This window comes from Sardina pilchardus, chromosome 14, assembly GCF_963854185.1.
Source record: "Sardina pilchardus chromosome 14, fSarPil1.1, whole genome shotgun sequence".
Classification (NCBI taxonomy): domain Eukaryota; kingdom Metazoa; phylum Chordata; class Actinopteri; order Clupeiformes; family Clupeidae; genus Sardina; species Sardina pilchardus.
This window is the reverse complement of record NC_085007.1, coordinates 30379810-30523988: the sequence shown is the minus strand read 5'-3', so window position 1 is coordinate 30523988 and position 144179 is coordinate 30379810. Positions and strand designations below refer to the sequence as shown.

The following is a 144179-nucleotide window of genomic DNA, read 5'->3' as shown; positions in this document are numbered from 1 at the left end:
TGATTGATGAACGAAGAAGAGAAAGTCTTCGGCAAGAAAGAGGGGTTAGGCCACAAAGTGACCCCCGTATCTCCCGGGGCCCACTGGAGGCACTCCCGGCCGATCGACAGAGCGTGTAACTCTCCTACTCTCTTTGCTGAAGCCATGGCCAACAAAAAGGCAGTCTTCAGTCCTAACCATTTAACCTCCATGTTCGCCATAGGTTCGAATGGATGCTGGCACAGCACCTCTAACACCAATGGTAAGTCCCAGGAGGGTGTTTGGCTCCGCTGTGGGGGCCTCAGTCGCTGTGTCCCCTTCAGGAAACGAGTCACCAGTGTGTGGGAGCCCACCTTGTTGTGTCCGGCAGATATTGCCGCAGCATAAACCCGGATGGTGGCTGCTGCAAGGCCATCATCAAAACGGGACTGCAAGAATCTTAGGATTACAGGTACTGGGCAACTGGTAGGTTCCTCCCCATGGGCCTGGCACCATTCCATGAAGAGCTTCCATCTGTTCGCATAAAGCGCGTTAGTGGAAGCCGCCCGTGAATTACTGATGGTATGAACGACTGCTGGGTCGCAAGCGCCTAGCAGAGGCTCGGGCCCTTCAGAGGCCATACCCACAGCTGTAGATGTGCAGGATTCGGGTGCCAGATTTGTCCCCCTAGTTGTGAGAGGAGGTCTGCACGAATCGGGAGACGCCAAGGGCGTTTCACCAGCAGTCTGTGCAATACTGGAAACCATAGCCTCCCGGGCCATCTGGGGGCTATCAGTAGTACCATGTGGCCCTCCTGCGAGATCCTGTGGAGAACGGCTGGAAGTAGTGGAAGTGGGGGAAATGCATACAAAAGCTGCGGGGGCCACTCGTGTGCCAGCGCATCCTGGCCTAAGGGGCTCGTTGTCTCTTCCAGAGCAAACCATAGGGGGCAGTGTGTAGAGTCTTGGGAGGTGAAGAGATCCACCTCTGCCCTGCCATAACGCTGCCAAATTTCCTGCACCACCTCTGGGTGCAGCCTCCACTCCCCAGGAGGAGGACTCTGTCGGGACAAGAAGTCCGCTGCAGTGCTCTTGATGCCCGCTATGTGCATTGCCTTCAGGCTCAGCAAGCGGGGGTAGGCCCAGGACAGCAACTGGCGAACTAGTCTCAGGGAAGACTGAGACCTCGTACTCCCCTGATGGTTTATGAGGTAAACCACGGCGGTGTTGTCGGTTCTTATGAGCACATGTTTCCCTGACAGCACTGGAAAGAAGTGCTTGAGGGCAAAGAGAACCGCCTGAAGTTCTAACACATTTATGTGTAGGCGCTGCTGTTGGGGGTCCCACAGGCCGTGAACAGCCCTGCACTGCCAAACAGCGCCCCAACCTGTCAGGGAAGCGTTGGTTGTTACGACCTCCCTGCGGAAGGGTATGACTCCAAGGGGTACTCCCTGAGTCAAAAACATCCGGTTCTACCACAGCCGCATGCACTGAATGCACCTGGCAGTGATTCTTATTAATTTTTGCCTGTCGTTCCCTGGGTCCAAACCCAGCCTGTTTATCCAAATCTGGAGAGGTCTCAAAGAAAGGAGGCCTAAGGGGACTACAGCAGCAGCTGCTGTGAGGGTGCCCAGCAACACCTGGAAGGAACTGAAAGTTCGCCGCCTGCCTCTCCTGAACTGTTCTACCCGACCGAGGATGTCGTTCACCCTCTGCGGAGATGGGGTTGCCTTTCCGTCCCGAGAATCTAGCTGGAGACCAATGAACACTATACGCTGACAGGGTGTCAGGGTGCTCTTCTCGCGGTTTACCCTGAGGCCTAACTTGGCCGTGTGAGATAGCAACAGAGCTAGGTCTCTGAACGAGTCTGCCTCTGTTCGAGACACTACCAACCAATCGTCCAGGTATGAAAGGATGAGCATACCTTCTTTCTGTAGTGGTGCCAGTGCTGCTGCCACGAATCTGGTGAAAATCCGGGGGGCCAGAGATATTTCGAAGGGGAGGACTCTGAATTGGTAGGCCCTTCCCTCGAATGCAAAGCGTAGAAACTGCTGGTGATGTGGTGTGATTGGTACATGAAAATAGGCATCCTTGAGGTCTATCTTTGTGAACCAGACATCTTTCCCGATGGCCTGGAGAACATCTGTTGTGCGCAACATATGAAATTTCAGAGTCTTGAGGTATTTGTTTAAAAACCTGAGGTCCAGAATGGGGCGAAGTCCACCCCCTTTTTTTGGGATTATAAAATACGTGGAGTAGAAGCCACTGTTCTGTGAACATGGCTCTACGGGCTCTATTGCTCCTTTGCCTAAAAGGGCTTTGACCTCCTGACGTAAGGCCAGTGCTTTGGTCTCGTCCCTTACTGTTGTCATTTTGACCCCTGTGAACCTTGGCGGTCGGCGATTGAACTGAATGCTGTAGCCATTTGATATGGTGTCCAGCATCCAGGGGTCTGATGTTAGCTCCTCCCAGCTCAACAGTTGTTGGCTGGTGAAGCGGCCGACCGCCGGGACGAAACTGTCACTGCCTGCCTGCTCGGCCCCTCCGGCTCCTGGAGGGGCGGCGGCTATATGTTGCGTCTTGCTGTGCCGGGCGCGTGGTCTGTCTAGTGACAGGCCGGCGAAACCCCCCTGGTGGAGGTGGCCTTGACTGTGGTACAGGCCGTGGTCTGTCTTGGGCCCTGTCGGTCCCTGGATAGGGTCTTTGCCGCTGGACAGGTGTGTGGTGTAGGCTAGCAAACTGTTGCCTGACCTGTCTCGCCCGCATACTGCGTTCCAGGGCCTGCTGCGCGGCAGGTCCGAACAGTTGTCCCGGCACAACCGGCAGAGAGCGGAGGACCTTCCTGCTGGGCTCTGCCAGTGGAGACTGGGCGAGCCACACCTGACGTCGTGCGAGGGTAAGGGAAGACATTACCCGACCAAGCTCCCTGGACATATAGGCAAATGCCCGCAGCGAGGCTTCACTGAGGGCTTGCGCTGATGGGTCAGCTCCAGAGGACTGGAGGGTCTGGGAAAGGGCTAACACAAGGTGGGACATAGAATTTCCCACGCGGGCCATCCGTGCCGCCGCATCGTAACTTTTCCCGATTAAGTCGTCCGTCAGGCGACATTGTGGCAAGGGGCAGCGCACCTCTGGTCTCAACGCCTCATCAGGCGAGAGGATCAAGCCTGCCAATGAAGGCTCTATAGTGGGCATCTTGTCAAGCCCACAACCGGATGCACCCTGCATGTTGGCTAGCGTTCTACAATCACTGGGGTGATGGGAAAAACGCCTTGGGTCCGCCCAACACCTTTGTAGCTCTTCCATAAAGGGAGCTGAAGGTGGGACACAAAGTGCAGTTGGAGTAGGGGCCTGTCTGAAAAACACACTCTGCACGTCTGCCTCTGTTGGTGGCACATCCACTCCCAGACGTGTTAATGCCAACTGTAATGCTGGCCTTACCCCCAGAGCCTGACCAGCACCAGCACTACCCAGTGAGCTGCAAACTTCTAGGGAGTTGGAGTCAGAGCCGTGAGATAACAGCTCTGCCTGATCCCCAGCCCACTCATCTACCGTCCTGAGACTCTCTGAGGCCCTGATGGACAGTACATCATCTTCAGAGACAGTTACAGCAGGGGACAATACAGGGGGCGATTGGTCACGTGTTGCAGCCTTAGCTGTAGCGGTACCGCTAGCTGGCTGCATATCAGGGCGCTTAAAACCCTCCAGTAGTGCCTTTATCTGCGCAACTTCTGACGCTAAAAAGTCTACTTTTTGGGCCAAGGGGTCTGGCTTGGTGCGCTTCGGAGCACTACTAGACTGCTGCTCTAGAGTGCTTGCTTTTCTGCGTCTCTGCAGTCTAGGGGAACGGCCAGGATCCCCCTGTGCACAGGCCAATTGAGACCCTTGAGCCTCCTCTAGCTGGGCCAGTCTGGCAGCGCGGGCAGTAAAACTTAAGCAGCAGCAGTTTACACAAGCCCTCTCTGTTAATCCCTGTCTTAGATGGTCTAAACCAAGGCAACGGGGGCAACGGTCATGACCGTCATCAGGCTCAAGGGAGGCCGAGCACTCAGAGCACACCAAAAACATGCCGCTATTCAATAAAGGAGGGCTAAACATTCAGACAACGGGCACTCAGCCCAGTTCCGCTGCGCGCAGAGCGAGATACACTCCTTTGCGAGCCCAAATGATCTCAGTGACAGGCGAGGAAACACCAATTGAGATTTTAGCAAATAGCTACAAGAGATACACAAAAGCCGTCTTAAAGAATAAAAGCGAGTAATCGCTATTCACAGTTGACAATCCAATCTAATATAATGCGAGCTAACTTGTGACAACGGCCACTGAGCCCAATTCAGCTGCGCACAGAGCGAGATGCACTCATTGCGAGCCCAAACTCTCAGTCACAGGCGAGGAAAACACGAACTGAAATTGTAGCAAACAGCTGACAAACACTGTCTATGAAGGGATACAAAAGCCCTTATGACAAATGAAAAGCGAGTAATCGCGATCAACTGTTGATAATATAATATATTTATTCAACACAAAAGGTAACTTTGTGGCGACGGCCACTCAGTTCAGTTCAGCTGCGCACAGGGCGAAATACACTCCTTGCGAGCCCAAATTATAATGCCGACTAAAAGTTCAGCAAGCAGCTAACTAAAGCCGTTTCTTAAGGAAACAAATCTGACTTGAAGGGAAGAAAGCGAGTAATCGCTACCCACAGTCGTACTATTTAATCAACACAAAATACAAGACACCTAGTGTCATTCAAAGCTCAGAAGAAAAACGATAACAAATGTCGGGCTAAACGTTAGCCAAATGCAGGCTAGGCTAGCCTGGTTGAAAGGCCGCTTGGAACTTCGGCGAGGCCACCGATATCCAAGGCCAACTAACGCGAAGCCAATTCTCACAATGACATAGAGCGAAACCACTCGTGGACACGTGAATAAATTAGAAATTGTGCACTTACCTTCATGAAATGTACGTCAATCACAGTCTTAAGAGGGCGAAACCGCAGCTCCAACCCATAAGGGTTTCAAGACTCCAAGCGATTGATGCATGCGACTCGAACAAACCTACTTCCATACGAGAAGATGGCAAGAGGTCACTTCCGGGGTGAAAGCACCTTAAGTGCATGGCGTAGTGCCATACGTCACCCCGGTCACAGGTGACTTTGTTGGTACAAACACTCGACCTACACGTATACGTGATGGACATCCAGGTGCTGAAAGCACCGCCTCTGGCGGTCAGTAGAAACGAAATAGAACTACTATTTATCAATTATATTTATTTGAATGACATTTAAATTACATATAATTTCATTGTCGAATACAATTTGTTACAACCATAGACTCTGTCTATATAAGTACATCATGCCAATCATATTGTCAGTTGTGGTAGTGCGTTAACAAGTGCAGTGACAGTTTACCTCTACTATACAGAGAGTCAGAAGCATGACTGCAACCCCCACTGCCCTATTTTACTCTTCCTTGTTTAGGCTTACAGTACCTCTGTGTTTTCTCAGTGAAATGATGAAGCTTGTAGCATTAAGATGGGGGGTGGTGGATTCCATGTGTAACCCACTGACAAATCTCTTTATGTGTTCTTTCATCAATGCTGTTGCTGAACGAAGTGAATTATGTTGTTTTTGTTGGATTCCTAACCATCTGTGTCCCAAATGTGCTGATGAGCACTCTGGATGGCTCGGCCAAAGTAATCAATTTCCAATGGCTGCCATTCATCGGCCATTCAAATTTCCAGTAACATGTGCAAATGCACTGAAATAGTGTGAACTTGGTGATAATTTTGGAGTATGCCTAAACATCTTATTGTACTTTTGCTAGAAAAAAGATACTGTAGTATGAGCTAAAGAGAGAGAGGGAGGAGAGAGAAAGAATTTCCCCAATCTTATCCTGAGATGGCTTATTCATAGAGTCCAACCAACACCTGATACATTGATTACTCGGTTGGTTGGAAATACTGGTTAAGCCTGGCAGCAGTACAATCATTTGCTTTTCTCAGTAAGTTATGACGCGTACTTGACGTGTAATTGTGTTCTTGCAAGGGAGCCGTATGTTCCACTGATGTTCCACTGTGTTCGTTTTCCAGTAGTTATTTTGGTGTCTCACTATGGTCTGCACTACCCAGTCTATACTGTACCTTAGACTCTGATTCATTGTACCAGTACGACTGGCTGGCATCATTATCTTTGTGTTAATCCCACCAGCCCTACATAGGTGGCACACCACACCAAATGGCCATTCAGAAGCCCCTTAATTACACCACATATCTTCCACAGCATACATCTTCTTAGCTAGAGTCGAGTAGAGGGATGATGCATTAATTTAAAAGTCACCAGATATCTGCAGCATGGAAGGTATGACATAGCCTCAAGTCTTTACATAATCCAATATTGTGGAACTACAGTATATGCCACACTTTTGCTGAGTCAAAGACACTGCTCTATGTAAGATAAAGCCAACTGAGTTAGAACATGCATCCTGTTGATTTCCAGTAAGGAGGCACATCAGGCTACTAGCCTGTTTTACTAAGTTAACAGATACCCCTGTCTTCATTTGGATGTCGGAGTGAGGAGGCAAGGGTATGAGATGCCTCCTATCTCTGACTCCCACTCTTCAGTACCTCAGGTGTCAATGAGGGAGAAGTTGTAAAAGGGAGAGGAGATTGCACTCTGGTGGATTTGCACACAACCACATGAGTGATAGACTGTAATTAATGCTTGGAATAGAACTTCAGGCCATTGACGTAACCCTGGTTCTGTAGCAGCAATGTATGAGTAAGGCATCTCATCAAACCAATCTGCTTGCTTTGTGACGCAAGAGAGAGAGAGAGAGAGAGAGAGAGAGAGAGAGAGAGAGAGAGAGAGAGAGAGAGAGAGCTGTCTACTGTCGTCCCAGTGACACTGCATCACCAAATCATGGAGCGTGTTTACAAGCACACTACAAAAACGATTACTGGCAATGATCGGGTAGTTGGAATAATCCATTTAAGGTGTATACATCGAAGAAATCAGAATATTGACGAAACCTAGATGTGTTGTTTATGATTTTTTCATAAACCGACAACGGCAGTAAACCGATAATGAATATCGAGCTATTCCGTTTACATGAGCACTAATAACCGGACTAGAAATGCAATTCCAGGGGATTACCAGTGCATATCATCAAAAAAATGGCTGCTGAATTAAATATTCTTACATACTCATTAAAATATAATCCAAGCACAATGATGGTGGTCAGATAGAGAAAAAAAGTGGTGGGAGTCATAGTTGATGACAGCTGGAACAGTTAAATAGTTGGATAGTTTAAATAGAGAAGTAATTTAATTGCTAATTAGTGTAGTGAGGATTTATTTTGAAAAAGTTGTGGGAAGAGGAAACAGTTGGCGGGAGTCATAGGTGATGACAGCTGACAGTTGGAATGGGCTATGGAATAGTTAAAACAAACATTGATAAATAACTCTTTCCATTAGAAGACCTACATTACAAAGTTTGAATTAAGTTTCTAGGTTAAACAGTTCATGCTGAATTGCACACAGAAAAATGGTCAGCGGAATACTAATAAGTTGAAGAAGAAGCAGAGGAAAAACCATTTTCATGCACTGTACTGTAATTACTGCAAAAACCTAATAATAATCAGTTGTGTGCATGTAAACACGCTCATAGAGGGAGATCCTATTCATGGGTTTCATCAGGTCCTTTGTATACAATCAAGCACCATGCATTCTGCCGTCATAGACTAAGTGCTTGATTTTATACATCTGTGGGAAGGGACCTCATGAAACCAAGGGGGTATGTGAATGTTTGAAAAGCATACCCCTTATGAACAGACTAGAAGTTGACCACTTGGTGTTAGCATTCCATTGACCCGCGTTCATTTTGCCATCACTTTGACATCAAATAACATTCTATCTGAAGCGTTTAAGCTGTTATATGAACCTTTTATGTTTTTTTGAGAAATACAACATTGTGTGACTGGCGTCATAACCTTGCAACTGACTTAACGGCTGAGTAATAAACGTTTTTCCAAAAACAATACTAAGATGATTTAATGAGCTTGCGACTTTGCGTTGCACAGGAGAGAAGTAACTGCATTCTCTGAACAAGAAATTCCAAGTCAGAGCACTATGCACGTTATCAATTCTTCACAAGGTTACCAGAGAACTTCGAGCGCCTTCATGCCACATCGGATATTCGGAAATTCGGAAATTTCAACCTCCGACAGAGAGAGCTTGAAAGCAAAGTCAGGTCGGATTTTATGGAGACTGGTGCAGAACTCTTGTTTCCAGAGGTAACCATCACTATCATCATATCCAACCACGGCAGCCTCCTTTGCAACAACACAAGAAGCGAATCTCATGCTCATTACAAAAAAGCAAGGTAATTTATCACTAAATTAACACTACAGATAGAAACACTCGCCCAAGACATTTTCCTTCTTGCTCAACCATAGTAAGCAGTTCTAATAACTTATTTATGCATTTCCTGTATTTGCTTTCTGGGCTGATCTCATAAGCATCCCTTTTTCGGAGGTCGGGATTTTTGAAATCAGGTCCTCAGATTTTACTGCCGGCATGAAGGCAGTATTACTGTGTATCAATCCATTTCTTAAAGCTGCCGTTGGCAAGATGTTTTTCATCATATTCACTGAAACTGACAGTGTGCTCCGACAGAACAACATAAATCAGTTTTAGAAAAAAGAACACGTTTCTACCTCCACCTAGAGCCTGTTATTTGTTTAGCAAAAATCCACTGCTCCCGGTTCTTGTGGTCCAATAAGCACAGGCCTGTATCATCATTGGCAGATCTGACAGTTAATCACGGTTTGTGCACAGTCACTAACAAGCACCAACTCAATGTAAGGGTGCTCAGTGGTAGTGGGGGAGTGGCACGAAAGTTGTATACATTCAAAATAATGGTGAAATCCCCTCTGCCAGACTTACCAATGACAGCTTTAGCATCACATGTTTCTCACTCGCCTGGACTGAGGATGCGCAGAACCGAAGACAACCGACAGGAAATGGGGTTCAAATTGACGTCACTTGTCTCTATTGAAGTCAATGGGGTGGCTCTGTCCATGTCTTTTAGTCTGTGAATTAAACCCATGAATAGGGACACACCTCAGCATGTAATCAAACGGTACTATGAAATATGCTTCTGTTTGACATACAGTATGTCGTTGGGGTGACTGGTATTGGGGAGGATTGAGCAAGCTTCCATTACATTTTGTACATCTTTTTCATTCAGTGAGGTCTTAAATTGTTGAGATTTTTGGAGCTCTGGAGTTCTCTGGTTGTAAAAGTATAGGTAAAATATTAAGTAATTTCTTTGCTCAAAGTTGGTATGCGTATTGTATGAATGTCCTTCCTAAACCTCATGTCAAAGCAGCTCTAATTGTCTACCATTCATGCAGGAACGTGTGCGCAACCACAAGTACAGAAGTGTTGCTGATCTGGAGAAGGACATTGCACTGATGTGCCATAATGCTCAGACATTCAACCTGGAGGGATCGCAGGTGAGCATACAGCACTGTGCTCATCATGCCTTAGCGTCTGCGTTCAGTAAATCAGCCGGGAAAGATAGTTATGTAACACTGTCTCTGTCTCCCTTTCTTTTAGATCTACCAGGACTCTATTGTACTGCAGTCTGTTTTTGAAAGTGCTCGGCAAAGAATTGCCACTAATGATAAGAGTGAAGAGGAAAAAATAGCCTTAGCAAGAGATGAAGGTAAGGATGGTCTACCATGCATCAAGCTTGCATTTGGAGTTATGTCACTTTGTCTCATGGTTGTCTTAGCAAATGTTGTCTCATGTTTTACACGTTTCCCACCAGCAATAATTAATGTTAGAGCTACGGTAACACTAACAAACCTTTTTAATTCAAAATGTTTTGTTTAAATATGCTCATTTTGTTTAAAGAAACAAATCACACTTTTTAGCATTAAAAAAACATTATAATGTATTAAATAAAGTATACAGTATCAATGACACTGAATTCTCTTTCAATGTGATACATTTAATTAATCTTAACATATGTGTTTACATAAAGTTACCCAAAATATAAAATGTATTGTTACCATTAGAACTATCGACTATGTTTGATTTTTTCCCCGTGTCTCCTTAATGATTTTTCTCAGCAAAAGCAGAGGCAATCCAGCAACACAGAGACGTTGACAAAAGTAATAACGCTGGCGCCATTTCAAACCCTGCAGCGGTGAGCAGCTACAGCTACGAGGACAGTGGCGAGGAACACGAGGACAACGCTGGACAGGAGGAAGACTGACCTGACAATCCTGCAGTCATCCTGCATTCATACCTCTAACAGGGTGCAGTAGCTGGCAGTTCACACATGTGTCTGAGTTATTTGCATTCAATTCATAATCAAAACTATTCCTCTTTATCTCTGATTAAGTATATTACTACAAAGACTATCATTATATTTAATAATTAAAATGAATACAGATACTAATGAGCAGAGTGTGAGCTGTTGACTATATAGCCCTTCTCCCCATGCATTGATACCAAATTGTTTGGTTACTGACATTAATCGCCATCTTTGCTACTCGGCTATTTTGCTTGGACATTGCTGATGTTTGGATTCATATTCTCATCCATTCTTTCCTTGTGGAAAAGATTATCTCAAAGGACTGCACTGAAAACGGAGGAAAGTGTTGCTCCATGAGATGTGCCCAGCCTTAAACTGCCTTTTGTGTCCACAAGTATTCGGTCCCCTCCCTCTGTCCTATCCTATGAATCCCGCGTTCTCCTGCCCTCCCTCTCTCTCCCTCGCTCTCATCTGGCCTTTACATTCATTTCCAGCCCTGCGTCTGGGTGAGACGCGAAGCTGCATGACTCGAGCTGTTTGTACTGACCAGCCTCTGCACCATCCATCTCTCTTTTTTAACTGTTGTAAAATCCTTGACTATATGTGAGTGGGAAAACACCCTGTGTTGTCTTGGAGCATGAAGATGATGTAACTCAGCTACTACAAAATATGCCCTCAAAGAGGCGCCTTTTGATGACATCTTTTACAGTACGTAGTCTATTCAGATCTTGTTTGGGAACTAGGGTGGGTGTGTACAGTCTGACGTTTATAAAGGTTTGTATGAAACGGTTGGAATAAAGCTGTAAAACAAAAGAGGTCTTCTTACATGTCTTTTGACTTCTGTATGGTGTCAGGGCTCAGTGGCTCACCTTATCAGGTACTCATGGTGGGTATTACACAAAGGAATTATTTTGTCCATCTGAAACTCTTTAGCCATGGCCTGTAGTAAGGAACACATTAATCATTTGATTGAACACAAACTGTCCGCCACTGCTACACATGTGCATGCGGTATAATGTGTCCATTTATCTATCGTAAAGTAGATATGACATGTATTTGGAACCATTTGAGTTTGGATTACATCATTGCCTTTAGGTGTTACTTTAAAGTCCTAGTATCTACAGGGGAAATAAACAACATTAGTTTGCATTAGTTTTTAGCAACTGTAAAAAGAAAAACTACGGAACATACTATCTCTCCCTTCTGATGAGCCATTTGACCATTTAGATGTTTTTACAGGTACATTGTGGCAGGATATTACAGGATTTATGGCATAGACCAGTTTAATTGACATGATTACATGAGTAGATCTTTAAGTAGATATAGCTAAGTGTTACTTGAAATTCCACCACACTTTCAGCTCAAAAACAAATAAAGCAAAGCAAATTATTTATATGAGGAGCCATCTTGGATTCTACTGCACCCTAGTGGGCAGGAACTATTCAGTATTTTTTGTCTGGCCACATTGTATATTTCTCAATCATCCACAGAAAAGTACTGTTTATTTAATACATTCACCTCAATTATGTTTACTCGCTTGACAGATGCTTTTATCGAAATCTGCCGTTTCAATTTCATTTTTAGCATGGTTTGTTATCATTAGTAATAGTAATGGTAGTAGCATGTACAATGTCACCTTAATAGGCATTCTATATTAGTCTATATTATTATTTTGCTAATGTTGGATGTTAACAGCTCTTTTCTTAATCAAAAATAATACGATCCACCACATTCTGAACAATCTGTAAGAATTTCTCTTTGAAGTGCATGGGGGGGAGGGGGGGGGGGGGTAGATAAGGAATGACATTTGTTGTATGTGCAAAACATATATCTCCCTTAATGGTTAATATTAGAGAGTGAATAGTGAATATGCCCCATAGAGTGTAGTCCAATGCTTAGCCACCCAACATCCTCTCACTTCTGGAGTTTGTCTCAGGACTAAGGATAGATGAGTCTGTACTGCCAACTCACAGTATTTATGTTGGACAATATTACAGAGAAAGCTGACAATTATTTGCCAAACACAGACCACATGCAATGTCTGTGGCAAGCCCAAGACTTATTGATTGTGGTGAAATTCAAAAGCGATGTCTGACTGAGCCAATGCAGCCATTTGACTCAGAATCCAGCAGGTGGTGCAAGTTAGCTTAATTTGCTCCTGGTCTTTTTATATTGACTGTCCAAATTTCCTTTATAGACTTTCCTTAGGATCTGTCTCTGACACCCTTATCTATTGGGCTTCCATACAATAATCAACAAAGCAATATGATGTAGAAGGTGCTTGACTAACAAATTGTGAACATTAAGAAAGAATGAGAGCGAGCGCAATCATTAGTAATCACTGACGTTTTGTCTGAGATGACTCACTCTGGTTGCTGCATGGTTAGAACAGACACACAGATAAGAGAATCGGTCCTCTCGGTTTTAGACAGTAACACTGATTGAAAGGATTACAAGCACAGCCATTTGTAGACATTGTTAAGTGCAGGGAAAATGAGAGTGTGTAATTGATTATGGTTGTTGAGATGTTGTGGATGGTTGTTGTTTGGAGATACAGAAAGTCCCAAGCATGGAGCACAACCAAGCAGGTATCAGGTAAGTGACCACTTTTGGAGGCTCTACTGGATCCAGGGACACCTTTCTTTAATTTTATATTCTGAGATAAAGTGAACGAAGTCAACTCCAGATGTGCCAAACATTGTTAACCATCCAATGAATAACAATGAATGCTAACAATACATCTCACTTGATCATAAATTTCATAAGAGGCACATGGCCAATTGTGTGTTGGTGCCATCACGGGTAGGGGGTAGGTTACCCTTCCCATTGGTGAAGTGATGCAAGTGCTAGCTAGTGCTTTTGCTCATGCTTTTTTTGTCATGATGTGTATTGCACTAGCTGACATGATGTGTATTGCATGGAACTATACTCATTCCAGCGTAATAATCAAGGAATTACCATGGGCACAGCAGCACAATGATATGCAGCACCTGAAAACAGTCCCCGTTGACTAACTTCCAACAACAACAAGGTTGAGCTGCAGCAGACAACTTGGTTAGTGACTGGATTATTACGCCTGAATGTGTGAGTGTATTGATGTGGGGCAAGCAATGGGAGTTAGTGTAGTAGCTGCATAGTGTATTCCTTAGGTTTCTCATTATGGTTGTGGGCTGCAGTGCTTAGTGCACTTTGATGAGGTGGTCTTCTGTGGCTCATGGTTAGAGGATGTTGGTGTCTGCTTTATATTAACTTGTGTGTGACTGCAGTTTAATGAAGCCCGTGTTTTTTTCTGGTGTTGCTTGATACCCCTGCAATCCTCTAGTCCTATAAAGCAAGTAACTATCTCAATGGCAAATAATTAATAAAGAGTTATTTTTTCCCCCTGCATGCTGTGGGTTTTGTGATCATTTGCAGGCTCCGATATTTACAGCAGTTTTCTGCAAGGTCTTAAAAACCCACATTTATTACAATATTTTATAATAACATGCATACAATGCGCTATGTTGGTTCTTCTTTGGGTTTGCTCTCTTATCTCTCCCCTACCCTCTAACTCTGCCGCTGAGTTAACTAAGGCATGGCATGCATAATAACATATTGCTTATCGTTTGTGGTTCATTCCCCACCCTACTATCCAACACTGAAGGCAAGCAGAAACAGAGGCCACTTATGTGATAGACAAAGCTGTCACTCTATATTTATCTACAGGCACAACATTCCCATTAGCATTTGAAAGAAAGAGAATGTACTTATTTTGAGAAGAGAATATAGGCAAAGAAGAAATTTAACCCCATCACTTCTAGCTTGTTTTTAAGCACCCAGTGATTTATTATTATAAGTATGTGACTTAACTAAACTAATAAACCACTGACAAGTTGATTCAACAGCAAACAGCAAGCTATTCACATAAGAGTATTAGTCTGTGAAGATGCAATGCAGAGCCACAGATCTTGCTAGGTTTATGTTTGCAGTCATCCTGAAATAAGTGTGGGACATGAAAGCATGGCATGACATGAAACCTTCGCAAGGTTGCACAAATGTAAACAACTTCCCATAATCACTTGTCATGTCATTACAGTAGGGTGCATATGATTCAGTTCCGTTGATTAAATAAAGTTTGTCAGAATCTGAATCCCGCATTAGAAAGCTGAAAATTCAGCCGAATACAAAAAAAAACGGTGCATCCCTAATTTCAAGTGGTATTCTTTCATTTAGAATATGTGAACAGGTGTAAATGGGCTAGATCAGAATGGCAATAGAGGCTGTTCTATCAAAAAAAAAAGATTTTATTAATACACATGGTAGTATGGCAGACAATGAAAATAAACTAAATAAAATAGCTAAGGAGAATGGGTTTGTACTATGCCAGGGAGATAGTGGAGGCAAACAGAAAACAGTAACACACTTTAAGGACCACAGCAGGCCAAGGTGACAGAGCAAACACACATGAGAACTAACCTACCATCAGATCCCCCCTTTTTTGTACTTAAAGAAATAAAACAAAATGGCCCATGCACACTAACAATCTTCCTGATTAACCAAGAAAGTTGGGGAAAACAGTGGTTGGCTCCTTCTCTGGTGAGATTAAAAGAGACAAAGGCCTATGACTATACAATAAAACATTTCACAGATAATAATTTGGATTTGTACAATTTGTAATGGCAAATTTATCTTTTGTTAGAGGGTAGGATCGTTCTCTTCCCTGGACACATGCAAGTGACTGCAATCTATGTTTTTTTTTTTTTTTTTTTTTTTTTTTTTAAACAGCATGTTAATATAACAGGAGGAGAACCAACCATGGTTCTGACAAATTACATAACCATTATTTCATGAATATTTTCTGTCAATAAAATAGTTGTCCCAAACTAGCACAATTCTGTCTCATATGTTCCCGACATTACACATACATTTACATATAGTTTGAGAAACCTACCAACTCAACAGCAAATAAAAGCAGGCCTGCTGCTCTCAGAGCTCAGGAAGAGGGAGACCCAATTAGATCCCCACCCCTCTATATAGACACTGTTCCTCCCCTAGGTCCTATATACCCATTACCTTCCCTGCCACATTTACACAACACATACTATACAACAATATTTCACACAATGGCCAATCAACAACCAAGCCTATTTACTTTCAAAATCACTAACAGATCACATATCACTAACAAAAACATCACCAACAGAACAGTCTTGACGAGCATTTTACTGGGGTTCTCAAACAGGCACCTTCCTTCATAGGCGTTTAATTGAATTACTGTCAACTCAACAACACCTCCTGAAGGCTCAACAGTGGTAGACTTGAGGTGTGACTTGTGTTGTGTGATGTTGTGAAATGTAAAGTTAAGCCTGCCAAACCTAGCAGTCAGCCACAGGCAGTTCGACACAGTCAATAAAACAAAACAAAACAAAAAATGAAAGGATAGAAATACATTGGGCAGGTAAGTACCAGTTATTGCTGTCTTTAAAACATTTTTGTTTGAAGGAAAGTAGCTGCACCAATCTAAGTTTTTCCAATCTAAGTTGTTTTGTGCGCAGGTTCACCGTTGGCTCATTGCTTATGGTTAAATAGTCTAACACTTGTATTGGTTTACTGTACGTCAGCCATTTCCATTACACATAGGGCTAATACAATTATTGATATGTAACGCCTATGTACATCACCACAACATCATGTTACCCAACTGTGATATGATTTATAGCTCTCTGAAAGGTGGCTGGTGCATTTTGTACACATGTACAGACCAGAGGGAGTTACAAATGTAGAGACTTCCTGAGCCCAGGGGTGAGTGGCACTAGCAAATACCCTTTCTGGAGGTCTGACTTTGTAACAAACTGGGGCCAGCCAATGTGGTCTATGCAATCTTCCAGATGCGGGGTGTAAAATGTGTCGGTCTTAGTAACCTTTTTTAACTGCCGGTACAGACCCATCAGCTTTTCGGCACCAGCACAACGTGCTAATTCCAGCCACTCTGACCCGGTCCTATCCCACCCGTATGTCGATCATGTACTCTGATTTGTACATGGGCAGTGATAGTGTAGTGGTTAAGGAGCTGGTTTAGTGTACAGTAGCCTGTAGTTGTGGGTTCAATTCCTGCCTTGAGTATGGTCCCCAGAGCACCCAATGTTGACAATGTAATCCCTTGTAATATAGTTTTCACATGTGGATCATATAGTCACTTTGGACAACAGTATCTGCTAAATGAATAAATATATAAATGCAATTCCTCCTCCATCTTGAGCTCGGGTGGTGGCAACTTGTATAGATGTTGTTTTATAGGCATCGATTCACCTATTTCTACATCACGGATGGCAATATTTGAACAACCTGAAAAGTCTTAAAACAGATCTGTATTAAAGTATTCGCGTCAGCTTGCTCACTGTGTGTTAGATGACTAATAAGTTGGAAAAAAAAGACTTACTCAGAGCCTCAAAGTTACATAGGTAGGCTAATTTGTTCAACAGCCACCAGGCATCTCTTTTACACAATATATTTTCAAATCATTAAAACTAATCGACTATCACTATTTAGCCCAATATTTAAAGGAACACTTCACTGTTTTTTCATATTAATCTACGTTAGTCCCTTAACTAAGACGAGGTGATACACACCTCTCACGTTTCAATGCGTGCACTCACTGGCTCTGGCGCTACTTTGATAGCACTTAGCTAGCCCAGTTCATTCATTAAGATCCAAACAGAGATTTAGAAACGTCCAAACATCTCCATGTTTTCCCTATTAAAATACAGTACACAAGTAGTCACACGACCAAGTATGGTGAGACAAAATAAAACGTGGTGCATTTCTAAGCGGGTAAGAGGGATAACTATGTTGTGTGGCAGTGTGGCGGAATAACACTTGGGAGCACTTCGACTTGGCGCAGTAATATTATCACTCTTGCACTTTCAGTTTCACTTTGGAGTGAGGATATTACTGCGCCGAGTCTAATGGCCTGTACAGACTACACAATTTTATCTTTCACGATTGACCATGCCAGATTAGGCGATCAGAGAACCACCAAATCTTGCCACGTCTTGGTAGCAAGAGTGGTCACATTACAAGATCATCTATCGTAGCCTTCTCGTCGCATGTCGTCAGTGTCAGTGTCAACACGGGAGTTGTAGGAGATTCACAAATATTCTGACATGCTAGACTTTTGGTCGTAACGTCAAAAAATGTCGCATACAATAAATCGCGGGTCGTTGATGTCACATTACAAGACGCTTCTTCCTTTGAACGTCGTTCCGGACTTTGAATATTCGGACACAGCAATGGAAATTTGTCGGCCACGACACAATCATGGCAAAATTGGGCTGAAATCGTGTAGTCTGCACAGGCCATAAGTGCTCCCAAGTGTTATTCCGCCACACAATATAGTTATCCCCATAGACATATATACCTATGGTTATCCCTCTTACCTGCTTAGAAATGCACCACGTTTTATTTTGTCTCACCATAGGCCTACTTGTCGTGTGACTACTCGTGTAACTGTATTCTAAAGGGAAAACTATGTAGGATTGGCAAATTCATCGCCGGTTTCGCTTTCGCTTTTCGTTTTAGCTCGTTTTATGCTTGCATTTCTTTGCAGAGCTTCCCCTACAGCTTTAGCGTATATATGTATTTACCTTCGCCAAAGAGGTATGTTTGTTTGTTTGTTTGTCTGTTTGTCTGTTTGTCTGTCGGTTTTTAGCAAGATAACTCAAAAAATAATGGATGGATTTCGATGAGATTTGCAGGGAAGGTCAGACCCAAGGAAGAAACGATTGAATTTTGGGACTGATCCGTAATTCTGTCGGGATTCCAGAGGCACGTATGTATTTAGCTTAGTGGTGTAATGGCATGGTATGGCCACGTGGTGGCGATCTGAATAGTTTCGATGCAAATGTATGACAACCTAGGAAGAACAATGCAGGCGGAGGTAGCTGCGGTCTCGGAGTGCTTTTCTAGTATAAATTGCAAGCGTGGTTCTTCCAGGGTTCTTCTCGTTCCTCACGCAACTTCCAGATGTAAACTAGGAGCAATCGCTCCCTGGACAAACTGCAAGGCTGCAATAGCGGATAGGGGCACTGGGGACGGGCGGAAATATTACTGTTTTCGATATAACTGGTCAGTCAAGCAAAACAACGATTTCTAAGCGATTTTTATGACTATGAAAAAGTTGCATGTCTCTGTAATAGGGAAAACATGGAGGTATTTGGTCGCTTCTAACTTCATCTCTGTTTGGATCCCAATGAATGAACTGGGCTAGCTACAGTGTATGTACAGTGTAGTGCCGCGCGCCAGAGCCAGTGAGTGCACGCATTGAAACGTGAGAGGTAAGTATCAACTCGTCTTAGTAAAGGGAATAACGTAGTTTAATATGAAAAAAAAAAAAACGTTGAAGTGTTCCTTTAAGTAAAGTAACCCATTTAGTGTATTAGCAGTAGCCACAATTACAGTATGTACTGTATATTCAGAAGTTATGGTGTTAATTAAAGGTAAGGTTAATGAGGGATTTGGTCTGACCTCTGGGGCTGACAGCATAATAAGATCCTTCCAGAAGTAGAGGAGGAGGAAGACAATTGTAGCAAAAGGTGCTCATTATTTGCCAGATGAGTTACACAAGTGATTAGGACCTTGGTGGACAAGATAATGTCAAGTCCTACATGGCTCCTGTAAAGGGCTTTGTTTCCTCTCCCAATGACGCCTATTGGCAATTGGATACAGCATGTAGGTGTGAGGCAGCTCCTGCTGGGAGGCTAATCAGTGACAGGACTGTGCCGGTTCACTCTTGAGCTTTCGTTGTCCATGCAATATCAAAGAAATCAGAATTACAATTGCCTGTTGTTCAAGTACTGTTTCAATTTTTTTTTCCAGATGTAATTTTGTGTAAATTCCTTACCACTAAGGATAAGATATTTTAAATTAAAATCTGAACTGTTGCTCTTAATGGAATGGTTGGACCTCTTGCCATCAGCACAGTGACTGACTTCCAGCTGTGATTACATGAGCATCAGGATGTGCCTGGGAAGTACAGTAATCAGGATGCCATTGATGAGAGCTGAGACGTGGAGCAAAGAACAAGTCACTTCTACTGTCAAGTGTCAAAGGTGAGACAGGTGTGACACATTTCACAGTTATGACTTTATTGTCCATGTAATGTGTAGGCCTTCTACTAACTTGGTATACTGTCTAGCATTTGGCACCAGTGCAAGCTCTCCTGAACTTTGCATTATATCACAATGCAGCTTACGGTACAGTTGATGAGGTCTGGGAAAGAGGTGAAGGGGTTATCAAACAGCATGTTCTGTCAATTAAGAACTGATGGGCTAAAGGTAAACAGGAGGCTTTGTCAAAGCACTGAAGTGATTTGATGTTTTATCATTTCTCAAAAATTATTGTTTCAGCATTCAATGATCGTGATCAGTGATCATTACTCATGTTAACCGCTGATCTAGCCTTCCTTATTTAATTCTATATGAAAGGATGTAGCAATTTTGCAGACACTTTAATCCGAGGCCACACAGACTCACAATGGCAGGTTCAGGAATTGAACCTGGGCTGACCAATTGATAGGTGAAGACTGCTCCACCACACTTCAGTAAAAACAGAATTAGCTGACCTTTGCTAATTAGTGCTGTTTTTACAACAGTCACAATTGTTGGCTGTTTTGCTGAATAGTTTACATCTTCTACAACATATCTGATTTAATGGAATTTCCAAGCAATGTCACCGACGGTGTACTGTATCTGAAGAGATTAATTCCTCCAGGACATTCTAAATGAACTGTTTATATGCATTCTGAAATCATTCCAACTCATTTAGCTCCATGTGCAAAACAGAGCTGAATTAGAAAATGGTGTGGCCAGTGTTAAAACAACTGAGTTTATAATTAACTAGTAAATGTATAATTCAATAGCCATTACTAACTGGCTGGTCCACAACCTAGCAGAGAAAGAGTCACATGATTCTGAAGATTGCTGTAAAGATCTAAATTATTCATAATATTATACATAATATTGTAATAAATTATACAAAGCTGAGCCGGTTACAGGGGGAACTTACAGAAGATCAAGTCAAAGGGGGGACACAGAGGGAAGGTAGAGCCAAAGCTACATAAGAACAACATGAAGGTCTAGGAGGGCATGAACACCATCATAGGCTGCAGGAGGAGCAGTAGCATAGTGGAGAGGGTGAGGTCAAACCAACTCAACCACTTCTACAAACACTAATTCAGAATGCTTCAGCACGTCTAGTCTTCAATCAGCCAAAGAGGACACATGTAACTCCTCTCAGTACTTCATATTTCAACTGTAGAACTTCTTCTAGTCGTGATATATTTATTTATTTTCTGCTCTGTTGTAAATAGCGAACTTCTCTTGACTCTCTCTCCTCCCACCCTGTGCACAATGGAAATTCATCTTATCACCCATGGTCAGGGGCTATATCTACTGACAAGGTGATGTTTCATTTGTCGGGCCTCCATTCTTGAAGCTGCATGGCTGGTTTTCTTCGTAGCGACTCACTAGGGCTATGCTGTATAGCTCTGCCAGGTGAATGATTCATCTATTGCAAGTTCGCTTACCATCAAATTGGCTTCATAAAGGTGAAAATCTTGCATAGTGTACATGACTTCTGTCACTGTCATACTCAACAGACAGGTTGAGGAGGTGCTTTGTCCCCAGGGCCCGGGCACGTAGCAATGTAGCTAGCATTGGAAGGGGACAAGGAGGTGGTCCATGCTCATGTCCGTGATTATAAGTCACACAACAGATACAAACCTATTACTGAAGTTTTAATGGCCCTCTGTAAGATGCCATTTTGAAAATATGTATTTCAGTATTTTTCTTTGATATAACCTATTTTTGGAACTGATTGGGAAGAACGTCTGCGCATATTCAGAACACATTTCTTCCCTGAAAACGCACACAGCTATGTCTGTAGGATAACCTAAACCAACTTCCCCAATGCTTCCCCGCAGCACATTTTCATTTTAAAAGCTTATCATATAGGATGAACAAAGTGTATGGACTTGCTATATGTGACCCTGCAGCGAAACCAGTCGCTTTGGTAAAATCTACAAAATGAAGTTATTGTGCTCACATGAACGGCCATAAACTAAGCTTTCCAATGGTAGCAGACTGCTGTCCAGAATAAATAAGCAATCTTTTCCAGTTAGGGCTCCAAAACCCTGGAACAGCCCTTACAGCATTAATTCTGTGCCGTCAGGCTTTATATCTGCCCTTATAGACACATTTGCCAAATAGAGTTTCTGGATTTTTTATTTTAGGAATAATTAATTTACTATATATTTGGTTTACTACTGTCTATTCTACTGTCTAGTACATAAATGGCACAGGGTACTGTACAATGTATTTAAATCATTTTAAACCTAGCCTATTTAAATTAGTGTCTCTGAATGTTTTGTTGTTTTTAGTGCTGTGTGCTAAAAACTGCTTGAAAATACTATGTAAATAATAATAATAATAGTGATAATATAAGTATGGTATCCTAATAATAATAATAATAATATCATTATTATTAGGCTATCATAGTCTACAGAGCTGATTAAAGGGACACTTCACCGATTAGCATTAAGCTTTGTATCTTTAGAAAACCAGTCATGTTTTTGAATGGTCGTGCATCATTCCCTCAGTTTGCCTTGAGATGGGATACAGATACAGATACAGATTTCAAAGTTAGACTTCCTGCTTTCAATGATGTAAAATCATCATTTTACATCATTGAAAGCAGGAAGTCCTATTCATGGGCTTCATTTAAATCCGTATTTCTCCCATCTCAGTGCCCTGAATGAGTTTGACTCAACCGTAATGGCATTATATCCTCCACTACATACCTGGCTTACAGTTAGTTCAATTTTGGTCTTAGACTAAATGTGTGGTGGGGACCAGCTTCAGTTATAGGTTTTGTGGCACTGTCTCCTTTTCCTTCGGCGACATTGACCACTAATTTTGTGGAAGCATGCAACGTTTAAGGATGTTTAAGTACCCTAAGTACTTGACACCGTCGTGGATAGACACTTTTGCCCAGGGTATAATGTGCATTTCACATTTTGCATTTGAGCAATTTTGCATTTGAGCCAAAGACCTTCCTCTAAAGGTAGGGTAGGAGATCGTGGAAAATGATTCCAGCAAAGCTGCATTTTGAAAATACACAGGTCAAAAGTCTTCCCCCCGAAGCCACGCCTCCAGGGTACAGGAACGTGCATGAGAGGGAGGGAGGAGGTAGAAGCTATCGCTAAGATAACCACATCCAAAGTTGACATGGTTCTCCCGTCACGATATGCCAGAAGAGGAGAAATCAACTCTTTAAGCGGCATGGACAACGGGAATGACTGCTAATGTGTTGAATCTTCCCCGGGTTGAACAATCAAAACGTATGTTTTTCCGTGAAATGAGTTCACGATATGAAACTGTAGACTGTATGTCGAATTATGCGAACAGGTGAAATTCAACATTTGTTTGTTTATTGTGGATTTTCTCAAAATAGTATTGTGCGACAAGCGACTGATTTTGCTGTGCAGGGTCACATAAATCCAGTTAACCAGATAATTAGGCTGCCGTCTGTAAGACTAAGGCCAAAACGTACTGTGGGCGGGTGGGCGGGTGGGTCTCAGGGCATCAATCTCCAGGCAGGGAGGTGTGGTTTGCAAGAAAAGGCTACTTTAAAAGTCCGTACTTTGCACCCCCTGGATGCCTACAATTTCTAACAGTATCTATCTATTCAGATGACATACTGTATCAGATATGATAGTAGGATGGAGAGCTCATACTCCTTGGAGGATGTAGGACACAGTCAGAGATGCAGATGTAGATTTTGCTGAAAGACCCCCGCAAGAAGATGCGTTGTCTTTCCCTCACACTAAACTCATTGTTTTATTTTCTTATTTTCTTAGCAAAAGAAGGATTCTGCTCCACTGTTCACTCATTCTCACTAAGTGTGATCTATTCAAAGATTGTGCTTATCTTTCTTCACACTACACTACATGTCTTTTTTTGGACGGGGTGTAACAACACGGCAGGAGTGACTGACAGCACTGGAAGAAGTCATAAATCACAGTGAAGTACTGTAAGCTATAAACAGCATGAGATACTTTTCACTTGAAAATTGTTGTATCACAGCATTGCTTCACAGGTTTGGAAGGAACATGCATAATTAAGATAGGCAATAGGAGAGCAACAGAAATGAAGATAGTTATTTGAATATTCTGGCACTGTGTACCTTCAGTGTCTCTGAAACTCTTGTATCGTATCCTACCATATTGGTTCTTGATTGCTGCTACGCCAGTCCATAGATGCCTACTGTATGTACACAAGGAGGCTTGTGTGCCTGTCCAAGCTTTCAGTGACAGCCCATGATCTCAACATGTTAGGCAAACCTTACAGACTGTTCTCTATCATCTCGAGACCATCTGTCCACTCTGTTACATATTCCATACTGTACAGTATGTACTGACTGAAGAGATGGTCTCTTCACTCAGAGAAGCAAAGTTACAATATAATCCAACATGATTAGATGTCATATCTCTATCTAGATACAAAAACAATTGTCAAAGGTGAAGTACTGTGGTCTAATGTACTATGACTGATATTACTGTATATGTATCATATTACTCAGTTGTATACTGTAATTGATAATCAAATAATTGTAAACCACCAGTATAGAGGACACATGATGTCAGGTGAACATTGCATCACACCTTATCATATCATTTTGGGACAACAGAGTGCAAATTCTTCCCCTAGGCATTTTTTTTTAGCCCCAAGGCATTTTTATAAAATCACCATGTTTGGAGGAACAGACTCGGAGCAGTCTGTTAGTAAAGATTGTTGATATCTGAGCTCAACAGCTAATTGGATTACACTCCTTCCTTCTGTGCTGCAGAAGAAACCTGCTTATTGACAAGAGAAGTCAAGTCAAGTCCATTTTATTGATATAGCGCATTTCAAAGAGGTCATTCAATGTGCTTTACATAAACACAAGCAAACAAGAATACCTAATAAAAGCATAGAAGGGCAATAGTCAAAGAACAGTTTAAAAATGAAAGAATAAGAAACAAAATACAAAACACACAAGGTCATAGTACATAAAAGCATAAAAGGGGCAATAGTTTAAAAGCGTTTAAAAAGTAATAATCAAAACACATGAAAAAACAACATTGAATGATTATACTAGTCAAGCCCCCAGTGAACAGCAGCACTCTATGAAGATTCTGCTTGTCTCTGGTGCAGATCTTGGAGGGGACCTTGTGACTGTTCAGTCACTTTAGATAGCTGTGGGTTGAGCATTTTCATGTTGTTGTGTGTGGCTGTGTTTATGGGATGGCAGGAGCATTAAGGGTCCCAAAGGGCACATTTAATCAGATTAGAGGGCAAACATAAACAAAAAGGCCATTTCTCAAAGCCCAAGGGGATTTGCCTCACAGAATGGAATGGCATCTCCTATCATATTTCTTTTTAATTAATGAGACTAATTTCCCCACACAAAACCAAACCAAAAGCATTATAAAGGTATAGATGATACCTTCTATGTGGAATATTGTTTTCATCTGTGTACGGTGTGGTTCTGTTCAGGAAAGTGGTCAAAAACCCGGGGTAACAAAACAGATTCAAGCATCAAATGAAATGTGTAACATTGCACTAATGGACATTATCATCAAACATTAAACATATAACAAGAACAGCCGACAACTCATGCTTCTCTCGCAATGTTAAAGAAAGTGAAACTCAAATCTGAATCTTATTGATCATACTGTATAACTGATATATGTTCTGCTTTATTTGAAAATGTAAAAAGTAAATCAGACCAGCAGTTTTACAGTTATGTGAGTGAAAACACACACACACACACACACACACACACACACACACGCACACACACGCACAGAGAGAGAGAGAGCGAGATGGACATACAGGCAGACCCAATTACAATAGTCTATATAACGAGGGCAATTTATTTCCATCTGTGTGTGTGTGACATTTGAGACTGCTAGAAAATTGAAGACCATGAAAATAAATAGCCATGTTGGAAGGACCTTCCCTTCCACATGGTCTTTTAGGGTACACTATGCAAGATAAGATTTGCACCTTAATATAATCTTTACGACGGCAATTTGATGGTAAACGAATTTGTATTAGGCTCCATGCTGTGTGGCTATGCGATTCCCAGGGGAATCGTTCAGTGACTTACAAGTAGGCCTATCTGCTGTTTATTCTGTTGTGTTGTGTTGTGTTGTGTTGTGTTGTGTTGTGTTGTGTTATTTACCTCCGCCAAGGAGGTATATGTTTTCATTGGGGACCGGCGTTTGTCTGTCTGTTTGTTCGTCTGTCTGTCTGTTTGTTAGCAAGATAACTCAAAAAGTAATGGATGGATTTCGCGGAAATTTTCAGCGAATGTCAGGCATGACCCAAGGAAGAAACGATGGGAGTGAAGATGGGAGTGATCCGTAATTCCGTCGGGATTCCGGAGCCGTTTATGTATTTAGCTTAGTGGTGTAATGGCATGGCATGGCCACGTGGTGGCAATCTGAATAGTTTAGGTTCAAATGTATGACAACCTAGGAAGAAGAAGGCAGGCGGAGGTAACTGCGCTCTCTGAGTGCTTTTCTAGTGTTATGTTATGTTATGTTAATAGCAGGTTTGGTCGTTAAGAATGAAACCCTCCTTAAGTCCACCCCATCACACATTCTCATGTTGCAAATATTCTAATCTCCTTATTTTCTTCCATTTCAATTGCAGATTCAAATGACCTCTTGTTCATAGTCCAGTGTCTGCTGTAGGCATTCCAGGACCACGGCCAGCTACCAGGCCAGACATGCTTATTGTCAGCACACTAAACCAGGCATAACTATGGGTGAACTAGTGAAAGCTGAATAGCTGAAAGCTGCAAAATGTCCCAACAGAACTTAACATTTATTTCATTATTGTAGCTTTTTCAGCATTGTTTTAATATTTTGTAAGAGAGAACATCTATGAACATCTGTGGTTCTCCTGCTGTCAGAACACCTGCAAAATAACTTAGCAGGAATGTTTGAGGTTTGAACAGAGAAATACTCTGATGATGATAACTGTATATGATCTTATGATCTTATGACATCATATATCCTAATATATATTGATGACGCACCGTGCATGGTGATGAGAAAGATTGATTGATTTGATTTTCTGTGAACCTTTTTTTTATCAACTAAAAACCTCTTTACTTCATCTTGTTATGGATTCTAGACCAGTACAGACTCTTCACACTAGAACGGCACCCTGGGGTTTGTGTGCCCATGCAACTCAGCGGGATATGGTTCGCTTGAGTGAGGCCCAGGGTCAGGATAGGTCAACGCTGTGGAGAACAGAAGGATGGAAGACAATGCCGTGTGGTTTCCTGTAAACACTCAGGGAGGTTCCTGGCTCTTTATGCCAGATCACACTCTCTGCCTCTCCATCCCCTGGTCCTCTCCCTTTCCTCTTCATGCTCCATTGAGCAGTGGTGAAAATGTTTAGCACAAGCACAAAGAATGCCAAGCGTAAGCTGATGTGTGAACTGAGACTTAGCCCCAGGTCAACAGAGCAGCGCGGCGGGTGCGGAGGGGAAGTTGAGGTCAGGGCACCAGTGCGGAAAAGGAGTGCTGGTTCAGGAGAAATGCTTTTTCTCTTCCTGGAAGAGCTTTCACACCTGTTCTGTGACCTGTCCCTCTCACTCCCCATACATCTCTCTCTCACAGCTGTCCTGCTAAAAGACAGGTGTTGCTGTGCAGCACCTGAAGTGTTTATGGGGAGGTACAATATGTGTGCCAAAGATTTGATAAGCTCATGATGGTAGGTCTTCAGATATACTGTATGTAATGATGTCAAGTGGGCTATTGATTTGAATGGGGAAATTCTGTTCTTACAGTAGGTGATATATTCAGGAATGATTGAATTTCAATCTTTACATTTAATCTTAAGCATTTATATGAGTTTGGTGGAATTGCTGCATAATGCATTTCCAGATTAAATATTGATTTCTGATGTAGGAAGGATTAAATGGGGAAAATGCAGAAAAATACCAGTTTGAATGAATGCCTGGATGGAAATTATTGCATGAGAGTAAAATAATTGAACTGCAAAAGACCAATTATGTTCCCATGAAGAGGTATCTCAGCAGGAATTTCCATTAACCTCCACTGCCTCATCTGGAAGATCCACAATTAAGCAGGAGATTGTTGTGTTAAAGTAAAAGAGCATGACTTGTTTCAGTGAGACAGTCCTACTCCCCTCTCTGGAAACACTTCCTGCTCCCGCTGCCTCAGAAAGGCCAAAACCATCATACAGGACTCACACTGGTCCAACTACTGCCGTCAGGCAGGAGATACAGGCTCATGAAAACAAGAACAGACTACTGTACAAAACAGCTTTTATCCAACAGCCAACAAGTGTATTAAACAGTGCTACCAAGGCATACTCCTCAGTGTCTTTGTAAGAGGGCTACTGTATGTGCAATTTTAAAATGTAGATGTCTGTGTGTCTCCTATGTGTTTTTAGCATTTCAAGGATGCATTAGTAAGCATTCTTTTTATGTAATTATGTATATACTACCTCAATGATGTCTGCACTTGACAAGAACTGCACTTAATTTCGTTGTATCTGTTACAATGACAAATAAAGATATTCTATTCTATTCTACATTTAACTCTTCTCCTCTCCTCCTCTTCTAACTCTTCATATTTCCTGATGATGTCCTGTTCTTTGTCATGGGCCAGAGAGAGTATAAGCTGGATGTTTATCAGATACACAGGTCACGGCTTGTTGCTGTTAACTCCCACTAATCACTCCCTTCTCTCAGCACTAACAATAGTGTCTTTTTATGCTGTTAATCTTCATTAATCATCTAATGGACAGGCCCTCCTGTTAAATCTCTTGCGACAAAAGCTTAAAAATGTAAAGTGTGTTCTTTGAGTCCAAGTAGGCTACAGACACCCAAGAGAGATCATGTCAATTACAGAAAAGGGTTTTGCCTTTTGCCTCATTACATCCACCATGGAGATGGTGAAGATGGGTTGTGCAAGACACAGGCAGTAATATAAAGCTGCACTGATTGTATGTGTCACGTTGCATGAGGGTAGGTTAGATTTATGGGATACCATAAATCATATTTCACTAAATAAGATAATTAAGTGAAAACAAGCAAAATAAAATGTGTAAGCTATGTCTTTTCAAACATTTATAACATTTACAACAAACAAATAAATAGGCCTATCAATTAGCCTATTATAATCGAATATTAGACTATTATTTATTATCATTATTCATTAATATATTTTTCTATTTCATCTTTTCATCCTGCACATCACATTAATCATCTCTTTCTTTCAGGATGATTGACGATTTAAAAATCTGATTGACAGTTACAGTTAGGAATTCTTAAAGGGATAGTTCGGGTTTTAAGACACAAAGTGATATGGGTTCCCTGTCAGCAACGTTGTGCATCAGCACTGACTTACCCCCCGACAGCGTCCTGTGAGCCGAGATCCAGCCGGTTTTTGATGCTGAAGAAAGTAGTCCGGCAAGTTGCTGGGGTCACGAAAGTATAAAGTGTTTTTCTTCTCAAACCCATATGCGTTCAAAAGAGTGATATATTTGCACCACAAAAACGTTGTCCAAGAAAAATTCAAACCTCGTTATCACTTGGCACTATTTTTCTCTATTCCTATCACAGTGCGTGGACAACGTTTTTGTAGCCTAATGCAAATGTGTCACTGTTATGTCGTTATGAGGAAAAAAACGCTTTATTTTCGTGACCCCAGCCAACTGACCGGACTACTTTCGTCAGCAACAAAATTGGACAGAAACTCGGCCCAAGGGACACTGTCGAGCCTAAGTCAGTGTTGATGTACTACACTGGTGGTGGGGATGCCATAGAGTTTGATGTGTAAAAACCCGAACTATCCCTTTAAGTTAAGTTAAGATAGGAGGTCTGAGATAAGATAGGACACAGCCATGAGTTTAGGAACTGCTTCTGTAATAGAAAGATAGGAATTTTCCTATCTTTGAAACTTAGATAGGACAAGCACTTTGGATATTTTTCTGTAATGAGGCCCCTGTTGGGGTTTGTTGAGATTAATCTGTTGAGATTCAAGGTCAGTTTTCGAAATTGTCGTTGAACAATTAGTCACCTTAACCAAACCCAATCCATAACATTAACCCTGACCATACATTTCAGTTGTCAGCATCAATAGACATTTTGTTGATAATGTGAGCATCTGTAGATTGTCTAATGGCCTGGTCAGATTACACGATATCAGCCCGATTTTGGCCTGAATTTGTTGTGACCGACAAGTTTACAGCGTCGTAGCCTATCCGTTTTCAAATGGTCGGGCACGACATCGAACGCGGAGTGAATCTTATAATCTGACATGCTTCACGACTTGCGATTTGTCATGAAATCTTGCTCGATCGACGTAGTAACTATTTTAGAAAAGCAATAAGCCACTCAAGGCCGGGAGTTATAATCGAACAGCTAAGGGGGTTTTAGCAAAGTCCTTTTAAGGCAAGTCACGTCACTCGGCAGCCATATTGGCCATGGGGTCAGGCAGCGACTTTGACCGGAACAAGACCAGGCCCTATCTAATTGAATGGGGAGAGAGCTGGGTGCCATGTTCCGAGGTGTAAGGGACATAAAAATCACATGTTTAAAATCACGATGAAAATTAGACTAAAATCGCTGAAAAGGTTTGGTGGTTTTGTATCAAATTAACGCTTAAAAAGCCTCTTTCTTACTGGCAATCTTGGACTGCGCATGCTCAATTCTTTGCAGTTTTAAAAAAGCGTGACAGCCAAGGATCGGCAAAATGATTGGAGCAACGGCACTGGAAGAGGCGGGACATGTGCAAACTGGTGTAAACACCCGCCATCTTTGCATTACGAAGTTACCCCATGCATTTCAATGGGCGATTTTTTCAGTGCAGTGTCTCCTCATATATAAGTGTCTCTGGTTTTAGGCACTCCACTTCGCGTTGTGCCTAACAATGCCCCTTAGCTGTTCGATTATACAGTATAACCCCCGGCCTCTCGGGGCTTATTGCTTAAATAGTCAGACCCTGCGATAAGGTGACTCACAAGTGAAGTGTGACCCACTTCTCTTTTACAGAATTCTGTTATTGCACATTCTTATATGGTCAGGATTTCTCATTACCCTCTTTACCATGCAATGAAATGTTTGGAACATTTTGATTCAATTTTATTTTTTTCCACATGTTAATAACATATCCATGTACACAAACACAATATGTTCAAGATAAAATCACATTAAACTCTGTTTACCAAGGATGTCCCATGTATGTTACCTGTTTTCTAATAACATCAAGTTTAATATGACAGTTCAATCTGACATATTCTCTGCAGAAAGAAAAACAGTCTTCTTCAAGACATAGGGCCCTAATTTGAACGATGGACAAAGTGCAAAGTCAGGCTACAGCTCATTTAGCCACTAGGCAAAATCTATTTGCAAATTTAATACCAACGTAACCGTAAACACTGATGAGTCAGCACAAGTCTTGAAAATGCTACATGATAGCTAACTAGCACACTTTGCTTGTTGATGGAACTTGCAATTTACCAACCCTTTAAATTAGGACCCATTAACATGTTGGAAATCACTGGCACCTTACATCTCCCTTTGAAAAACAAAATAAAAATGGGTTAAAACAACTAGGATCAATAATTCACTGATTAGCAAACATAATGGCACCTTACTGTACATGAAAAGGCCTTGCTGTGTAGCAACATATCAAAGGACACTCCCATAGACAGCAGAGTGGAAAGCCCTATTCCCCATATAGAAACATGCATGCATTATTCAAATGTTAACAGCAATCTGAGTTCACATTAAAATTACATTGAAGAATTCTAAGCACACCAAACACGAATAGGGTGCAAGAAAAGAGGATGCAGAGAGTGGAAATTAGCAGTCTCCCTGATGCCTAACTAATCGCTCAAAAGTTGCCTTGTATCATCAGGTGCACGTTCAAACCCACTTTCCTTAGCACGTGCTATTGCTGTGCATGGAGGATGACCACAATATAAACTTAAATATGCCTCCAGCTCCAGTGAAATGAAGTATGCTTGAGTTGAGTATATTTGAGTTAGAGGTAATTAGTTTTAATCACCACCTTAGGTGTACATAGATGTTTGATCTCTCATTTTCCCTCTCCCTCCGTCATGTTCTTCAGGTTGGAGCCTTGGGGAAGGTTACTGCTTCTCCCTCTCCTCGCTTGCTCTCTCGCTCGCTCTCTCTCTCTGTCTCTCTCTCTCTCTCTATCTCTCAATTATTAATCCTTTGACAGTTTGCCTTCATATAGATGGAAGAACTGTGAACATTTGAGTCTTGTTTATGAGGTCAAGACTTTACGGCCTAAAGCTAAAGTAGTTTTGGAATGACGCTACTCTACAGGGGAGTAGGGCTGGCACATGCTCTGTGTCTGTGCTACTCTGTGGCTAGATGTAAACAGGATGCTGAGATGACGTCAGTAGTCTCCTATCAGAGGTGGGTGCACACAGAGCAAATTAGTGTGTGCCCTGAGAAAACACCAACACACTCCGTCATCTTGTGTGTGATTCAACACTAGAATACAACACAGAGGGGAAAAGAAAGCACGGCACCAGTCCAAACACTAACGTACAGTATACAACATTTCACATCTCTCAAGAACATTGTTCTTATTTAACATTTAGCAGCATTTATTCATTTCCAAGCTGTACAGCACAGACATGTTATGAATTAAAAAGCACTGTAGACAAAAAAAGATATTTTAAAGTGATGTTGAAGATCTCCCAGATTCCCAAACGCGTGTTTTGGGGAAGAGTGAAACAAACGAAACCAAGGCATGCAGAAAATGTCTGTCAGAAGGGAATGGCTGAGCAGTGTAGACAGCTCCATTTTCCTCCCCTTAGACCGGTTTCATGACTCATTCCCTTTTTGGGTGGGTTCCCTTGCCTTTGACAGATCGTGTTTGTATTACGCTCCCTGACTCATGACACATATTCTCACATGTGCCCAAAGTAGAATGCATTTGGAGATGTCTGGGGCAAACAGGGATACTCCTGATGTGAGGCGAGCTTTGTTCTCGGCAGTTCCATTTGCTCATGTTCTTTCCTGGTTTTGTTTTGTAACATTCACCTTGTACCTTGTGCAGTGCCCTCCGAGAGAGGTCAGTCGTTTCTCTGTCTGACTGATGATTAAGGTGGTTCAGTAGGCACATTCAATCCCTTTGGAACATGCGACACTTGCGACAGCTTTTACATTTTCCATAAACTAATTAAATGGGACAAGGTCACCGTTTAATAGTCTTTGTTCACTGAGAAGCCATTTCAAAAGTTACATCAGAGGTAGAAAGTTCAAGGATGGGGCACATAAATGCAATTCCTGTATTAAATCACAATGAATGAAGTGCCAGTATTATCCTCTAGATAGTTCATGCATGCCAGTTCATGAGAGGGGAGAAAGCTTGCATTAGGCTACGTTCAGACTTGGCTTCTTTTTCTGACAAGATTAGTTGTGCAGTGCTTTTTTATTTATTTTATTTTTTTAAAATCTGCCTTTGCGTTTGTTCCAAAAAGTAGCCTAAAGTGTCTTTTTCGGTAATCTGCTTGATTTGATCGGTCAGCTGTCAAAAAATCAGCATGCCGCAGTGTGTTTATCCAAGATGTTGAACATTTTTCAACTTTTAAAATCAGCTCTGAGCTGTAGGAAAAGATAGCCGTGACTGCGTTTTAAAAGAAGCAAAGGACTTTCTTGAAAACGCGGCTTACAATATAAAATGGACGCCGGCAGCTGCGAAAAAGACGCCTAGTCTGAACGTACACATATGTGACCTTTTTGTATGTAAATGTTTGTGCCAACTCATAAGTTATACATCATCTGTGAGAAGGACACAGATAGAGAGATATACTGTAAGACAGATAAAGAGAAACTGCTGGTTCTCAAGTGTGCTGCGTACAGATATTTATCTCTGCCTCAGTCATTTTGTCATTTTACACTCTTGTTCACAGACCATTTTATGCAGAAAATTGAAATCTAGATGATACATTATCTGTGAATCATTTGCCTAGATGACTCCATGCTCTGATTGAAACAAGCCTAAAAAATCACTTACTGGTTGGCACTGTGCAAAAACATGCAGACAAAATCTATGACTTAAATATACAATTGAAACAGTACATGGAGATGAAGGTTATTCCCTGAATGACTATTGTCAGTATCAGAACACCGGTATCACCCTTTTCCACTGTATTTACATTCTGCACTCTGCATTACTCTGCACCATCACCTGCTTCTCTGAGATCTTTCATTCATCCGGTCTCTGCTCTTAGCTCCGAGATCACATGCCATCGAGGCAGGACTTCAGGGCTGAAAAGGGCAAAATCGATGATATGAGCCTGTGCTTTCTGCCTCACTCTACGCACGCTTCACTGAATGTGATCCTCACATACCTTCTCCAGGTCCTCCATGATGAGGTCTTGCTCCTGGCCCCTGCCAGATGACTCACTGCTGTTGTGCCGCAGGCTCTTCCCATTGGGCCGCCTCCGGCCTGACCCCGGCACCGGCCCTTTGGCCATCAGCGGATTTGCCGGCAGCACGGCGTTCCCTTGGACCCTGTGCGAGTAGGTGTTCCTTCGCTCCATGCCCGCCGAGCAGAGCTGGAATTTGAACGCGGCCTGGAAGCCCCGGCGGAAGTTCTCGTTGAAGAAGCCGTAGATGATCGGGTTGATGCTGCTGTTGAAGAAGGCGAGCCAGTGGGCGAGCGGGTACACGTAGATGTTGATGACGCGGTGCTGCCACTCCGTCAGGCTGGCGTAGTCGCTCAGCATCATCAGTGCCCACAGCGGCAGCCAGGACAGGATGAAGAGCAGCGCCACGATCAGCAGCATCTTCACCACCCTCTTCTTCTTCCTCGACACCGCCTGTCTGTTCTCATGCCTGGTCTTGTTGCTGCCCTCCGAGCCTGAGTGGCCCCGGGAAACCGGGATGGATGTCCGGCACAAAGTTACGCCAATGCGGGCGTACATGATGACGATGAGGGTGAGAGGTGCCAGGTAGATGTTGGTGAAGAGGACGGTGGTGTAGATCTTGCGCATCTCCTGGTTGGGCCAGTTCTCACGGCACCAGTAAAATGAACGTGTCGCATTGCCATTGCCAAGAAGAATGGAGACTCTATGCTCCCTGGTGACCTGAAGCATGATACCCGATGGACACATGATGGCGATGGCCAGCACCCAAATAATCACAATGATCAAAGTTGAAGTCGAAATGGTTAGCTTCTGTCTGAAGGGATAGACAATACAGCGAAATCTATAAGACAGAAAAATAAAAGTTCAGAGGTATTATGAATTGCTTTAGTCACTTACTATACCTAAAACCACAAATAGGTATAGATTGATTAATAGATTAGGTGGGCTTACCTATCCACTGCTATGGCCACTAGAGTGAAAACGGATGCAGAAACCGATATGCCCTGGACCATTCCACTCAGCTTACACAATAGACTGCCAAATGGCCAACCTGCGACAGAGGAAGACAATCACTGAGCCCATGGCTACAGGTTCACATGGTATAAATGTGTAGATGGGTGAAACAAGTCTTCAATCCACTTGTAATGGCACAGTGATATTACAGCAAAGTGTGTGTACCATGTATGAATTTGTTTATAAATGTCAACAGCTTCAAAGGGGTCTCCTCAGGTAAACGGGGCCCAAAAGTGATGAAAGAATGACACTGAAGTGGAGCCCTGGTTTTCACAACAGTAGGTCTCTGATGACCTCTAAGTGGCAACCAGTGTGTTAATTTTATATGAACTCACAAAGCTCAAAGGGGCTCCAAAGCTGCTGTAACATGGTGTCAGCATGGAGCCATTCTACTGATGTTGTGTAACCACTATTCCTTCTGACAGTGGATCTGGCAGATGGTATATCGCTGTTCAGCAACCAAGCGTGAACAACAACGAAATAATGACTTCATGTCATTGTGGCGCGAATACCTCAGTGATGCAGAAGTTCCAGACAGTGAATGCATTCGTGATTTTTCCATGTTCCCTGGCAGATGAAAGAGTGATGTTTTGCAATCAGACATGAGCCACTGACCTGTGATGATGTTGTCAACGAGGGTGGTTGGCATGCAGAAGATTCCCACAAGCAGGTCACTGATGGCCAGGTTGAGGATGAAAAGGTTGGTGACAGTCCGCATGTTTCTGCTTCTCAAAATGATGAAGCACACCATTCCGTTTCCCACCATGCACATGAGGAAGATGAGGAGGTACGAGGTAATAAAGATGGCTGCTACTGAGGGCTTGTGAAGGTAGAAGTCCACGTAAGTGACATTTGGAACAGTGTCCACATGGGGCATGCTGTCAGAATCAGAGTCATTCTGTGAGGTCCCAGTCTGGAGATATGTAGTGGGGAACACGGTAGAGTTCAGCTCTATTCGCAGCGCCATTGTAGACCCTGGAGACATGAAGTCAGTTAGAGATGAATAGAACGGTATTTCAGGACCTCACAATTTGATTCTGTCAAATCTATCTCTTTTGGTTTCATGTAGCAATCTCAAATCACAAGTCCATCCGATAGCTCTTAGTGCAAGTTAACCAAACACATTTCGATTTTTTCAGATCCTTGATTTGTAACCAAGAACAAGGATGTGAAATTGAATAGAATTAAATACAGTGTAAATGTCTTTCTTACCATGTTTAAACTGTGTTCAAGTGTTACTTGTCAGTGTCTTTGAGGTTTAACTACCTCTAAAAACATACTGTATAAATTGAATCTAAGAAAATAATTGATTTGAAGAAACACAATCATAAAATGGTCAGCCTTACTCATACAGATTTAGCTATATGTAATGAAAAATAGACTTGTTTTTCTATCATATGGCACCCTTTATGTAATTACTATAATGTGACTTTCTAATTATGTGAAACCCTCCTCACCCACATATCTTGTAAAACATTACTGTCGAGGGTATCAAAAGAGGTATCACATCATAATTCACTTCACCTGGATTCTTTCTGAAGAGTTGGGTACAGTTTTTACTGACACATCTATCAACCAGTTTATCTGGTAATGAATGAGCCAACGATCAGGTCATAATAGATTATGCAGTTTATATATATGAGGTTCTCTACTGGCCAAAGCATATGATCAATACTTCATTCCAAAAGTCATCAAGCAACCGTGAAAAGAAGAACAATGGCAATTTCATGGTACCATAACTCAATTCTATAAGACCCAGGCCTATGGATGTAGGGTTATATGAAACAGGTTTGATCTAAAGGGAAGGACTATTGTTTTATATGAGTCATATGAATATTGACACATTTAGTAATAGCAATACCATTACATTTGTTAATCAAGATCTACAGCAAAACTGTATTCAGTAAAACCTCTACAAAGCCAGGGGGGGATAGATTTTCTGATGAAAGCTTCAGGTTCAGTTCAAAGCTTTACATTGTTTTTCTTAGGCATGCTTTTATATTTCAAAAAGACCATTGTTTCAAACACTTTAAATTACATAAATTATGTTTTGGCGATTTTCTTATTGTTATTGTGAATTGTCTTTTGTTATGTCATGTATTTTGCTGTCTGTGTGGCTGTTGCATGTGAGATTACAGGTGAATAATCTACAGACGATGGTATCTTGATAATTTATTATAATTTATGTAAAAAATATTCATGGTATATTGTGCCTTCTTCAACAACATCATGATGCTCCTTGAGTTGACAGAAATGAATGGTTACTGCGCTTATCTTGACTCATTGTCCGCAAACAAGAAGCTGCCTAATATTATTTCACCATAGCACTAGGGTGCACAGGGTGCTTGAAACATAAATGGCATTTTGAAACACATATGCCTATTGCTCAGTTCCAGTGTTTCATTAACAGCAACATAGCGGATCTTGAAGTGTGACCATATTGCTGAATAGCATTTCATCTTTTTCAATATAGTGATATATAAAATTAATTGATACATTCATTTTCAGATACTGCAAGTGCTTGGTTGACCTGAAGTGAGAAGCGTAAAGGAAAAAACCTGACCAAAAACATGAGCTGTCTCAAAACAAAATATTTTGCGTGTTTTACATACAAACATCTGGTTACATTATATCTGGTGAGTGGTGATCTGAGAGCCCGTGAGATATTCTAATGTCAGGGGGGACTCCTGCACAAGACCTTCACCCAAATGGGGTAAAGCAGCGAAGATAAAGACCTTGAGAGATTATGACATTTAGGGTTCGGAGTCCAAATAAAAACGGACATTTTCTCATCCTGCACGGTGTGTCTCTAAGGTAAACCCAGAACTAATGTTTTACATGTGGTAACCCCCTTGGTTTTGGATGCAGTGTGAATGCTGAATCAGCCATTAGATAGATAGGGCCATTAGATAGATAGATATAGATAGATAGATACTTTATTGATCCCCAAGGGGAAATTCAAGAAGTTTGATTTGAAATGAAGGTGCTCCACTGACTCTCAGCTTAATCCCACGTTGTTGTAGAGTGGTGCATTAGATTCAATTAAAATAAATGAATCAGTCAACCAGTGCACAAAACATTTGGGATGTCTCCAGTGCACTGTAGTGAGGCATTAGCAAGGACAGACTCAAGCTCACCCAGAAGTGTTTGCCACACAGATTACCACTAACCTTAAAAGCCCCTGAAGACCTGCTGACTAGAACAGCCAGATAAGACCTTCTGCCTTTAATGGGCAAAGAGCAGGAAGAGGAGAGGTGTGCCTGACCACTGGTGCCACAGGCAAGTGGTCAGGCACACCTGCAAGTGATGAGATTAAGAGGCTGGTACATGGTAATAGGGCGATCATTCAATGTCGTCCAAAGATGTACCAGTCTGAAAACCATTGGTCGATGCTGATTACTCCCAAAATACTATAGTCAATACTAAAACTAATTGTTTAGTGAAAATCCTTCTATTTGCTGGTATCGAATCTGATATTCACTTAGAGGAGAAGTGCAGTTCAATATAGTCTATTTCTGGATGATTATGAGTCTACATTTTCATTTCTGACCAATAATATCGGTGCAGTTGTACTGTAAGTAAGACCACACAAATGCATTTCAAACAGAATAACTGAAACTAGAGGGCAATGTCATTACATCAAAGTAAATCACTCCTAGAAGATACTGACTGGCCTCAAGATATCATTAATGTCTATGCTACCATGGAGAAGCTCTCTGCAGACAAGCTGAAGCAACAAGGCCTACAAACATGACTAACCCCTCCCACCACCTTTTTGCCTGCTTCCATCTGGACGAACACTCCAGAGCATTTGCAAAAGGTCTGTCAGATGGAGCACCCCCAAAGCTATCAGAACTCTTAACATCGCCAATTTGCTGCCCTCTCCTCCAACACCATGAGATTGTACAAACTTTTGCCTTCACAAATGCAACAGCACTTTCTCTGAAAATTTCTACCTGTTTTTAAGTATACCAGTGTTTGCTACCATGCATTGCACATTTCTTTTTAACACAACTTTTCTGCTTTTACACGTGTCTGTTTTTATGTGTGTCTGATTTCAAATGTTTTGATTGTAAATGTGTCTGCTTTTATATGTGTACTTTAATGTATATCTCAAAATATCTAATGTCATCATACCCCATGACACTCAAACTAACATCACTCCCTATTAAACTGACATTCTTCTCTCCAGCTTAAACATACCAACAGATTCCAATGAAACCTCTGATCTGCTTCAATTGCCATTGTCAGCTACAGTAATATTTTTTTCCGCAAGCATGTGCCAAGCTGTTGGATGGTGATGAGTCAATTCAATATTGGTACATAAAGAGGTGTTCTGACTTCACACAACCCTCGTTTCCATGAAAGGCCTGCAGCTTTCAAATCAGAAAATGCTACCTGTCAGCTGGCAAACATGAAACTGGCATTCATGTTCACATATGTAGGAGATTCTTTGAAGAATTATGAAGGCTGTAATGCAATTCAACTGAACATCATTTTGTCACTCATCTTGTTTGGCCTTGACTAAATTCCCACCTGCTTTTTTTTTTACTTTTATTACAGCACAACCACATAGACAAACATATTTTTTTCATTTTTTACTCTGTCCAACATTTTCATTTTCAGTGGACTTTTGAGTTGCTGCCTGGTTCAGGTTCACACTTCATTGTGTGCCACAAAAAAAAAAAAAAACGGATCTAAGACACCTTTTTATCCCCAGTAACTGAGTTACAATATCAGTCAGTATGGTTCAAATATCGTGGTTTTCAACCTTTTTATGCAAATTTCATAATTCAAATTCAAATGGTCAAATGTAAGTTTTGGACCCACCGCTTTTCACAAGTCAAGTCCTCTCTAGATTATGACCATGTCCATTTCAATTAGCATAAAACAACTGATGCGATGGGAACTTGCAAAGATTCATTTTCTATAGTCAAATTCAAAATGTCCATCACGTAACCATCAATGTACGTAAAATATGCAAATTAATGCTGAAAACCCAGCCAGTGAGGGCATCACCTGTGAGTCAACCTGTCACAATGTATCCATTCCATGCAATCTAATTGTGTATGAAGCAAGTGTGATAGGAGCAGTTCTACCAAGCTCATCCTACACATTGCAACTTTGCCAGGCGCAGAGTATGAAGAACTCAACTTCAATGTACTCCCCTCTCCCTGTTGAGGTCAGGGAAGTGCTCCCCAGACCATACAGGTTCTCAACCAGCAATACCCACTTCATGCACTACTTCACCCTCATAGCCCCACCACCCCTCACCTCTTTTGAAATATGAACCATTGTGCAATACACTATATCCTTCATATTCTGTATTCTGTAGTGTTCTATCTTTTTTGTTTATCATATTTGTTATATTCAATCTTACTCTCTCTTTTTAGTTTATTACCAGTTTTTGCCTCTCTGTACTTACAGAGTATTGCATAAGCTTTCATTGCATGTCATGCTGCTGATGGTTTATGTGACAAATAAGCTCTGAATTTGAACCTAACCTGTTCTCCCTATAGGGTCGATTAATTTGCACTGTGCTGAATTGGATTTGTTCTCATACAAGAGTGCTTCTGGCCACTTTGAATGCAATCTGATCTCATTAAGAACAATTCTTCGATTTGCTCATTTGAGCTTGCCATGTTATCTCCACTGGTGACTTGAAAACAATTGGAAAATATAGCCGCAAGCGGCGATGGCGGGCCCGAGCACCTGCGGTGCAGAGACCTGTGACATTTCGGAATCTAACAAAGCAACATGTGCGTGTTGGTGGGCATGTGCATGAGCAACACACATGCCCACCAAATTTGGTCAATTTTCCTGAATGTATGTGTCAACCACAACAGAATACACGCTAGGTGGCGCTATAGAGTCCTTAAGCCACACCCTAGGCCAGAGCTCTATCTTTAAGTATCGATAGCAATAACGCACAAGCCCACCAAATTTGGTTCATTTTCGTGAATGTGTGTGTCAACCACAACAGACAATGCGCTAGGTGGCGCTATACAGTCCCTAAGACACCCTTGGCCAGAGCATTGTCTCTGAATAGCTATAGCAATAACACACATGCCCACCAAATTTGGTTCATTTTCCTGAATGTATGCGTCAACCACAACACACAATCTGCTAGGTGGCGCTATAGAGCCCCTAAGCCACACCCTAGGCCAGAGCTCTGTTTCTGACTAGCGGCAGTAATAACAAACAAGCTCACCAAATTTGATTCATTTTCGTGAATGTATGTCAACCACAACAGGTAACACACTAGGTGGCGATATAGAGTCCCTAAGCCACATTCTCGGCCAGAGCTCTGTCTCTGAATAGCTATAACAAAACACATGCCCACCAAATTTGGTTCATTTTTGTGAATGTACTGTACGTGTCAACCACAACAAATGCGCTAGATGGCGTTATTGAGTCCTTAAGCCACACCCTCAGCCAGAGCTCTGTCTTTGACTAGCAAAAACAATAACACACAAGCCCACCAAATTTGGTTAATTTTCGTGAATGTTTGTGTCAACCACAACAGACAATGCGCTAGGTGGCGCTATAGAGTCCTTAAGCCACACCCTAGGCCAGAGCTCTGTCTCTGACTAGCAAAAGCAATAACACACAAGCCCACCAAATTTGGTTAATTTTCGTGAATGTTTGTGTCAACCACAACAGACAATGTGCTAGGTGGCGCTATAGAGTCCTTAAGCCACACCCTAGGCCAGAGCTCTGTCTCTGACTAGCAAAAACAATAACACACGAGCCCACCAAATTTGGTTAATTTTCGTGAATGTTTGTGTCAACCACAACAGACAATGCGCTAGGTGGCGCTGTAGAGTCCTTAAGCCACACCCTAGGCCAAAGCTCTGTCTCTGACTACCGATAGCAATAACACACAAGTCCACCAAATTTGGTTCATTTTCGTGAATGTATGTGTCAACCACAACAGACAACGCACTAGGTGGCGCTATAGAGTCCCTATGCCACACCCTAGGCCAAAGCTCTGTCTCTGACTAGCCATAGCAATAACACACAAGTCCACCAAATTTGGTTCATTTTCGTGAATGTTTGTGTCAACCACAACAGATAACGTGCTACTAGGTGGCGCTATAGAGTCCCTAAGCCACACCCTAGGCCAGAGCTCTGTCTCTGACTAGCGATAGCAATAACACATAAGTCCACCAAATTTGGTTCATTTTCGTGAATGTTTGTGTCAACCACAACAGATAACGTGCTACTAGGTGGCGCTATAGAGTCCCTAAGCCACACCTTAGGCCAGAGCTCTGTCTCTGACTAGCGATAGCAAAAACACATAAGTCCACCAAATTTGGTTCATTTTCGTGAATGTTTGTGTCAACCACAACAGATAACGTGCTACTAGGTGGCGCTATAGAGTCCCGAAGCCACACCTTAGGCCAGAGCTCTGTCCCTGACTAGCAGAAGCAATTCCACATGTAGCTGCCAAATTACATCCAATTTATAACTTTTTTTCTGCCTATAACACCAACTTCCTGTTTCGTAATAAGACGCCATAATTCAAACCTTCGCCATTTCGATATGCTTCGAAAATTCAAAAATCTGTTCGCAATTCCTCTCGGGCAACCCCTCAAGATCCTTTTACTGCTCATATGACATGATTTCGATAAACCGTCTAGGAGAAGTGTTTCAAAATACATGATGTGCAAAAATCATAATCATAATCATAACTCAAAGTTGTTTAAGATTCACTATGTAGTGTAAATGTAAAAGTTGTTCAGATTTATGCAACACATCTGCCTACCAAATTTGGTTCATTTTCGTGCATGCACATGTCAACCACAACAGACAGCGCGATAGGTGGCGCTATAGACCCCCTGAGCCACACCCTAGGCCAGGGCTCTGTCTCTCAGTATCAAATGCAATTCTACATATGCCTGCCAAATTACAAGAGTTTTGGAGCATGCCAAGTTGGTGAAACGGCCAAACGGGCTAAGACGAAGAAAGAATAATAATAAATATAGCCGCAAGCGGCGATGGCGGGCCCGAGCACCTGCGGTGCGGAGACCTGTGACATTTCGGAATCTAACAAAGCAACATGAGGCGTGTTGGTGGGCATGTGCATGAGCAACACACATGGCCACCAAATTTGGTCAATTTTCTTGAATGTATGTGTCAACCACAACAGACAACGCGCTAGGTGGCGCTATAGAGTCCCTAAGCCACACCCTAGGCCAGAGCTGTTTTTCACTAGCGGCAGTAATAACACACAAGCTCATGAAATTTGATTCATTTTTGTGAATGTAAATGTCAACCCAAAACGGCTAACACGCTAGGTGGCGCTATAGAGTCCCTAAGCCACACCCTCAATAGCGATCGCAATAACACATGTGTCCACCAAATTTGGTTCATTTTCGTGAATGTATGTTTCAACCACAACAGACAACGCACTAGGTGGCGCTATAGAGTCCCTAAGCCACACCCTAGGCCAAAGCTCTGTCTCTGACTAGCGATAGCAATAACACATAAGTCCACCAAATTTGGTTCATTTTCATGAATGTTTGTGTCAACCACAACAGATAACTTACTACTAGGTGGCGCTATAGAGTCCCTAAGCCACACCTTAGGCCAGAGCTCTGTCTCTGACTAGCGATAGCAATAACACATAAGTCCACCAAATTTGGTTCATTTTCGTGAATGTTTGTGTCAACCACAACAGATAACGTGCTACTAGGTGGCGCTATAGAGTCCCTAAGCCACACCTTAGGCCAGAGCTCTGTCTCTGACTAGCGATAGCAAAAACACATAAATCCACCAAATTTGGTTCATTTTTTTGAATGTTTGTGTCAACCACAACAGATAACGTGCTACTAGGTGGCGCTATAGAGTCCCGAAGCCACACCTTAGGCCAGAGCTCTGTCTCTGACTAGCGATAGCAAAAACACATAAATCCACCAAATTTGGTTCATTTTCGTGAATGTTTGTGTCAACCACAACAGATAACGTGCTACTAGGTGGCGCTATAGAGTCCCGAAGCCACACCTTTGGCCAGAGCTCTGTCCCTGACTAGCAGAAGCAATTCCACATGTAGCTGCCAAATTACATCCAATTTATAACCTATTTTCTGCTTATAACACCAACTTCCTGTTTCGTAATAAGACGCCATAATTCAAACCTTCGCCATTTCGATATGCTTCGAAAATTCAAAAATCTGTTCGCAATTCCTCTCGGGCAAACCCTCAAGATCCTTTTACTGCTCATATGACATGATTTCGATAAACCGTCTAGGATAAGTGTTTCAAAATACATGATGTGCAAAAATCATAATCATAATCATAACTCAAATTTGTTTAAGATTCACTATGTAGTGTAAATGTAAAAGTTGTTTAGATTTATACAACACATCTGCCTACCAAATTTGGTTCATTTTCATGCATGCACATGTCAACCACAACAGACAGCGCGATAGGTGGTGCTATAGACCCCCTGAGCCACACCCTAGGCCAGGGCTCTGTCTCTCAGTATCAAATGCAATTCTACATATGCCTGCCAAATTACAAGAGTTTTGGAGCATGCCAAGTCGGTGAAACGGCCAAACGGGCTAAGACGAAGAGAGAATAATAATATTGTGTGTGTGTGTGTGTGAGTGTGTGAGTGAGTGAGTGAGTGAGTGAGTGAGTGAGTGAGTGAGTGAGTGACCAGGAGTCCCTAAGCCACACGCTAGGCCAGGGCTCTGTCTCAGACTAGAGGTGGCAACACACAAGGCAAAGACAAATTTTTATGAGGATTAGAACTTGGGTCTTACTCAGTCAGTCCCCAATTCAATCACAAAAATGACTTAACCTGAATAAAATCTTTATACACATGATCTTTTTTTTACCTTTTACTTTGCATCACACTGTCATTCTTGACTCTGTGTGTGTGTGTGTGTGTGTGTGTGTGTGTGTGTCTGTGTCTGTGTCTGTGTCTCTGTGTGGAGAGCGGGGGAGGAGAGAGAGACATCCAGCTGGGAGAGAGGGGAAAGTGTGAATAACTGTGGGGGGAAGGAAAGAAACAAGGAGGGGGAGAGTGGGTGAGCCACAGTGAGGGAGCGGCTAGGTAGTTCTGTGTGTAACACGCGCGGGCAGCAAGGAGCGGATAGGAGAGACCATAGTCATATGAAAACCTAAATAACTCACTTTCTGTTAATGTGGTTTACGTCGAAATTGCAGCATAGGTTGATATGATTATCATTATTCATCAACTCGCTTCAAAATATTTTAGCTAAAACTGTGTCCACCACAATCATTAATGCGCTTTTAAAAATCACAAACAACACCAAATTCAAAACTTTGTATATGACTGTCACTACAAACACACTAACTAATACTCCATCAAATTTCATCCAAATTAGTCACTGTTTTCTGCCTATAACACCAACTTTTTGTTCCTTTTATAAGACACCTAGGTTCAAACCTTCGCCATTTCGATATACTTTTGAAATTCAAAAATCTGTTCGCAATTTCTCTTGGGCAACCCCTCAAGATCATTTTACTGCTAAAATGACATGATTTCGACAAACCGTCTAGGAGAAGTGTTTCAAAATACATGATGTGCAAAAATCAGAAAATCTCACATAATTCAAATTCTTTTAATATTTACTATATAGTTTCAATGTAAAAGTTGTTCGGATTAATACAACACACATGCCCACCAAATTTGGTTCATTTTCGTGCATGTGTGTGTCAAACACAACAGACAGCGCGGTAGGTGGCGCTATAGACCCCCTGAGCCACGCCCTAGGCCAGGGCTCTGTCTCTGAGTATCAAATGCAATTCTACATATGCCTGCCAATTTACAAGAGTTTTGGAGCATGCCAAGTTGGTGAAACGGCCAAACGGGCTAAGAGGAAGAGAGAATAATAATAATAATAATAATAATAATCTGAGCAAAAACAATAGGGCCTTGCACCTACGGTGCAGCCACTTTCAGTGGCCGCACCTCGGTGCTCGGGCCCTAATAATCTGTACAAAAACAATAGGGCCTTGCACCTACGGTGCAGCCACTTTCAGTGGCCGCACCTCGGTGCTCGGGCCCTAATGAGGTGAAATCTAACACATTCTTTTCTCAAATGCTTAACTTGTTTTAGACATCAACAATTTCATCATTCAGTTGTAGGCTATACTACTGCATGTGGTTACTTAGACCTCACATACACATATCACACATTGCGCACATTTTACTAGTATGAACATTCACATGAAATGTCAAATAGGCTACAACATGAATCTCGCAGACTAATAGAATCACATAGCTGAGCATTTAGAGAGAGAGAGAGAGAGAGAGAAAGAGAGAGAAAGAGAGAGAGAGAGATTTTCTAATCTAGCTTTTCTAATGAAGCTAGAAAAAAAAAAGCTTGTAGTGCGTGTAACGACTTTCTTACCGTTTTACGTCTTGCTTTATGCCGATAAGTAAATTTTCCAGTACCGGACATGTAAAGGTCAGACTTTGTAGCAGCCTAGTTGTAGCACATGATATCAGGTGTGCCTCCTCTCAGGCACCAGGACCCACTGCTTCGCGCGCTCCAACTCCTCATAAGTGAGTGCGCATTCTGTTCCCGCCCCGTTTGTACAGTAGCCTAACACGAAGTGATGACAAAGTGATGACGGGCTCTCTGAAACAACGTAGGCCTACTATACGCTCTAGGCGTAATTTAGACTGCTTGAAGCAGAATGTATTGTTAATAGTTGATGTCGCCTTCCTCCGACTTTTCTGGTTAGCCTATATCTAAAATGCAGTAGCCTATGATTAGGCTACAGTAGGCTACATCACCTTTAGCCAACTACAACAGGTGTTTCGACAGGACATGTCAGTTAGTAGGCTATACCTCCATCTGATGAATGATGAATAGTCTTCATCTACTGAAGCCTACCACAGATGTCACTGAATCACCATTGATTTTCTGTTTTCTTCCACTGTTTGGGATCAATGTGGAGGTTCGCGCCATCACTGCCCCCCACACGCACACAGCTATTGAGCTGAATGTAACACCAGAAGTGTAAAATAGAGCTTGCCATTTGGATGGACCATGTCTATGTTAAAGGTAAAAGTATCTTTGTGTAGCCTATTCTCAGGAGATTTAATCGCTAGTATGCACCTTTCTATCGAAATAATCAGAGATTGTTTGGTTTTGTAGGCCTACTTGAAAGGTTGAAGTAATTTCTATGATCATAATCATAGGCTAATTATATTTGCCCAACTCTGATTTCACCACACAGCATCCCCTTAGCTTTAGAATTCTAGAAAGTTGTAGCCTAAAGTGCAACACGACTCTTGATGATAATGTCTAAATTGCATGTAACTTTAAGAAACACCTCACCTCCCCTAATGAACTTGTCACAGACTAAGAATATGTTAGTAACTTAATTTTGACCAAAAAAAAGAAAGAAAGAAAGAAAAAGAAATCCTTGAAGAACCTTAATTCTAAGGGGATGGCAGGTGTCCCATGCAAACACAAAAGTAAATGGTTTCAAGATGTATTGTATTTTTCTGAGCTCTCCTATAGTTGCATAGTATTCTTAAATGTGTCTGCCACTGGTAATTGGAAATTGACACTGGTAAATTGAATTGACATTACACAAGTGATGGTTGTCAGGGAAATTTTAAGCTTTGGACATGAATTGAAATCAGCTCATCAAGGCTATAATGCCTAAATGACTTCAAAGGTCCATTAAGATATAATCAATTCTGACTGGCCGTGTCTTGTCCTGCTTTATTTGTCCAATTATGTAACCATGCTGCTGCTCATGTGTGCAATTGTCTGACACTTTTGACTGAGAACGTCCACTTGCTTTCCAGATGCATTTACCAATACATCCATGTCAGTGTGTGTGTGTGTGTCTGTGTGTGTGCATGCGTCCGTGCGTCCGTCCGTGCGTGCGTGCATGCGTGTGTGTGTGTGTGTGTGTGTATGTGTGTGTGTGTGTGTGTGTGTGTGTGTGTGTGTGTGTGTATGTGTGGGAAGTGGGAGGCGTTGCTAGGTTTCATTTAGAATAATGTCTAGGTACCGGTAATAGAAATTAGGTGGATGACTGCAATGGAAATTCACCATGAAAACAGTAACTGTTGAGGAAATAGATTTCTAGTTTTAGACACATATAAATATCAGCCCTGGTTCAAACAGGATAAAAGTTACTGGGTGCATTTCCCAAAAGCATAGTTAGCAATTACTACATGATAACTACCATGATTAAAACTATGTACGGTAAGTTCAGTGTTTTGGCAAACAGTCGTAACTTAGAAGTTGGTTAGTTGAACCATCCACTGTACCATGTTAGTAAAAAGGTAACCTCCGTAGTTGTACGGGAAATGCACCCCTGAGTGGCTGTCAGACAGGTAATAGCAGAAAAAAATGAAATGACTCAAAAAATGAAATGACTCAATTAATTTTACGTTCTGGAACAGCACAATCGTCCACATACAGTATAGTACCACTACACACACACACACACACACACACACACACACACACACACACACACACACACACACACACACACACACACACACACACACACACACACACACACACATGTAAATATAAAATAACTCAGTTCTGTTCTAGACCCCTTCCCCCTAACATGCACACTGTACATGCACATGCACATAAGCTTCCTATTATATAATGACACCTGAGGCAATGTCAAATGCAAGGTCATGAAGGTACATCTATCACAGACAGTCTAGTGGCAGTTGTTTTGACTGTAGAGATCACATTCCCTCACCCCACATGCTGCATCTGGTGTCTCCAGTGTTCATCTGGTCATGCATTCTGATAAACACATCAGAGCAAGGACTAGGCCTATGATGCTGTCACCTCCCACTTTCAGTCATATCATCTCCATTGCTTTGAGTAATTGTCAGAAGTCAAAGTGCAACATACTGAATGTAATTTTGTGACCAAACAATGATTTTTTAAACATTTGTATGCAATTATAAGAAATGGAATTGCAGATTTACACCAATTAATTTAGACCTTGTTAGCTGACGTGACTTCTGCTGGCACTGCAGTTCATGCGAACACATGAAAATGGTAGCAGCCTATGGATTTTATATCACCTATAGTGAATTTCTGCATACTGACCAGAAAAAGAGGACGTGCTGCTGTGGATAATTGTTTCCTTTTTTAGCCTGAGAAGCATCATTAGTGAAATGTTGTGATTTTTGAGCTAGCTGAAACTTTGCATGTTTCCCTGAATAACTCAAGGACCCTAAGCTGCTGTAGAGAGATGATGGGCTGTTTTCACAGATCTTTGCCTGACCATAAGCTTGGGAGCCTCTCTGATATGTCTTCATATTTCTGTAATACACTTCCTGCTATGTATTCTGAGCTGTTTTTCATCTATAGTGAGTGAGCACAATATATTTGTTCTATTGTAGTGAATATGCATGCCACTGATAGACAGAAATAAGATGGTACTATTTTAGGTAAAACACAAAAGATCCACATATAGAGGTTTACTCTATCAGCTCCTTCATCAAACTTCATAATATCTGTAACTTCTGGGTTCTTGATTCTTGAAGTTACCCCACTGTCCCAAAAATAATGCTGATGACAATGGAATTATGGGAGAGGCTGCTCATCCTCTAGCTCTGGGCCTTGTAAACTTTCAGATGTAATTAGATATGACAGTTTATGCAGCCCGATACAGCCACCATCATTATGTCACTTCAACAAACATGTCAGAAAATGCCCATTAGATGCAGTGAGTGGTGAATGAATTGTAAGCAATATACACATACTGTAGATGTTAATCATTATTTATACAGTATTAAACCAATACATCAATACATCATTATACACTGGCTTCCCATCAGCCTGCAAGTTCACTTTAGATTTGGTGGTTGGATTAACAACAAACTATAGGAGCATGACAGTGGGGCCATTTCACTGTAATGAGTTAATTTACTCAAAACAAGATTCATGAAATCATGACAACTATTCATTTTTATTTAGTCAACCCTGAAGTTGGAATAGTGGCAATACTGAAACTGACACCTCAGGCTATGATACAACACATTCAGGTGAATTGCATTCCAACTCATGTTCATTGTATTGTTGCTGCTGAGAAAAGTAAATTACCTCCTCAGTGGAAACACATCGTAATTGGTGCAGAAAATTGGCTGTAAAGAAGCTTGATGTTTCAAAAGACAAGTAATTTCACTTGTATTCCCAAATCAGTAAGCTTGTATGACCAAAGACTTACTAAAATGTAAAGCCAATGAAAATTAAGATGGAAGATTTTTTTTTTTTTTTTGGCTGGAGGCTAGTTCCTCTCTAGCTTGGCCATACCTACCTTTTGTCTCATTGAGAAACAAAAGTAAAAGAATAGTCTGGTGAAACACACCCATTCAAGCTCTCTTTTCCTACAGGACAGTACACTTACCCTCTGAGTTCCCAAGAACCCTGTTTCATGTTCAGATTTTCCGTCACAATCTACTGCTGTTTCATTGTGGTGTTGCTTGTATAAATGCTAAAACATGAATTACAAAATAGAGGTAGTTCAAAGCCAATATCATTTATGAAAGTAAATGAATATTTCTGTACAATCGTATGATATATTTGTAATATCAGCTTATCTGATAGTCATAAATTGTCTCCACTGGTAGGCTTAGTTTTTTTGCTCATTATAGAAGGAGCATGTGATGGAGGCCGACAGGGAGCTTCCTACGAGGTATTAGAGTATCATTACTATCACTGTTGCAAAGAGCTGCTCATGCTGGTCACGGCCATGCAGGGAGCACTGAATGGTGTCTGTATCACTAGAGAACACATGGGGACCTGCAGCTATGTGTCAGAAGGGTGCTCTACAGAAGACATATCCCACAACATTTCCATAAGATTTGCATAACTGATTCACTGAAATGGTATACAGGGAGCAGTTAGGACTCCACACCAGTTTGCTTTGTTTACCATTGTTATAATAATAATATTTATTTGGTATTCATAGTATTTGGATTTATCAGATGCATGGCAGTATAGCTCAAACTCAGAATGGATACTGTCTCAAAATGGATACTGTCACCTTTTAGATTGATTAAGACTGACCCTTAAAATAGGATTCAGTGAAAGCTTTGTGCTTTTTAAGGTGGGTATTAGTTAATCAATTTCCTTTATTCTGGGTCTTTCCCTTTCCTGGGTGTTCTGTCAGATAAGTGGCAGTCCTTGGAAGTGTCACCACAGGAATCCAAACAGTACTGATTTTGTCTAGAGGCCATCAATGAGGCCACTTACGTCAGCTATCATCTTATCTTAGTAGAGAGAGAAGATCCCAAATATGCCATTTCACACAGGGGAGGCCTGACACATGCTGTGAGATTCATTAAAGAGGGAGGAGGAGGTATCTGTGCATATGCGGTGAACTATACTGTAGATAGCATTTCAAGCTGTCAAGAAGACAGATGACAGGGACTCAAATAAATAATGCATCCATATATATATTTTGGTCTTTAAAGAAACGTTATATGGCAACTGCTGATGAGGGTATCTCCAAACCGTTGATTGAAGTTGATTGATTAATTCATGTTTTAAAAAAATAAAATGTCTTTCATATGAATGACATAACACAAACAGTAAATCCAATCATATAAGTTATAGGAATACAAAAGACCCCCTTATGCCCAGTAGGGGGCGAAAACAGACCATATTTCTTTACAGCACCACAAACACCACAGGGCATAATCTAACTGTGCTCAATACAAAGAGTGTAGGTATTGTTGCAAAAAATGAACCCTCCCCAAAATCGTGTGTGAGTGGTTTGGTGGTCTGAGGTAACTGTACTATGTATTTTCTGTTATTGTACATTTAAAGTAACCTAAACACTATTAGTGTATCAACTTTTGTAAATCAGACCATTAATACTTATAATCTTACTTCAGAGATAATTGGTAGTTGTTGGTTAGACATTAACCCTTCAAGAGATCTAGGCGTCCAGGTCGTGGCACATGGGAAGACAGGGAGAAAATCTCCCACATCAAAGCAACGACTGAACAATTCATTTAGTCAACTTGTCATTGACCACTTTGTCTGATGCTCCTTAATGAAGTATTTTAGGCCTATTATGGTCGAAAAGACCCATTGCGTGATGTGATCCATTTAGTTTTGAGGTAAAAAAAAGACTGCCATCATTGGCTGTTATCTTCCTCAATTGTGCTGTGATGTTATACAGGGAATTTCAGACAAACCTGGTCATTATCTTGCCCCACTGGACAGCTTATCCCTTAAAAACACACGTAAGGAGCAAAGCAAATGTGGCATAATGAGGGCAAACAACCAATCCCATTTACTTAGAAGCCAACTAAAGAGTCTACTCTGCAGATCTCTGTCCTAGTCGTCCTCTCTTCATATTACAGTTTAAAAGACTTGTTTCTCTTAAACACTAACAATAGGTTGGTGTATATACTGATGACACTAATAACAAAACTACTACACATCATGTTCTCAAACTTTTCAGAAGAGGTTAGTATACACTATAAATAACTATAAACACTATAAACTAGTGTTTGTGTGTGACTTTTGTGTAGACTAGTGTGTCTCTGTGTGTCTCTCTGTGTGTGTGTGTGTGTGTGTGTGTGTGTGTGTGTGTGTGTGTGTGTGTGTGTGTGTGTTAAGCTGTCTGATAGTTTTCTCAAATATAAACTTAAGAAAACAAATGGTTTCAGAGCAACATGCAAAAAATGTGAACCCAATCTTTCATTTCATCAGTCATTTTTATTTCTGACATACATCTCAAGTTAATATATGAATGTCAATAAAAACCTTTTGATCAGAGGTGTATAGTCCTTCAAAGATGCTACAAAACTGATTGAGACATCACATCTTGATTATTGTACTCATCTGGTTTGATTACTTCTTGTGCACAACGCATCACGTTATGAATTACTGCACTTGATTCTTTAAACCAGCAATGGGTGTTTTGATTAATTAATCTTAATTACAATACCTTCATTGTCACAAAGTGGTGATATGGTAAAATACAGTAGGCAGTCAGAGAAAATACACACAAATACAGCTGCTGACAGATGACCTGTGTAAGGATCACTGTGCTGAATATTGTAGAATATTGAACAAAGCTCTGGAACATGATCCTTCAAATCAATCCTAATCTTGTGAATATTGCTCACAAGACCTCAAACAAATCTAGTCACATTTGTATGACATACCTAATTTAAATGTAGTGGACTGATAACCAAATACAGTGGGTATAGTAAGTATTCACACCCATGCTAAAGTTGACTAAAAAGAGGAATATAAAATCATCTTTTGAGAATTGATTGTAATGCCTTAATTCAAAAAATGAGTAAAAATCAAACCGCTAAGGACACTAATTTTCTTTGTGATTGAAGAATGTATCGTAAATAGATAAATGTTCTTCCTTAAATACAGGTTGCATAAGTATTCAACCCCTATGCTAAATTCCCATAGGAGCAGGAGGATTTTTTATATGTTTTTTATTTTTAAAGGCCAGCTATTTCATGGATCCAGGATATTATGCATCCTGATAAAGTTCCCTTAGCCTTTGGAATTAAAATAGCCCCACATCATCACATACCCTTCACCATAGATAGAGATTGGCATGGTGCTTTTTCCAGTTAGCCTATTAGCCTGTTTGATTTGCATTGAGCTCAATGAGCATCAAACAGGCTAATTGGCTAACTGTAAAAAGCACCATGCCAATCTCTAGCTATGGTGAAGGGTATGTGATGATGTGGGGCTATTTTAATTCCAAAGGCCAAGGGAACTTTATCAGGATGCAAAATATCCTGGATCCATGAAATAGCTGGCCTTTAAAAATAAAAACATATAAAAAATCCTCCTGCTCCTATGGGAATTTAACATAGGGGTTGAATACTTATGCAACCTGTATTTAAGGAAGAACATTTATGTATTTACGATACATTCTTCAATCACAAAGAAAATTAGTGTCCTTAGCGGTTTGATTTTTACTCATTTTTTGAATTAAGGCATTACAATCAATTCTCAAAAGATGATTTTATATTCCTCTTTTTAGTCAACTTTAGCATGGGTGTGAATACTTACTATAGCCACTGTATCCTATATGGTTGACATCACCGTGTGTAAATGTGGGTCACAGGGTATATGAAGATTGTAGAGACCTGTCCAATGCGACTGAATCAGCTGGACTGAAGAGCCTCATAGAGCTACATAGTAATGTGTATGCTCATCAGTGATTGCCACCTGTTGCTGAGGATTACATTCCTTTTACCTACACCACATTTGTACTTGCAGCAAATAACATACCAACAACCTCCTCTGTGCTTTACAACCTCGCAGTCAATAGTCAATTAGTTATGCAAGTAAAAAAGACAATACTGTATCTAAATCACTTCTTAAAAAATAATACATTAAAAATCCCCACAGACAATAATAAAATGAAAGTAATCAACAACTCCAAAGTAAGTAGACAAAACAAATCAGGTCTTGATGTTTCAACAATATATGATACTTCAGAGTCACATAGTGTTTTTCTATACAAATAATCTCTTAGTTTATTACATGCTTGAAGTCTTACAGAGAATCTTAAAAAAAGAAATATCCAGTACTGAGCCAATGTTTAAAAAAAAAAAAAAAAATCAAGAAAAACCCAGATCATATCAATTTAATATGCATACATGGTTGCATAAATAAATGTTTGTCCTCAGACTTTGAATGGCTGGCACCTAAAAGTCAAGATTACAAGAGGTAGAGCTACAAAAAACGCGTACACTTCCCACTACAGGAAACACCAGGGCTGTGTCTTCAAACACAGGAAAAGTTCCAATAAAATGTATACATACAAACAGTAGACCTGTTTCTCACAAACCACTTTGGCTCCACAAAAGGAATAATTTGCATAGTAAAGAATTAAATAAATAAGAAAGGGAAAAATGAAGACATTTTACAGTGAGCTGAATTAACCTTACATATACATCATGGTGTTTGTGACCAATACTGACCTCAGAACAGATTTGCACTCCTTCACTATATGGATAAGTTGGTTTGGTAAAGCAATCAAAAATGAATTAAAAAAATCCTAAAAGTCATACAGTACTATGTGCACATAAGCATTTGCAATGCCACAAATACCTTTGCTACAGTGATTTTCCAGAGCTACACACCCCAATACCTTTCCATTTGTTCTGCATAGTGTCAAGGAGAGGTGCTGCTTTCAGAATTAAAGCTTCAAAATGATTACATCTTCCTTCTCTCACCACTGCCATACAGCATTCCACTAACTCAATACTAAAACGACTAAAGACTAGGTAAGAGCATTGCTTTTAGAGAGTGCTTCAGTGGGGTTGGGTGAGATAAGTCTGGCAGGACAGCATGTGGCTTCAGAGAGACGTTTCTGAGGATGGAGCTTTCCAGAAATAGCGCTCCTCTTCTGGCTCCAGGTCTATCCTAATCTGAGGCACAGAGTTCTTGAAGGGGTTTCCAAGCTTACTGAAGCAGACAGACAACACATGTCACAACCCAATCAGTTTACTCCCTCGGTCTCTTCTCCTCAGTCTTTCATACTCAGTAGTCTTGGCAACCACACACTGCAATTACACATCCTCATTATCCGATCAATACACGGTGACTTCATTTTCTGTATCAAGAACATTGTGACCCCACGCACACCTTTGACTCTTTCATTGTTCTCGTGAGAAACCCTTACCTGAACTTGGGTTTGGGTTGGAAAAAGTGCATCCCGTCAATAGGGAGAGAGGAGAGTGTTGGATTTATTTCCTGTGGAACAAACAGACAGCATGTCAATGGCTGGGACCATGATTAAATAAAGAAAAGGAAAGGTTAAAGAGGTTAATAACGGTTAAAAGACCATGCTTCGCAGCAGAGGCCTAAAAGATTCATCAGAAGACACAGAGTGTTAGTGAAATTGGACAGAAGAGGGGGGAAAGTAGCATATCTCTGTGGGCGGCAGGCCTGAGCAGGTGCTAGTGCCAGAGACAGAGGCAGAGACAGAGGCAGAGGCAAACAGCAGAAGAGGGCAATAAGAGCAGTGGAGAAAATCAGACGACTGGTCAGATATAAACCATGGAAGGGTCTTCAGCAGAGATTGCTCAGGGGAGCCAGTTCGGAGATGTGGGTCAGTGGAAACGGTGACCCTTGAGAGCCGCTACTCACTGTCTGAGGCCTCGTCGCCCAACATGGCCTCCTGCTCCATCATATCCATGGAGATTTTAATACTTGGTATGTTGTCATGGAGATGGCAGTCAGACTGTGGATGTAGGAAATGTTCTGTGATGACCTGGTCTGCGGTGTCAACTACTCCTTAACCTCTGACCTCTCTCACACTATGCCTATGGTCAACTGCTACTGTAGGTTGTTACAGAGTTACAACTATAATGCAAAAACAATCCAAATGCACTGTGTGGCTGAACGACCACAACTAGCAATCATTACATGAAAATAATCTTAAAGTTATTTGATGAATCAGCAAAAGTCAAACTTACGTCGTTCATCATGCTGTCGATGCTTCCCTTCTTTTTCTTCTTTTTCTTCTCGTCCTCCTTCTTCTTCTTGTCTTTCTCAGGCATGACGTCGTCTAGGTAGCTGAGGTCATGCTGGGAGAAGAGATAGTCCATGGCCTTCCTCACTGCCACCAGTGCCAAAATCTAGAGGTGGGAGGAAACCAAGAGACTGTGTCAGGGCTGACGCCGTCCAACTGTGTCAGGATCAGTTGGTGCTCACGCTGTGCTTCTTCCTCTCACCATGACGGGGAATATGATAGCCGCCACGGTGGACTTGAGCACCCACAGCAGGGCCAGGCAGAGCACTTGAATGAAGGTGAACAGGTGGATGCGTCTCAGGGGAACATGGCGCAGGTAGATCAGATCCGGCTGATGCTTCGCTGGCATTAAAAGCAGCTGCAGACGGTCCATAAACTAGAGACACAGAAGACAAGACATGTAGCTAGGACATACAGTACATCTAGGTAAGAGCTGTGTGTGTGTGTGCGTGTGCGTGTGCGTGTGCGTGTGCGTGTGCGTGTGTGTTTGTGGTTAAAGTCTAGTTTTGGTGCTTACCTGAACACCATTCAGCGATGCAACTCCCATATAGAGGAAAACTCCATAGAGCACAGGCATGGGGATGAACTGATCAGGAAATACAAAGAAAAGGAGGTGAAATGGGTGAAGTTGAACCAAAAAGGAGGGAAATGCAGTAATCAGCATTAACAATGACATATTGTTGGACTTTGAAAACTAATATGGAGATGATGGACTTTTTCAACCTTTTCATTAATGGAACTTGGTCAAGTACAAAGCTCCTCCTACTGTGATTTATGACCAATTGCACGCATTCATATAATTATATAACAGCACTGCATTACATTTCTCTAGAATCTGCTAGAATGTGTGGGGCCAACCTGCCAAGAGGCTGTTTGAGCAGGTCAAGGTTCAAGTTCATTCACGCACGCACGCACGCACGCACGCACGCACGCACGCACACACACACAGACACACACACACACACAAATGGTCGCTAACACATACTCTAAAACATTACAAATCACTCCACACTCTTCAACCTCACATCACACTCAAGCATCTTAAACCTAATGACATGAAATATACTCCACTTACCCTATCTATTGTATACGTTTGACTTGTATATTTGTGTGTGTCGTCATGGCTGCACTGTTAAGCCTTAGTAGGTCTTTAATCATTCAGAAGTAGAGAGCTACAGTACGTCCACCACGTAGATCTTACATGTAGTTCTAAAACTGCCCACTAGAAGGACAGACCCATCACTTGCATACAAATAGTGGATTTTAACATGCATCATGTAAAATATATTACATCAACCCCAACCCTAATCCTAGGTGGTAGACATACTGTATCCCTACTAGAACTTTTCACAAATTACCAAAGAGGAACAATTGCTGTGTTAAATACTGTGGATTCATTTTGAAATTACTACAACTGTGAAAAACACATGATTGCCTAGAATCGACAGCAGGGTTCTATGGATGTATTGACATGCAGCATTTCAGTAATTTCCCGCATATAAGCCGCAGGACAGTGTTTTATGCAAGTTGAAAGAAACAAAACCATATTAACACCATATTAACCTGTATTAACCTCATATCGGAAGAAATTTAGCAAAACCAATGTATAAGCTGCGGCTAATAGTCGGGAAATGACGGTAAAGCCCAACGCCAACCAGAAGCGTACGCGGCGCACCGCGCCACGAAAAAAATTAGAATTCCATTGTTTTCAATGGAGCAACGCCCACTGGAAACGTCTGCCACGCAGCAGCCGCACAGAGCTAGAAAACTATTCTAAAATCCTGCGCGGCAAGCCCAGACCGCCGAACACCGCTGAACGCCGTTTCTGGTGGGCGTTGGGCTTAACAGTGGTCTTCCTCTCTCTGAAGAGGACTAGTCACACATGACATTCTGTTCCGGAGTGAGTACCTTTAGGATTGGGGCCATGAACACGGAGAGTCCAGTCAGAATGAAGACAATGATGCCAGTCATTCGCTGCTCCCTGTTTAAAGAAACAAAGAGAGTGCTTATGGACAAGCCCATTACACCTGATATGATATGTGATATCACAGTAGATTTCCACATCAAAATTTAACACCATCAAAATCTATAGTAGAACTTCTCATAGCTGTGCTCTCCTCTTTCTAGTAAACGGCTACAGTCTCGACCTCTGAGTCTCCCCACACCTCCAACCCCTACTAACCTGACACCCAGGAATTTGGGAGCCTCTCCAGGGGCAGAGGTCTCCGTCTCCATCTTCAGTGAGTCGATATGGGCGATGGAGATGACCGTGGCTGCCACATACCACGGCAACCCCATGAAGGAGCAAATCACCATGAGAATAGCCACCAAGAACAGGTCCAAGTGATACCCTGCACCTTTCTGTACACAGAGGACAGAAGAACACACACACACACACACACACACACACACACACACACACACACACACACACACACACACACCACACTGAGTTCTAATTCTCAAAAATGCCATTGTCAATCATTCGGTGGGAAAATGCAATACGTGGCCCTGCCATTATCAGCTTAACAGCCGTAGTTTGTGCTGACCTTAAGCTTGTGCTCCTTTCTGTTGACGATGACGGCTGTGATCTGCTGGTCCATAAACACCAGGATGGTGACCAGCAGTGCAGGGAGGCTGGCCGCCAGGTAAACCCACCAGGGGTTCTTCCCGAAGGGGGACACGAACCAGCCCCGATCAGGGTTCGTCGGCTAGGAGAAGAGAACAAAATGTGTGTGTGAGTGTGTGTGCAAATGAAATGTTCATAGGGTTCCTGTCTGGGTTTGCACATGTCTATCCGTCATGTCTTCTTTTTTCCTTTTCTATGCCAACATTTCCTTGTGTTTTTGTATTTGTACGTTGCATGAAAGCCGCTATATGAGACTAACAGATTGATATTAGGAGAAAAAGAGAGAACAGGAGTTGGCTGAGTGTTATGGGTTCAGCAGGGCTCAGTGATGCCGTGCTCAAATAGCAGGGATTACTGTACATATTACACCAGTCAGACCCAGACGCCAATTAGACCCAGATGAGAACAGCAGACGCATTCCCAAAGGCCTTTCTGAGAGATGTCAAAATGTCAGACAATGTTTATTAAATAGAGGTGAAACACCACACAGCATGTTACTCCCTGTGACTACACTCACTTCAGCCCCAGATAAGAAGGTAGACTCCAACACAAGCTCTCACCTTGAATTGGCTTGGCACGAGGAGTTTGGGGGTGTCCACTCCGACCAGGGCATCGACTCCACAGAAGATGAGAATGGCCAGAATGATGGCGAAATCACTGATCAGCTTACGCACCTGCAGAACACAGAGAGCGCACATTTGAATAATGATATAACAGTACTGTGTTGACATAACCAAAACTATTATGTTGATGCAGTTGACTTATTTCTTTGGTCATACATAATGACCCAGGCTAGAAAGTGACCACCTCTGCAGTCCTGGCTAGGTGATGCTGTAGACAGGCAGTATATGATTAGGTATTTTCTCAACAGATAACACCCTTTGAGAGTAAACAACGTATGGGTCTGTGTATAGATTTGCCTACACACAGACCTGCAGCAGAACAGATGCAAACTCAGCAGGTGAAGTTGCAGCAGCATGACCTTCAGGAGAAACTCAACAGGTTAGGCCACCCATGATTCAGTGAATGGGTGTAACTGAAGCCAGTGTGTGTGTGTGTGTGTGTGTGTGTGTGTGTGTGTGTGTGTATGTGTGCCTGTGTGCCTGTCTGTCTGTCTGTCTGTCTGTCTGTCTGTCTGTCTGTCTGTCTGTCTGTCTGTGGGTGTGTCTGTGTGTCTGTCTGTGTGTCTGTCTGTCTGTCTGTCTGTCTGTCTGTGTGGAGTTGTAGTTTATATGAGATGCATGATGTACTCTTGGCAGCCAAAGCTGGGACGTAAAGTGACCTGTTCCCAGGAGAGAACTCTGACATTTCTAAAGTGTTCTACTGCCTGCTTGTGTGTGTGTGTGTGTGTGTGTGTGTGTGTGTGTGTGTGTGTGTGTGTGTGTGTGTGTGTGTGTGCATGCGTGCGTGCGTGTGGGCATGGGAGCAGGCAGACAGAGAGAAGAGAAACAGAGACAGAGAGAGAGAGAGAGAGAGAGGAAAAAGAGAGTAGACCTGCTAATAAAACAGCACACTTCATCACCATGTCCTTCTTAGACAATCTCTCACCATAGTGGGGAAGAACCTGCTGGTCTTGAACTTCTTCAGGCCCATGGAGCAGGCGTAGGTGCCCAGGAACAAGATAAAGGACATGAGGGTGATGTCAGGGACATAGCCACAGGCCGGCCCCATCAGCTGACCTCCATAGCGCGCGCACTCGCTCTTGGTCAGGGACGCCCACGTGGTATTGAGATGTTGCTGTACACAGACACACAGAACAATGTCAGCAAACACAAGACTACACACAATCAGCAAAAACAGAGTTGCTGCTTCTCTGTGATAATACATATATTATATGTATTGCACATACCACAGCCAATATATAGTCATATATGATGTGTGGCATGTATATAATATTAAAAAACAATTTGAATATTTATGTTTCAAACTTTCAATATAATAGATGGATTCTAAGAGACACATGATAGCGTATGTCTCTTTCAGTAAACAGATGGTGATTACGGGGGAAAGCTGGTGAGTCTGTGGGTGTGAGTTTTTCTATCCGAGTTATTAAAGGATTTACTGACTAATGAGCAAAAGGTGATGGATTACTGATTAATATGTTAGAATAAAAAGAAGTTTGTTTATTTGAGAGCAAATCCAGCACTCCGGAGTAGAGAAGGCAGCAACAGCCACATTCCCCCCTCGTGGCCGCAGTGTCATGGGCTCTCTTGGTAGCATCATATTTCAGTGGCCTCTGCGATTGGCTGCCTCCCATTTGCGGGGGGGATATGAATGAGCGCACTGTGCTGTGACCTCCCCGAGGAGGGTGAACGCAGCCGCAGAATGCCACTGTTCATGTTCTGAGACCAGAGAACATTACCCCCCCTCTCTCTCTCTCTCTTTAAATAAAATACACACTGACGGACAAAGAGGAGATCCATCAATAATTAGTTTATCAGACAAAAGGGTGCACACACACACACACACTCACAGACATAGACACACACACACGTATGCACGCACACACAGACAGACATACACAATTTACACACACCACACACACACACACACACACACACACACACACCTGATCAGTGCTGTTCACCACCAATGGATCCAGGACTTCATTCTGTAATCCTGTACTGTTTCCTGTGAAGATAAAACACTTTTTCTGACCAATTCTTACAGGCAAAGAAAAAAAACAGTTCTGATATCAATGCAAATGTTTCACTGCCATGCCATGGGTTTGTTTGATGTCAAGGTTGTGATAGAACACATTAGGGCACAGAGTTCAGATGTTTCATAACAAAATAGTGGGTTTTGTGCTGCAAAATCTGATTTATCGCTGCCTATTGACAGTGTAGACGGAAACCAAACGTCCCTGTGCTGGCCAAGCTGATTGCTTATCTGTTGCTATGGGTTTGACATGCAACACACCAAATAAAGATACCATCACATTGCGTGTCAACATCACTATCACTGGGTACACACTACACGGTATTAAGGTGGAATAATGGCTGGACCGGGGCATTTCTGCCCTCTATTTGCGGGAAGGCCTGGTTACAGAGGCACTGCCAACTTGATAACTCACAACTCACCCTCTGATTTCAAGGGTGTTAAGATTGGTTTGCCAGGAATTATTCGCAAAGTCACAGCCTATTTCACTGTAACTTAATCTAAATATGTGTTGTCAGATTCAAATCATCCAATTTTCCCATCATCCGCACCGCTGTGTTTGTTGCACCGTGCTGAACCAACTGAGCAGCATTACAGTAATTTCCCGCATATAAGCCCCATTGTGCATAAGCTACAGGACAGTGTTTTATGCAAGTTAAAAGAAATAAAACTATATACCATATTAACTGTCCCCGTGTATTAACCTAATAGCTGAAGAAATTCAGTGTATAAGCCGCGGCTAATACTCTGGAAATTACGGTAAGCACATCATGCTCCAATCACACATCCTCCTTCACCCGCCTTGCTTGCTTACCATCAGCTGGGGCACAGTGGCAGTAGTACTGAGTGACCAGGTTCATGTCGAAGTCCGAGGCGATGGGGTGGTGGTGCGCCAGCTTCAGCATCTTCTTGAAGGCGTCGTAGATGAAGATGAAGCTGATGAGCGCCGAGAAGCCTTCCTCCGTGAAGCGGGTGAAGTACTGCACCAAGAAGCTGGCGTCCGTGGCGACGAGGACCAGGGTCAGGAAGGCGGACCACAGGCCGATCCACAGACGGAACTGCAGGTAGTCGAAGCTGTGGTCGCTGGAGAACGGGGTGAAAAGAAAGCAGTTATTCTCGTGTCCCAAACAATGAACATCTCTGTCTTTGTATGAGAGCAACGTTGCTGTGAACGGTCATGTTGTCAGTTCAACTAAACCAAGTTTACTAATTCCACCATTGAGGAAATATAATGGAGTTGGAACACATTTTGAGTTGGACTATGGCAGTCTCTTCTAATATATACTGTATAAGAATGCATATAGCTTTCTTTTAAAAAATGGACACCACAAATGTTAGCGCCTAAATGATTGATTAAACATTAGTGAATGATCTGCGTAGATGTAAGCCTGTGAGATTAGTTGCAGGCATCTGTCCATTGGCTTAGAGGACATAATGGAAACCAGAGAGGAAGGGGGCCACTGGCTCTGCCTCATCCAGACATTGAAATGAAATCAGATTCAATTATTCATAATGGAACATAACAGACATGCAGTAACTTTAGAGGAGTCTGACCTCACTCGAGGAAAGAGAGAGAGGAAAGACGAGGCAAAAGGACAGAGAGGAAAAGAGGGTGAAAGTGTAAGTGTGAAAAAAGGACAAATATGTAAAAAGGAATAGAAGTGTATGAAATGTAATTAAAATTAAATTATTAAGGTAATCAAATTAACATGAATCTCCCCTGTACTTTAAAGCAGGATCAGGTCTACATCATAATATAATCTGACTTGTTTTCTGATAAATAATCTATGGTAGCTGAGACACTGAGCTGGGAGCAATGGGCTGGCAAGCGGAGCTGAGCTACCTCTATGGAAATGCAGCAAAAGACTGACGGGTCTCAAGAGCAGGAAGCAGACCATGGAAACAAGTGGAAATGAACAGACAATCAGTCCCAGCACAGTGTCTTCAGTCAATCGTGCCTGAGAACAACTTGTGCTTGAGAACATCTCCGTAATACATTGGCATTTTGGGAAAGGTTGCTTGTGTTATGATGTGTTTACACAAACAGAAAATTCTTTGGTTGGTTTTCAAATCCTCTGCCCAAGCTACAGTCTTGTTTGTGGTGTTTTGTAGAGACCACGCCAAGGGAGACTCTTGTTTTCCCTTCATGTAACTCAAACCCTCTGAAAGGTCGTGGAGGGTAATTTACCTTCATCCAATATAGATGAGTTGCGGTGAATTGTAATGTTTTGGTCGTAGTTGGTGTCGGTTCAATTGGGGTTCTCCTGAATGACACTACCTTTGTGTTGTTTCCTATTTCATTCACATTGGTAGCAAGCTATGGCTGACGATTAACTATAAGTTGTTGTCACTAAGGGGTCATGGACCACAATTGGTCCTGGGACACTGCATGCGGTAAGGAGATATGGGAGTCGTGCTGGTGTCGATGCGTTGGCACCTACACGCTGAAGTTGTACAGCAGGCGCTCAAAGACGAGGACTGGCCCCGTGCTGCTGAGGATGGTGAGAGGCTGGCCAGCCAGCAGGCAGAACATGGCACCCGACAACGCCGTGCCAAGGAAACTCTCCAACACACCCTGGAGAACAAGCACAGTGTCCTGTTATTACAGCTCCTGTATCAGCAGCATCACACAGATAGTGGACAACAGAGAAAAGAGACATAACAGAGGAGCTGGCAACGTCCCTCCCATGACACACAAACACAGATATGAGCTACAGTGGTGGGCAATGAGGTAGGCCAAAGCCAAGGGCTCATATGCAATACCTTAGATGCACTGCTGAATTGCTTCTGATACAATCTCTTGTGCATTCTGAAACAGCAACAGAATCATTCCTGCAGGAGTAGCTGCCTAGAGAACTGGACCCTAGTCTCCCAGATCCCTTCACACACTCACTTTCTCTCCCTCCCTCTCTCTTTCTCTCTCTCTCTCTCACACACACAAACACACACACACACACACACACACACACACACACACACACACACACACACACACACACACACACACACACACTATTTTGATAGATTCTGATGAACAGCAGTGCTCTCCTGTCTGTTCAAAACTTGCCAACACTACAGTATATGAGTTTGTCCCAGCTGTGGAGTATCGGCACATGAGACAGTGTTTCCAGATGCCATTCATCATGTTGATCTGACAGGACCAACAGCGGGCTTGTTATAATGCTACTGTCTGCTTACACTACACAGTGGCAGAGGCATAGCTGCGGGCGGCTCTTTACCTATTCTAACCTGCCCGGCAACTGCTTTTTCACACCACCTGGGATCTGCCTAATCAGCAACCCTGCTGTTGCCATCACAATGAAGGCATCCCTCAAACGACGCAGAGCACCTCCACCCACGGCTATAGCTAATATCAGGTCTGAGGGAGGCTTCAGCGGCCACGTAAACAAACCGCTCTGTTGCAACAATTAGCTCCAGCCTCCCACTATAATCAACGGAACTGGCTACACCAGTCTTCTACAACTATTTTTATGGTGCGCGGACAGAGTGCTTCAGCTGCGGACCCGGTCTACCCGGGCCTCATTGTATATCTTGAGCAGTGGAATGAAGAGAGATATGTATGGTACAACTGCCAGAAACAGTGTCTGGAGACTGTTTCAGCAATCTGAACATATTCTCTGTACAATATGTCTGTCGTTCTGGGTCTTGATTATTTCTGGGGTGTGGATATATCTTCCTTCTCTGAACAGCGGATTCACGGAAAGGTTGGAGATCAGTGGAGGGATTCCCTGAGAGAGCTTTATCAGCCCACAGGAACAAGACCGTTGGGCTAAGTAACGCCCCTTTAATCGCTAATCTGGCTCTGAGACTCCTGGGCTATTTATGGCAGAGACAAATTCCCTCCTTCAAACCAACCACACTCAACGTGGCTATATATATACATCTACATACCTATATAGTGTACATACATGCTAAAAGGGTTCAAGTCATCGATCCATAAACTACTTCAGGCCTGCTCAATGCACACACAGATATACATAGCACCTCTACTACCCATTCACTTTCCATATGCAGCAACTATGCAGTACTAGGGGTCTCAGATTTTGACATGTGCAGAACCTCTCAACGTCTACAGGTTGAGTATGCTGTTGCTCTACACCAGCTCCACTCATCTACAGTACCTATCCTACTGTACATACTGTACATCATACAACATAAAAACCTTAAGCTATTCCCTGTCTGTCTCTCTGTGCTTCTACCCTAATTCCCCACCTATTAGCTGTGGCTTATACATTGAATTTGCAACAAATCTATCCAGCTATGAAGTTAATACATGGGGCAGCTCATATGGTTTTAATATGGTTTTGTTTCTCTTAACTTGCATAAATCACTGTCCTGTGGCTAATACACGGGAAGTGACAGTAAGCACTCAATTTTAACACACTTATGTGGACCTGCGGTTATCTCTATATGCCATTTATCAACACAGTGTTCCTAAGCCAGTCCTCTGAGAGGTGTTGAACAGGTCAGGAGTGGTGAGAGATGGGACTGATCCATGACTACCCCAGGACCATGACAGGTCAGACTCTGAGACTGACCCGTGAAGGTCTTCACACGTGTTGCCCTTAGGACACTCCGCCTCATGAATTCTTTCACCTTGAGTGGGACTTGTTCTAAGTATGGCGCTGTCATACATGGACTTTGCAACTGCCTGTCAGTTCCTGTTGCACCCTAACGGACAAATCTAAATGCCAAGTACTGTAAGCCATAATCAACCAACTCATTTCTGACTGATTTCATCGGACCACCCTTTCCTGACATTCCTGCATAACTGTAAGAGATAAATGTCAGTTATCTAGTCTGTTTACACTATTCAGATAATATAAACATGTAGACTGGGACAAAGGTAGCATTCACAGACACTTTCAAATGAATCGCTAGGGCCAGACATTTTGCATACTTGCAAAGCACTCCAGCCCTTTCAGCACAACGTGCAGACAAATGAGGTGGGCAATGACATCATTACACACAGGCCCATCCTGGACATGTGACATGGCTGTGGTCAGGGACAGAGGGGGTCACTCACCTGCATGTTGTTCGTGGCGTCGCCCAGCAGTCCCCCAAACGTGATGGCATTGGTCACTGTGCCAAGGTAAATGAACAAGATGGCCGACAACGCCTGGATGTGAAGTGCATCGTAGAAATCACTGGCAAAAAATGGCAGCTTTCTCTTGACATCCAAGACTAGGCCACCACAAAACCTGCACAGGGTAACCAAAGGAGAATACATTTGGTACAGCTTGGTACTGCCAAACATTTGAAGCATCTGTAAGTTGTGGAATAAAGCCTTCACATTGCCAGTGATTTGCTCATCGCTTGAAAAGTTATCATTATTCCAACTTCATTGAACCACATTTTGCGCTGCCAATGGCTATTGGAGTTGTGCTGAAGGGTCTTACTTTCCTGTCCGGATGAGCTCATCTCCGACTTGATGACCACCTCCTCCTCCGCCCCCTCCATCGTGAGGCGTGTCCCCATTCATCTGGAGCCCCTCTCCTCCAGCCAGGATGTTCTTCCTGCACCAACACAACCACATGATCATGCAATGGACAGAAATCCAATGTGGCCGTCTGAAATCAGCAAGGTCTTGATTGCGTCATCATACCGTTTGTCAGCAGAGGGCAGTGATTTGGGAGGCTCTATCCGGATATCAGGGTCCCACTCTCCAGGGGGCAGGACAATGACTTCGTCCAGAAACTCCTCTATGCCGGCCAGCAGATCCTGCCGGTCCTTGGCCTTGTAGGCCACATCATGGAAGACCTGTGAGGAGGGTCAACACCAAAGATTAGAAAGAGCACAATCACATGGGGCACATGGGGAACCACAACTCTGATCATTTGGACTGGTTTCTCTATACTATACTGGTATATACTCTATACTAGCCAATGCTACACAATAAACCAACAGCAAGATGTCAGCTTCCAATGACTAAACAAGTGTGATCGTGGAAGGGGCAAACATTTTTTATGTATCTGCTGTACCTGCATGTCAAACACACAAAATGGCACATAAGTGACGGTATGCACCTGTTTGGAATTGATCCATCTATATTTATTTGTTTGTTTATTGTACAGCCCTTAGGATGATCAATCAGCCCATTAGCAGCACATGAGCCGCATAACTGGCAGGGCTCCATCTAGTCTCTGTTGCACAACAGCAGTGTAAGGGCTGTCCCCTTTAGCCGCCAGGAGACCGCCTTTAGTGTTAGAGTTAGTGCAAGTGTTAATCCCTCAGGGGTTAGCACCGCCGAGGTGGCACGCAAGTCACACAGGTCATCATGCCCCACCAACCAAAACATGGGGCTTTCTTGGTATTTAACATCACCCGCTGTGCCCTTCTCAAGCTCCGTAAGCCAGCTGCCCGCGCTCTTGTGTAGTCTACTTTTGCGTACATGGGCTTCACTCTAACGTCCATGTGCATGGGAATGTGACTGTGTGTATGCATCCACATACTACAGACAGCCCCCCCACTTACACAGCACACGGTACATTCATACACACCTCATCAGACATAAGAGTGGCAATAGCCCTCCCAATCTCATGGTAGGATTTGGCTTTGCCCTTTGGTCCAAGGAGAATAAACAGGAAGCTATGGGAAAATCAGACACAGGTTTAGTCTTTCAATTAGCCGAACACTAGAGGGCATTTTGTAGTATGAAATAAGGCTACCAAAAGCCTAATGTGAGTTTAATGACATGTGATTAGATGATGTTAGATGTTAGTCTTGGCTCTATATTGCTACAGTTCTATGGTGACAAGTAACAAAGTGTCTGAAGGACAGTGTAGACTGAGTGTGAGAGACCAGGTGCCCGTCTGTGATTATGGGTGAAAGTGAAAGCGAAAGTGTGTAAGTGTGTGTGTGTGTGTGTGTGTGTATGTGTGTGTGTGTGCATGTGTGAGTGCTAAAGAGACCTACCGGGTAGGAACAGGAACCTCAGTCAGAGCTCCCAGCATGACGGCCTGCTGCAGGCGCACAAATGCTACAAAGGGAGCGTCCAGAAAGTCCACCTCTCCCACCAGAACGTTGGAGGCCTCGGCATCACGTGGAAGCTTCTTCATGAACTTATTCTGCAGCTGCAGGGCAACAAAGCAGAGAGAAACAGATGAAGCCCATATTGTAGCCTTTAATGGACACGTTCTATAGTTGTACAGTACTGCAGCAGATCTGTAACGCACAGTACTCGTGTGTTGGGTATAAGGAAAAGGCCCCTGTGCGTATGTCAGAAGCTTCAGCACATTTTTATGACCCAATAAAGGTGTGACTATAATCAGATAACACAAGCGTTTATGGCACTGAGCTAATGTTAATGACCTGAAATTAGTCAACAGAAACACACACACTCACACGCACACGCACACGCACACGCACACGCACACGCAAACACACACACACACAAAAAACTTCTATAGGCATTAAGTCCTATGTTAAGTTTACACAGCTGGTATAAAGACCCTCCTAGAGCTGAAGAGTGTTCTGTGCTGTCTTCACAGTGCCAACATGCCTGAAGTGTCAAGGGTCATCTTGACATTCAGAGATGAGGCAACAACAGAGTACACGCTACGAGGAGATTTGTACACAGGGGACACTCTATTACCGAGTCATTCTGTATTGACAGAGACATTCTTTTCACATTCAACAGCAGGACACTTTCTTCAGTGACATGGTGACAATCATCATTTTAATTCTGAAAGCCTCAGCCGTCTCTCACCTCACTGCATACATAATGTAAAACATCAATGACGCACACTACCTCACCAGCTGAGCACAGAACTACATTCCTTTTCCAACTTATCTCTTCTGCAATGCTTATATCTGAAATCATATTTAATAACTCCCCTTTGCACAACTACAATATTTACTTTTGCATTTCAGCTATCATGTTCAAACTTCCCCTTACGCGGAACTATCAAAGTACAATAATTAGACAACGACATTCTCAAAGCATTTATCTGTGTTGAGGTAAGAAAAGTGAAAAGTGAACGAGTGTGTTGATAAAAAGCCAGACTCCCGAGCACGACACTCCCACTCCACTTTCCCAGGACTCTGGCCCGCCACTGAACCCGGATACAGTTACAGTCCACCGGGAGCGGCGAGCTCGCTCTGTCCCTGTGCCACCCGCACATCCACACAGCCGCTGACCCGTTACTGGACAGCGCTCTCACACCACTGCCCTGCCCCACTGGACAGCAGCAAGGTCCTCCCTCCCCATGTTTACAACATGGAGGATTCACCTGCATGGCCACCTCAGCGAGGTTAATCAGATTAGTGAAGATAAGAGCTCTACATGAACACAGCAACAGGCCAAAGCCATGGTCACATTGAGAGGCTAAATATTCCAAACATCACACGTATCACACCTACTTGGTCTCTCTCTGGCTTGACATTACATACATCATACATATTACACATACTTGGTCTTTCTCTGGTTTGATATTCCAAACATCACACGTATCACACTAACTTGGTCTCTCTCTGGCTTGATATTCCAACCATTGCACGTATCACACTTACTTGGTCTTTCTCTGGCTTGATATTCCAAACATCACACATATCACACTTACTTGGTCTTTCTCTGGCTTGTCTGACAGGTCATTTAGGCTGCTCGAGGTGAGGTTACGGTGTGCAGTGGTTGGGCTACCTGTCAACGAACGGGCCAAGAGTTAAAGCTGTTCTTTGACAGCACAACAGAAATTATTGAAATTTTGGAAATAAGAATGCCCCAAATCCAGCCAGAAACAGAGAGGAAAAGAAATTATAAGAGATTATAAATTTGAAGCTATCCAAAGGGATAAAGTTCGATTGGGAAGAACAGTGTGAACAGGATAGAGTTCGTTAAATGACTGATTTAAAGGAATTTTAAGATGACCCAACGAAGCAGATGATCAAGCAGAATCAGCAAGGAAAAGATTAAATGAAGAGGTCCAAATGAGAAGGATTCATATCCCAGACCGCCACGTCCTGCATTTGAAGGTCATCTCATCAAAGAGAATAACTGTCTACTCTCAATTATAACTTCTCTCTAATCTCAAAGGAATGCCTGTAGTCCAATCATGTTATACGTAGAGAGTACTAATTAAAAACATCAAACAATGCCGGCATATTAAAAAAGGAATTTTATACAATTCATTTTTCTCTTCCAGTCTGTTTCTTGGGGTATCAGGGACACTAAACCTAATGACAGTTTGATGCAGCCACAGTATTCACTGTTTAAGTAATCAGTGTTCATGAGAAACATGTTGTCCAACCCTTTTTTTTTCTCTCACACCAAATATGTGTGCTCCAGTACTACTAGTAGCAGTGTGGTCCAGAACTACTAGTAGCAGTGGGGTTGAACTCTGCTACATGACTTTGGCGTTAGTCATAGACGTAGAGAAGTTAAATGCTCAACTTACAGAGCAGCCCCATACTGTTGCTTCTCTGCATCCCCATTTGCTCTTCTGTCTCGAACGTGGTAAAGCAAGGCACTGGGGTTTCATTGGGACTACGTACTTTGGTGAGAAGTCCACCAACACACACACACACACGCCCACACCCACATCCACACACACACACACACACACACACACACACACACACACCCAACCACCCCCATGCATGCCAGTCCAGAATGCAGAGCAGGACATCCAGAGGAGAGGAGAAGAGAAGAGAAGAGAGGGACAGAGAAAGAGAACACAGAGAGAGAGTTTGTGACAGTGTTGCAGAGCATGCTGGACCAGACTAGACTGAGAGACGGACGGAACATTTCAGCCTCCTTCTCATGTACAGATACATATCAGTCTGGCATTACAGTGAAGGAAATGTTCAGTTTAAAGTTACGGTCGAAGAACACAATCCTCCATCAGTGAGTCATGCAGAAGAGCTATTGTCAAAATATAGAGCTCTACAACCAGAGAATTTACGTCAGAACATGCTGAACTGCAACATACTGCCCAGATTAAATACAAGTGAAAAAAGAAGAAACCTTTTGAAACACTTGTATGAACACACAGAAAAGAGACAACACAGGTAAAAGGTTATTTAAAAAAGTTATTAAAAGATGATCAAAAGCGCACTCCAGATATTGGCAAGCAGCGTTAGCACAACTAGGCAAGCACAGACAAACTGACTCTACATGTGACCACAGTGAGTGGTTAGTCGTATGAGTCATTGATATCTAAACATTGTCAACAAAGGCGTCCTAAACTATGCGGCAGCTCTGGATGTTTTGTTCTGGGAGAGGGACAATGACTTGGACAGCAGCTCTACAGCAGACAGAGGAGGAGCGCAAATGTGGAGATTTGTAAGCAAAACTGGATGGCGTGGAGTGGACAAAATTTGAGTTCAAAAAGGGGACAGAATCAAATGTGCTGAGGTGGGAAATGAAGAGGGACAGCATGGGACCAGAGGGCAGGCGGACCCGTGGAGGTAGCAGACTAGGGAGGGCAAGAAGACTGCACCAAACTGGCATCTGCATTACCGTTCTCCTGGTTGGAAAACAGCCTACTTGCACTGGACACAGTTTTGCCGATGTCCGCCAGGGACCGCAGGTTGGACTTCTTGGTCTGGTGCCGGTGCTTTCGCAGCAGCGTGTACACGACTTTCTCCTTCAGATCGGGTTTCAGGAGGCCGGCTTCTATCTGGCTCTCGGTTATCATCTCTGGCAGAGGGAGGTGAAAGGCATGGAATTATTTCTCAATACAGAACCAAATAAGAGATAAGGGTATAGTGCTGCTGTGGGTGGGTGAATAGGGTTGCTGTGTTTATTGATTTTTCCCCACAGAGTTGGCACGTGGGAAATGCAGCCAAGGCCAGCTTACCAACCACCTGCGGCAGGGAGCCAGCCTCCAGGTCCAGCATGATGGTGCCCTTCTGTATGCAGGTCTTGAGCTCAAACAGACTGTGCAGGGACAGGGTGGCCACATGCGGCTTGCTCCAGCGCTCACCGCCTTTCTCCACCTTCTCCTCAAACTTGATCCACCTGTGTGTACAAAAAGAAATAGTATACACAATGTGAGATAGGAATGCGTCTAGGTCTCTCTCTCTCTGTGTGTGCGTGTGTGTGTGTGTGTGTGTGTGTGTGTGTGTGCCCTCACTTCATTGAGATCTGATACCACGTGAAAAGGTCAGAGCCAGTGAGAGCCAAAGAAACACAAACACAGAAACAAGGCCTTTCATAATTTTCCACTGGTAAATATGGGCCATCAACAGAGGGAGACAAAACAGATTTCTTTTCTCTTTACCACAAACAAGGCTCACACTGGCCTGCCCATACAGCGATGTGGGCTGAGGTTTACAAAAGCACAACTGAGCCATTCTGGTGGGGTGGGGGTGGGGGGAGGGGCGTGGAGAAAGATTTTCAAAACAAAAGACAATTGTAAAGAGTTGATGAATATTACATAGCGTAATAAAATAGAAAGCAAGAAGTGGAATGAGGATATTAAACAGAGAGAGAGAGAGAGAAAGAGAGTGCGAGAGAGAGCGAGTGTGTGTGTGTGTGTGTGAGGGAGTAAGAGAGTCCTAGAGAAAGGCTAATGGGGTGATGGTGTAAAGTAGAGGGCTGGATGGATGGGGTGAATGAGAGAATGTGCCCTCATGGGCGCTGTAATAATGGTGCACTCCGTGCCCCGTGAGGATTGGGTGTCGCGTGCGGATTCAGTGTCTGGCCTCACACCATTTCCCTTTTTCACTATTCATCAGGACTCAGACATCTAACTAGCCTAGCGCGCTTTTCCATCACCTGGCACAAGAAACATATCTCAGTGTGTGTGTGTGTGTGTGTGTGTGTGTGTGCGTACTTGTGGATGTGTGTGTGTGTGTGTGTGTACTTGTGGATGTGTGTGTGTGTGTGTGTGTGTGTGTGTGTGTGTGTGTGTGTGTGTGTGTGTGTGTGTGTGTACTTGTGGATGTGTGTGTGTGTGTGTGTGTGTGTGTGTGTGTGTTTTAATGCTTACGGCTTAATATGCCAGCATAAGAAGCTTAGCTTGTCAGAATCTGATGATTGTTTTACTTGAGTTTCCTTTCTCACAGCTATCCAATCCAGCAGCATTACATACCTTTCCTCTCTATATCTGATTAACTGGAAGAGGGCTCAAGCTTCTTACCACTACAGTCAAGAAAGATTGGCAATGGCATTACCACTACTCTCTAGCAACATATGAGCCATGATACTAATGAAGAAGACTATTGGAGTGTTTTCTGATGCAGTTTGCTGGTGCATGACATCCTGGACGGGTCTTCAGAAAAAAGAAAATCTTTGTGTGGGATTGTATGAAGGCATTCTTTCAAAAGGTTGGATAAACTGGCGAAGTGATCCATTTACAGCAGGAGAGCTGAGGTGTACCATGATATCTTCTCAGGAATGACAAAGAGAGCATTCAGAATGGAAGTCTCTGAAGTGACATTGGTGTGTAACGGCAGGTTACGGGAGGTGGACTCGTGCACGGCGAGGAGGAGAGTTCTCTGGGGTTAACTCAGGTCAGTGTGAGAGAGAACACGGCTGATTTGGCTAACACAGCACCACATGCTGGAAACAGAGTAGGACTCCTAACCTTTTGCCATTGCAATTTCTTACGTTTTAAAATAACAGGGTTATTTTGTTGATTCCCATATGGACAGTGGGCATGCACTCCACTTCAGAGGACAGTCCAGTCAGTAAACAGCCAGCGCTGGCCTATCTTTTTGTGGCTGTGGTCAGTTGTGGTTGTTGTTGTTGTCGTCAGTGGTGTGTGTGTGTCGGGAAGGGGCCGTGTCTCACCTAGCCGTCTCCTTCCACTCCATCTCCTGGCCGTCCACGGCCAGCAGCTCGTCCAGCTCGGTGAAGAGCTGCGGAGGCGGGGGGCCACTGTCCTCCTCCCCCAGCATGAAGCGGATGCGCTCGGCCGGCGAAACTGAGGACACAAACCACAACCCATGAAACCTCGACACTCGGACTGGCCAGGCAGGCAGTTCACTATCTATTAAAGCTCGGGAAGCAACAGCCAACACGTACATGAAAGACATTAGAACCTGATTTCAGGTTCAAATCCCCAACCATTTCACTTGCTTAGTTTGCACTAAGCACAAGCGTCACACTCACACTCTGTTCTCTCATCATGCAAAACTATGGGACTGCCAGAAGGAAGAGTCAGAGCTGTCCTTCTGGGAACTGTGCTTATGTGTGTGTGTGTGTGTGTGTGTGTGTGTGTGTGTGTGTGTGTGTGTGAGTGTTTCTTCCTCATTCTCACTACTGTCTGTGTCATCAAGGCCTTACAATGGTGGCTTAGGTCCTGCCCTTTCCCCTTAGCCGTGAGTTTCCGTGTGGCCATGCCAGAGGATCCGCGGCATGTGGCCTGGCAGAGCAGCTCGACCACGATCAGCCGACAATTATCACCAGACAACACAATGGCATTCCTCTCAAACCTTTGTGACTGCTATGAGAAAGAAGATGATGCTCTAGATTGACCACCACACCGTCTGGCGCAGAGTCAACGTGACCAGACACGCCTGGACACAGGACAATGGGAGCGAGGACCAGACAGCGAGAGTTGTAGTGAGTGATCTTTCACCCACTCGAGTGCAGTTTTAGCAGAAAGTCAGAAGTATGAACTGATTGAATTCTAGCCACTCCAGTATACACACAGGTGGTGGAGTGTGTGTCTCTGATTCAAAACTATTAGGAAAAGCATAAGATGTGAGGGAGCAGTGCAGTCGTAATGCGTTCTCCAGCTGGAGACCTTTCTGGGACCACAGCCACATACCAGGCCTCTGATTTGGAAACACTAAGCTCCGAATCCAAATGACTTGATTTACAGAATCCCCCAAATGAGGTGGTTAGATGTGGTCCAAAGTTATTGGAGTTGTTTACCCGCCACAATGAGGGAAAAATACCAAGTGTGTGCAGTGTGTGTTCCCACTACAACATGTCAGGTTCATCCCAAGGTTTAGAGTGGTATGTTATCAATAACAACTCTATCTGTGTTTCTGTTACACACATGTTGAAGTGGAGGACTTCACACTATCTGAGAAAATAAACAGGATTAAGAGAGTAATGGCAGAGGGCAAAACAAGGAGGACAAATGTTTATGTGTACGTACTGCATGCGGCGGCATTTTCAGAGGACAACCGTCTGGCGCTAACCGCTCTCGTATACGTTTCACCCCTAAACTCCACTGACAAGACCGCTGCTCAACACAGTGAAGGTCATCATCTCTTCTCAACCATCTCTTTTGCAGGCCTGTCCCTTACAAGTGACTCCATCTGGCCACCTACACTACCAGCATATTAGCAACATACACAATATGTACCTAAATTACATCAAGATATTTGTTTAAAAAAAGCATATGATGTTGATCTATATGAAAAGATTTTTTACAGTAAGTTACAGTTTATGTTTAGTATGCTAAGTTATGTTATGAGTAAAACGCGCGGTGAATCTCACTGCTACTCCACAGCGGCCATCACAGCTGTGTACAGGTGAACCTTGGTCAGGGATGGAGACAGTGGTGACTGCAGACAGACCAAAGGCAAAATAAGCGCGAGGAGCCGGGAGTCTCTCGCTCATGCACCATGGAGCTCGTAAATAAACGCATCAATGGATCATGTTTGACTGTTTGTATAAACGTTGGGTGCATCCATTGTTTTGTGCTAACAAGGAAAAATGTTACAGGGTACAATAAGGACATCTTCCAACCTCGGATTAGAGTAGCCCTTATCAGAAAGACACAACGGGAAAAAAACGCAGTCAAGAGGGTGGAAAAGAGGACAAGATGGGATCACAGACTTGAATAATGGGCTCTACGGCCAGGTCTGGACAAGGCTTGGTCATGGGCCAGTGTGTTTACAGTCCTGACTGTCAGTTTAACGCAGCCTTATTCTGCTGGAGAAGGCTTGAGATAGATGGGACAGACAAAAAGATTATTTTGGGCCTCTTGAGCCTTTTTGTCCAGATCCGTTTGCAGTATGCTGTCGCCAGGTTTCTGTGGTTACTATCTCTGTCTTCACTCAGTAGTAACACCACACTCATTCAGAGATATTTTTGTGTGGGAATTCACTTATGTTCTATCATTGCATGTTGTGGCTGGCTTTAAATCATTTAACCCCCCTTGCCTTTCTTTAATGAATACTAATAATTAATAAAACACCAAATACCAAAAATACAAACTTACAGTATCGGTGATATCAAATAATTGTCTAAAAATGGCAAACTGTGAATGCAGAGCCACTAAACTAAGCTTAAGGAGAGATGTGCTAAAGGCTAACATCTCCTCAGTTTTCTTACATGGCTTCTAACTCCACAGGTATAAGCTTAAGGAGAGATGTGCTAAAGGCTAACATCTCCTCAGTGCTCTTACATGGCTTCTAACTCCACAGGTAAGTCAGCCTTAAGACTGTGTGAGTCATCGGTGGGAGTCCAGGATCTATTATTAGAGCGCGTCTTATCGGGGACTCTAAAAATACTGATACCCATACAGGCATAAGTGGGACATGGTCATGGACACCAAATGACACAACAAAATTAATATCCTTAATATCAGCTTATGCAATTCTCCTTCTTAAATGGGGCAGTTACATTATCTATGTCCTTATTTTCGTATTAGGGCTGCTCGGTTATGTCAAAAATCATTATCCCAATTATTTCGGTCAAAATCATTTGAAGTCAGTCTATTTGAAAGCTGATGCGAACAGAGAGGATCAGAGATTTAGAGCTTGTGGTCAGTCTGATTGAGTGCTTCGATGAGCTCCTCTGGCTGCCTGGCCCCGACTAGCCAGAGTTAGCTTGGCCCTAAAATACATGCTGCAAACTGAGCTGTGAGATCCTAGAGCTTTCCCAGCCCACAGGCTTGGATATTCCTACTGTGAATCAACAGCTAAAAGTCACACCGGCCTCAAACTCCAGTGAGGGCATGGGGGTGTCTCCTTAGCAACAAAGTGTCAAAAAGGGTGAGAAGGACTTCACCTTGCCCAACCAAAATAATCAATCACGACCAGGGAGCAGTCAAACACAAACATGCCAGTATAATTCCACAAAGGCAAGTGTAGGGACATACTGTAAAGGTAACTAAGTAACCAAACTGAAACTGTGATAGCAACAACACACTTCAAAACACAATGTGCTCACTGACAAATTGTCACAGATCAAGGTAACATTGAGAAATATCCCACACAGCCTTAAGTGAAACTAGGCAAGGCAGGGGCATTGAAACAGGGAAGCTGAGGATAGAAGGTCAAAGAGTTAACTGACGCACAAACAAACTCTGCGATTGAACAGGATGCTTGTTGGAAAGTGCCAATTTCTTGAGGACTTACTGAGTGGTTTAAGGATGCAGGGGGCGGTCTCGTCTGTGTTCTCTGCATCTGATTTGTCACTCACGCCTTCCGTCACCTTCTCGCGCTTTTCCTTGTGATTGGACCGTCTCCGGTGACGTCGTCGCCGGCGATAACTCTTGGGCACATGAATGCCAATATACACAGTGTGGTGACCTGTTGACGTTACAAACAAACACAGACACACACACACAATCAGTGCAAGGTAGATTACGCTGCTGTATAAAGGAAATGACATTAATCCTGCATCTCTAATAATCCATGGACTGCAGACAGGGGGAGCGGAGGGAGGAATCGCCACGTGCACTCAAGACTGCAGCAGATGATGTAGGTCAGTCAGGCAAGTAAACACACAGATATACACCCTTTCATAGCTCATGTTGGATAAGCATGTATGATTGCTCACAGGATTTACTATAGTAATGGGTTTGAGATGCGAACTGGGCACAACCACTGTTACGCAAGAGGTTTCTTGTCACTTGTCCGCAAACATTGAAATAAAAATCAACTACTTCCTGTTAAACAGACCATTCAGGAAACTGCTGAATGTCTCCAGGAAGTAGTTGCTGAAAATGCTGGAAAGAACAAAGGTGACCGTGTAGTAACAATCCCCAGATGTGCCTGTGGACATGATTGTGTGTCTTGATATCCTCAACAATGAGCTCAAATATGGGCTTGGCCTTTACAACGGCTATATTGTAAAACAGACCTGAAGAGTGAGAAAAGTGAGTGACAAACTCAGCCAATGTCAACTGTCATATCTAAGAGGCCTGACTCACTGTACACCAAAACAAATTCTCAGGATATACTGTGGACAATGTGAGTACGATAGTTGGCAGGTTTCTGGAAATGGGGCATTTGTGTATCTCTACAGTACATAGACTGACACGTGCATAGTATCCATAGATGCCAAAACTGCATGGAATCTGACAAGGAGGTGATAGGATTGGCCATGGAGAGATGTACACAAGCTTACACACACGCTATATGTTCTGCAGATACATATTCAAGAGAACATTCGGTGGGATTATCTACAGCATCTCCAGAATATATGAAATGTATATGTAGTATATGTCTACGCACACGTGTGTGGGGGGATTTGTAGTGTGGTGGGTGGGCAGGTTCAAAACAGAAGATTAAACATCTTCAGTGTCACTGTGTTGGCCCAGTGAGTGAGGAGTGCACTCTACGTCTTTATCTCCCACAATCCCCTCCACAGTTCCGTCCACATTGCTCTCAGGCCAACAGGTCAAACCAAATTAAAGGAACTGAAAAGAATGACAACAGCCCTACATAAGAACTCCTCCGGAAACAAAGCACATCTGGCAAGAAAAAAGTAGGGTCTGGACAATGACGCAAGACAGAGAACCATTTTGCAAATACACTTGACTTGTAGGTGCTCGCTTCATACTCTAACAGCTAACAAGGGTTTCATCCAGGAATTTTCCTGAAAGGTTGCATTCAGATACTTGAGACTTGATGTGGTAACTGTAGCAGTGACAGTTGGTACATTCTTAAAGATAGGGACACTGAAGAGAGAGAAAAGAATGTGATTGGTGCGTCGCTCATACCTTCCACCTCCTCTTCATCACAGACATGCTTGACGTAGGAGGCTCCCCTGTCCACCACAGCTTCGTCCTCCACCCTGCAGGACACAAAAGGGAGGAATCTCGTCAGGAAGAGGAACACAGAACAGGCCTACAGTGGACGTTTGTGCAATGTGTTTGGAACATATCTGTGTGTCTTGACCCTGAAAAATTGAAGCAATCTGACTCAAGTAATAAACAATAGTGCCTGTACATTCAAACTCGAATATTGGAGTTGGAAACAGCATGCTATAACAGCAAACACCAAAAAGGCATTTAAAAAACTGAAATATACATTCAGATCAGAGAAGGCGTGCTTTCCGTTTTTCCGTTTCAGATTGTCCTGTTATGTATGCTTTCTAACAACTTGAGCGACTAGCCCATGTGAGCCTACTGAAGAGATGAGGGCAGCCTGAGTCTAAGTTCATCCAGCTTGTCATCCATCTGTCCATTGATCTGACCGGTCCAGCAGCGGCCTCCGCCCTGACACAGCAGTGCAGTGCGCCGCATCACACAGGCACCCGCTCAGCCTGCTCTCACCTCAGGCTGCACGTCACGTGGCCTCTTACAATGATCTGCCCTGTTGGGATTAGCACAACTCCTTAAGTAGTGTAGCTTACCGCCAGCACGTAGTGGCCAGGTACACACAGACACACAGACACACAGACAGACAGACAGATAGACAGACACAGATAGATGGACAGAAAGACAGACAGAAAGAAAGAGAGCCAGAAAGAACGAAAGGAAGGAAGGAAGGAAGAAAGGTCCAACAGAAAATGGCAGAATAGAGGTGGCTCATTTCATATATACTGTATCTAGTGTAAAATGAAATGACAAAGGAGAGCAAGAAAAGTGCTGGCCATGTGCTGACACATGATACATGACGTGCTGGCTGCTTTTCCTACCACCTCTTCCTCTTCATACACCTGCCCCAGGAAGCACAGACAGCATGTCTATTTGTCTTGTCCTCTTATGCTCTCTCTCTCTCTGTGTGTGTGTGTGTGTGTGTGTGTGTGTGTGTGTGTGTGTGTGTGTGTGTGTGTGTGCGTGTGTCAGGGGGAGGAGTGTTTGTGAGTGGGTGAGTAGACACACAATAGGAGGTTTTTGGAACACTATGCACTTCCTTAGCCTTACAACATACTTGGTCTAAAATGCGTGCGGCCTACCACAGACACTGACCAAAAGACGTAAAATAACTCCTTGGGAACATGTCATTCGTGAGGTCAGTTTCCTTGTCTTATAAACAACTGTCCGATCATTTGAAAGAAGAAGCAAACCAGAGGGACTTAAAGGGATATTCCGCCATTTTTGGAAATACGCTCATTTTCCACCTTCCCTCGAGCAAAACAATCGATATTTACCTTGTTCCCGTTCATCCAGCCATTCTGTGAGTCTGGCGATACAACTTTTAGCTTCAGCCTAGCATAGATCATTGAATCGGATTAGACCATTAGCTTCTCGCCTGCTAGCTTCATGTTTAAAAGTGACTAATATTTCTGGTAATTTTCCCATTTAAAACGTGTGTCCTCTCAAGTTAGAAAGTGCAATAAGACCAACTGAAAATGAACCCTGCCGTTTTTCTAGGCTGATTTGACATGGAACTACATTCTCATCTGGCGTAATAATCAAGGCAACTTGCAGCTACTGGCACTACTACTGCTTGATGTCTATGGGGACTATTTTCAGATGCTGCGTACGATATCACTGCGCCTATGGTACGTTTGCAAGTTGCCTTGATTATTACGCCAGATGAGAGTGTAGTTCCATGTCAAATCAGCCTAGAAAAACGCCAGGTTTCATTTTCAGTTGGCACTTTCTAACTTGAGAGGAGACGCGTTTTAAATGGGAAAATTATCAGAAATCTTAGTCACTTTTAAACATGAAGCTAGCAGGCGAGAAGCTAATGGTCTAATCCGATTCAGTGATCTATGCTAGGCTGAAGCTAAAAGTTGTATCGCCAGACTCACAGAATGGCTGGATGAACGGGAACAAGGTAAATATCGATTGTTTTGCTCGAGGGGAGGTGGAAAATGAGCGTATTTCCAAAAATGGCGGAATATCCCTTTAAGGATGCGACACATTTCACGAAATCACACTATCCCAGAGGAAAAAGAGCGAAGATGTACAACTTCTCAAGATCCCCAAGAGAACATCCCCAAGAGAAAACTAGCATTTCAAGAAATCCAAACAAGGAACAGTTGCAAGATTATTACTTTGGCAAACGCTTCTGTCGGCTGTGTTGCGTTGTGCTGTGCCCATTAACAAAGTTGAGCAACCATTCAAGTTTCCAAAAAAGAAAGTTATATATGCAGAAATGAGCTGAGTGAGTATCATAAGATAGTAAGAGTAACCACGTGAGTATCACAAATAAGAAAGAATATCACATGAATCAGAGCAAATAATGCTGGTGGTTTTACAAAATAAATAAGAGCCTCAGCATATTACTGTCACAGACATCGATAAGGTAGAATGTATCAGTGCCGGTCTGTCATCCAGTGTGACTCTCTCACAATGATGTTTGTCAGGCGGTTGGTTAGCGGTAAGCTGTTTTGGGCTTGCAGCCACTGGCTGCGGTTTTGCTTAGGAAAAGTAAGTACTTCTGGGCAAAGTGTGGGGAAGAGGGAGGAGAGACACAAACCATGCAGTAAACAAAGACAGGAAGGAGAAGTGTCAGTCCCTATGAACAGCGCACTATCTCCCATGCCCCAGAGAGAGATCTGTGGCTACAGCACCGCAGTTCGTATCAACTGAGGAGGGAAAAAGAGTCAAACACAAAGGGATGGGAGTGTGTACTGTAGGCTCCAACTGTAGCAGGCACAACCTTGCCACTGTATGGACTTGAACTAGTGACAAGTAACGAGTGGCATTTGCACTTTTAAGCTGCTTTAAGCACTTCTAGGAGCCTTGTTATCTCAGGCCCAACTTAGACACTCTCTATTTCATCCCTCCAATACGGACAGAGATTGGTCCATTTCTGATGACTCCATGCAAAGAACCAGTGACTAAATTATTCTACCAAGAACAATATCTTAATATTATCTTATACGTATATAAGATAATATACCTAAACATATATTTCAGTTCATGACAGTCAGTCATCAGGATGTCATGACGCTTTAGTGGTCAGAGAAAGTATTATTTACGACGACGCTCAAGAAAAAAAGTAGAGAACAGCTGCAGTTCCTGTGGGAGGTGAAAGGTCAGTGCTGCTCTGAACCTGGGCCTCTTCTCATTATGGAGAAAGAGTTGGAGGTTCTTTTCTATTAAGTTCAAAGAACGATTAGTGACTGTGAGCTAAGGGACTTGACTAAGACTGATCTCATACAGGCTATCCTATTGCAGTTATTACATTTGGATTGGAAGCGGAAGCTCTGATGACCTGATCTTCCGGATGAAATTGACAGTGTTTCCTTATGCAATCAGCTCTTGGTAACATGATAAATATGTGGTCCTCGGTATCACATTGTAATTACATTACAAATGTATCTATGTAGATTCATTGCTATTATATGTATCTATTATTTTGATTGGTATTAGATCAAACTGAGAAATACAATTGATCTTCAATAAATGCCCTCTGCAAATAAATTGTGAACCTGGAAACAGCTTAACCAGCCCATAGCCAGAGATGACAAAACAGATTCCAAGAAACATGATCAGTCTGCAATTGCACATTACTCTCCTAGGTTTTAGGGTGCTATTTACTGAGGACATTGCATCATTGGCCAGTACACACAGTTCATGTTTCACAAACAGCTTTAGTGGATTATGAGTAAGAAATCTATCAAATCTAGTGTCATCTCCAGAGCTGTGGACCTATTGAACACAGTTTGCATGACAGGCTAGTGGAATATTAACTAGTTTCAGTAGTTTTAAACATCATTAGGCTATTAAGGAGATTTGGAGTCTATTCATGACACTAACTCACTTAGATAAGAAGCAATGCAGACCACACCCCATATAGCTTTTAGCAACATGCTAGCCAGTTGCCTGGTATCCAGCATGCGAGGTCATATTACAGGCCAAATTCGGGAGATTCCTCCCAGTCTACAGCTACAGAGAATCATCAATCACACAACACAGAGCCGTCTGACAGGAGGAAGCCAAAAGGGACATGACAGGTGAAAGTTCTGAGGTGCTAAAATGTAATTGTGGACATGAATATGGCTATATTATAATGACTGTGGAAGATTTCCAGCATGCCTTTCAAGCCATCATGACCAAACTAGATGACATTCTGATACTTAGTAAGTATGAGGCAGATATGCTGGGTCTGATCTCTAACCAAATATCCCCACAACAATTCATTACTTTCAGAAAATTACTTATTTCTCAGGCAATTAACATGCTTACACATGTTTTGAGGCAACATTATTAGCATGTGGATAGTTCTAAAACTGTTTGATTCCAGCTAAGCAGGAAGTGAAATCGTTACCATGTGGTTTATATATTAAGCATGCAAAATAATGCCTTTCTAAATTATGTCAGTGTCGTCTCTGCCAGCGTACTGCATTTCTTTTCAAAGGACATTTCCTAGCCCTCCTACTCATCCTGACACAATGTTCCACTTCCTAGGGGATATGATCGGGCCCCTCCGGTAGCTGGCTTTAACCCTGAATGCCCTAATTAAGAGTTCTCTGACCTGTCAGGACTTGGTGAAAACCAGCAGGCATTAAACCACACTTTTGCAATTGCAATTTGTTTCCCATTGGAGCCCTTGAGGATAATATCAACATGCCTGAAGAATTTTCTGTCTGGTGTGACTGTTACATCAAAATAGGAGAATAAATGATGCTTCCCAGTTCTATTACACTACAGAGTTTCTTGACATGTTCAATAACAATTAAGAATTGTAATTTGCATGCATACTTTACTATTACAATTCATGTTTATGCTAATCTGTTTCCCTTCAGCTATGCTACAACCCTGGCTGATTCTCTACGCTCACCCTGTCAACCTGCTCTCATCTCCAGTCACTTATGAGGAGGAGGAGTCCTAAAGAATGACATCACTACAACTCCATGAACTCAGGATAACTACAGCTTTCTCTTTCTCCAAAGCAACTAGCTGCATCAGTACTTCCTCTGAGATCAGGTGCAAACAGAATGTAGTTCACTTGATTAATATTCGAATTGTTGCAAGCTTAGATCTAAACTTTATAGCAGAACTGTAGTCCATATCTATTAAAGGCATCAAATGCAACTACCAATGACTGCTGAGATCAATTAATTGATTCAGGTATGATGCATCTGTGGACAAAAACACCTGAAACAAAATAAAAACAACTAAAGGTGAATGACCCCAGCGTCACCAACCATGCGTCACCAAGTGCAACCTCATCCTACTTCATCTCTAATCCTACCTAATCAAGATCTCGGTAGCACTAATTAAACCAGTCTTCTTTGTCCTGAGCTGCTGGAGCACAGGGGGAGGGACCCTATGGGAGGGACCTACGACATACCATGGGTCACATCGATACCTGAGTGGGACTAAAACGAGGACACACCGGTAGTGAGGTTCAGTTCTATAAAAGAATACGCGAATGGGAGGAAACTATATCCAAGCGAAATAAAAGAAGACAGGATGTTGAGCTCTTGTAGACATTTAACATCAACAATCCAACGAAAGCCGCTTGATAGACACCAACGACGTTTACACGGACTACTTTCACACTCCAACTGCCAATGACACAGGAACAATACATCCACGAGTGTGTGCGCATACACAAACCACTGTAACAATACATAACTTACACTTCCTTGTATTGCTGCCAACTTTCCTCATGTGGACATAATTCCCTAAACAAACTGCTCATGATTTGGACAATGGAAAGTCGCCCCGACCCCCTTTGCGTAATGGCAACTTTGGAGACGTCTTCCGTCGTCACCATAGGTAGACAAACTGGAAAAGAAACTCGACTAACTCGGAATGTCCACGCATTGCGCCATGCTTTCACAGACTGTAAAAGTAAAATCACTTCAGACAGCTAGCATGGAGACGCAGCATGCCAGTAAGGTACCTCGTGTGCCACTCTGAGAACTGCAAGGCACACTATTTTAGCCGACATGTCTTTTCCACATGCATTTTCAAATGAAAATAACCTTATAATTGAAATGAAATTCAGGCTATTAAAAGTCACTTGATGAGAAGTTATTAAAACGAAATATTGTCTCCACATAGGACGGCGAAGGATCTAACTGATTGTGACAGCTTGTCGGAAATAGATTACATTTTGGCCGTGTCGCCTACCGGCGTTAAACTAATCCAAACACGTCACTTAACATTTACAAGTCAACACTGTATTGAGACAATATTTAGGCAAAGTGTATATTTTAGATAGATCAATCTATCGTCATGTGCCTGTGGCCCACTGAACTTTGAGGCTGACACAGTTTGTTTTGAGGGGAAACCTGCTGATAGAATAAAGCGGATTCCTTGGGCAGAATAAAGCAAGGGAACTTGTGAATATTCACAACACACAACGGTGTTAAGCCATAACTACCCAAAGTGTCACCGCTTCTCTAAAATGCGGTTAGGCTGGAATGTTAGGGTTGGTTTCCCACAGCTTACAGTATTTTAACTGCATTTTATGTGAGCCACTATATCAATAGTTCACAGAAACCACGAGTTACTTAAGCAACTTACTTGCTCTTGTCAGCGCTCATATTGTCCACGTTTCAGGCTCGTCCTCCTTTCTGTCGAGAGGCAGAAGCTCAACAGAGTCCGATTTGTCTGCTCAGTGACACTTCAAGATTTGGAGCAGATCTTTCCTTGATAACTTCCAATCAATGCAATGCGTTAATTAGGCCTACTACAATGCTACAACACACTAACAGAAATTAGATTATACTGCAGTGATGGAGCTTAGTGGAAACTATCTATTTGGTATTAGAGTTATTTCAAAGATACTATTAACTACACCAAAATGAACTTCTCTGGCTCTCATAACGCAGCAGATCTCTAACAGCGAGTACGAACTGATCTCCCACGTTGCGTTCTACGTACTGTGCCACTCTTGGAGCGCACAGGACTGCTGCCTATGTTCAGCTTGTCTTTTCCATATTTAAAGAACGTACCATCCCTCCCTCAACGTCATTCTACAAGTGGGAGGTAAAGACGAGGGTCAGAAAGTTAGAACGGCTATCCTACGCTGCTGTGGCGGTTAAAATGGATTGGCATAGCTTAACAGGTTTTGCCCCGCCTTGAGCGTGACGTTTTGCTATCCTGCAAGTGATCAAAGCTCCTTTCGGGACAATCTCTATTGTTGTCGGAGTAACTTTCTCCGACACGGGCAGGTACGTGAAGAAATGACTCATACGATCTCTAGGCTACTTCATATCGCTTCTGCCTACTACAGTATGAACAGAGGCCTAGGTTAATCAAGCAGACGCCACACTGATGAAGGCTAGTCTTCAATCCAGAGTCGCAGTTAGGGTAACTCTGGATAACAAATCTTGCCAAAAGTCATATTTATATATCGACTGGAACAATTATAACGCATGTCATTGATAATGCCACAAACGACATAATTGGAAATAAATCTTTTCTCAGAATAAATCAGCAGGGTATGGATTCTGTAGATTAATTAATTCATGCCGCATTGTTGTTTTCTAAAGTGACTTAGGTGAACTTTAAAGATAACTGGATTAGCCTGTTCAGTGCGCAACTCGGTCTCCTCGAGTCCGTTGCAGGCTTTTAATTCCATGACAATTCACGTAACTGTTATTGTACTGTTGTACATATCTGATGTCGATAACTAGATCAGCCAGCAACAAAGATTATGCGATGACAACAGAGAATTCATACTGGAAGGCTCTTCTCTGGTATCATAGAGGAATTTGATCAGTCTCTTGTAATCAAGGGGGAGGGCAAATTAACACCTCAAGTCTGGGAACAATTAACCACAAGTTCTCCGATAATGCATAAATACCAATAAGTCTAGACGTAGGCTACATGAGGACATGCATGTCTGCATGTTCCACCCTATAAACTCCCATGAGGTGCACTGCCTAAATCAGAAATTCTGTCATGCCTGCAGCCTGTATTCGAAATCTGCAACAAAACCACATCAACATCTGTATGTGATTTTGTCTGATTTCTCAAACATTTACTTAGTTCATTACAAATTAAAAAACAGGGTTCATTACAAATAATAATAAAAAAGCAGGACACAACACCAAATGCATACAAAATTTACAAGCAGTACCCACATACCGGGATGCATTACACATAAATAGCAGGGTAAAAGCACACTCAAAAGAGAAAACAAAGTTTACACACTGAGGTGTAAAAAAAAAAAAAAACAGGTTGGGATGATGAATGCCCATGTAGTATGGAATTTCTTTAAAAAAAATGTTTTTTTATGAAGTCAAAAATTGTATATATTATTAAGTGCATACTAGCTGGAGTTGTAATGGTACATCTTCCAACAAGAGGATCTCTGGCGACTTGCTTACATACATCAACACCTATGTGATCAAACACATATAGACCAATCCTTCACAAAGTGCTCAGGAATTCTTGAACCTAAGGGGAAAAAACGATGAAGACACATTATATACAGTATGCACACCGGTAAGTAGTGTAAACATTTAGGTCAGAATACAGAGCAAAACGTTTCAAAGTAATGTGCTATATTAGACATTGCTTTGTAAGCAGTGGGTTCGTTCTATTCACTGCCATCAAAGAAATGACTACATAAGTCAGGCCTCATTAGTGAAGCATTTGTCATAAAATGATTACAAGACACACATCTGATGTACCTAACTACAATTTAAATATACAGTATTATATAGTCATACCTTTTCAATCATATTGGAGCATTTTTCCTTGTTTCCTTTAAAATCTTCATTCACATCCAGAGTAAGTATGGGGATTTCACTCAGATACTCAAACTCCATGCTAAGGGACAATGATACCGTTGGAAGGATTAGTATTGTGGTTTTATATATCTTATGGAATATTTCTCTTGTTGAGGCTTAAGTGGTCTTGCACACTTTTCAGTAAGGTAATGTCTGGATGAAGCATGCTGTTATGATATATCCTTACTGAAAAAGAGAGTTACACACTATGTGTTACACAATATCTATTGAAATTATTTAGAAAAACTGAAATTGTTTACCAAACAGTACGCATTTTCAGCCGTCCTAAACTTGCTCTCAAGCATCAAGAGGAAAACACATCAGTGACAGCGCTACTGTCAGCAAGCAGGTCTCACCTGAGGTTACGGTGTTGGAGCCAGCTCTCATGTTTGAAGTGCAGCTTCTCCAAGTACTCCAGTGGAATACACTGCTCCTCCTCTCTCCCCCTCAGGCGCAGCCGCTCCATACACATCTAAACAAATACACAAGACAACAGTCATTTTCTGTTTACGTATTTGTGCAGGTTGTCATCTTCAGTAATTCAATGAAAAATGTATTTTTCCCTATAATGTTGACATATGATATAGATCATTTCTTGTCTTGTCTTGTAACTAAGCAATTCTTCAAAGGCCATCAAAGTGTGTATCAAGGAAATATTCTAGTTTGGTCAGAAGACACTGACTGCAATATGCCCTTGCTGACTAGGGGTGGGACAAAATACTGAAACGGCACTTTATTCAAAACTCTTTTTGCAATACGTTATAGATGTGCTGGCCCCAAATATCAATATTTGTTCAAAAAATATTAAGTTATACGATTCATATTCTAACTTTGACATTCCAGAGTCACTAGTTAATGTATTTTCGAGGTCAAATGAGGGTAATCCTCTATACACTGTTACGTTATTTTCTATATTATTAAGAGGCACTAAGCTAAACCTCTTCACTTTGTGAACTGTTTTAATTCAGTTATGAAATACATAACTTTTCTTCTCTTCCCTCTTCATCATTAACACAAATATTGTGATATTATCATTATTGTGAGGCAAAGTATCGTGACCGTATCGATTTGTGTGTTTTTTTGTGATTCCTAGCCCTATTACTGATAGCTGGGTGCAAATTCCTGTTTCAGACCTCAGGCTTGGCCCGCAGGTAGATGATGCCATCGAGCTCAATGTGTTTGCCAAACTGTCGGTGCAGCCAGCCATGCCAGTCCTGGTATATGGCCCACTCAGTCTCATTGACACACTCGCTTTCATACAGGTTAGCAGCAAAAATGTACCTGAGAACAAACAAACAAGGATTTAAATGTAATAATTGCAGTAGAGAACACAAGAGCCCATCCAGCCAGAACATTATCTTGGTACACAGAGAAGTTCAAGAAATTAAATAACATTAAAATGACTTAGGAACAACAACCTGATGGCCCTTACCGGTCACTGTAGACAGAACGCTCAAAGAATTGCACAGGGTTCTCCGCCTCTCTCAGTTTCCCGTTGGTTGACTTGATCTGGGAGCGGATCCGGCTCATGCAAGCGTAGCTTTGGAAGGTGTAGGCCCAGCGTTCCGGCTTCTCATACATCATCTGGAGAACGTTTCCTCCGCTCTTCTGAGAAGTGGTCAGCTCCTGAGAGAACAGGAAGTCAAGGTTTAAACATTTGCACTGTTCAGTGAAAAACAACTGATGAACTATCAACACTTAGACATGATAGAACACACCGTACTGCAGGCACATCTTCACCGTGAGACTTTTGTCTTGTAGCAATCGTAATGAAAAACTGTATTAGCATGCTAGATGAGTGGATACTCAATACTGTGGATGGAGTTGGAGTGACACAATCATTACTCCTCACAGAAGATATGCACAATCTTGTTACAAGCACTTAACAGTAACAGTACGTTTGTAAGATTATGATGCCCTCTAGTGAAAAGAGTACATGAGGCGTTGAAAACTGATGGGGCTTTCAGACAGGAAGTGGTATGTGGTGCGCTTAACGCTGGATGCAGTACTAAAAAGGAGCTGCCTCATCATTACTGTGTCTATGTCGGGGGTGTGAGCAAAGACAAGCTGAGCAGCGAGCTGGAACTTGTATTGCGCTTTGGTCAACACAGCAGTATATTATTCTTGCTAGGTTACAGACATTAAAAATACTGGGTTTCAAAGTGCACTCTAACTCTGTAGACATCTCAGACCTGTTTGTCATTTGAAGTCATTCAAATCTGAACATGTGTAAACAATGTCTGTAAATTATTGACAGGAAAAAGGTGTGTGTGCACGTGCACACCCATTTCTCAGTTAGGGTTTTGAAAGTCAAGTGAAGTGAAGTAGGTTTTGAGTGATGCAATTTATAGCTCTGTAGTTTTGGCGGGGTATATTAGGCCTAGCTGGGTGTGGCCCAATGCATTCAGCTGTTCACTACAGTAGGCTACCATGCAGCATAATCCTCATGGGGATCTAGTGACGTATGAGCAGACAGCTGTCATTAACACAGCTGCGAGGCACAAACGTCCAATTCACTTAATATTCAATCCTATACAAAGAATAATAGAACCTCTTATAAACTCGTATTGGCTCAATACATTCGTAGTCAACCACAGAAGAAATACCAGGTTAAGAAGACAAGACAAGATTGTCCTCTTACCTCAAACTCGTTTTGGTTGGTTTGTACATTGCACCACCTTGCGATGGGCTCTGGCACGACTTCCCAGTCCCCATTTTGGTCCTCCAAAAGGCGCACAAAGGTAGACTTGCCTGCGGCTTTAAAAATATGAAGTACAGGGCAGAGTTGTGGGGTTATCAAAGGTACACAATAATACTTCACTGAGTTTGAGCTGTTTGTCATTATTGAAATCGGTTGTGAACGAGTAGTTTGTCGTTATTCCATTTAGGCTTACTCGGCGCCTTAATAAAAAACGCAAGATGAACCTACTTCCAGAACAGCTGCCAGAATTGCACCGTGTGTGGGGCAAACAAGCCATGGCATGTATGTTTAAGTGTCTGAGCACAGTACATAACATGTACATAAGCACAGTTAGTCAAACAAAACAACGGTAGGTAGGTTACTCACCAATATTTCCTTCAATGGAAATTCGCTTAATTCTTTTCTCGAAGCTATCATCGGTGCTGGGGTATGCTCTTTTCGGTGTTCGCGACATAATTATCTTATAAATGTATTTTAAATAGTTTTGAAACACAAAAAGCAAGCCACAGCGCTACTCCAACACTCTACACAGACACAGGAAGATTAGAATTTTGGCGCTACTTTCCCCCGACTGTACAACATATTTAGGCACCGCCCATCGTTAAAGGAGCCGGATGGGTAGATACATTCTCTCAAGTTATAATGTTGTATATTGATATTTTTATTCCATGTTCTAAAAACGATAACATGTTGGTTTAAAGAAAACTCCACTTGATGTTTTTGCGAAGGAATAAACGATTTCTTCACATGCGGCTTTTTCATTATTTGGTTCCATGCCCCTTTAACAAAATAGCGTCTATGGACAGTCAATGCATTGATTGGATACAGTAAGGAAGAGTCGTTCTGTGATTGGTTGGATGTGAAGCGGGTTTTCTCACTCTGGGGCGGGTGCTTGCCTAGTAGCGTTAGCTCAATGTGATAGTTGCTATGGATAGTTGTGGACAAATACTTTGCAAGTTAGGATTCAGCGATAAAGTCAGCAATACAGCAGCGTTTCGCTTTTCTGAAATCTCAGCCTTTGTAGAGTAGACACCACCGTCAACAGCTAATATGGAGATCGGTTTGAGGAATCATAATCTAGCTTCATTGGCTGAATGAAAATAAACCTGTTGAATGTTTCCTGCTTGACCATGCTAGCTGTAACAAATAATGTACACTTGGTGAGTCAACTAACTGTAACTTAGCCGACGTAAACTTGGAATGTCTTGAAAAGTCAGAATATGTCGATTTGTTCTGTGGATTCTCGTTACTTTAGATTTAGGATTTAGCTATGGAGCTACTTGAATGTTAAGAGCTAACGCAGCTAATGTAGCTAATGTAAACAACAATGAGACATGGCTAGGTAACGTTAAAACAGAGCCCGCCTGAGACATTTTCTGGTTGAAGTAACTAACGGTGACGTTTTTGACATCGACCAAATGATCTGACATTTTCATTAAAATGATGTTCTGCATATATTCATTCGTTGAACATCAATTGAACAGGTTACTTTGGTTTATTTCCCAGGAAACCATAACCTGAAGTGAATCAGTGAGTGACAGAATGACTACTGCTGATGGTTTCCTGTCCCCTGAGTCCACTGTTACATCCTTACTAGCTAGTTCTGGACACCTCAGGAGCACATTGCATCCTGAATCCTCACAAAACATCTGGTATAATGACAAAACCTACGAGTCTGCTTCAGAAGCTCTGGATGCCTATATTGCGGACTTCCAGAGGAGCCAGTTGACTTCCGAGCAATCTATAGGACAACTGAAGATTCCAAAGACCCCAGTTACCTCTCATCTATCCAATTCTGGGTTTAGAAACAAAGATGGTAAGCTTGAGCATTTTCAGCAGTCCTGTCATAGCTTCATTTGAACCAGGGCTTTAAACACAAAATGTGTGGTGCACTGTAATTGTTCTGAAGTAAAGATGCAATGTTTTTGGAAACTGCCATGTAGAAGGTGGACTGATTGCATGACCACAGTTATATCCTGTATTGTTTATGTTTTCTGCAGTGCTGACGGAAAGCCTGACTGACAGAGAGTTGAAGTTCCTCCGTTTGCCTGTTGGCGCTCGACGCCAAGGTCCAGATCGCCTGAGCCTTAGTACAGACGACCTACTGGTGCTGCCCTGTGATGGCTCTCTGCCAGTCACCCGCACCTCTGCTTTCCTCTCCCAGTCTGGGATGCAGCTACCAGGGCACAGCTCCTGTGCTCTAACTCCGTTGAGGTCCCAGCCTAGAACCACGGCAAGCCACAAGTCCCATTCCAAACCCAAGCATGGATGCAATCCTCTTAGACAAAGCTATTGTCATTGGTCCTCAGGGAGACCCAAGCTGAGCAGCACTACAAAGGCCGCTGTAAAGCCGTCAGCAGAAAGCTCACACAGGGTAGAGGCAGCAAAGAGATCTGGGAGAATAGAGGGCATTCTGCCAGGGAACATGCAGCCAGGTAGTAAACCTGGACACTTGGATACTTCACTAGGGGTTCCGGAAGGCACTCCGGTGGTCCATCATTATCCACGTTGGATGACCAGTCAGAGGTCAGAGATGGACTTCTCAGGAATCACCAGTGTTCCTGAGCTTAAGTATCCCGCGTGGCTTCAAGAGTGTGACCCTCCGGCAGAGCCCAGCAATGGTACACAGCCCTATCATCCACCCGTCCCTTCCTGGCTAGGAGAACTGGAGGAGTCTTATCAAGAAATAAACAAGAAGAAACAGAAAGACTTGCCTGGTCATGAGAGCCTCACGTGTCGCTCGGAGACAGTGCACAGAACCCAGACAACATCTCTCTTGCAGGACCAGACCAATCACTTATCTGTGAGGGAGCTCAGGCTGCAGTTTGCTGATAAACTAACTTTGGAAGAGGACAACCAGAGACATGACAACAGCCAGCCTTTTAGAGGTCAGAAGACCAAAAGTTATTTACTTAACCAAGGTCATTGCGGGTGGAATTATTTATTGTTTGTTTATATATCTGTGTGTCAGTCTTTTTTGTCTCCCTTTTACAGAGCTAGGTATACAATTTATGAATTTAAACTGACTGAAGTCTGTAAACGATAAACATACATAACAACAAAGCAGTACAGTAATGGACTGTGAAATGATACCTTGAGTACTGTTGCAATACTGTTTCTGTATATGATATTAACAAGATGGTTCTCCTTGTATTTGCAGATGACATGATTGAGTCTTTGATCCTGAGAGCAGAGAAGGCTCTGAACTCCCCCTCACTGGGGATCAGCAACCAGTCACAGAAGCAAAGCAGTCCAGGAGGCACAGAAGAAGTCCTGGAAGCAGATCGGTCATGGGATAATCCACCTGTTACATTGTTAGTGAGGAATTTATTTCTATGTGTAGTCTTTGACAACCGATTAAAACAATTTGAAGGTAAAACCAAATATGTAATACAGTGTTATCTCAGACAAGAACAATGAAAGAGCCACCCCTGTTTTACAACAGCACTCCTATTAAATTAAAGAGCCACCCTTATTTCACAACAGCTATCCTTGTAATTTGACAATCAAGTTCAGTGTAAAGTGCATTTTTTTGTTTTCCCTGCAGTAAGTCTCCTGTACCAGTAGGGGTCAGCGACACTCCACAGAAGTCTGAAGAGGGCCAGGTTAACGTCAGAGAAGAGGTTTGAGTTTGCCTGGGCAGTTGCTCCCTTTTGAACAATGTATTTAATGCTTCTTTTCATTCATAAACACACAGGGTTATTGCCTTACCTGTTGTTCACCCCGTTGTCTGTGCTTCCCAGACCTTCTGCTCAGGCTCATCCGGTTATAGCAGCAGGAAACATCCTGGTCCTGTGGAGGCCCTCAAACAGATGCTTTTCAGCCTACAAGCAGTGGAGCATAAGGTTGCCCAGGACAACCACTCTGTTACAGAGGATGACATGGGTGCTGATAAACAGACCCTGCTTTTACAGGAGCACCAAGCCCTAACAGAGGAGGTCAGGGCCCAGGGGTCAACCATATTATTTTTCAGTCAAATAAGTGTGTCTGTGAGCTAGCTTATGCCTTTTTGTTTTTACCCAAGGTTCCTAACTCGGTGGAGGATTATGGAATTGCACCTGGTGGTGAGTCACTACAAAGGTGGGTTTTTGGTATTTTTAAATGTAACAACTATTACTTTTTTCTGAAGAGAGCCTTTCAAGGACCCAGTCCATGTTACAATAACAACTAGGTTAAAATGGTCTGCAATTGTGCTGCTGTTATTGCACAGGGCACTGCATCACCTGGGTCGACTGAAACACTTGGTGGACGACATCAAGGAGAAGAAGGAGAGAGGACAGCAGGCGGCCAGAAACAGTCATGTGACATGACAGGTACACTGGTTTATCCTGGAACCCTAGAAGCACACTACACCTGTTGGACTGTAATCGCCTATACATACTGTACTTTTGGCAGTATCCTCACAAGGACAATAACCCTGCTGTGCTGTTAACAAATATGATATGAAGCCAGATTTCAGAAGGTCCTCAATGCTCTGAAGATTTACACTAGAAATACAGAAACAGATGTTTGACAATGGGGTCAACAATAAGGGAATGTTCAGTATTCTTTGGTAATAAATCCTGAAGGAATTTTGACATGAAGTATAAATAGTGCACAACATTTACATTAAGCTGCTGTTAACGATTATACATCAAACAGCACTTTCACATTTAAAGTCATACCTTTTTGTAACAATTATGTTGCTACAATGTTACATTCTGGAAATGTTATGTACCTGCTAAAGCTTTGCACAATGAAATCTGTCTTTTGTTTTATGAATTCGTTTTTAGAGGCCTTTCCTGCTTTTATTGGATCATTTGTGAAATTCAAAGTTGCCACACAGCTTGGCTGAAACAGTGAAATTTATCTCCTGTTACAAGAGCAATTCTATTTAATTTCAGCTTCACTAATTGAGGATGTCTGAATAAAGGATGTCTGGATTTGTGTCTGGATAAAGTTGCACTGTTTCAAATATTTAATACAACATTTTTTCTTTTAACGTTGTAATTTGTTCTGCTGCTCATCGATCAGACTGCCAGCTCTGAGAAATCTAATTAAATGTGGCACTGAACTTTAGCTGTATCCTGATGCTAATTAAAGAGAGCGGGTGAGAGGAGCCAGAGGCTGTGTGGTGAATGAGTGAGTGAGAAAAGCAGGGATGAAAGGAGTGAGGAAGAGAAAAGGTGGTAGAACAGTGACTCAGTCATTACTCAGCTGCAGTCGAGATGCTGCTACATCTCTGGCACCCTCCACCTCCGTCTCACCTAAGAGCTCACATTGCGTGTGGCTGTGCGTCAGTGATAACTCTGAAGTTCTCATGAATTAAATGTGCCCTTCAAAAGAGGACACTAGAGGACATTCTGAATAAGGCTGTTGTGAAGTCTTGTGTTCTTAGGAACTGAAAGTACCCTTAAGCAGGTGATCTAAGGCCATTTCAGCCAAAATAACAGTGATTTCAGAGTAGCTATATACACACAGTGCCAGTCTTCAAGCCTTTAGAATTGGATAACAGTATGTATTTCTTTAACAACAAAACCTACAAACTGCATTTTTAACCAGTTCCGCTATATTTATACAACAGTGAAATATTTATGTCCAGGAGCAAAGACATGTACAAAATAAAATAACTCAGATGGGTTCAATTATATTTCTGATTTAATACTTCCTGGTATGGAATACCACCATGATTGGTGCCACTGCCGATAGCACAGTGTAGCCAGTACTGATAAAACACTGTTTTTAAGAGAGCTTGGTGATCAGACAAGAGTGAGTGTGATCTACATCTGTGATCATCAACCGCCGCCAGCACGCAGCGCTACATCTCAAGAGTCAGGGATTGTAATCGGACGCGGCTCAGCCAATCAGGACTTTTGGGCCAAGAGGGTGCTCAGTTTGATCTTGCCGTCCATGGAGGCGGTGAGGCAGGTGCCACAGTCCACCGCAGAGCACCAGTCCACCGTCACCACCGGGGCCTTATGGCCCCCCAGGGGCAGCACGCTCTCCAGCCCCGTCTCCCCCTTATTCAGCTGCACAGAGACATCAGGAGGGAAAGAACCGACAAAAAGAATCAGAGTCACATTCAAACTCTACAGTCTGACACTGCAACATGGCATGAGAGGGAAATAAAACATGTGCATTGTGCATTGTGCACCTTAACTGAGAAACTGTGCTAGAAGTGGGGCTGTATTTAAGACTAATGAGGCAGCAAGAACACAACGCTGAGGGCATATTCCATGTTCCATGCATAAAAGATGGCCAGGTAGGAAATTACCCTGTAGATGAGGCCTCCGTTGCTGGAACAGGTGAGCACATGCTGCCCTTCTGAGTCGAAGGCAAAGAGCCGTCCGCGGGGCACCTGCACCTGTTTGTACCCGCTGTACCCTGACAGAACAAAAGGCCCCGTAGCATCCTGAGGTAGTGAGTACTCCGACTGCTTCACCCCACTGCGGTGGATGTTCCACTGGATAAACTGGAGTTGCCATGGTCACATACAAACACAAACACACACAAACACCACTTGGTCAAACAAAAATCACTACCGCAGGAAGAGCCCGTTAGCAAGTTGATATTTTTTTTCTCCAACAAATTCAGACAGACTAATCCACAAGTGAATTATAACATGACTACGATCACTGCTGTTATGTGGATCATGTGTATTCTGCATCCATTCTTGTTCTTCATCTAGCAGTGAAAGGACCATAAATGAATCTTACCTTGCCATCCTCTCCAATGCTAAACACGGTGTTCTCATCGTAGCTGAACTCCACACTGTACACCTCTCCGTCGTGAGCCTTCCAGCTCATTGCACTCTCATACCGCTGCATGTCTGTGGAAGAACAGAGGAAATAGAGAACGTAAAGAGAAAGAGATAATCAGAGACCCACACAATGAGAGTCCATATTTGGGGCAGCAAAGGAAATCCACTCAGGCAATCAGTTCAGCTTAATGCTTGCTCTACTGGGTTCAGGCTCTGGGCTTGAGGCCATTTCAGTAGTTACTGGGGCTACATAAAATACAACCGCAAACAGTGATGAGGGGGCCAAGCGGCTCAGCAGGCAAAAGTTGCCATGGCAACATCAAACAAATAGGTGTAAGCACTCAAGCCAAGTTTAATGTCACGTAAACGCACATCCAACTTTCACCAGTTGGTGCCACTTGGTGAAACTTGGTGAAGTGAATCATGGGACTGCCCCAAATCAGTGTGCCAAATTGCACGACCGTTTATATGGGTTGCCATTAACTGCCATGGCAGAAGAGAGAAGATGCACAAAAATAAAAGGTAGAAACACAATGGGTGCTTCCGCAGCGTCGCTACTTGGCCACCAATGAATAAAACTGAATAGAATCAACCCACCGAAAAGCCGAATAACTCCATCAGCAGCTCCCGTGACCAGTAGGTTTCCATTATGGTTGAAAGCTGTGCAGTTAATGGCTACTGGCCCAGGTTCCAGAGAAAACTGAAGCTGGAGATATGGAGAAAGAAAGTGCCATTATAATTCAACAAAAAAGAATTCAGGGATTGCGCAGTTATTACAAATATATAACCAGTATGTGAAAATGAATACATCATGGCCTTCTTAACCTCACAGTCTGCCCAATCCCCTGCCAAATCACACCTTTCCTGCCTGGCAGATTAGTGTTGTTTAGGCTCTAGACTTTAAAGTGCTTTCCCTGGCCTGAGTCAGCACAGGGAGACAGTGTTCTAGTGACGGGGGGCCTCGGGCAACCCCACAGAGACCCCAGTCCTCATCGTCTACCTGCTGTTTAATGGTCTTGGTGTCCCAGAGGAGGAGCTTTCCAGAGACAGGAAGTGCGACACGAGAGGTAGCCTCAGGGGCGCTGCCCGTGCGAGCGTGAGCGGCAGCCGAACACACAAACGACGTGCCACTCGGGCTGTAGGCAAGGGACAAGATCCTGGATGGAGCACACACACACATTAGTCAGACACGAGAGGAGACCAATGAAGCGATTCATTAGTGGTCACTGCTGTGCTTCTTTTCCTGAGCGCTTGTCTTACCGTGGGTGGGCTTCATCGATGGCCATCTCATACAGGTTCTTCTTGGCATCTGTGTCATACAGGCGGACTGTACCCACTCCACTTCCCAACAGCAACTAAGGATTGCAAGAAAAAACAGAATGGCAACAGTTCAATCCCACTCAATTTTACATGTTAGATTACAGTGTGACAAATATCCGTTATCTATCCTACAGTAGTTACACTGCAATGCCAGGGCTATGTATAACAGACCAAAACCATTTAAAATATAAATACCAATCTGTCTGGCTTGGTAGCCCATTCCAGTGACAGAAGGGGCGACTTGGACATGATGGTGGCCTTGGTCTGCATTATGGGATTGAAAGACCAGACTTTAATGACGCCGTCAACGTCCAAGCTCGCCACTCTTCTCCCCGAGCTGTCCACCCTGCACACGGAGAGGGGAACAAATCCAACAGGCGACTGTTATTTATTACATAAAATCCACGAGGTCCTGGCAACTCTGAAGCGCTCCTGTCCTCCCACCAAAGGGACGGCAGCGTGGGAGTGAAACCCACCTGCAGTGCATGATTGAGGAGTGATGCTCGCCATACTCCTCCTGGCTGAGCTTAATGAATGGCTGCTCCAGGCCTCCGCCAATGTCCGCACTCCCTCGCGCCGGGTTCGTTGGAGAATCTGTCGGATCACTTGTCAGCTCTGTATGGGGCTCGGAGTCCGAGCTCTCTCCTTTTCTTTCAACATTCTGAGAAAAAACACACACGCACTTGCTAAAATTACTTGCCTGCAGTCTAGACCCATCACATTGGGCACATCATGGAATAAAATACATAATCAAGACCCCAGATAATAATAGACATTGACATTTCAGACATTGATATGCACTGTTTGCGCTACTCTCAATTAAATACCAGGTTTACATGATTTCGAAATCATGGCATTCAGTTTTTATTAACAGTGTCCCAACTTTTTTTGGAGATGGGGTGGTGTGTGTGTATAAATATATACATGAGTTCTATGGACCTGCTGGATAGGCTTGGAGAAAAGCTCTTTCCTCTCTTTTTCATGATCCTGCTGTCTCTTTTGTCTGGATATGCCTGTTGATGACTCGACCGTCACCCCTGTAACAGGCACCTGCTTAGACTCCCGTGCTGGGGCAGGGTCTTTACATTTCACCACCTGGGGAAGAGGAGACAAGCCAACAGACACAACAACCCATTTAAATATTAAAAATTCATGAATCCTTTCTTAGGTTTTTTTCTTTTTTTGTTAATTAGGTTAATGAAGTAGAAATTGGGACATTTTTAATGACACCTAAGTCTGTCCACTAGAGCATGTGATGCAAGGTCTGCCAAGTGGCTCTTTCCAAACAAAAACAAAAAGTCTTCCAGACTTCAGTTGTCCTGAGGGAACACTTAAGTTCAGTGCCTCAAGCTGCTGTCCCCGACAACAGGAGCTTTTATGTATCCGGGAAAACATATGGGCTCACATGATTGGCTACGGTGTCCTTCCTCCCCATGGAGGCCTGTGTTGGCGAAGACCCAGCTGCTTGAGGTGTCTTGGCTGGTGCCCGTTTTCCTTGGGGGAGGAACGTGGAGAAGAAATTGCGCGAGGGGGTGGTAAGGTTGGCTGGACGCTGGCTGGACACCAGGTCTCTGTGAGGAGACAGAACACACACACCGAACTCAGATAATTTCTATTTCGACACACACACACACACACACACACACAAACACAAACACAAACTACTCCCTTGTCTAAAATCACCCATAGTAAATTAAATCACCCCCCCCCCCCCCTCCTACCCCCTACCCCCCTTTTCTGAGATACCGGGCAACTGAAAAAAGTATGCTGAGAACACACTCTCTGTTGTTCGAGTATAGTGGTGAAATTCTTTCTCCCTCATTAAGTTATGTCCAATAGTTTTCTCAAAGAGGACACACCATACTTGTCTCACCATACCTGGACTTCAGTGTGTAGATTCAGGTGACACTTTAAATTGCTCCTGGCAAACTTTTAATTTGAACTTTGGGCAACACGGACATTTCAGTGTATATTTGAAGATACTACTTAATCCAAACTATAATTATCAAGCTAAAAATCCAATGCCCAGCCATTAGGAAGTCCACCAACACGTTCACTGATCCAGGAGGGCCAACCCCTATGCTTGGAGCACTTGAGAAAGAAACATCTCTGTAATGCTCCAACAGCTGATCATTGACCTTAGCTTACAAAGCCTGAAAACTCTTCAAGGAAGTAATTGTACCATGGGTGATTTGCCACATAAAGAATAACAAACATACAAACAAACACACAATACCAAATAAATCACACTTTGTCAATGGACTCAACAATTCAGGTGAATTGTTTATTTGTCCTTTGTGGCTATTAGTATTAGTGCTTGAACTGCGAAGACCGTCTACAAAATCGGTATTGTAACAGTATTATAAATATATTCTGTTTCTTTTCTTTTGTAACAGCAACCAATAATCGTAGTACCTCTGCCATATATTACGAAATTAAAAGCAACCCTGCCCCAATACTTGAAACTCCCAGCCCAAAGTCAGTCCTCACAGCTCAGTGTCTCCAAGACGGTCCATGTGTTGAACGTAAGCCGGAAGCCTGTGATGAATATCTTCATCCTTCTTCTGCTGAGATTCTCCTTGAAGCGCAAATAACTAGGAGTCGGATGCAAAATATTATAAATAAGACATTCCTCAAGCAGGCACACATATTTAATGCATTTGAAACGAGGAGTTTGTGCTAATCAAAGTAACATTTCCAAAAAATATTTAGATTTCATTTGAATTATTTCACCCATCACTCTCAAACTGTGAGACCAAAACTATGTAATATTTAAGATTGTGCATTTAAATATCTGATATGTGTCTCACAATTTGTCGAAGCGTTTCACTCTCTTCTTGAAAACTGGTTATCCTTTGCATCTCTGCATCAAAACTCAGAAGCACTGGAAGGGGTATCACTGTTAAGGAAAAGATTATTCACCTTCACCCGCACATGTCACACACATTTGGTGTGCCCATCATCATCTGTCCCTTTCTCTTAAAGAAGCACACATTTCCCGACTCCCTACAACAGCTATGTGTATGAATACTTCATAGACTCAAGGTATTTGTTATGGAGAGGTACGGAGGAATCAAATTTGCTGCTAAATGTGTACTGAATCATGGCAAAGACAGTTTAAACAGAGAGAAAAAATCACTGAACCATCCTTGCAATTTACCTGATGGGTGTGATCAACATGCATCAGAGAGAATGGCGGCCCACTATCAGCTAGAGCTAAATGTAATACTACTATGATCCAACAAACAAAAGCAAAAATAAAACAGGGTAAAAAAAACAGAGTTTGTGTGTCTCCATGAAACTCCTTCATGACTGATTAACAAGGATATGCATGCACTGGAAGAGCACACTGAGAAAGTTGTGGAGTGAGACAAGAAATGTGTCGGCCCACTGGCGGGAGAAGTAGGGGGCGAAGATGGGATTCTGCTCAGGGGAGGGGATGAAGGGCAGGATGAACCATTCCCGCCACTCAGCCTGGCCCTGCAGCTCTAGAGCCTGCTTCTGGAAGAACTCCTGAGTTTTCTCATGGTTCTGCCTCTATGGAGGGAGGAAGAGAACATGGAGACTGTCAGTGTCAGATCTTTCTTACTCACTGCTTTAGGCTAGTTGATGTAAATTGCTACAGCTATCATTTCTGCTGTTTCACGCAAACCAAAATTAAAAGGATGCATCTGTCTATATTTGTGATGCTCACGGCCCTATGTTGCACAGTCAGGCTGTGAGGGAAAAAAGATTGTAAAAGTTATGTTGTTTCTTTTAAGTTGTCATGCATAGACCATCACCTGCACAGTTGAGACCAGGTAAAATCGGAAGAGACTGGTTCTGAGTTTGCTGACAGTGGGCCTGTAAACGTCCTCTAGACGACAAAACAGACGTCGATCAAGGTAGCCCCAGTAGTCCTTCAGTCCAGTCAGGTCATAGTTTTGGATGAAGAGCTGCAGCTGCTCAATGATCTTGTCAACCTAGGTAGAAATTACAGGTTTTCTTTTAGTTCTGCCAGTCAAATAAGTAGCCTATCTGAGAGAATGCTTGGGATTTGATACTTACACGGAATCCTTTTTCTTTGTCAGTTTTTATTTCAGAGTCAAGATGTTTAAGTGTGCTCGTAAACCCACGGTATATGAGGTACTCCCTGACCAGGTCATCTGTTCTCTCCACGGCCGATGCCATTTTGGCCTCTGTGCAGAAAGGTCCAGACAAAGCGCTCTATTAGCTACAGAAACCTTCTTCTGGACTGGAAACCCAGTGCAAAGCGTTGCCTAGATCACTTTTGTCATCAGCAAGCCATTATTAATCAAATCGACCGGGCTAGTAAAGTACAAACGTTAGTCATTCACACATGAAGGATCTAGACAATTTGCCAGGATTTTTATTTCTCGTGACGTAGCTAAAGTAACAAAAAATGAAGTAGGCCTAATAGAAAAAACACATTAACGTTTTCAACATGTACGTAGGTTCGCAAGTAGCACTGTTTTTCTTTATTACTTTGAGTTCACACATAAATGGGGGGAATTCGACTTACCTTCGAAAACAGCTTGTGAAAACACTTCCTGTTTTTCTCTGGTCATCATGTGATCAGCTGCTGAGGTCACGTGACATGTAGAGCCCATTCTGTCCGGACGAGAGTGCTCTTGTAACAGTAACAACAGAATCAAGGGTTTCATTGTCGCATTCAAATCGTGTGGAAACGCAGGACCACTGGCGGTCAGGCAGCTTTTCACTAAATGGCACTCTTTGCCAGTGCCAAGCTGTATCTTTTTAGATGTAGGCCAGTTAAAATTTAAGTACAAAAAAACGTGGACACAAAATAGTAGTTTGTGGACCAATTATAGGTTTCGATTAGACTAGGCTACTATTTTTTTTGCATTAGACTAGTATTACTGATATAACAGGGTCAGTAGCTACACACATGATGTAGGCCTACATACGATGTACACAGCACACACATGCACAATTTCTGTAGGCCTAGACAGAAATTAGGGACTTTAAGGGAGGATGTAGGCCTATGTCAGTTCAATCCACAAATGCTTTTGTTCAGTTCACTGTTGGTTTGTCACATAAGCATGTCCATTTGGTAACTCTTGTCAGAACAATTTATCTGATTCATGCCCCCAGGCACATGTTCATCTCCCTGTCAACAATGAAAGTAATGTCTTTCAATGACTTCATAAATGTTTCACCACTGGAGGAGACAAAGGGAAATGTTCAGCTTCCCTCAATTTCTTCAGGAGGGCAAATAACATTCAGTACATGATAAGTCTTTGCATAGGTCTGGTGCAAAGTAGCAGTGACATTTTATATATCAAAATAATGTATTCATGTCCTATGGATTTTAGTTTTATGTATCATGAACCAATTCTTGCTATGAAATCGTAATCATCGCTCTGTTTCAATGCTGGTACAACACATTTAGTTAAGAAAGGTAAGCCTACTTTGGCAAATGTTTGCATCAGAACTGACATATTTTGCATAAGGTTCTGTCTTAAACTGTGAGTGTAGTTACTCTGCAACTTAAATATGGTTCTCTTGCTGTAAGTTGGAGAGACTTACAATGACATCAGTTCAGTCAGGGATTTTAGGATGTCAAGCTCATAACCTTTTTTGTCACATTCAGCAATCATCTCCTCATACTTGCTGCCCATTCCATGAGTAGCCCACACGAAGAAAAAATAATCCAGTCTCTGGAGGCAGCCGGTCCCCAACACGGGGTGGAATTTCTCTGGACATACTGAAGGTAGGGGTGAGCTATCTCTCTGGCGTGTTTAGTTTGGTCCTTGGTTAAAATATAATGTATGTTTTTCTTTTGTTTAGCCTATTTGTTTGTTTTTGCACACCTTTAACAATCAAATGAACAATTTATACAAAAGTGGGCTAAATAATAATTAAAAATATATATTATATTGATAGACTAAATAATGAACAGAATAATAACTATAAACATGTATAAGCCACAATTTTGTAGAGAAAATTAATCTGTTTGAAACAAGGTAATAGATAAGTCTTTAGATGCACTGGTTGTTTGTTTTCTTTTACCATTTTTATTACCACATTTTCCTACTGTACATTGTTTTCTGTCATACTTTGTCTTCAGTACTGCTCTACAAAGTTCTTTATAAATATATAGCCTATACATGTTTCATATTTTATATTCTTCCTTATTTACCTTTATACTTTTGGCATCATTAAAGACAACTTAATTAGTTTCAGTCGAATTGAGTGGAAGAGAAACAGCCAAAAGAGTGCTCATAATGTTCAAGACTGTTGGAAACCCATTCCAGGTGACTATGTCAAGTTGGTTGAGAGACTGAGCAAAAGGGGTCTACTAAATTGAAAGTTAAAAATGGCTTTGTTTGCACCTTTTTTACTTACTACATCATTACATATTTGTGTGCTACATGTCTGAATTGTCTTCTGTAAAAAAAAGTCAAAGTATGACATGAATAACTTGGTGTGTCCAAACTTTTGACTGGTAGTGTATGTTATTCTATCATACCGTTGACAGTTGGAAATATTCTGCATAATTGTATAAGGAAAAAAAACAGTTTGTGGCAGGGATTGTCTGGGAGTGAACTTTCAAACAAACTTCCATCCCACCTCTTCATACTATGCCTATACATGTGACCTACATTGGCCTTGGCTCCAAACCATGAGCCTTCAGCACCACAGATTTGGAGGATATGCAAGAGGCTAAAACCCATGGATGTTCCCTTCTGTCACTAGCATGTGTCATCAGGTGAGCAGGAAGTTGTGGTTTGCGGGTGCCTCCAGTTTCAAAAGGCTTATGGCCCTGTTTAATAACTTTCCCCCTTGGCACCACTTTCATACATATCTCTCTTTTTTGTGAGAAAGCTCAGAGAATCAACTGATTTCTTTTGCAGCGTGCCAGTGAAGTGCTACTCATACCAAGGTAATGTGGGTTGATGTCCTACACCTCATCAGGTACAGTACTGCAGAAATCTGAGCTAGTTGCAGGTGTTCCAATGATTGCTGATGAACAGCACCTTACAATAATCAAGGCATGAGGATACGAAAGCTTCTCTGTATCGCCTTGACCTAAAAATACCTATATTTTAAATTGCTATAAAAAAAGACATAGATTTGAGTCAGATATTTTCAGATTCAGTCAGAGGTTTTTAGACCAGGCTTGTGCAACATTTTAGAATTGGCCTCCATTCAATTCATGAATTGGAATGACAGGAATTAAAGAATGACAGGAATTAAAGAAAGTGGAATTAAATTCATGGCAATTCAAAGCAATTCCATAAGGACACAACAGAAAGAATGTGATGAATCTCACATAAATTCAATTTTGGGAGGGTTAGAAGTGTATTTGGTTACTGTTTGAAGTAGGCTATACGTTTTGTGTTTGATGCAGTCATATCTGACATGTGTGAAGCTTCATTGTTAAACACTACCCTTAAACTACAGTATGTCTCTGAATTTCATTGAAATTAATTGAATTTAAATTCTGCCTCATTTAATTCAAATTCGAATGCTGTTCGCATCCTGTTTTTGACCTCAAAATTCAAATTCAATTCAATTCAATTCAATAATTGAATTGAAATGTAGGAGTTATTCTCAATTAAATTCTGAATGTTGCACAAGCCTGTTTTAGGCATCTGTATACTGTGCTAGACAAATCCAGATGCTGGATGTGGCCAGGTCCAGCAAATAGCAATAGCATACCTAGTTTTCCAGCTATTGAGTTGTAGGACGTTGCAGGACATCATTAATTTATGCATCATGGAGGCTTACCCATCTTTTGTGCAACATGCATAGGAAGCATGTAATACAAATGTATTAATTATTTAAGCAATTCATTATAATTTACACTGTCATTAAGTTCATTTAATAAATATTAGAGAGACAGGATTAAAAGAGACTCGTTGCATCACATGGCAGTTACAACCTGTTGAATCTTAAAAGAGCCCCAAGATATGTAACGAACGGCGCTAGGACCCAGACCGATGAGCACACCCGAACTGACAACTGTTCACGCTCAAGAAACCAAAGTGCCAACCAGATTGACAAGAAACCAAAACGAAAAAACCCAGATGAGCTAAGTGATGGAAGGTATGTTTCGTTGTGTGTTTTCATGAATTAGCTATTATGTGAGCAAGACTTGAATAGATGTGATGACGATAAATTCAGCGCCGCCTTCTCGCTTTGCTTAGGTTGAGGAGGAAAATGCGCCTCACCGCTGGGGAGATATGGGCTAGACAGACACCTGCAAGGAACATTTGAGCCTCATTGATATGTAAGTAACGATGCTAATCAACTATTTTCAAAATCCCATTCAAGGCGCCCTACTTAAACGTATGGAAATTGCTTTCTTTTGTTTTCCCACCACGTTTGGCTTCATTTTTGGTTCCATCTCATGGACTCCCCTCTCCTCGCCTCTGACTCATACCGCCCTCCCTCACGCAAACTTGTGGGAAGCAGCCTTTATCGCAACCTGCACCATTTATTGTCTAGCGAAATATCCGTGCACTGACCTTTTTATATAAAAGGAGAAACTTGGAATTAGGCTAATGAAACGATGATTCTGCGCATCTCTGTTGATACTCGAACGGATTAAATGGTTTGCGCACCACGTTCATTTCTCCCTATTCGAAACAGTAACACGCAATCCATCGTAGGCTACTATCACTGTGTACATTTCTGTGCTGCCATAGGAACACTGCATCGTGTAACTTTTGTAACGATTTGTAGCCATTTTCTTAGATTATTTCATTGTTAGTCTTTGAGTAGCCTATTATTCCTTGTTATTCACTAGGTGGTATGGCCTATAATTTACAGTCATAATGTATGCACGTGTGAAAATAAGCTTCTTGATGGCCAATTATGGTAAGGGTTTGAAATTTGTCAGGCTACATTTTCCTACAATTATCCTGACATTAGGCTACTAGAAGGTGCGTTCAGAATACACCAACTTTATGGTTTGTCGCCAGAAAGAGCTTAAGTGGCTTTGGAGAATTTCTTTAGATTTGGGTTGAATCAGGCTCAGTGAGGCTTGAGGTTTCAGGTATCTGGAGTAAAGGTCAGACCTTCATCCTGAACCTTTAAACATTCAAATCTTTGATACTCTGGAGAGACGCTCTGCATGCTTTAATTCATTCTTTCTTGGAAGACATGTAGGCCACACGCTTGAAAATGAAAGAGCATTTAATATGACCTAAGTTAGAGCAAAGAACTGAGCTCTGATGTTAAGCTCTAGATGCAAAAAGAATTTCAGCACAAACTGACAAACAAAGTTGTTGCATCGTATAGTAGTGTTAGTCTCTCAACTGGAAAATAGGCGTATGGTAGAGACATAGGTTTCAAAGCTCACTATTAACCTCCCTCCAAGACCATCAGTCAGTAAGAATAGCCTGTGTGTGGTTTGTTACTCAGTACTGGGTGTTGTCTGAGTCCTATTTAAAGTCATAGCTATATGCACAGTTCACATTTAGACTTCAGGGATGATGCTGTGATGCTGCAAGGTATGGTTAAGTCCTTTCTTCTCTCTTTACCCAGGAAAGACTGCTTGGTTTGGCTCGGATTCAGGTTTTTTTCTCTCATTTCTTGAACATTGCAAGATACAGTAGGTCAGATTGTGCTTGACAGAGATCTCTGGCAATTTGGTTGTTCCTAATAAACAATCGAAGTAGAAGTGTAAGGTACAAATAGCATTCAGTTTGAGTAGCTCTGCATAGCAAGGAAGAGGAAATTAATTTGCATCTCTGCAATGGAGATTTGCATGTCATGAATGTAAACTTGTACCCTTTAAGGCATGTTTGGTTCCTATTGCTGTGTCAGTGTTGGCTGGTTGGTTGCCTCAGATAACCCTGATAACGATCAATTCAGGCAGGACGGGGGTTCTCTCCATGGTGCAGAAATTCAACTGAGAGCACTTCTTAACCAAGCACAAGGAGAAACCCAAAAGGCTGAAAGGAACAACTGTGATGGAGAAAGTTGTTATCAAGAGAAGAGTGCTAAATGTGAAGGATTAGAGAAAGAGTGAGCATCTGAAGACAGTGACAGTGTGGCAGCTGACAGACGGAGTGCTGTCTCCACAGGTGTGCACGCACAAGTCTGCTCCGGCGCACCGCCGCGCGCCCCTCGCTTGGTAATTAGCGTAGGTAGCAGGGGAGCGGGGGCCCGCTGAGACCCGCGGGGGGGTCAAGGGTCAGGGGAAGTGTTCGCTGCAGAGGCTTGTCTGTCTCTCCGCAGGCTGGTGAGCCCAGGGTGCACCGCACACGCAGGGCCACAGCACCCTCTCTTTAGGGCTTACCAGCGTGCCCTACTAACCCCGAGAGACTGCGCTCTCCCCTACAGGGCTCCCCCTCACCATTCATCCAGCCTGCACACCAGCCAGCTGCCGTATTCACCAACGTGCACCATGCATGCAGATAGCATGGACTACACATATCATAGCCACAAAGAGCATGTGTACCTGCATGGCCGCTATCATAATTACACCCGTAATACATGACCAGCTGAGCACCATTATGCTGCATTTAACTAGTATTTAGTATTCATCCTTTATCATACTGCCTTACGACTGCTTCATATAGGCTAACAAAGCCGTGATGGAAGTGAAGTCATAATGTCGATGAAAGTGTAGAAGTCATTTAGTGATCTTGGCAGCATGTTCATGTTATAGTGGAGTGTTGTCAATGGCTGTAATCCACTTTGTCTGATAAATCATAATTTGTACGTTTGAATAAATTATATTTGATTAGTAAGATGAGAGGGCTAGTCTTAACAGTCAGTTATGGACATGAATAGATAGCGTAAGTGCAAGTACCGGTTTACAACTCTAATATCATACAGGGTTCAAACAGTTCAAACGAATATATTCTACACTGGCATGCATAGTGGTAAAATGTAATATATAAAATGCTAAAATAATTCATGGGAACAAGTTATGAATTTGGGCTTTGAGTGCACTAGTGTTGGCTGAAAGCTTCACCTCAGAGACAGAAAAAGCGAGAAAGTTTCATTAGCAATGCAAAGACCAGGGCTCAACTCCCACTGAGAGCACATGCGCTCAACACTGTATGTAGGCACAGTACAGTAAGTTACATTGTGAATAAATGAATAAATGTTTATGGATGAGCTAGAATGCAAGGAGCGTATTTTCATTTGTCATCGCCAGTAGCTGTCATCTCATGAAACCACAAAATGGTTGGAAATGTTCTGTTTTCCGTAGTAGACAACTGTGGAGCTTCACACAATTTGAGGTTCAACAAATGCGCATGTTTCTTGTCAAACATAGGGCTGTGTATTGGAAAAAATCTGACAATGTGATATATGCAAGTTACCATTCAATATATTGTGTTACCAGTCAATCAGAAAACGTATCATGGTTTAAAGAGCACCATATGCCACAAATATTAGTAAAAATGTTATTATTATTAAGAAATTAGCAATTAGAATAGTGAGCATCTTAGCACTAGACTACTTTTGTGCAAAATGAGCAAGGATTAAAGGGAAAAAAATGTGCACGTTTCAGTTAAAAAAAATGTAGAGTATTTTAGAATCAATATAGTATCAATATTTTCTTACAATCCTGGTCAACCCCTAATTAATCCAGGCTTATGTTAGGGGAACTTGGCTTCCACTGAAGTCAAGAAATACTAGATTCCCTTTGTAATGCAGCAAATAATGCATAAGTCTTAATTATTTATCAGTTTATGCCAAACTTACAATGAGAACTACGCAGCAGAGAGCTGATAGATGAAAAGGGCTCATGATATCGAGTCACATGTCTAACCAGCCATTATCACATGGACACGATTGATGAGAGATGGAAAGTTCTCAACAATCTCTCTCTCTCTCTCTGTTTCTCTGTCTCTCTGTTGCTCTCTTTTATCTTTCTTTTTCTCCCCCCTTTCCTCTCTTTCCCCTCATGTCTCTCATCGGCTGAGTATTCTGCAGTAGATGGTGATATCTGAACGCCTCCCTAGGCATCTCTTATCTGGATAACTGCTGATCAATAATTCATGGCGTTATCTACTCCTTTGGTCTAAACTGTATATCATGATTATTTATGATGTTACAATGAGCTGTGAATCAATAATAATTATTATGTTTAGACAACGACGGAAGCTGATATCATCAAAATTATTTGTGATGTTTTTGTGGTCTATTATTGTTGTTGCATAATGACTTATCTTTGAACATGTGTTGTTTTCACTAAACCACACAGTGCAAGATTAGTCTGAAGTCTGTAAGGATGAGGGACTAATTGCTGTTGTTGAATAATTGATGCAGTCCTTAGAAATGCCAAGATGCCTGGCCTGCCTGCCTCTCTCTCTCTCTCTCTCTGAGCTGATTCTCTACCTCCGTTTTGTCTTGCTCACTCACTCTATTTCGCCCTTTCTCTCTTTCTCTCTGTCAGTCCTTTGGGGATGTGGGCAGTGTGAATATCCTCACAAAATGTGCACATTCATTTCACTATTGCATCTCATGGCACAGATTATTGATGAGAACATGCAGCACAGGATTGTAGAAGAGAGTGTTTGTTTGTGTGTGTGTGTGTGTGTGTGTGTGTGTGTGTGTGTGTGTGTGTGTGTGTGTGTGTGTGTGTGTGTGTGTGTGTGTGTGTGTGTGTGTGTGTGTGTGTGTGCGCGTGTGTGTGTGTGTGTGTGTGTCTGTGTCTGTGTCTGTGTGTGTCTGTGTGTGAGAGCGAAAGAGAGCAATGTAGAGTGAGATGGTCAGGGAACGATTGTGGTGCAACTGGAAGAATACATTTTGTTCTTCTGGTGTAACTTTGGGGAACGGTAAAATAGATAAACACCACATAATGGTGCATCCCAAATTTATTGGACTCATATAGTGTGTTGGGTGGAAGACCATCAGTTAGTAAGCCCTGCATGTCAAGGAGGTGCCTCAACAGGCTTGTGGAAGCATCTGTGCGTTTATATCGTGTGTAATGACCACTATAAACACAGCATGACTTCCTAATCAGGATTATTTGTAGTGCTGCTGTGGAGGACTTGGAGTGATGGAATATCCTGATCACTCTACAGGGTATGAGGCAACCACACCCAGACCCTTACACGCAGAGGAGGCACTAGTTGCCTGGTGACTGAGGAGATGGAAGAGCAGACAGACACGGGGGGAGAGAGGAAGGAAGGGAGCGAGAGAGAGAGAGAGAGAGAGAGAGAGAGAGAGAGAGAGAGAAGGTGAGGGTGGAAGGAAGGAAGAGATAGTAGGAGAGGAGAGATGGTGATGCTAAGAATGACCTGGCCATATATGAACTGTGTGTTGCTCAAGTGTTCAGCAGGGCTGAAATGCATTTCACCTGGTTGTCTCTGCATGTCTCTGTTGGTCTGGTCTTTTATCACATTGTCATCAAGTCCACAAACATGTCAATACAATCCAAATGTGCATTTCACCAGATCAGATAGTATTTATAGTATACTACAGTATATCTGCAATATACAGTCTAACTTTGGTACCAAAAGCAATGATCACTATGCATACCTACATACATACATACATGCAAATATACATACTTACTAGGGCATGGGCCAACTACTATATAGGCCTATGTCCCCATTTGGTTGGCATCATGGTGTTCGCTGTAGGATGACACCACTGCTTGTCCATGCACACATTCCATGTTGAACATTTACACTGAACAGTAGAGAGTGTACGTTTCCATGGCAATGGCGGCTATGTTGCTATACCAACCTATTACCCAAAGCTAATTAAATAGAATGTCATTTGCAGCGAGATGAAGTGTGCATTGAGACGGCACAAACGTTCTGGTGACCTATCTCACTCATCGCCACTTCCCACTATGATTCTCCTCCCTGTCCTCCTCGAACTCTATCCTGTCAGTGAACCGCTTTCTCTTCCTCTCTCACTATCACTCTCTCTCTCTCTCTCCTGCGATTTCACACCACATTTTATTACCTTTCTTTCCTCATCCAGTTCCAGTGCTTATCTCATGCCTGTGTGTGTGCGCGCGTGTGTGTGTGCGCGCATGCAGGGCTGAGGACAAGACAGGGAGGCAGCAGCCAGCCACGCTCCAGATTCCACTGTGGCAGCAGCCGCTTCCCAAAGTAGAAGCTCATGCATTTTTTAATTTGAGGAATATTGCCTTTGGGCCCCCTTCCCCCTCGCAGCGCGTCTCTGTCTGCGTCCCATAGCCCAGCTCATGAGTATGAATCATTCACGGGAATATTTCATGGCTTTTCATTTCTCAGCGTCGCCTACAGCTGTGAGGGTCTAGAGTCTTTGTGGGCAGATCATAGTTGTAGTTTAAAGGGTGTCTTCCTCTCCTCCTGCAGTAGATGTACTTTACCAAGCACTTCCTTGTTCTCAGGGTGAATGCAGTTTGGCTTTGTTTTGTTGAGTCTGGTTGAGCTTGGGGCCAATTCTTGGAAAGTTCTATTTTTGAAGTGTTGCTGTTCAAAAAGCTATGTTTTGTTTATATGTCTTTTGAATCAATTGCTCTTTGTTTATCATCTGAATAGCTTTTAGTCAGTGTTCATACTTTAACTTTCACCATACTGCTGATCTATTAAGTATGCATTACTGGCATTAACTGACTGGACGACAGGGAAAATGTAATAAATAATATATAAATGTTTCCTAAAGTACCCTTATCAGCAATGTACAGTTAACTATGGGAAACATTGGCATTCACTCTGGAAAATCCTCTCCACTCTCCACTAATTCTCTCAGCTATGATGAATGTGGTTGTATAATATGAACACAGATAGCCTGGTCCACACTGGCGTTATGCAGTGGCAGCACTTCCAAACAAAATCACGCTGCCTGCTCCTCAGTTAGTGGAAGAACAAGTAAACAGTTTGGTGTTTCCTCGTGGAACAATAGGCTGTGTGAGACACAGCAGCCTGCTCTTAAATAGAAAATAGCATTCCCAGCATGCCGCTAAGCTTGCCTTAATTCAGACTGCGTGACTTTTGCTGCCTTGTTTTTCACCCACAGATTACTCCTCCGTCACTGCACAGGTCAGACTGATGCACATCTCTGTAAGCACTCAAGCAAGTCCACGTCTTCATTCGCAGTTCCATTTTCTGAGCTCAAATAGCAGTTTTCTCTAATCCCCTAAGTTAGAGGGCCTAGCCCACATGTATGGAGTAAGCAGACTATACCTACTTACTGAATGTCGGCTTTTGACTGTACAGACATGAGGAAGCCGGTGAAGGTTTATCGAATTGAATGTCATAAGTGTTGTGTCTGTGCTGCACATGCCTGCACAAACACCGCATCCAGTGTTGGTGGCCATGTTGGGGAGGTCAAGAGCAGCGAAATGTGGTCTTTCAGTGATATCTTCATCATTTCACATCTGAACGGCTTCATATCTCCACACTACGTCCATATGGGGTGTCTTCAGTACAGCCACTGATGTCGGTCGGATGAATGGATCGAGATATACGCAGTAAACAGACAGACATGTACACAGACAGAGATTTCTCATTGTATAGACAGATATAATTTTGCCAGCTTTACTGGAGTATCATTGTTTTTAATAGGGACCTTATTGAAAAGCCAGTGCCAACCAGTCTTATTCTGAACAAATAATGCTGTGTTTGTAAATAAGAACATCCACAAACAAGGATTTATGGTGCTCTGTAAGAACCTGTTGTTCCTGCCTTTCTGATCTTTTAATCTTAAAATGGTGTACACTGAAAGAGGAGTGCCTACAGTATAGTACATTCCTTTGGCACCAGTGTGGCATTGCGGACAGCAAGTCACCTTTGGGGATCTCTGAGACGTCTCTGACCATGCCTCGCATCCCACACCTCTTTGGGTCTCTCACAAAGACCACACAGCGCTGGTTCACTAGTGGCTTCTGATGGCATTTTCTGCCATGTGCGTTCTTATGATTGATGGACTGACTCCCCTCCTTGGTTCAAGGTAGAGTCCGTGTGAAGACCTGTGAGTGTTTGTGTCGTGAGTTCAGCTCTACGTTGTTCCCTCCGTTGTTCCGCTGTGTCTCCAGACCCCACACTCCTAAATTGATTACAGCAATAACCTTTTCATTACCAAGGGGCCACTCTGCATCCCTGTTGCTGCCCTAAACTGCCTTTTTGTCCTTGTGTGAGATCCCACTAGCCCGCTCCATCCAAACAACATTTGTGTGTTTTTTCAGACGTCGGGCACTTGGGGAATTTGACGACTGTGGCCAGCCGTCTCGTCACTCTGTAAATTGTGTCTGCTGCTTTAGCGGAAGCAGCGGGTCTCCTGTGGTCTTTGACATTTAGGGGTGTGGGATTGGATTTGTTCTGGCGGCCTCTGCTCTCCGCCTCCTCGGAGGAATCTTTATTGTGGTCTCATCGATCTGCGTTCAGGATGAGACGGCATCTCGGAGGGGTTTTGCGTTCTCCGCAGCGGCCTGTCAGCGATGTCAGGACTCGGAGCGCACGGCATTCCACGCTCCTGCGTACAGCACAGGTCACCTCCCATCATCCCAATGGCCATGGGAGTTCTCTGGCTGCCTGTTGAGTTACTGGGGGAAAACCATGAGGGGATCTGTCTCCCTCTCTCCTTGAGTAGACCTGCACAGGCTGAGAGTAATGGACGACATCTAGGAAACGCAATTGCAGTGGCAGAGGAAGTGGAATCAGCCAATTAAGACAGAGGCTTACTGTTCTTTGTGAAGGCTGCTCCTGGCTATGGAGGGGTCTCTCTCGTGATAAGAGAGGCACTAATGTATGGTGATGCATGTGCTTCACTAAGTCCCTCTAAGTGGACTTGTGAGATAGCACAAAGATACAACCACTGTGAAATCAGAGGGCATGATAGACATAATGTTGATGGGACTAAACAGCCCAGTCTTTATTGGAGGTAGACAAAAGCTTTGGGAATTAGATTTTTGATCATTGTCTGAATAATACAAACAAAAATAAAAAAGATTTTACTGCCCATGTTAGTCTGGTGTTGCCTGGTGCTATGTACAGAAGTTGTTGTGAAGGATTGAACCAAGACTCTTCTTTGGTCTCTCTTGGTCTGTTTCTCACCACACACAGAACACACACACAACACAACACACACACACACACACACACACACACACACACACACACACACACACACACACACACACACACACACACATACACTCTCTCTCTCTCGCTCTTTTTTTTCTCCACCCCCTTTTTTCAATAGGGAGAAAGGCAGAGTTTAGAGCCATGTGTGGAAGGCTGACCTCCATGGGTTTGGCCCATGGCTCTGGGGTGTGGCCTGTTTGAGCTGGGTGTTAGTTGGCTTGCTGGGCGCCGGATAATCTCCTGTTGAGTTGAAGGACTTTTTCACTGAAAAAAGGGTACAGGGAGGCTGGAAGAAACGGTAAGATCTGACTTTGGTTGTTTACCTTCTGAAACGAACAGCGGGGTAGTTGGTAGTAGGAGGGTCATTTTGGTTGATGGACAAGAAGAATATCCAGTCAGTAATTTCTAGTTCATTATCAAGACTAGTTTGACAGGGTTAACAAGAATCTCTCTCTGTGTCTGTCTCATATTCTCTTCAGTTGTAGCACAGATTGATAACGGCATGGCTTTCCATTTGACAGTACATCAGTAGCCGTGTATTCACGGAGTTATGCCGTTATTTATTTCATAGAAGGTGCTTTTCATGGGCTAATAAAAGCCACTATGTGCGTCTGAGTCTTTTCAGTCTAAAGTGAATCCTCAGGTTGTAGAGTCTCCTTGAGAGGCGTTGAGAGGAGGCAGCCCTCAGCCTTGATGAATTGATTTAGAGGGTGGCGTCATGGCTATATACCTGACACAGTGTTCCAGCGCAGCCATATGATGCTACTCTTCTATGGGGGAATAGCAATTATGCTTAATAGCTGGCTGACAGATTGCCTCTAGAGATTTGTCTCCTCTGGGTTTTAATAGTGTAGGTATGGCTGGGAAAAAAGCCACAGACCTTTCAAGAACCACCTCACATTATGGGTGGCCAAGGCAGAGAAAAATTCTCTCCCTCTCTCTCCCTCTCTCCCTCTCTCTCTCTCTCTGTCTCTCTGTCTCTCTGTCCTTCTCTCGCGAGCACAGTTTCTCCGACCCTTAAACGGATAAAAGCATGTGACATCACAACAACTTTCATGACTTGCAGAGCACTTTCCTCCTCATACTGCGGGGCAGAAAGAGACTTGTGTTTGTGACCTATTTCAACTTCCATTTGGAGCCTACATCTGATCTAAAAAGCCAGCTATTACAAGTCCATTATGGCCAAGGTTTCATGACTCACATATGGGTTTTAATGTTGATGGCATTTTTAATTGATACGAGCCTCATTCATTTGTAAATGATGCAATCATTCAAATCAAATAGCCTCTCAGACATTTACTTTTGCTGAAAGCACTTCATCTCTGGTGGATTTGAAAAAGATTTGCATACACATGAGATGTGCTGCCTAATGTAGTACTCCTACTGCTTCAATCCCATGTTATGTGTTCCATGCAGTTTCATCTGTTGAGGAGTATAGTAGGTTTTAGCACTGCTTGGGATGTGTGCACTGGAATCGGTACCAATCTGTACCAGTTGATAAGCAATAAGCTACTATGGTGTAAAGTATGTGCTATAACATAATGCATGATTATGACAACTCTTTACTTGAATGTTAGTTTATTACTGTATCAGTTTAGTCTTTTAACCATTACCATTGTCAGAATCCTTTGGGAAAAATGACAGATTTCCTCTTCAAACAGGGTATTCTGTGCATTGTCCTTGCAATACCTGGAGGCCTGGTAAAATTGATTTGGGACAAATGACAGCATGACTTTAGTCCAGCCATTCTAGCCTGTGGCTAACCAGGACTAATTGAATAATGGAGGCTGGCAGAGTCTGTAATGTAATTGATCCTAACTTTAGTCTTTTGTTTTCTTCATGCCTCTTGTCTAAATGTCACAGCTGTATTTGTGCTATCAAATGTCAGGGATTATAGTCTTGTTAATTTATTTACCCCAAGTGTCTATAAGTCTATAACCCCAGTGTGAGAACAAAAATGGCAGGGCTCGTGCACTGTTGTACTAGAGTGCATATGCAGAAGAGAGAGCAATCAAGGTATGGTCCAAGGTACTTACTAGACCCAGACCAAAGTTAATTAGGGAAAGGTTTGGTTTGAGGCATCCAGTAGCATTGTCAAGCAATCCCCTTAAATTGAATGTGTCAGAGGAGATAACAATGTCAGAGGATGGCATTGTCGCTGCAGGTCCTATACAGCCTTTAGGAGTGCTTTTACGATAAATTAACCGTAGTGCTTGCTGTTGTTCAAGACAATGAAATTAATTCATAGATAATTGTAGCTTGTCAGACCTGTTTTATAAGGGCCTAGTCACCCTCTTCAAACTGATTGTTGCATTGTTAATCTGGGTATGTCATTCAGACATTTATTGACCACACCCTGAATTAACCTTCTTACGCCAACGTGTTGCTGACCATTTTAGAAAGGTGAAGGTAATGAAATGATGTGAACCATTTAGACTCAATGGATCATGCCCCAATTAATCTACAGACAGTACTCTACCCCGACAGGCCTGTCTACACCTTGGCATCACAAACATAGACTGACACATAGGTCACAGCGACGTTTTCTGATATTGTAATTGTATGATGTTTACATGAAATGCAATTTCAGTCTATAAAAACCTAGAATATTGTGTTTTTAAAGGGTTAACTTAAGGTGATGTCCATCTTCATTGTCAGTGTGACCTGGCAGAAGAGTGTTTTCATAAAGACAAGTAATGTGGCATAATGAATGGAATAATACTCTAAATTTGTCTAATGGGACACATTTGCAACTTGGAAGCTTGGTAGTGAAACGCAATTCTGACATCCCCTACGGTGCCATTTGTGGGAGCAGATGAGGTCAGCTCTGTCGTAGAAAAAAGGTTTTGGGACGGAAACCGTCCTTTGGGATGTCTTAGCGGACTTGTTTTAGTATTTCCCCAAAAGCACAGCATGCGTGTGGTGTGGTGTGGTGTGGTGAAATGAAAGAATAATGCACTTTGAGGTTGAATGTGGACGTTTTCACTGCCTGCAACAGCATTTGTTTCAGTTTGTTTCGGTTTGTCTTGGTGAACCATTGTGTTCAACCAGTAGCCTTTATGAATGGGGACTTCTGAAGTCATGTAAGGTGTGAGCTGTGTTGGTTAAACACCTGGACCAACCTGAATGCAGTCTCTTTGAATTCTGTCACAACCAAGAAGACATCTTTTGTGGATAATCGGTGCCACTTCTTCTTCTGCCTTCTAATTGGCCTACAGCACGTCAATAGAAACAACAGGACCTGTCATTGTGTATTTACATAATGGATGACATTTGCTGCTCACTCCGCAAGTCAGACAAATTAAACTAGGCTCTCCCAGACATTCTAGTCTTTAAAATGGTTTAACATTTTATTCTTTTTAAAGAGCCAGACCGGATGTGTTACTTTGGAAGATCAATCTGAGATAGATTTCTTGCATTAATCCGTAACACAGGTTTGTTCTCCCTACCTTGATGATGCAGAAAGTAGTAATATGCTTGCCAGTTAGATAGATCAGACTTTGAAAATGATGGATTGTGACTGGGCATTCAAATGTTCATTGTTAGAGATGAATGCATAGCCTACACCAAATAGGAATAGGCTGCATTCACTAGCTGTTTTCATACTCTAACTATGTTCACTGGCAAGTATAAGACCTGACAAAAGGACATATTTGTAGTTTTATGACCCAGCATTATCAATAGATGTCCTGAAACTTGATGGCAAATAAAGTAGTTGTATTCATTTAGCAAATATGAATTGTGCCTCCCAGCAAAAGCCTAACTCTAAGTTAAATGTATCCTTTGGGAGATAAAGTTTTGGAGATTTGGAGAGACTGGCGTCAGACTGAAGTCTAAAACCTACAGAGGTGAGATGGTCTTAACCAATATACACCATATGACTTCAGTGTTTGTTCTACATTCTTTATATTCTTGTAAGCGGGGACTTGAAATGCAATTATGTCTCACAGCAGGAAATGAGCCCATTCAATGTTAGCAGATAGCTAGTGGGCTTCTCTGTGCGTGATTAGATAATGGTCCCAAATAGTTGTTTTGCTTCCCCTTGACTTATTTTGTGACTAACATAGTGTCCGAGCTCTAGACAGAGAGTGCTGTGCTTCATCAGTGTCAACAACAACAGGCACCCAGGGAGAAGTGCTTAGGCCTTAAGTTCTGCTGGGTGCGCATCGGTCTCATATGACTGGACTGAGTTATGGAGTAGGGGCCAGTTAAACCCACACAGTGCTATGTTAAATGGGATGACTGATGATGAGAGTCCAGAGCTGGAGCACTCCCAGGGCCCGGTGAGTTACGGTGGGAGGAGAGCACCAAGTCACCCAGGGATCAGGGCACAGCACCCCACCCAGAAGCAGCCCTCAGGGGGCCGGTGGATTCAGCTCGCTCCCTGTGTAGGATCGATGGCTGGTGGAGACGCGCAGCACTGCTAACCTTTTGGCTCCTGCTCCAGATGCTGGCCTGACCCATGCAGCGCTCCGCACAGGGGGAGCCGGGTGGCTGCGTGGACAAGACGCTTTGTGCTGTGACTAAATGTGTGGGCACATTCTGTTCATGTCTATTGGCTGTTTCAGATAGACTATTCAGAGAGCTATTCAAATAGACTATTATTCAGAGATCATTTTCCATGGCTTCTCTTATTTAATGTTCTAATGTGTGACAACTCATAACTGTGTTGTTAGTTTTTTCTCTTTGGCTGTGTGTTGCTTTTCTGTGTGTGTAGGCCTACACAATATGGAAGCAACATGCTTTTACAATGCTTTCGAGAGGCATGCTTCAAAGGCCGTAGGGGTGGGTTGAGAGCTTCCCTTTACAGTAGCTTCATACTGTAGATGGAGCATCAGCTATTCCACAGAGTATATGTAATGCAGAGGCAATTGGATTTGAGCCCATACATTAATAACCGGTACACAAATTGAATATGGTAAATGCAGCTAATGAAATGTGTATTTAATCTTATCCGAAAGAAGTTGAAAGCAGGTTCTTGTTAACCATCAAGCGCTCGTTGAGCTCAAGGCTCTCTAAAGGACTGTATGGTTGGAGTCCATATAGCTTTTAAAAACAGCACATATTCTCTCCCAATCCAGTGAAGAGAACCATCTTTTTGGGGTTGAGAAAGGGAGGGCATTTTTCTTCTGGCCATTACCGAGGATATCTTCTGGGAATGATCGTTATGAGGCGACCAATTACCAAGTCACAATGAAATAGGTCACGCTGAGATGTGACAAGAATGGAGTCAAACATCACTGCTTGAGTAGGTGCCAGAACACAACCCCCGTGTGTCCACAGCCTGATATTGAGGGCTGCAGAGTGAGGGAGAGCACCGCACTGCTTTGATCAGCTTGTTAGCCTAACGTGGTTAAGGCGTTCTCCCTGTCTGTGTGTTTGACTGAGATGCTGTGAGCGGGACAGAGGTCACACATGAGTAGTAATAGTCTTTCGTGTCAAGCTAATAAAAACTGCCGTCTCATCTGTGTTTAACTGAAAAATCTTTTAGTGATCTTTCAGTGATTCAAAAATGTGCTTGTGTTATTCTTATTCTATTTACTATAAAACATTATCTCTTATTTCGGGTTGTATTATATTTGTGTTTTATATCTGAATACGTACGTTTATAAATGTGTTCAGCGTTCACGCGTTCAGCGTGTTTTAGCGTTCAGCATTTTTTAAGCAGTTCAAAGGCGCAAAACAAATTTCACTGTAATCTGTTCTATTGAAGTGCAAATGTACAAACAAAGTCCACACAGTGGAGTTTGAGAGAAAATGGCCCACCTTATCCAATTAGACACAGTTACCTAATCTGTATGTTTTGGTGTAGCTTATAGCATCAGAGTTGATTTCATCAGAGCTCTGCCCTTACATCACATGAACTAAAGAACAGTGTTGAAGGAGGTTTGGCTCCTGTCCAGATCATGCCAGTGCCTCAGCCCTAGCGGCTCTAGTGTGTTAGTCAGTGGAGGGTGGTAGCTGTGTACATATTAGCCTAGCAGGCCTCTCTGATAACTGGCCTGATTATAAAAGAGGTGTTGCAACAGCATTCCTGAGGTGACCTTAATGGAATACAAACAGAATGAATGTTCTACCAGAACCTGAGAGGAAGAGCACACATTGACCACACCACAACATTGGTTTCCATATCAATGGAATGACACAACATTGGTCTCCATGTCATTGTTGTAGCCTTGCAGGGAAGCTCTGACAGCCACCTCCGCAATAAGGTGCAGAGGACTGCTAAACGTACTGTATTCTTAGCTGCTCTCTTATTGGCTCTGATCTTGTATTTCATATTCTCTGACACCAAGAGACAATTATCCGAGGATTTCCATTTATTTCATTTTCTGACGGAGGTAAAATAGTCATGAAGCGAATTTCTGAAACGAAGATGAAGAAGATGGCTCAGGCCAGACGAATCAGTCTCAGAACGGCAAGTGCAAATCTCTAATGTCTTGCACGTGTGTTCCCCCACATCACATCACATGATTGCTGTATTACACCACTGGAGCGCACTGCCAGCCACATAGTGCTTGATCAAATTATTCTCCAAACAATTCTGTTTGGGTTTTTTAACCTGTAAGATGCCTCTTCATGTTGAGAGCGTCTCGCTCTTCGTGAGGCTCATTGTCTCCTGGGAGTGTTCCCTCTCGGTTCCTCTTGCATAAGCCAGCATCAGCTGACACGGAACGCTCCAACTGAGCCAAGCACCCCAGACCAGCCGTCTCCTGCAGCGAGCGAGCGAACAAACGAGCGAGCGCGCCAGCGAGCCTCAGTCCAGCGAGCAGCAGCCTCCACGGACCATAAACCCCACAGAGGACAAACACTGACCAAAAGCAATCTGAAAAACACTAGCCACTGTGTGAGTGCCACACCAGAGTGGGGAACAAGAGGCATTAATGATTTACCTCTCCCCCCCCCGTGCCTCCTGCACCAATGCAATTTGTTTGGCCCATGTGCTGGCCCAGTTGGCCGCGGTGAGAGTTTATGCCTTTATGACAGAGGGAGAGCTACCCTCAGGCACTCCAGCCTCCCAGGCCCTGACCACCAGATCAATAGCAGCCCACTCATTTCCTTGACACAAGGGGGCTGAGCTAGCTGCTGGGGACTCAGGGTGGTGGTGGTGTGTGTGTGTGTGTGTGTGTGATAGGGGTGGGGGTTGGCTAGGTGGTGAATGGGCAGGGTGAGGGGTTTGGGGACAGCATAGGGTGGGTTAGAGGGAGGGGGGTGCATCTCAGCTGAGCCTCTGGTGAATCAGAGTCCCATGATCCTCTAAATATACCCGGCGAGCGGCACGAGGGCTGCAGACAAACGAGCCATAGATCCGGAGCGCCGCGCACGCAGAGGGAGCAGCAGCAGCCCGTCGAAGACGCAGGGAGCAGGGAAATGCCACGCTCAATCTAATCACAGCCACGGAAGGAAGCAGGGACGCACACCAGCTGAACAAGCTAGCTGCCATTTCTGTCAGCTCACCATTTTATATCAAAGCTCCTCTGTTTTGATACCACTGAAAGATGGTGCTATCAAGGACTAAGTGAGAGTAAAACACTGTCGCCTCTACAAACATGCGCTGCAACTGTTGCCCTAAAATTACGCCTGTGTGTACAAACTTTGGAGTGTGTTTACAAAGCACCAATTAAGCTGAGTGATGAGTTACTGTATTTAGGTTGGACTGAACTGGCTAGCATGCTGATCGTCTAGCTGGGCTCATATGAGCTGTCAGCGCGCCGCAGTTTTCCCACCGCCCACTCGCACAACCTCCTGATCCCTCATGCGGAAGCAGGGAGGAATCATGTGCCGCCCGGCCCGGTCCCTCTGCCTCTCCTTCTCTCGCTCTCCCCAGCATCCCCTCCTGGTGCCCCCATCCCCCCCCCCAGCCCTGCGGCTGCCCAGAGCCGGCCCACTGCGTGAGCCCCCACAGGAGGCATTACGCACGGCCCTGGTGCTTGGCTCTCTCGTGACCCCAGTGATAGCATCCTCCTGTCTCTGCCCGCGGGGCCCGTCTCTGACCTCTGCCGCCCGGCATTATGCTGGAGCACCTCGGGAGTCTGGCGCAAGCAGCCTCCAACTAAACAACCCCCCCCCCACACACACTCACACATTCATACACACACGCACTCACACACTCTGAGATACTGCAGGATGAGCACTGAGTTGTGCTTACAGCAACTGCACCCTGTGTGAGCCATAGTGAATCAGTAGACATGGTTTAATTCGACTCCTGGATCAAATTAGGATTGATCATGTATGTGTAATAAAGCTAGAGATAGACTTGATCAAAAGGTGTGAGTTCTGGTGTTCTTGCTGTGGAATATCATACCCAATTGTTGCCCTTTTTGGTTGAAAATTCTAAAACAAGCATGTTTTTGTAAATAGTTTTTCATTAGTCAGCTGCTGTTCTCAGATCCTGCGTTACCTATTCGTAGATGAACTCTGTAACTATCATATGGCAGTGTATGTGATTGACTGATTCTAGAAAAATCTGAAGGTTTATTGGCATTGTGTGGTGCAGTAGATGCATCTTGGGTGTTTACCTGTAGTGAGAGGTGTGGTCTGCTGCACTGAGCCAGGCCTGGCCTCCCTCTGAAGCTCTCTGTGGAGGTGACCCTGCTGGCCCTGCTGGCCCTCCCTGACAGCTGCCTCTTGTGTCTGTGTGCAGGTTCAGCGCAGGCAGCACTATGACTGATGGGGACTATGATTATTTGATCAAGCTCCTGGCTCTGGGGGACTCTGGAGTAGGAAAGACCACCTTCCTCTACCGCTACACAGACAACAAATTCAACCCCAAATTCATCACTACAGTGGGGATAGACTTCAGGGAAAAAAGAGTGGTAAGTTTTCTCTCTCTCTCTCTCTCTCTCTCTCTCTCTCTCTCTTCCTCTTCTCTGTAACACCCCTCCCGTCTCTTTTCAGTCTTCTTTGGAACCTCATTTCAATCTTTCAACATTTATTGTCCCATTCTTTTCATGACCCGTTCAGATTAGCAGGCAGTTTTCTCAGTAGGTGGAAAAATAAGTGCTTCCTCATGACTTCCCCATTCTTCTGTAAGAGATGAAGAGTGATGATATGCTAACAGGATCTCGCTACAGTCCATCAAATCATTCCAGTGCCTCCTGTGTGGCTGCTGGCCATTACCCTGTACTGTGCCTCTTGTGAGTGGTGTTAGAGTGAGATCAGCATTGTGGCAGGAGGTGTGGATGTGTGTGGCAGGGAGTATGCCCTGGTTCCTCCTGTTTGGGGATGACTCATAAACACCTACAAGCCATTCATTACTGCTGTGTGTGTGTGTGTGTGTGTGTGTGTGTGTGTGTGTGTGTGTGTGTGTGTGTGTGTGTGTGTGTGTGTGTGTGTGTGTGTGTGTGTGTGTGTGTGTGTGTGTGTGTGTGTGTGTGTGTGTGTGAGAGAGAGAGAGTGAGAGAGGCAGTCAGTCAGGCAGACAGACACAGACAGACAAGCATAGACTGGCACATGTCTAGTACTATACCAACATGACATCAGAGAAGGACATCCAGAGAGTAAAAGTCCTGCCATATATTCTTTCTACCTGTGCACTTAACACAGGTGATATCACTAATGATCTGATCTACCTGGCTGCTAATTAGGATGAGCTGGTTCACTAAATGGTTGGATCAAACACTTGGCAGGACTTTGTCTGTCTGAACCAGGGATGTCCGCCCCTATGACATTTACAAGTTCCACACGTTTTTCTGGTTAAGAATCAGGAAGGGAAAAGCCCAAATGTCCACGCAGTAGCGACATACATGCTGTACACAGGAGTGACGTTGAGGCAGTGAAGTTGTCTTGACTTGTGCTCAGGCAGTCAGGCAGTCGGTGTGTAGACTAGAGGATCAGAGGGACTGGCAGCTCTGGAGTGTTATTAGCGGAGACAGAGATAGTTACTGTTGCTGATGTCATCTTATCAGAGCAGAGACGAGCTGCTAATGACTCACAGTTCACTCTGGATCTGTCTATCTCTCTCTCAGTTCACTCTCTCTCTCTTTACTCTATATCCCTCTCACAGTTCACTCTGGATCTGTCTATCTCTCTCAGTTCACTCTTTATCTCTCTCTCTGTCTTTAGTCTATATCCCTCTCACAGTTCACTCTGTATCTCTCTCTATCTACTCTATATCCCTCTCACAGTTCTATCTCTCTCTCTTTACTCTATATCCCTCTCACAGTTCACTCTGTATCTGTCTATCTCTCTCTCACACACACACTAGTTCACTCTGTATCTCTCTCTACTCTATATCCCTCTCACAGTTCACTCTGTATGTATCTCTCTCCCCCCCTCACTGCACTGCACTGTACTCTGTATCCTCTCACACCCTGCCTATGTTATTCTTCCTCCAGTAGCATGTGATCACTGGAGATGTTAGAATAGAATATACTGTAAATTGTTGTATTGTGTAGAATGCAACACAATTTGATATGCTACTCCGAATGTTGCCCATAAAGATTGAAATAGGTCTACTGTACATTATGTTCAAATAAATCTCACAAAACAAAAATCCTGTTACACAGAAGAATCATCAACATGACATTATTAGATTTGAGTTAAAACACTGTACTGCCCTTGAATCTATTCATCCATGTTTTCAGTTAATTGTCAATCTGTCATTTGAGCAGTGTAATGTCACTGAAATGGCTGCAAATCTTTCAGTTGATGTGCTTTCTCTGGCCATAGTCCAGAAATGGACACCACTCAAGTCTCAGGACACTTAGGACCACAGGGCTCATGTAGCTTAGGAATCCCTCCATTCATTTCAGCAATGATATGAATTACCTACGTAAGGAGGGTAGTGGTAGCATACGCCATTGTGCTATGCTGTGATGCCAGGCTAAGACCTCCTGCAGTTACACACACACACACACACACACACACACACACACACACACACACACACACACACACACACACACACACACACACACACACATACAATTTTACCAGTGAGAGTCTATGCAAATGGCAGCCTGAGACTCCATGTAAAATACATGCAAAAGAGCGTAACAGTCCAGTCCAGCGTTGTCCCTCTGCCAGGCCTCTCTGGCACAGCACACACTGTGGGCAGAAAAAGAAGGCAGAACACAAAGCATAGTCCCCCCCTTTCAACCGCACTGTTGCATAAGGAACGTCTCCTGCAAAGCTCATCTTACTGTGACATGCTCCTTGACATGAGCAGGAGAGTTGCTGGTAAATAATGTAGAGTAGATAGCCCACCACAGCGTCTCTCGTCTGATCTGTTCTGCTCCGTGTTAGCAATGTGATGTTTTAAGGCCCCCTGCTGGTTCACTTGAGCTATGTGTTATGCGTTCTCCATCCTGTGGGTTTTCTTTATCTGCCTCAGTGTAGAATCAGTCAAACCTCCTCACTTTGTTTAGAGCTGGCTTTGATGACCTAACATGTCTGATGGCTCACAGCTGCGTCAGATGTATGAGTCAGAGCTTATCTGATATCTTATGTGCATCTGTTTGTATATGGGAATCTAAACAGAAAGTCAGAGCAAGTCAGAGCGTGCTCTCCGTGGATGTGGGCAACAGGCGGATTCATCTCTTATATAATCTGTCAGCCTGTGTGCTCTATAGGCAGTCTATAGGGCCCATCACAAGACATACTCACTGCTGCTCCAAACACTGTTTTCTTCCTGTGAGTGCTAATGAGGGTTCTCTCTCTCACACACACACACACACACACACACACACACACGTACAGACCATGTGAGCTGACAGAGAGCTCAGCCTCCGCCAGAAACGCACACATTCCTGAGTGGGATCAAACGCTCATTGGCTTGTCATGTAGAGAGCCATGTAGAGACTCTGACCTGGGGTGGGAGTGCACTCACCCAGGCCCAAATCACACTGTGTAGCGGGGCTCTAGACCGCTTGTTTACTGTTAGACAGACCCATGTGATTTACTTTAAACAACTTAGGACTTATAAGTAAATATTTACTCACCATCCTGTGTGTGTGTGTGTGTGTGCGTGTGTGTGTGTGTCCTATTGTAGGTCTACACAGCGAACAGCCCTAATGGGACCACAGGGAAGTCATTTAAAGTGCATCTGCAGCTGTGGGACACAGCGGGACAGGAGAGGTATGGAGACATGCGCTGCACTAACGCTAACACTCACACTCACAGTAACACTCACACAGATGCACTGCTCTAACCTTTGACAAACCATATTAGTCTGGACGACTTGCTATCCTTACCTAAGGCACTAACGCATCTGTAAGGCTACATTCTTGTAATGTATGCCACACGTAGCACATGTAACATATGAAGGGAGTGATTAGCTTACTGGTGCATATACTGTATGTAAACGATGGGCCAAGCAGTGCTGAGTGAGCAGACAGAGCAACCCTGTCAACCCTGCAGTCTCCCATGCAGGCGGGAGTTGAGTTGAGTCTGGATGCACATGGTGTTCTGTGCTGCGGCAGCCCTCCGACCGTCTTCAGATGAAAGCCTCGTCTGAATGTAATGTGCATGGAAATGGGGTTCTCCATAATCAAATCCACACATCAAACAGTGGACCCCAGAGTGCCCTTCCAGCAGACGGAGTCGACAGACAGGGCTGCCTCGTGTGGCCTCGCCGCGCCGGAGCTGCGATGCGTTATGTTAGACGTTACCAAGGCCGGAGATTTTAATCCACAAGGCGTTTTTTTTTTCAGTCAGCAGTAGGCTAATACAATGCTGCCTGGAGACGTCAAATTCATTTCTTTTTTTTTTGTCAGATTCATCAATTTTGGCCTTTAAATGTTCCGTGTAAAGAGCAGCGGCATAATCTAGGAGTGATTTACCGTAGTCGGGTACAGGAGGATGACGCTTGACATGACCTTGGCATCCTGACATTTCTTCCTTCCTCTAACCGCTTGCGTGTTTTACGGGAAAGCTCAGTCCAAAAAAAACTCCTATCTGTTCTAAAAGGCCATCCGGCAAAATTAGTATTGAGTCGAAGTCTTAGATATGTATAAAAAGGCATGTTTTCCTTCCAACTTAAGGATTGAACTTTGAAGAAAGGATCATGGGTGGGATCTTCATGCTTTAAACTAATTGTATGAGTCATGCTGTTATGTAAGTGGGGTATTTTGGGTGGATTCCCTGAGATGTCTATGAAGCTGTGACGTCATTCTCATCCAGTGCTCCAGCTCCTCAGGGACATCACATCACCCCAAGCAAGAACTGAGCTGGACAGTCCGCTCTTTCAGCGGCCAGTGCATTAAGTAAGGGATAATGTAGAACGCCGGTCATTATCGGGAAAGAGGTCCCGACAGGGCGAACTGTATTGTAAGTGTGTTTATTATACGGCTCTTCACAAAGACTTGAATGGGACTTCCCAACGTTCTACCGGTCATTATCTATTGATAGAGGACCTCTGAAAAAAAGAATGACCGCTGTCAAAGGCAACAGAGTTTGTGCTTCTAATTCAGGTCTTTCATATCAATCCGCAATGGAATTTTGTTGAAAGTGAAAGCAGTGAGGGTTGACAAGCGAACTATTTATTTTGCTAACAGAAGCCACGAAACGGTAGCTAAGTCATTGGTAAAGACATATTGTGTTAAGTTTCTTTTCTCGTTTTGGCAAGTAGCAGTATAATAAGTGGGATAATGTATAGAACGGCAGGTCATTATCGGGAATACGCAAACCTCCCTTAACACAGATCTCGACAAATGATTAAGCACTGTTATGTTAAATCAGTGAAGGCATACAAACATATTCATACACTCACACAATTACAAATTGTGTGCAGAGATCAGGCATGCAATGTGTAGTATAATGAGAGATGCACTGTGTGTGTTGTGTCTAAGCAGTTGTGCTAGCAGTGTTGTTGTGTGTTTGTGTGTGTGTGTGTGTGTGTGTCTGTGTGTAAATGTGTGTTGGCCCTGTGCTCTAGATTCAGGAGCCTCACCACAGCCTTCTTCAGAGACGCCATGGGCTTCCTGCTCATGTTTGACCTCACCAGCCAGCAGAGCTTCCTCAACGTGCGCAACTGGATGAGTGAGTATATACTGTACTGTACGAGACAGAGAGAGAGAGTGCAGAGAGAAAGTACAGAGAGAGTGTGTGTGAGAGAGAGAGAGTGTGGCGAGAGCGAGAGAGTGCGAGTGAGATATTTGTGTTTAGTTGTGCCCTGGCTCTTGTGACCTGCTGTGCTGGCCTGAGACATTGCTCTAGTGTTTTGAATGTCAGGAAGTCATAAGTCAGCGGTCCTCTGCACAGCCATGCTCCCGACCCTGACCCCTCCTTAGTGGGTCATCAGTCATGTGCTGTGTGCTTCCAGGTCAGCTGCAGGCCAATGCGTACTGTGAAAACCCCGACATCGTGTTAGTGGGCAACAAGGCCGACCTGGCTGACCAGAGAGAGGTGCAGGAGAAACAGGCTAAAGAGCTCGCCGACAAGTATGGGTCAGTATCACTGCCGTCCACCCTTCCACTGAAGCTCTCTGCAAAGTCACCCAGTATCAGAACTGTGCCAAAAATATGTATCTTTATTTAAAGTTATATTTATTTATGGGCTAATTACATCCACTTAAATAATCGCTCTATTGGTATCTATTATAACCAGATAACAGAGGTGGAAAACTCCGGCTTCAGAAAATAAAAGTCCGATCATGTATTGGTTCTACCGGTGCACTTAACACAGGTGATCTCATCAATTAGCTGCTCTAGCTGGCTGAAGACTGGCTAATTAGAATCTGGTTTGTGAATGGTTGGCACAGATACAGTATGTGGTAGGACTTTTTCTTTCTGAAGCTGGACTTTTTCACCTCTGCCAGGTAATTAAAGTAATGACTGAAGTTTTGAGTTAATATGCTTTTGCATTTCATAAACTTGAGTTTTGTGAGATTATAAGCATGAGCTTTGATGACACTGCGTATGCTATTCCAAACCTTCTGTTTTTGGAGTGGAAAGAGAGCCCTGCAGGATTAGGAGACTCATTTGTAAATCCACAGGCAGGAGGGCTCACTTGATCTCTCTTTTGTCAAATGTATGTAATTATGCTTGAAATATGTGATTTGGAAAGAGAATGACAGCGAAGGAGGTCTCTACTACAGCACACATGAAACAATCCCTCCATTCCTGGAAGCAGTTATCACTGATTATAGTTTCTTGCGAAGCATTTCTGTCTTTTGATTGGTGTACCCTGCTGTGGCAGATATGTCCCCGCTTTACAGCTTTACAGTAGAAAAGGATAAATGCCTAAAGACTATTATTCAACTGAAGTATTAAGAGATTACGCTTTTCACCAAAGCAATTAGACAAAAAAGCAGGGATTGTAAAATCAAATCCAATATTGTGCCATGGCTAATACCTCTCAAACTGTACTTGAAAGAGGCAAATAGTTTTCTTCCTTTGTCTTCCTTCTCCGTCTGTTCTTCCGGGCCTGTTGACTGGCTGTCTAGCATCCCCTACTTTGAGACGAGTGCAGCCACAGGAACGGATGTGGACAAGGCTGTGGTCACCCTGCTGGACCTGGTCATGAAGCGCATGGAGCAGTGTGTGGACAAGCCTGCAGCCGACACGCAGAACGGGGAGGGCACCAGCAAACTGGACGCGGCGCCGGCCAATGAGAAGAAATGCGCCTGTTAAAGTGCTGTTATATGCCAGGATTTCTCCCCCCCTCCCCCTCACCCCCCACTCTGCCACAACTGTACCTCTCCTTTAATACCCCCTCTAGTGGACAGATGTAGAGTTGCAGCTTGGCCTCCTCCACAGAAAGGTTGCTTGGTGAAAGCTGATGACGACTGGGTGAAATGGCTTTGTCCAGTCTGTCTCTCTGTCTCTCTTCATTCGTCCAGGCTCGCCACATTATTTAGGGGTATGTCTGAGCTTTGTCATACTGCCTTAGAAACAAAACATTAAGACTTTGCCCAGAAATATATTTTCTTGTCTCCATGTTCAGTTCTACATTACTGGTTACCTAACAGAGGTATTATTACTTAAAAGGTATGAAAATTGGTGTTATTTTAAAATATCAGTAAGCATAAAAGCAAAATAATATTTAAGTTTTTTTTTTACTTTTAGAACTAGTTTTTTTCCATTGAGATTTTATTTAAAAGATTAATATAATTATTGCAAGATTACAACATTTAATATAACATCTTCTGATTAACGTATTTTGACATTTCAAAGCAGCACCAGGTGTTAGATGATTAATAATTGCATACGCAGATTCCAGCTCCTTTAACGTAGAGACGAGGATGCCTACCATAGCACAGTAATCCAGACTTGGGCTGCTGCGGTCAATATTCCCCATACTAATCTCTAGAGATGTAGACAGGTGTTTGATGAATTTACATTTAGAAAGAGGAGGGCAACTGTATGCTCTGGTAACAGAATAGCTTGTTATGTTAACATAACTACTACTGACTACTGTTTTACCATCAAGGCCACATTCCCACTGCGCTCTGTCAGTTCTGCATGAATGGAAACATTTGTGCCCTCATTCAAGCCTAGTCATTCCTCTGGCAATGCGTTGGTGTGTAGGCTGTGAAACCCATAGGACTCAAGCTACCCACAGTGTATAGATACCTGTAACCTGTTATGTGTGTGTGCCAAAAGCAAAACTGCCTCCAGATCAGTGGTGTCTGCCTTAAAGAGTTCCACCAGGTTTAGCACCGGTAGAGTAGTTTGGGTGCTAAACTGCATATGTCACTGGATCACTCAAATGTACTCTCTCTTTCTCCATACTTTCTTTCTCTCTTTCTCTCTCTCTCTCTCTCTCTCTCTCTCTCTCTCTCTCACACACACACACACACACACACACACACACACACACACACACACACACACACACACACCTGTGCTATCAAACCCTCTCCATTTCTTGTCTACTGAATGTGATCTGTGAGGATGATCTTGTTTACCATATTTGTTTCATTTGACCAGTTCTTGTTCCTGTGGTGTAAGGCTGTAAAGATGAAGTACAATATGTTGTGTTTGTACTGTACTGTGGCTGGGTGAAGCAGAACCAATGTGTAATCCTCATACATCGTCAAGCTTGGCTGATGAAGACAATGTTGTGTTGTCTTGTAAAAGGTCCAGATAGCAACCACACCTCTCCTTTCTGTGGGAAACCATTCAGGTTGCCGTCTGTGAGGTCTGGGGTGAGCCATTTCTAAAGTCAATAAAGACTCTCCTAATCTCATAACAACTACAGCTTTCCTTTATGACTTTTGCTTGAGACTTCCACTGAAATCTTGTTATTTGGTTTGCCTCCATCACTGAGGGAGCATTTGCATCCTTTAATGTATCACTCTGACAATGTCAACAGACCCATTCGTATAGCATCTCAATGTGTCCATTCTGATGGTGAAGACAAAGAGATGTGTAACACATTTGACATGTGAAGCCTCTCAGAGGCAGAAGGTTTGTGCCGTTTTACTGGCAAATCCACACAGTCTCCAATAATTAGGCTGCTAGAGCCTGTTTTATATTCATAGGCTTATTATGTCATCTTACACTAAATTGCTGAATGCTATTAGCATAGATCAGTGGAACCAAACTGGGCAGAGTGAGGATTCATATCCACAAGGCAGGCTGGATACAACATTGTGTTAGTCCTTCTTTTTGAAAGTGATTTTGGTCAGTCATTAAATTAAAAAACACTAGGGTGTGTAAATCAAATCTGGCACACTCCTGGGCCACACAGTGGGCCTCTTGCTATTGTCAGGTAGAGAAAACAACTGCTCCTTTTGTGTATGACAAAGTGAGATTGGAGGCTGCATTGATATTGCAGCGAAGAGTGTGTTTATCTGAAATATGACACTGCTCAATAGAGCCTGTCCTAGATAGGGCAAGATGCAAGCGTTCTTTAAATTACATCGTGTTAAATAATCCCCACCCGATCCTGGTTGGTTCAAGTCAAGCCTGACATACTGTATGTTCACCTCAACACACACACACACACACACACACACACACACACACACACACACAATACTGTCCACATAGGGCTTAGGGAGTACTCTTTTGTGTCCCTTATTGTCTTGTGAAATGTAAATTCAATTGACATAATTGAATTACCCCTTGCCTGAGGATTATATAGGGCAAAAAGGTTGAGATCACTTTAACAGTGCCAAAAACAGCTAAGCAGAATGTGCCATATGTCTCTTGAGCACAACCCAGATAATAAGAACATAAGGACTCTAGGACTGCATGTGAAACCTCAGACATCCACACACCCGACTTTTAGCTCTCTAGAGTCACCCAATGTGTTTCTCCAAGGCCTTTTCTATCATAACACAATTTATGCTGACTTTTTTTTTTATTTGACAATCTGTGCATAAGACACCAGGCTTCAGTGTCTCTCTGTATTTTGATAGTTTTTATATCATTTGTTTAGTTTTTGCTTTGTTTTTTTCCTTGGCCAGAAAATGTTTTTGTGCAATTTATTTCTTGTAAGTGAACAACTTTGGGAGCCAGCTAGTTTCACTCAGTTAGGACGTGCACTCTCCTAAAGGAGATGGCCATCTTTTGATCTTCTTTTCTATCCTTGAACAAAACAAAGCCCTAATGTCTGGCTTGGTCTCTCACTACTCTCTATGTCCGCTTGTTCCCAAGGCCCCCATCAAATGTTTACATTGTCTGGAGGATTCTCTTTCTGTGCCTGTAATGCTCTTGACCAATGACATTGTGTCTGATTGTTTAGGAAGGTTGTGATCACTTGAGTCTTTTAATGCATACAGAACTATATTTAAAATAAAAATATATAATGGATATATATCTATATATATATATATATTAAATATTTAACAATATAACAAGCTCAACTGATTTCTTGTACTTTTGAGAGCATTTATTTTTTAGAATTAGGTGTCCCTAATGCATTGAGGAAAAGAGAGCAAGCTCTTGTTCTGCCTTTGGCTTGTGTATAGTATCCACACTCCAGACTCCTCTCCAGGGCTGTGTGTTGTAAGCATGGGCCACCTGAAGATGACCTCTGAACTGGTCAGTGTTCTGATGATGTGATTGGACTGATAATGGTCATGATGATATGCTAATCCATGTTTGTTTACTGTAGTGTATGCTTTGCAACCCCCAAAATTGCTAGAACACAGATTACATTGCACATACAGTATACAAAGACACACATACAGACACAAAGACAAAGACACACACACACACACACACACACAAACAGAGACATGGTAATGTACTTAATGCTCATTTGCTTGATCTTATTAGCTTGACTGAATGATTTCTGTATAGTGAGATGTTGTTTGCTTGGACTTCTCTTTTGTTCCACTGTTTATTGAACATTTCCAGATGCTTTGTGGCACACCCAGAATGATGTTGGATGTCTGCTGTTTGCTAGTGAGTTTTGTTCATTTTATTTAACTGATGCCATCTAGTAATGCTTTTTTATCATCATCGGGTTAATAAAGTTTTTAAACCAGCCTGAGCTTTCCCATCTCTGTCATGTGTCAGACATTAATGGTGGTTGAAACAGAAGTTCAGGAGGAGAAATGATGAGTTCACAAGCAGTAAAGACCATTTGAATTTAGAGTGACTTTCTGATGTCTTGATATTTATTTTCATTTTACTACTATCTTATGAAAGGTCAAACTAAACGCATAATTACGTTGGAAGTACCACTTGAAAGATTGAATCGAAAAGATTGGGGTGAAATGGCTTTTTGAATGGAAGTGCTATAGAGGCACAATCATGATCACATTTTTAAAAATCACCTTGAAGGCTCAACACAATATGAAATGTTGATCGAAGTATCACCAGGGTCTCTATACATGAACTTGAACATTGAGAACATTGTGCACTCAGAGGTCTTGAACAACGCACTTGTTTTTTCCGCTCACCATCTTCCCAGTCAAGAAGTGAGTTGTCCAAAACCTTCTTTTTAGTAAACTCTGTGTACACAACAATGTTCTCAATGTTTGAGTTCATGAGTAGAGACCCTGGTGATAGTTTGTTCAAAGTTTCACATTGCCTCGAGCCTTCCTACAGCATCAATCATGCATCAAAATAGTAGTGCCCTAGCACTGACTTATTTGATTGCTATTCTCATTTTCAATGTTTCTTTCTCATTAGGTTAGTGCTTAAAATGATTGTTTTATACAGTTTTATTGATAATATTGCTATTCTCCCTATTTTGTAATTGTTCACTGTTCATTTAATTTGTATTGTTATTTATTTGTAAATTTATGTCGCTTTGGACAAAGGCGTCTCCTAAATAACCATAACCATAACCATAACCACTTCCATTTAAAAGGCCATTTAAACAGTCAATCATAAAACTGGCACTTAATTGGACATAATTATCCAAACGAAAGTTTGACTCGGGTACATTCACAAAAAGACCCTACTGTAGGTTGCATTTTGGCAAGAGTTACGCTTTAAAGGGGCTCACACCCTTAAAGGGGCCATGTGAGGCTCTACAGGCTTGGAGTGGAGCCACACGGCACTCTTCCATGGACACTGGGAGCCCCATGTGACACTGAGAGACACCCTGGCGTCATATCTGAGCAACAGAGAGCAACACAAGCATTTCTGGCATTCAGATGTTTTTTTTTTTTTTTTTTTTTTAAACTCCACACGCCTTTCACATGAGTTTGAAAAGAGAGTTGACCTTTCTGCCATGTCTAATGTTTCCACACCACAAAAGGTGTTGGTTGCTTTGGTAAGAGTTGGATCATGAGAGAGACATTTCCTATTTTATATACAGTATGATTAGACTCCGGGGTTAAGGCACTGAAAGGGACTGAATCCAGGACATCCTGAGGACAGATACAGCATGTACCAGTCTGATTAAAAGAATCTTGTTTACAGCATCTCTCTAAGTATTATTATATGTAAGACCACCTTTGAATGTTGAGTGTGTGTGTGTGTGTGTGTGTGTGAGAGAGAAAGCAAGAGAGAACATGTTTTTTAGCCTTGGGTAGACCCACACTGTGATTCTATGTGGGAGAGGACTGATGTTGACTCAGATGCTGATACTGCCGGATATGTGGGTCCTGGGGGTGGTGTGCTAGAATTCATTTTCATATCAGGACTATGTGGAGTTTTGGCCTTGGGTTGATCTCGAATTAAATGAGCTCTTCTACCCTGTCACAAGCGAGTTCATTTGAATTGATAAGAGGAGCAAGAGATCAACAAGCCAGACAATAAAAGTCAACAAAGGACATACCATGTTTCCAAGACCAATCAGATAATGCCACTTGCCTGTTCCAAATGAACCACACACCCTCCTTGAGCAAAGCTCAGAAGGTCCCTCAAGGGGAGTTGAGTCAACAGCTTGGTATACATCAAGGCTGTAATAATAACATGCTTTGAGGGGGACACATCCCCCAATCATGCTCAAAATGTCCCCCAAAATATCAAGACATGAATTTCAGCAGTATCACTCACTGTTGTCCAAAATAGTCACTTGTTACAAACTGGAAAATGGTATGCTAAATGTTTAAATAACGGACAGAGAAAGAGACTGCAGAGACAAAACCTGATTGCATATATTGCTTAGAAAACCCTGGCTTGTCTTGCCCAACAGTCCTCTCTTGAGTCGTTGCCTACTGTAGGCCGATGTGAAAGTCACAGAATACCATGAAACCATGAAATTCCATGAAACAAGTGGTTGGACATTAGTCATTATCTCCATCGATTGTTTTCTCTCTCCGCCCTTCATTGATCCGTGCTCTTTTTAAGTTGACCTAGGCTGATTCTTAACTACTTGCCACACAAAGGCATACCCAGAAAGCAGACATGCACATGTTGCACAACCAGGTTTTGAATAGGCTATTTGCACAACACCAGGATTTATTTTTCTATACATATGCACAGATTTATGTTTACATATGATTATGTCTGTAGTTTAACGTGATTTTACACTCGCCTGTGATGAAAGAAGTCACATGACGACCTAAGCTCCATTGCTGTGTCATACAGTATGTACCTGTGGTTTAACCTGCTGCTACGTTTTACCTTTATCTCAGTTGCTGTCTTCAAGGAAATTCAAATCACCCACTAGAGGGCGTATTTAGTGCTTGTTAGTCTAATCTCGAAACTGACAGAGTAGAAATGGGTTTTGAGATGGGATTTGAAAATATTTAGCGAAGGGGCCAGGCTAATGTGGGAGGGAAGGTTATTCCAGAGTTGGGGGGCAACAGCAGCATAAACACGGTCTCCTCTACATTTGTATTTGGTTTTGAGTACAGTCAGCAGAAAATGATTACTGAGACTTCACAGGGGAGTATTTGTGCAATAGGTCTGAGAGATAGGTGGGGGCTTTGCCATTCACGCGTTTAAAGGCCATTAGCAAAATCTTATAATGAATCCTGATTGAACAGGGAGCCAGTGAAGGGAGGCTAAGATGGGAGAAATGTATTCTCGCTCATGGATACCAGTTAAGAGGTGAGCTGCTGCATTTTGAACCAGCTGCAAGCGGGAAAAGGGAGGCCTGGCGAGACCAACATATAGAGAGTTACATAAAGGTCAGGAAAGGTTTGACTTTAGGTTTCTTAACTGTCTGCCTCGACTACGGACTCAACTTGTTTGTCAAAGGTAAGATCTCTGTCCATGATCACACCCACATTTTTTACAGAGGGCTTTACATAGGGCTTCAGGGAGCTTAAGTCCATACCTTGGGTGTCATTTCCACTGGGTCCTAATTGCTGTCATCAACATTTACATCAACAATGAAGGCCATCCAGGCTTTGACATCATCAAGACAGTCTAAAATAGGTTTTAAGGACTCTTGAGCTTTCAGAGGAAGGTACATTTGGGGCGTCATCTACGTAGCAGTGGAAAGACCATATTTGGTGGTATGGAGCCTAAAGGGAGCAAAGAGGGCAAAGAGGATGGGCGCAAGAATGGATCCTTGGGGGACACCACAGGATGGAAGTGCTGAAGGTTGCCTATGCTGACAGAGAAACTTCTATCAGACAGGTATGATCTGAACCACTCAAAGGCAGTACCTTTAATACCAACACACTGCAGAAGACGAGAGAGAGGGATGGTATGATCAGCTGTGCCAAAGGTCACTATGAGATTTAGCAGGATACCGGTAAGCATAACAGCATTGTCAGCATTAGTAGCTATTAAAATGTCATTACAAACTTAGTTCCATTCTGTGATGTGGTTTAAAACCAGACTAGACTGGAGCAAAAATGCCTTGCATGTCGAAAAAAGATTGCACCTGTGTAAGCACAACTTTTCTAAGACCTTGAAAAGGGATGGGAGTTAAGAAATGGGTCTAAAATGAGAGAGGTCTGTTGTCCAGATACAGTTTATTAATCTGAGATTGTACAGTTGCATGTTTAAATATACAAGGGTAAGGAGGTTTATTTGTCACATACAAAGAAATACTAACGAAAAGCATGTAGTGACATTTCATTTGGTGTTTCAGCTTCATTTGGTCAGCTTTTTCTGTGCGAGTGTGAAGAAAGAAAAATCAAGAAACATTGTTTAATAAACAGCAAAGGAGAGTATAAAGTGCAGTGTGAGTAGTCAACAGTCCATGTGGAAGTATGTTAAAAGTGCAATTTATTTAGTCTTGTGCTTGTTATGGATGGCTTGAGGAAAGAAGCTCCTCCTCAGTCTCTCTGTTCTGGTCTTATAGCAGCAGAGATGTTTGCCTGACCTCAGTGTTTTGAAAAGTCCATGATCAGGACTTACAATACTTTGGGCCTGGGGACATACTCTTTTCTTAGGTATCCTGCAGGGTAGGGTGAGGTGCTCTGATGGTGCATTCAGCAGATGGCATGGCACCACTCTCTGTAAGACACTGCAGCCACGGGCTGTGCAGTTCCCATATCAAGTCATGATGCTACTTGTCAAGACACTCTCCGCAACAAACGCAACGTAATAACACACTGGCGTAATTACACACTGGTGACCACTGACTGGTAGAACATCAACAGGAGTTTTCTGTATAATTTGAAAGATCACAGTCTCCTCAGGAAGTACTGCCTGCTTTGACCTTGTGGTAAAAATACAGTATTAATCCTCAAAGAGGCAAAAGGTACGGACAGGCAGGCCAACTGTACGGTAGTGTACAAAGCTTTATTCACAACGGCGGAGACAGGTTACAAACACACAAGCAACCTAGTCGAGCATGAGAGCAACAAGTCTGCCCTAGACAAAGTCTTACCATCATTTATAGGGCTAAGCAGGATATTGAGGGATCACATGAGATTAAATGAAAAAGCTGTCATGATCTTTCTGTCACCAGAAAAAGAAACTATATCACTCCAGACTCTCAAAGGAGGTTGACCTCAGAGGTCATGGACAAGGGAATCACTTCCAGACTCCTAAGAGAAGGTGGCCTCAAAGATCAGGGACAAGAGAAAAACGAAATAACTAAAGATACTCCATTTAACATCTATTGTTATGCTCAGTCCCGAGCAGACATTTCACAGCTGAGATATTGTTTATAGTTACTGGACATTTCCCCACACCTTTTTATATATAGACAAGCATTGAGTTTCTTGTCCAGTCTAGACTGTAACAATAATATTGTAGATTTTACAATAATTTACTGGCAGCAGGATGCCAGTGATTTACTGTAATAGTACTACAATACCATTACTAGTAGATATCCTATTACTGTTTTCTCATTTACAATACTTATTTGAGGCTACATGATCAGAGAAGTTATGTTGGTCATCAATTACGATGCCTAAGTCACATGCCGATCTAGTTGGGGTCAGTGAAGAAGCGTCAAGTTCAAGTTCAAGTTTATTGTTCAAGTTTGTTGGAGGGTTAAGGGGCAGTGTATATGTGTACGGGAAGTGTGCATTTGTGGGTGGGGGGGCAGTGTGTTGTATGTATGTGGCATAAAGATGCTGGTAAGGGGCAGACTGTGTGTGTGTGTGTGTGTGGTGGGGTGACCAGTGTGCTGAGTATGTGAGGAGTTAGGTGGGGTAGAGGGCAGTCAGGTGTGTGTGTGTGTGTGTGTGTGTGTGTGCACGTGTGTGTATGTGTGTGTGTGTGTGTGAGTGAGGAGGAAGAGGGTAACTATAAATAAAATAAATAAAAGTTGGATGTTAATCTGTTGGGGAATAGCTTTTTTAGAAAATAAGATGAAGGTACTGATCTTTCTGCCAGAAGGCATGCAGAATTTCGATGGGAAACACGAGAGTCCTCAGGTGGGAAAGATAGGTAAAGTTGAGTGTTGTCTGCATAGCAATCTCAAATCCATGGGAGTGAATGGTCTCACCTACTGTAAGGAAGTGGTGTAAATGGGAAAAGCAGGGTTCCTAATAAATATACTGATCCCTATGCCACACCTGTGGTGAGGTCATGACACTTTGATACCTGTCCCTGCCAAGACATGTTGAAGGAATGCCCTGATTCAAACCAGTCAAGAGCTTTCCCAGAAATTCCCAGATCATATTAGCCTTGGTGTTCCCATCCTGCCTTGCACGGTGATTTCATTCCCGATGTGGATGCGTCAGCCAGGCTAAGATCAGATAGTGTTGAAAGGAGAATGTCATGGTTAACAGTATGAATGTGTTTTTCACACTTTCTTGACAGTCTAACCAAAATGTCACACATAGTACATGCTCAGTGTCTAACAGTGACAAAGATGGACAAATAAAGTGATAAAAAGAAAGAAGAAGAAATAAGTGACGTTTCGAGCACTTCGGCTCTTCATCAATCTGGAAGAGTGCTCGAAATGTCACTTTGTTGGGGATTTACTGTAACTAAAATAAATCAAAGCAAACGGAGAGCAAGTATGTGGACCTTCTTTTTCATGTTGGATCTTTGACTTTTGGCTTCTGCACCTTAATTTGGTTATGCGCATGTTCCCAATCTAAAAAGAAAAGAGCATCCATACTTGCCCACACTTGTCCATGTCCATCACTGCCCATTTTCCTATATAACAATGGGATGTTCCAAGTGTGTGTGTGTGTGTGTATGTATGTGTGTTTGTGTGTGTGTGTGTGTGTGTGTGTGTGTGTGTGTGTGTGTGTGTGTGTGTGTGTGTGTGCGTGTGTGCGTGTGTGCGTGTGTGTGTGTGTGTGTGTGTGTGTTATGGGCACTTACCTTATCGGATGTAGCTCGACCTGTGTAAGCTTGCCATACCATGCATTCCATTGTGGCCATAGGATTGTATTATGCAGACCTTGATGATGATATGCATGACAGAACAGATCCTCAGGCTTTGACCCAAAGTATGTGCATATTTTAGACAGACTGTAAAAGCACATCAACATTATTTTATGTTAACCACTACTATTCACTTCGCTCAGGGAAGAAACGGTGAGTTGAACTTTGGAAGGGTTGAGATGTCATCATGCTCTATATCATATTCACCATGATGATATGAGCAGTGGTGTAGTCTATGTGATATGCGGGACTACACAGTATACCCACTTAAAAAATAATCACCATCTCAGTATACCCACTTAAAATAGGCAAGGATTGGAATTAACATTTGGGGGTTGATCACAGTATACCCACTACAACTAAAGTGCATTACAGTATGCCCACTACAGCTAACTAGACTACACCACTGGATATGAGTATTGGCTAATAAGTCATGCTGAGCACTCTTCGCATAAAATGGCCTTTTTGGAAAGATTATTTTCAGAAAAACATAACTCTTGAGGTGGTATAAGCATGGGGTGTTGTTCTGAGCATTCCAACAGTGATGTGAACTAGACTGTGACATTGATAAGATGTGAAACAAAGTGGAGTGACAAAAGAATAGTGAAATTTATTATTTATTTTTTTTTACTTTTGGCAATATGTGTACATGCACTGTACAAACACAAACACTCACACAGACACACAGACACACACACACACACACACACACACACGCACACACACACTTTACACAGAGAAACATACACAACATGCATTAGGGTCACTGCATACATGATTTTGACTGTTTCGGCCTGAGTGTTACTGTAACTGTTTTGAAACGTGTGGAGTTTGAGTTGACTGCTGCATCAAAGCAATCAAGAACAACTGTAAAACTTCTGCACTTTCATCACCTGGTTATCTTTGGTAGTGTTACTGTAATTGTAGCTCTAATGTCTCTTTTTGCACTGTAGTCAGTCAGTCAGTCAGTCAGTCAGTCAGTCACTCTGAATACAAGTGTCAGCTAAATGTACAGTACATTACAGTAAATGTTGTTGCCATGTAGGCTGTACCATGGTGATGTGGATGAGATGTGGCAGGACATTCCAGCAAAACAATCCAAAACATATTCTAATGATCACTTGGTTGGATCCAGTGGAGGAAAATAAAGTTGTTACAATGTCTCATCAATCATCCAACCGAAGAGGGCGTGCTGTTCCTGTCGTGCTTTCAGGAATGCCCAAATGGATAGGAGGAATAGAAGGCATCATTCATACACTATGAAAAAGCCATCCCTCTTTTTGTGTTGTGTTGACTGGTCAACCCTTGCCATCTACTGTAGCCTATACGTACTCGTTACGTTTACCCATGCCATGTCATTTACGTGCACGTGTAAATTCCCGTGCCAGTCTGTTATGCCTTTATCAAAATTGTTCATGATTAATTATTCAATTGAAAATGTTTAATGGTTGTGGCGTCCTCTCTTTGAAGAGAAATGCTCCTCCCCTACAAAAAAATGCATTGTCAGAGAAGTTATTACCTGGACCCTTGTGGGAGTATGAACGCGAACACGGAGCGTGTGATACCATCTAACAGGTTCTTTACAACAACCGCCGTTAGAAATTAACAACCTGATAAATGCTGATGAATGTGTTAACGAATGAGCATGATTGTTTTCCTAACGGATTACCGTTATTGCCTGGATTACCGTATGCTGTGGATTGGCAAACCGTGGATACATCGCCGTTACAGTAGGCTAATAGTTTTTTTGCGTGCCCACTGGCATTTCAGAACTTCTGAGAGCCTAGCCTAAACTTTTATTTTTTAAGTGACGCACACATAGCCCTGAAAATGGATGAATACAACCTCGATTTTGAATACGATTACACCGAATACTACAGTGACATCACTGAGAGTTTTGGACTTTGCGACAATACATATTTAAAGGAATTTGCAAAAAAGTTTCTGCCTGCTGTCTACTCAATTGTGGCGATACTGGGAACATTGGTAAATGCTGTGTTGATCATTATTTTCATCAAATACGCTGATACCAGAAGAAT

General features: G+C 42.8%; 7 protein-coding genes across 10 annotated transcripts in view; 3 read left to right on the top strand and 4 right to left on the bottom strand.

Annotated features, from left to right (window-relative positions):
- Positions 1-11036, top strand: part of LOC134101216 (probable global transcription activator SNF2L2) — a 20750-nt gene extending 9714 nt beyond the window's left edge. The window contains exons 4-6 of the mRNA XM_062554812.1: positions 9371-9472; positions 9576-9684; positions 10094-11036. Of these exons, the coding sequence (XP_062410796.1) occupies positions 9371-9472; positions 9576-9684; positions 10094-10239 (357 nt within the window). The 3' untranslated portion in view covers positions 10240-11036. The remainder of the gene's footprint in view (positions 1-9370; positions 9473-9575; positions 9685-10093) is intronic.
- A 22677-nt stretch (positions 11037-33713) lies between these two features.
- On the bottom strand, positions 33714-37271 carry LOC134100394 (neuropeptide FF receptor 2). Its single transcript, XM_062553570.1, has 4 exons — positions 37250-37271; positions 35385-35624; positions 34707-34806; positions 33714-34596 (listed from the first exon to the last, which is right to left on the bottom strand). The coding sequence occupies exons 1-4, from the start codon at positions 37269-37271 to the stop codon at positions 33714-33716; spliced, it is 1245 nt and encodes a 414-aa protein (XP_062409554.1).
- A 16514-nt stretch (positions 37272-53785) lies between these two features.
- On the bottom strand, positions 53786-86545 carry LOC134100578 (electrogenic sodium bicarbonate cotransporter 1-like). 2 transcript variants are annotated; one of them, XM_062553839.1, is made up of 26 exons: positions 86105-86545; positions 79445-79518; positions 77856-78029; positions 74326-74458; positions 72389-72549; positions 72049-72228; positions 70154-70230; positions 68508-68665; positions 68093-68180; positions 67198-67352; positions 66992-67108; positions 66619-66793; positions 64013-64146; positions 62386-62654; positions 61483-61544; positions 60462-60650; positions 59474-59587; positions 58834-58995; positions 58467-58645; positions 58193-58265; positions 56802-56870; positions 56487-56660; positions 56229-56390; positions 55900-55993; positions 55433-55503; positions 53786-55215 (listed from the first exon to the last, which is right to left on the bottom strand). In XM_062553839.1, the coding sequence occupies exons 1-25, from the start codon at positions 86122-86124 to the stop codon at positions 55469-55471; spliced, it is 3228 nt and encodes a 1075-aa protein (XP_062409823.1). In that variant the 5' UTR covers positions 86125-86545; the 3' UTR covers positions 53786-55215; positions 55433-55468. The 2 variants fall into 2 exon arrangements, with proteins under 2 accessions (XP_062409823.1, XP_062409824.1); XM_062553840.1 differs by having other exon boundaries at positions 72076-72228.
- A 112-nt stretch (positions 86546-86657) lies between these two features.
- On the top strand, positions 86658-96293 carry c14h18orf54 (chromosome 14 C18orf54 homolog). 2 transcript variants are annotated; one of them, XM_062555044.1, is made up of 8 exons: positions 86658-86754; positions 92528-92837; positions 93022-93909; positions 94182-94335; positions 94569-94644; positions 94765-94959; positions 95046-95101; positions 95232-96293. In XM_062555044.1, the coding sequence occupies exons 2-8, from the start codon at positions 92564-92566 to the stop codon at positions 95329-95331; spliced, it is 1743 nt and encodes a 580-aa protein (XP_062411028.1). In that variant the 5' UTR covers positions 86658-86754; positions 92528-92563; the 3' UTR covers positions 95332-96293. The 2 variants fall into 2 exon arrangements, with proteins under 2 accessions (XP_062411028.1, XP_062411027.1); XM_062555043.1 differs by lacking the exon at positions 86658-86754 and adding an exon at positions 91949-92181.
- dck (deoxycytidine kinase) lies at positions 87636-91556 on the bottom strand. The gene is made up of 7 exons (XM_062554165.1): positions 91388-91556; positions 90962-91077; positions 89753-89946; positions 89454-89601; positions 88677-88792; positions 88261-88360; positions 87636-87985 (listed from the first exon to the last, which is right to left on the bottom strand). The coding sequence occupies exons 1-7, from the start codon at positions 91473-91475 to the stop codon at positions 87959-87961; spliced, it is 789 nt and encodes a 262-aa protein (XP_062410149.1). The 5' UTR covers positions 91476-91556; the 3' UTR covers positions 87636-87958.
- Positions 96294-96526: 233 nt separating the features above from the next.
- wdr91 (WD repeat domain 91) lies at positions 96527-103705 on the bottom strand. The gene is made up of 16 exons (XM_062554536.1): positions 103603-103705; positions 103128-103258; positions 102863-103042; positions 102411-102617; positions 101891-101974; positions 101571-101674; positions 100486-100651; positions 100020-100175; positions 99557-99741; positions 99276-99426; positions 99021-99115; positions 98761-98917; positions 98358-98466; positions 97717-97829; positions 97275-97472; positions 96527-97029 (listed from the first exon to the last, which is right to left on the bottom strand). The coding sequence occupies exons 1-16, from the start codon at positions 103688-103690 to the stop codon at positions 96865-96867; spliced, it is 2289 nt and encodes a 762-aa protein (XP_062410520.1). The 5' UTR covers positions 103691-103705; the 3' UTR covers positions 96527-96864.
- Positions 103706-107064: 3359 nt separating this feature from the next.
- Positions 107065-135476, top strand: rab27b (RAB27B, member RAS oncogene family). Of its 2 annotated transcripts, XM_062554681.1 has the most exons (7): positions 107065-107153; positions 107255-107337; positions 124740-124911; positions 128088-128173; positions 129972-130075; positions 130359-130482; positions 131481-135476. In XM_062554681.1, coding segments are annotated over exons 2-7 (675 nt in total). In that variant the 5' UTR covers positions 107065-107153; positions 107255-107335; the 3' UTR covers positions 131668-135476. The 2 variants fall into 2 exon arrangements, with proteins under 2 accessions (XP_062410665.1, XP_062410666.1); XM_062554682.1 differs by lacking the exons at positions 107065-107153; positions 107255-107337 and adding an exon at positions 116303-116393.
- Positions 135477-144179: the final 8703 nt, after the last annotated feature.

Bases quoted from the DNA above. Each gene is read 5' to 3' on its own strand.
- dck (XM_062554165.1), bottom strand. From the start codon at position 91,475: ATGTCGCGAACACCGAAAAGAGCATACCCCAGCACCGATGATAGCTTC. The intron at 88,793-89,453 runs GTCTGAAACAGG...GTATTTGTTTAG, and splicing joins ACCTGCGGGCCAAGCCTGAG to ATGTGTATGGAGCGGCTGCG. The intron at 88,361-88,676 runs GTGAGACCTGCT...ATTGTCCCTTAG, and splicing joins CTCCAACACCGTAACCTCAG to CATGGAGTTTGAGTATCTGA.
- LOC134100578 (XM_062553839.1), bottom strand. From the start codon at position 86,124: ATGAGCGCTGACAAGAGCAA. The intron at 70,231-72,048 runs GTAATGCAGATG...GTTCGTTGACAG, and splicing joins GTTTTCCAACCAGGAGAACG to GTAGCCCAACCACTGCACAC. The intron at 60,651-61,482 runs GTGTGTGTGTGT...GTCTGTGTACAG, and splicing joins TGGTGAACAGCACTGATCAG to CAACATCTCAATACCACGTG.
- rab27b (XM_062554681.1), top strand. The intron at 124,912-128,087 runs GTAAGTTTTCTC...GTCCTATTGTAG, and splicing joins ACTTCAGGGAAAAAAGAGTG to GTCTACACAGCGAACAGCCC. The intron at 130,076-130,358 runs GTGAGTATATAC...GTGTGCTTCCAG, and splicing joins CAACGTGCGCAACTGGATGA to GTCAGCTGCAGGCCAATGCG.
- c14h18orf54 (XM_062555044.1), top strand. From the start codon at position 92,564: ATGACTACTGCTGATGGTTTCCTGTCCCCTGAGTCCACTGTTACATCC. The intron at 94,645-94,764 runs GTTTGAGTTTGC...TGTGCTTCCCAG, and splicing joins AGGTTAACGTCAGAGAAGAG to ACCTTCTGCTCAGGCTCATC. The intron at 95,102-95,231 runs GTGGGTTTTTGG...GTTATTGCACAG, and splicing joins GGTGGTGAGTCACTACAAAG to GGCACTGCATCACCTGGGTC.
- wdr91 (XM_062554536.1), bottom strand. From the start codon at position 103,690: ATGGGCTCTACATGTCACGTGACCTCAGCAGCTGATCACATGATGACC. The intron at 102,618-102,862 runs GTGATGGTCTAT...CTCCCTCCATAG, and splicing joins ACCTGGTCTCAACTGTGCAG to AGGCAGAACCATGAGAAAAC. The intron at 97,830-98,357 runs GTGGGTTGATTC...GTTCTTCCACAG, and splicing joins TGGAGTTATTCGGCTTTTCG to ACATGCAGCGGTATGAGAGT.
- LOC134100394 (XM_062553570.1), bottom strand. From the start codon at position 37,271: ATGAATGTATCAATTAATTTTA. The intron at 35,625-37,249 runs TATATCACTATA...TGGACACTGTTC, and splicing joins GAATGTATCAATTAATTTTA to CAAATGTCACTTACGTGGAC. The intron at 34,807-35,384 runs GTCAGTGGCTCA...CCTCTGTCGCAG, and splicing joins CGTTGACAACATCATCACAG to GTTGGCCATTTGGCAGTCTA.